Below are 144,179 nucleotides of genomic sequence, written 5' to 3'. Positions count from 1 at the left end.
GAACCCACGCCAGCAGCCCAGGAGAGTCTACCCTCTGCTGACAGTGAGCCTGCCATACCTGTGGTAAGCCAAAGGACCCGCAGACAGCTACCTGCCCTACCTGTACACCCAGCTAGTGGCTGTACCCTCAATGATAGTGGGGAAAGCCAGGTTGGTCCACCACCAGGCAGTGGGTTAAGGAGGTCAACCAGGAGCACTAGGGGTCAAATGCCAGCTCGCTGGAAGATCTAAATGTATAATGTATATATTTAATGTGTTATGTTTGTACCCTGGTTATTAATACTGTTTTCCAGTTTTTCATAGTGACAAATGGACTAAAAGGTTATGAACTTTGAGTAACCGGGACTTCCTTGTAAATATGTTCGGAGCCTAACCAAAGGAAAGAATAAAGACTGTCAAGGACTCGGGGCAACGACAGACCCCTACCTGGTTAAGGCTCCCGTTGTGTTGGTGAAATGGACACCCGGTCACCCATCATACTGTGACCCTCTTCTTTTGTTGGTGATATGGACACCCGGTCACAGGCCATACTGTGACCTAAAGAACTCAATATGTGGTGTTGTTTGTTGTTTTCTTCTCTGTTATATTTATGTTATAATTTATACCCTGTATCGTGTTTCTTGTTTAGTCCCGGAGTACTAAGCTTTCCTAGGGGGGAATGTGTCACCCCAGGCCTGGATGCCACAAACTTGTAAGGCTGTGTCTGAGAGCAGGAGGGAGGTTCTCTGTTCATGGACCATTTGCATGCCGCACCTCCTGTCCCAGGCCAGTAGGGGGAGCAGGCTGCCCCTATAAAAACTGGTACTGAGGGCAGGGTTAGAGAGACCAGGACCCGCTTCTGAAGCATCCAGAAGGGTTCTCAGAAGAGAGGGACAGGTCAGCCACAGCCGAGGAGTCCAGGAGGCAAAGGAGGAGCAGAAAGTCAGGGACAGAGGCGACAAGAGCCGGTCCTGACAGAGAGAAACTACATACCGGACACTGGGGTCCGAGGCTGTCAGGATTGCAAGTCCTGCAGCAGATCATCAACCCGCAAGGGATTTCAGGTCCCTTGGCCAAGAAGCCTGGAGGTTCCGCCACACAGAGGGACCGGTACAGCACGGAGAAGCTACAGGTACCTAAGGCCCGAGTCGCAAGCCATACAGGCGTAGTACACGGCAAGCTCAGGGACGTGGGCTATCATACCACTAAAGGGGGAGATAGTCAGCAAGGGCAGAGAGAGAACGGTAGGCCTACCCACTCACCCTGACCAGCGGAGCTCGCCTGAATGCCCTCAGACACCCAGGTCCATTCCTACCCTGTACTCCTGTTGGGTCTATGATAAGATCAGTAAAAGACCCTGGACTGCATTATTGGACTCTGTGTGGTTACTGCTGTGCCTGCACCATCACCCCCAGCATCCTATCACACTGCCCTGAGGCTACACTATTCCCTGCTGCATCCCCAACACCAGCCTCAGCGCTCTGCCTTGCAGCGGCGGTCCTCCCTGACCGCAATCCACGGGTGGCGTAGTCGGACATTACCTAAAACACATCATAGACTACCACTGGTCTGACCACCCTGAGCCACGGGACCGGGTCGCCACTACTACTCCCAGTATTGCCCTGAAGTCTGGTCTCGAGTGCCCCACGGCCCAGGGGGCAAGTCATCACCTTCCCAGGTTGGGTCAGTGACTTCATTGTCCACCACCTCATCTTCCACGTACGCACCCTAGGCCTCCTCCTGACTTGCTGGCAATTGTGACTAATTATCATCCACCTTTTGCGACATTAATTGCACTTTCCCACCGTCACCTTCGTGTGACCGTGGCTGCTCAAATATTTGGGCATTCCTACATGCAATCTCTTCATGCCCCGCTTCAAGCGGCCTGGGTGAGAGGCCCGAATCTATAAATGGAAATGTGAACAGCTCTTCAGAGTATCCAATTGTGGGATCACTTGTCTCCGGGCACTCAGCATGGTGGGAGTAAGGAGGATCAGAGTGAGGAATATGTGGTCCATACTCAACGGCTACTGAGACTGGACCGTGTGGAAGACAGGGTGGTGGTGGTGGCAAACTGACTGGAAGCCCCCCGTCACCTTCGTGTGACCGTGGCTGCTCAAATATTTGGGCATTCCTACATGCAATCTCCTCATGCCCCGCTTCAAGCGGGCTGGCTGAGAGGCCCGAATCTATAAATGGAAATGTGAACAGCTCTTCAGAGTATCCAATTGTGGGATCACTTGTCTCCGGGCACTCAGCATGGTGGGAGGAAGGAGGATCAGGGTGAGGAATATGTGGTCCATGCTCAACGGCTACAGAGACTGGACCGTGTGGAAGACAGGGTGGTGGTGGTGGCAAACTGACTGGAAGCATTATCTGCTATGCAACCAACAACCTTTTCACACTGGTCTGGCTTCAATAGTGGTGTTCCGCAGCCCCCTAGAAAGTGGGCAGGAAGGTAGGGCGACATGATGTGGGTGCTTGTTGTGCTCCCTCAGCAGGCACAATTTCAGCTTGCCCACGGCCTCTGCCTCTGCGTTCACCATTACCATCACTTCCACTTCTCCGTCCCTTGCCATGCGCCTTGCCCATTTTAAATGGAGCATAATATTTGTCACGTTCCCAAAAATGTTCTGTTGTATAAACTCTGCACAAACTTTGCCTGCCTAACTACTGCTATCACCAGGATTAATATTCAGTAGAATTGGTTCTTAGAAGGACTGTTAGTGTAGGTTTGTAATGCTGTGGACTAACTCACTAAAACAACCACCAATTCTCTCCCTCAGTAGCACCTCTCCCTACTCTGCCTGTTTCCTGGAGTAGACTGTGACGAGCATAGGGTCCCGGGTCTTATATAGACCCGATGACACTATGCGGCCAAACAATCACTGTAATGCCACAACCAACATTGCTGCAGCATTACAATGACTGGAGGTAATCGCATGCTAATTGGCTGCCTAAAAAGCAGCAAACATGCAGGGCGGGGACTCGAGCTCTCGTCCGAGCATTCCAAAAATGCTCGCCGAGCATCTCGAGCACTGACATGCTCGGGCGAATACCGAATAGTGGCCAGCGTGCTTCCTCATCACTAGTGACTACATATTACAAATATTTACAGTCACATTTACATTTATTATCAGAGATAAATGTGGCACGTCTTTAGACACTTTCTCTAACTTTACCACCTCCTGGTTTGACTACTCTAGACCTTTTATTTTTATCCAAATTGTTTTCTTAAACCATACCCTCCTTTCTCACTAAGCCTTGCTCCCTTGTCGGTGAAGTACAAAAAAGTCTAATAAATAAATACGTGAAACAGAATGAATGCCAGAGCTCTGACACATTTTGAATAATATGTCTGAAGAAGGCATGCCCCCCCCCACCCCTTTCCAGGTACCTGATGTATCACGTAACATTTCACATGATAGATCCTGTGATAGCTCATGCAAGTAGCACACAGGTGCTCTGGTGCACATTTGTAGATGGAAAGCGACAGATAGCGGTGCATGTCAAATTTTTCCCTTATGTAACGCACTATACATAACATAGCGCTATACAAAATAGAGCAGGGGTGGGAGATTAATTTTTCTACGGGGCCCCATGAGAGACCGTGAGTGTTGTGGAGGCCGAACCAATAGGCTGAAAGTTATTCTCGTCAATATTAATATTAACATATTAATTTAATAATTTTTTAGATTAATTGTGTCACTTATTATTGAGCAGAATTAAGTATGCTGACATCTCCCTATATACAGTATGAGCTCCCATATAGCCCTCTACATATGACGCCCCCCCTGGGCCTGTGTTGTGCGGGGAACACTCGGAGCCGGATCGCTGGGGGTTGTAGTCTCCGTGGCGTTGACCCGGTCCCATGCCCAGGGTGGTCAAATCAGTGTCTTAATAGTGTTATATTGTCCGACTACGCCACCCGTGCATGAAATGATCTCGATGGTCCAGATGGATAGAGTGGAGGATGGCTGGTTGATGGACACCCCATGCAAACACAGCTACGGCGCCAACAAGGATGAGGTGGAGTAATGTTTTGGGCTGGAATCATGGGGAGAGAGATTGTCGGCCCTTTTAGGATCCCTGAAGGGGTAAAGATGAACTCCATAATGTATGTTGAGTTTCTCAAACAGCACTTCCTGCCATGGTTCAAGAAGAAGAACCATGCATTCCGCAGCAAGATCATTTTCATGCATGATAATGCCCCGTCTCATGCTGCACATAACACATCTGCATCTCTGGCTGCTGTGGGCATAAAAGGGGACAAACTTATGGTGTGGCCCCAATGCTCCCCTGACCTCAACCCCATTGAGAACCTCTGGAGCATCATCAAAAGGAGTGTCTATGATGGTGGGAGGCAGTTCACATCTAAGCAACAGCTCTGGGAGGGTATTCTGTCCTCATGCAAAACAATTGAAGCAGAAACCATCCAAAACCTGACAAATTCAATGGACGAGAGAGTTCAGAAGCTCCTTTCGAACAAGGAGTCCTATGTGCAAATGTAACATCACCTAGAATAAAGTTTTGAGTTTAAAACTGTTTGATTTCAGTTTGTAATAACCTGCTAATGCTTATAATTTCAAAAATGACCATTTTTTTGTTCTTTATTAAAATGAAAAGGTTGAAAACTCTGCTGTGCATAATAATTTGGAACATGCATTTTGAGTGCAGTTTGAGTGTTTTATTTTTTAAAAAATATACTGTTATCATAGGCAGTTTGTACAAAAACCTTTCAATTGTACTCTAATAGTTATTTGACTGGAAAATTACAATGACTGCAATTCATATAGGTAATTTGGGAAAATCTGAGAAAATATTATTTGCATAATAATTTGGAACACAGTGTACAGTATGAGCCTTCACAGATTCCTATATACAGTATGAGCCCTTAAATAGCTCCCTATATACAGTACGAGCCCTCACATAGTCCCCTATATAGTGTGAGCCTGCACATAGTTCCCTAGATGCAGTATGAGCCCGCATATAGCTCCCTATATACAGTATGAGCCCCCACATAGCCTCCTATATACAGTATGAGCCCCCTATATACAGTGTGAGCCCGCACATAGCTCCCTAGATACAGTATGAGCCCTCACATAGGCTCCTATATACAGAATGAGCCCCCACATAACATAGCCCATATACAATATATATAGGCAGGCACACATCCCATACTCATATTTACAAAAAAAAACATATTCACTTCGCTTCTGTCCCCCCGGAGCTCTGCTCCGGTCCCTGAGGCTCCACTTCTACTTGTGGCACCACACAGGAGAGGCAACAGGAGCTTCCCTGGAGCTGCACGGCCATTCTGTATTGTCGGCAGTGGACCGCCAGGAGAGCTCCCTGCCGTGATATGTGCTACAATGATGGAGAATAAAGCATCATAATGAGGAGATATGGCCATGGGCCCCCTAGATATACTGTATATATCTAAATAGTATATTGGAATAGCTATGACCGATGAAAAAGAATTTGGGTACCCGCTTAGATGATGTTGTATATCCACCACATATGCAGATGTTCATCTAACATTAGACATTTGAGGATGCAACACTGATTGGACACAGCCGAGTTCAATAGCCATTCTCAAACTCTGCCTATTTGCGCTTGTGTCCCTCCAAGATGAATGAAATAAGCAATCCAACTTGCCCTTTCTCCATTCTACTTTCTCCATGTAAAACTCTACTTCTTCTCCCTAAGATAAGCTTTGTAACTTTTGGAGGTCATTGCTTAATTTGATGAACCCTTGCGCTTTCAATACGTTAAACCATTTAAACCATTTGGCAATGCCCCTCTTTAGTTGTCTTGGACACACATTGGTTTAGGACTGTGGTAGAACACCCTATGCAAACAATGTCCTTATCCTGACAAAATCTGGCATTTCTTCTTCAACAGCGAGAGCCGTGCATGTGCAGACATGTCTTTGCTGACAGTGGCCACAGCAACAGAAAGGATAAGTGGGTCAGAAGGTCAAATAGGTGTCTGAAAAACCCTTTATCCACTTCACTAGTGCAATGTACCAGTAATCAGTCCACCAAGAGTTGTGCTCCTTTGGAGACACTATCCATACCCTCAGTGCTGCTCCTCATAGGGCCACTCAGCTTGTAGGTAGTGGCACCAACATATTATCAATCAATGCTTCACACAGATTAGTCTCAACTTCACCAATGTCTGTGTTAGTACACCAATTTTAATATGCCCAACTTAGTTTCACCTTGTAACTTACATTATACTAGTTACACATTCACTCTATGTACGAAGAGAGTTTCTTCTCTAACTAACTCCCACTTGTTCTAGTCCCACTATTTTCAGCTAACCCCCTAGTTTACAGAACTGGAACATGTATAAAGTAGCGGGGCGGTAGCCGTGGACAAGGTACTTGTGTGTTTTGCTCCCCGGTACATTACATAAAAGTTGGGGTCCTGGCTGAGTGTGTGGACTTGTGATAGGAGGGTGCTACACCTGAGCAGGCTGCACGTAACCTATGTAGCTGGTTTGCCAGGACCTGGTGTTGGACAATTCAATGAGGGAGACCACCAATCAAAAAAAAACTTTTTACTGAACGGGAATTTGATAGTGATATATGCAAGATATAGCGGGTACACAGTCTTATGAATGTTTCCTTTATAACTCTAACCATTTTCTACCACACTTTCTTTCCTTCTTTTCTCTTTTGGTCTCTGTCTTCACCTTTCCTCTGTACTCTCTCTATTGGTCCTCTTTAGTCGTTGTTCCTCACTACTTCACCACAACTCAAATAAATTTGTTTCTTCAAGGGGGAACTTGGCAACATGTCCATCTCCTTACACATGCTCAGGCCATTTTGCAGACCGCAGGGCAGCCAACAAGTCACCATGATGTCCAGGGCACTTGGTGACATTCAAAGGTGAAGGTCTCACACAACCCTCAATTTCTCACCGACTTAATTCCAAATCAGGGTTGCCATTGATCTTATTGTCTTACCTAAGTTGCATTATTATAGTGCAAATGTCTTAATAATACTATGTCATATAATGCTGTGGCATGCTAAAATGCACTGAGAACGCCAGTAGATACTGCAGCTAATTAGTATTAGTTAGATATGTTGCAGGGATGAAACGTATATGCAATATTATGATTATGTTCTGCCATATTCATCTATGATTAGTGTAACTTATTAATCAGTACAGCATCTGGTAGACGTTAGTCCACATGGGAGATGCAAGTCATGACATCAAATCTTGAGTTAGCAGGGAGCTAGAGTCAAAAATGCCTTGAGCAGGGTGTCTCTGAGTAGCAGAGTATATGTCTAAGCTTTCAAAAGTAGTCATTTTATGGTTTTGCACTAGATTGCAGGTGAGACAATTGTTGGGTCATGGTTCAGTGTGTGGTGAGCGTAGCAGGTGTCCTCATTTTCCTTGTCATGTCTTAAAGAGCATAATAAAAAAGGCTTTTCTGCCAGTAGATGTCAGACTTATAGATGACACAGACTACCACAGAAGAAGGTTGTGCCTAAGATACATCAGCACCATTAGGCAGCCAGTTAACAGTGAGGTGGAGCATGCACTCTATTCTGGCTAAGGCGCACCACCATTGGTATCTAGAGATAGCGGCCACACCAGAAGAGCCTGGAAGATGATGACAGACTCTAAAGAGGAGCACCACAGAAGAGATGGCTAGAGACTAATGACTATGTGGGTGAGGGACTGTGACAGGGTGGGCAGCAAGTGAATGTAAAGTATCAATCAAGCTACTACAGAATATTGCTGCCAGAGAGAGATGACCATGTCAGGGACTGTGACCAACACTTAGGCTAAGTGCCCACGATGCAGAAATGCTGAGGAGCATTTTTGCGTCTCCCTGGCAGAAAAAAAGCATGCGGATTTTACATGCGTTTTTTCTGCCAGGTAGAAGTGTTTGTCAAGCATTTTTTGCAAGCATTTCTGCATGCGGGTTATCAAGCCCTTTTCCAAGTGATTTTAGAATCACTTGGAAAAGAGCTTGACAACTTGGTCACACTATATAAATCCATGCAACCGGCATGGATTTATGTTGTGTGACCAAGTTACGATGCTGCAAATGCAGCATCAATAGTAAAAAAAAGAATAAAAATGTTGAAAAATAAAAAAAAACATTATACTCACCTTCCGATGGCCCCCCGTCTCCTGTATAGTGTGTCCAGTGTCTTCGACTGCACGCGGTGCTCTAAAAAGGACCTTCCATGACGTCATTTAGTCATGTGATGTCAGCGGTCGCGTGGCCTGTCACATGACTAAATGACGACATGGAAGGTCCTTTTACAGTACCGCGAGTAGCCGAAGAGCCAGCAGCACCGCTGGGAGCAGACAGGGGGCCATCAGAAGGTAAGTATATGTTTTTTATTATTATTTAAATTATTTTTTAAGTGCAGGTACTATGGTACCCGGGTCTGGAGGAGAGTCTCCTCTTCTCCAGACCCAGGTACCAGCCGCGCAATGAATCGCATAATATCCTCATGTGTACGTGTAGTCATGCGGATGTTATGCAGTCCAATGCAAGTCAATGGCGGCGACTTCGCAAAATGAATGGTTGTGCTGCGGATTTTTCCGCAATGATAATCTGCAGCTGAAATCTCCGCAGCATATGCACAGCACATGCGGATTATCATTGGGAACATGGCAGACAACTTAACAAGCGTTTTTAATGCTTTTTCGCGGCGGAAATGGCGTCACGGAAACGCATTAAATCCGTATTGTGGGCACGCAGCCTTAAAGTGTCTATGGCGCTGCTGGCATACAGATACAGAGATAGGTGTACTGAGGAAATTTCTAGCACACTGTTAAAAGTGTCAGCAAAAAGTCTTGTTACAACTATCAAATAGCTAACTGTTTAGCTCAATTGCTACGTTAATAGGGTTGTCCAGTTTTGGCATGAAAATTTATTGTCACTCTGTGACTGCAGATATGTGAATCCTCACAATATGCATGGCGCGTGTTGTCAGGATTCACTGGTGCCAGCACTGGGAGAGGGCAATCACGTGACAGCAAATGTGCGATATGCCTACTCCAAGCCACATTCTGGCTAGACAGGCACAGCCACACTTAATATCAGTGAATTAAGCAAGGCCGCACATGTCTAGTCAGGATGTGGCCTAAAGTTTACATATTGCATACCTGAGGTCACATGACCGCACAGTATCACAGCCAACACTGGAGAATCCTGATAGCAACCTATGCTCATTGTGAGGATTCCAAAGTCTGCAGTTAAATAGAGTGACTGCAGACTTTCCTGCCAAACCTGGACAACCTCTTTTAGTATGAGCTAAAGTCAACTTAGTTGACTTTGGTAAGCAGGTACTTACAATGAGCATACGACCTTCATGATACAAAGTTCTTTAACTACTGTGTATGCCGGCATCCTTCCATCATCTCACAGTTGGGAACCACATTACCAGCAATGTATCCCTGAAATGCGTGAAGGAGGGTTCAGGAGATTCTTATTTTGTTTTGTTCTGTTTTTCTGTGCACGATTATTTGTGTATGGGTTTACTGAGCAATGCTCTGTGAGCTAAACACATTAGCAAGATTTGCACAAGGTTGTATAAGGTTGTATAGCTCACAGACTATTGCCTAAACTGGATACAATTTTACTCACTTTTCATCTGGGAGACGGACTAACTGTATACAAGTTTCCAGAATGTGAATGTAAACATGATTACTAACATACAAATATCTTGACAACAGAAATATAAACTATATTCCAATGTTGTTAAACTTTTTTCTATTAAACATTATCAGGGTCAAGTTAGAATAGCCTTTTAAAGCGCTATGCCCATTTTAGTAATTGATAGCATATTGCTGATGATATGACCTCTAAATACTCTTTCCAATTCTTTCTGGCACAGAGAACTGCAGACAGTCTTATTCACTTGAGTAAATCCATGCAATGCAGCGGGTGGGTTGGGAAAAACTGTGAATGCTATTAAGTGCATGGCAGCACGGAGGCAACTTCATTCTCAGGATTAGTAGGGGTTCCCGAGGTTCGACCGCCAATGATCATTGGGTTATAATATATCCAAGCCATCAGCTGTCACTTAATTAAATGAGAATAAGTCATAAAATTACTATGCAACAGTAAGACACAAGTATTGTCTTAAACAAGGAATAGAGAGCTAGAGTTGTGTCTGGATGCACGACCCAACAAAACTGTCCCGTGTCTGCACTATGTAAAAAAATGTCCTTAGCTCCTTTATATACTGATCTAATTTTAGGACCAGATGACGCCCTATATATCTGAGCAGTAGAGCAAGAAGGCATCCTGTTACAAACGGGGCACATACAATACATTCTTGAAAATCAACATTCCTAAGATTAAGTAATAATATGGTTAACCGGAGAAGAATAGTTCTCTGCCTGCACTGAAACTGTCCAACCAGTTCTGTCCTAAGATTTATAGCAGATGCAAACAAGATCAGACCCTGAATAAGTAGATTGTGTGCGGCTTGTATTAGCCCATTCCTATTAATACAAAAAGACATAGGCCACTATTCAATAAGATTGGCGTTTTATATGCCAGAATTAATGAGGGGTGTGCAGGAATAAGACACGCAAGATTGATTAAGAGGCACACACCACTTCAATTTGGTGCAAGTTATTAGTGGCGTCCGCCATGCTGGAAATGTATCTCTAGTCAGAGACTGGAGTAATGTTTCTGGTATAAGAAACACTGCCATGTTTCATAACTTTGATGGGTGTGTGCACCTTTCGCCCGGAGTACCCTGGACCGTTCCTGCAACATCACCAGTAAAGATACTGAAGCTTACCCCCGTGTGAGTGTCCGTCTTTCCTCCGGGACCGTCCTGCCGTCTCTCCCAAGCATCCTCCATTACACCCCACGCTGCCCTGGAGCTAGCTCTACCTGTGGAGAGCCACACCATCCCTGCTGCCGTAACACCCGCTCCAGAGGACTGCTTCGCAGCGGCGGCACCCCTTTTGCCGCATTCCACAGGTGGCGTCACAAACTTTCCAAATCCCCTATAAATTCCCCTTTTTACTGACCGCCCTGGGTCACGGACCGGGCCAGCCACCGTGATATCCCCCACCGGATTACGCAGAGGCCCGGCTGCCGAGTACTCCCACGGCCCAGGGGGCGCGTCATGTCTTGGCGTCACGAACAGGATTTCGTGCCAGATGCCACCGGGTACTGTGCGCCTTAAAAGACTGTGATACTCACTGTGGTGAAGGTTTCCAGCCATTCCCGAGATTTCCCGCCATTGTCTGCCATTTTCCTGTCGCTGCGCGGGAAGAAGAGTGGCGTAACCGCGGGAATCGGAGAGGCATCACCGCTGGAAGCGCACACACCCCACCCCTGACGTCGAACCAGGAAGCGTCAGGTCCTGGAAGGAGCCCAGAGGACGCTCTGACGTCAGACTCGAGTGACGCAAGGTCCTGGAAGAAGATCGTCGCCCGCGGAGCTGCGGCCTACCGGATGAGAAGTGAAAAAGGTAGGCTCTGGTTCACTAGGGGGGCGCAACCATGGCCGACCAACAGCAAGCCGCCGGAGCACCGGTTAATGCTCCTGATGCCCAATTTGCGCCCGGCGCTGCACAGGCCAGAGCGTCCGCTCCACCAGCAGGGGTCGTGACCCGCGTTGATACCCATGGCCCTGCCGTACATCCCTGGAGTGAAATGGCTCCCCCAGTATAACGGCAAACCAGACACCCTGTCCGGATTCAAGAGAAAAATATGCGGTGTGCTGGACATGTACTCTATGACAGGCAAACAGAGAGCCGCTGTTGTAATTGGACAGTTGACTGGTGCCGCAGAGCGGGAAGTTGAGACATGGCCAGCCGCAGACCAGGAATCAGTATCCATCATCTTTAAGAGACTGCAAGCTGTGTTTGAAAACCGCACTGAGACAGATCTCCGGATGAGGTTCTACCACTGTGTCCAGAAACCTGAGGACAGTGTCCGGGACTACGCCTGGCGCTTACAGGAAGCCCTGCGGGCCCTGAATAAGGTTAGTCCAGCCAGCATACAAAACGAAAATAAAATGCTGAAGGAACAGTTCATCCGGGGGTTGAGGTCCCAAGAGTAGAGCAGGACTGTACAGTGGTGGGCCTTAGACCATCCAGATGCCACCTTTGACACCCTTAAAGACATGGCTATAAAGGGTCTGCAACCCCTGGAAAAAACAGATACTGCTATCCAGCGTTACCAGGGTGGGGCCACCCCAGTGCCCGCAGCACCCACTGCTCCTTCAGTAACGGCTGAAACAAAGATGCAAACAGTGCCTCCTAGCGAGCTGGACAGCCTACGCTCTGAAGTGTGCCAGTTAAGTAAAACCCTGGCCACTGTCCTGAGCACCCTGAAGCTACAGACGGAGCCTGAGCCGGAAGGAAGGATCCTACTGGCTGACAGCCCTGAGGAAGTCCCCTGGATGAGGAGGAAAAGGAGGACAACGCCACCCTGTAGGAGGACAACCCCACCCCGGAGGAGGACAACACCACCCCGTGGGAGGACCAACAACCAACGTCGACCTCCAGGAGAATTCATCTGCTACCGCTGCCAGAAGGCAGGCCACACAGTGCGGAACTGTCCTTTAAATGATCAAACCCTGGGGCCGAGGGCCGACACTCAGGAGTAGATCAAGCAGGCCCATCAGGCTGGTACCACCGGTTCGTGGAAGGAAGACCTTTCCTGTCCATTGTGCTGGATGGCATCGCGACACCTGCCCTGCTGGACACTGGATCTCAGGTAACCATCATACCTGATGTCCTCTACAAAAGGTACTGGTCCGTAGATGAACTCCAGCCGCCAGCCCTGAACCTCTCCGTGTATGCCTCTAACGGCCTTCCTCTTAACCTAGTAGGGGTTAAGAACCTGACAGTGAAGGTGGGGAGAGCGAAACTAACGGACCAAGGACTGATTGTAGTGGAGTCTAATCCTGGTGATACAGACTTGTATATGATACTTGGTAAAAATATTGTCGGTAACTGTTTGGGAGAAGTGTTGTTTTTGCTCCAACAGATTGGTGACACCGCCAAACCAGGGCAGAGGAGGGTGCTCCAGAAAGAGATCCGAGCCCTTATGTACCAGCAACAGGTAAAGCTAACAGGTGGTGAAATTGGTAATGTACGGGTGACAGACCCGATACCCATTGTGATTCCCCCGATGAGTGAAATGCTGATTTGGTGTACAGCAGCAATAGGTCTCAGAGGACAGAGCTACCAGGCGGTAGTAGAGCCCCTTAGCTCGGAACATAGACCTACACTCTTAACTGCGAGAGGGGTAGTGGATGTACGCAATGGGAGGGTGCCCGTACGCCTCCTAAACTATGGAGAGGATGAACGCAAATTACCACGATATGCCACTGTTGCCAGATTGTACACTGTAAATAACAACGCTATCCACACAGTGGAGTCCTTAACCTCACCAGACAGCGTGGAGGATAACGACTCGGAAACCCAGGTGGGGGATTGGTGTCAACAGCTCCATGTTGGGACTGATGCCACTCCTGTGCATCAGAAACAGGGTGTACACAGGGTGGTTCAGGAATATGAGGGAGTATTCAGCAAACACCCACTTGATTTTGGGAGGATTAAAGGGGTACAACACCATATACCCACAGGTGACCATCCACCCATCAAAGAACGTTACAGGCCCATACCACCAGCACACTACCAGAAAGCGAAGGAAATGTTGCATGACATGTAGAAGGCAGGGGTAATAAGAGATAGCTGTAGTCCCTGGGCAGCTCCCCTGGTCCTAGTCAGGAAAAAGGATGGACGCATGAGGATGTGTGTAGATTACAAACAGGTAAATCGCATAGCACACAAGGATGCATACCCTTTGCCCCGTATAGAGGAATCCCTGGCTGCACTAAAGTATGCAAATTACTTCTCTACCCTTGACCTCACTAGTGGGTACTGGCAAGTAGCAGTTGCTGAAGAGGACCGAGAGAAGACGGCCTTCACTACCCCAATGGGACTCTGCGAGTTCAACAGTATGCCGTTCGGACTCTGCAATGCCCCGGGAACGTTCCAGAGATTGATGGAGTGCTGTTTGGGACACCGTAACTTCGAGACCATGATGCTATACCTGGATGATGTGATAGTGTACTCTAAGACGTATGAGGACCATTTGAAGCACCTGGCGGAGGTATTTGAGTCGTTGTCCCGGTATGGGATGAAATTGAAGCCTTCCAAGTGCCACCTGTTCAAAAAGAAGGTTCAGTACCTGGGGTGCATCGTCAGTCGAGAAGGAGTAGCACCAGACCCGGAGAAGGTCACCGCCATCCAGAAATGTCCGGAACCGAAGAATCTCAAGGAGGTACGTCAGTTCCTGGGACTGGTCGGGTATTACCGGAGGTTTGTAAAGGACTACACCAAGAAGGCAGCACCTTTGCAAGATCTCCTGGTAGGACAGTCCCACAGAGGCAAGAACCCTCCCCTTCCAGTGGGGTAAAGAAGAGGCTGAGTCCTTTGCAGTGATGAAAGAGATCCTGACCGGCGAAGAAATCCTAGCCTACCCTGACTACAGCCAACCGTTCCTGCTGTACACTGATGCCAGCAACAAGGGACTAGGAGCTGTGTTGAGTCAGAAGCAGTATGGCAAGGAGAAGGTGATCACCTATGCTAGCAGGAAGCTTCGTCCGACCGAGATAAATCCGGAAAACTATAGCTCCTTTAAGTTGGAGTTCCTGGCCTTGGTCTGGGCCATCACTGAACGATTCAAGCACTACTTGGCCTCCAGTAAATTCACAGCTTACACTGACAACAACCCCTTGACTCATCTAGAGACAGCTAAGTTGGGAGCCATGGAACAGCGTTGGATGGCCCGGCTGTCAAACTATCAGTTCACCATCAAGTAACGGGGAGGCCACAAGAACGTCAACACCGATGCCCTATCCAGAATGCCGCACCAGTCGGATACTGAAGAAGAAGTGGATGACCTGGAGGAGATTGAGCTACCTGCCTTCCACAGAAATGGAATGGTCCACGAGCAGCGCACCTCCAGGAGGTATCGCGGTAAGACACTAAACCCTTTGCCTCACCACAGTTGGAAGGAGACCCAGGACAGTGACCCGGTTGTCAGCCGTATTAAAGAACTGATAACCCAGGAAGGTTCCTCCCTGGAGAAGGACGCGTCTCCACAAGCCAAGCAACTGTGGAATGAGAGAAGTCGGCTGTTCATCTATAGAGAGAAGCTGTGCCAAAGGTATGTCAACCCTAGGACCCATGAGATGGTATGGCAGATCGTAGTGCCCAGGAGAGACATCCAGATGGTGCTGGAGGCCTACCACGATCAAGCAGGGCACTTTGGCTGGAAGAAGCTGGAAACCCTCCTGAAGAATCGGTTTTATTGGGTTGGAATGCGGAGTTCCATAGAGAGGTGGTGCCAGGATTGTGGACCCTGTAGCCTCAGAAGAAAAGACTACAGCAGCCAGAAGGCACCCCTGCAGTCCATCAAGACAACCCAGCCTCTGGAGATCGTCGCTCTGGATCACGTCAAGCTGTCACCCAGCAGGTCAGGCTACTCGTATGCCCTGACCATGGTGGATCACTACTCCCGGTTCCTGGTGGTAGCCCCAGTCAAGGATCTGATGGCAGAGACTTCGGCAAAGACGTTTCAGGCGTACTTCTGCTGGCCCCATGGATACCCGGATAAGGTGTTGACGGATCAAGCCCCTGCCTTTGAAGCCGAGCTGTTCAAAGAGTTTTGCCATCTGTACGGGTGTAAGAAGATCCAGACTACACCATACCACCCCCAAACCAATGGGTTATGTGAAAAGATGAATAACATAGTCATCGACCTGTTGAAGACCTTACCTCTAGAGGAAAGAAACCAGTGGCCAGACAAACTACCTGACCTGGTAGATCTGTACAATCACATACCTGTGAGTTCCACCAATTGTACTCCAGCGTACCTCATGAGAGCAAGACCCGGAAAGTTGCCCATGGACCTGGAGCTTGGAGTGGTAGAGCCAGAAGCAGATATGTCCACTGAAGACTGGGACACAACGCGACAGGAGCAGTACAAGAGAGTACAGGCCTGTGTCGAAGACAGTCTGAATAGGGTAAGAGACAAACAGGAAGCACAGTACAACAAGAGTGCTCCAGCAGAACCCTTAACACCTGGAGAAGTTGTGCTAAAACGAAAAAGGAGAAACCACAAACTTGACGACCAGTGGGAAAGAGAACCTTACACTGTGTTGAATTCCAGATTCGACAATAGGAAAACCTGTCTAATTAGCAAACACGGAGGAAGAACAACTGCAACGGTATCGAGAGACCATCTGAAGTTGTGCCCAAGTCTGTTGAAGCCCCAGGAGGAAGTACCTCTCACCGTACCGGAGGAGTCTAAAGAAGAAGTACTCCATACTGACTTAGGAGATTTCCCAGCAGATTGGCCTCAATTGGATGGAGCGGTAATAATACCTGTGATACACTTTTACCAACAGCCAAAAGACCCTTCACTGCAAGTAGGACCTGTAAGTGCCCCAGAAGAGCCTGCTCAAGAAGGATCACCGGCAGAAGCAGAGCCAGTAGGCCCAGTAACCAGTGTACTTGCCAGTCTCATAGAGAGGTTAAGGCAGTCTTGCAGTCCACCAACACATAGAGCGGAAAATAGCGCAAGCATCCACACTACACGCATCCCCGTACTACGTAGGTCATCACGTAGCACCAAAGGCCAGACCCCTGTCAGGTATAAGGAGTAAGTTAAAAATACCTGCAGTATAAATAGTTACCCAGGAGGGTATTGCATAATGTTTATTGTATAAACTGAAATATATGTGTTTATTTAGCAACCCGTAAGGGTATATATAAAGGACTCAGTGGCTGAGGACTGTGAGCAGCCCAAAAACTGTTCATGTACATAGTTGCACTCCCTGGAGTGCCCCTTAAGTGACCACAGAACAAAGACCCGTTTGGCGTGGCCGAAGACGTGGTCCAGCACCTGGATCACATATGCCCTGTAGCCACGCCCAGGGCCTACATTGAGGGTTTTCAGGCGGGTCCCTCATTTTCCTTCATCGGTGAAATGGACACCAGGTTATGGGACTTGCTGTAACTTTAATGTTATTATAATTATTATACTTGTTATTGTTGTTACCTGTAACGTTCAAGAAAAGTGCCTCCCATAAAGGGAAGAAATGTTATTGTTAACCTGTTCTGAGAAAAATGCTTCCAGGAGTACTGAGTTTTACTAGGGGGGAATGTGGCGCCCTGCGGCGCATTGGTGCCACAGAACCCAGAAGGGTGCATGGATGGACTTCTCCACAAGAGGCCCTCACACATTCACACACCTCCACCCTACCACGGCAGACAAGCAGAGGGAGCCCTGATAAGGATATATATAGGGAGGGTGGAGCCAGGCAGCTCAGTTTCAGTTTAGTTTGGAGCTCAGTCAGAGTTCAGTCTGTGAGCAGAGAGCATGCTGACGCTCAGAGATCAGCGAAGATCAGCACGCTGCTGCGGTGCTTAGGCGAGCCAAGGCCTACGGCACGTGTGAAGGCCTAGTGAGGGCCTTGAGTGGACCGAAGGCAAGAGGAGAAGGAAGAAGTAGCAAGGGGGGCAGAGGAGCATACCATGCTCACCCCGAGATATATACCGGACACCGGGTCCGCGCCTACAGGGACTCTTTACACCCAGTAGGGACTACCGGAACCCCTGGAGGACTACAGGTCCCAGGTTTGCCAAACGCTGACTACAGTACCAGGGCTAGGAGTCACGGAGACCCCAGCATCCAGGGAGAGTGATCTCCAAAAAGAAGGCCCTACCACCAGGTCAGCAGGTGCAAGGAAGAGAGAGATACAGTAACCAAGCTAGGCCTAGTTCCAGGCAGGCCATAAGCTTAACGAGAAAAGCCACGGATCAGGAGGCCCTATACCCGCTCACTAGGGAGAGTCCAAAAGTGCACCCTTCGCCTGGAGTACCCTGGACCGTGCCTGCAACATCACCAGTAAAGGTACTGAAGTTTACCCCCGTGTGAGTGTCCGTCTTTCCTCCGGGACCGTCCTGCCGTCTCTCCCAAGCATCCGCCATTACACCCCACGCTGCCCTGGAGCTAGCTCTACCTGTGGAGAGCCACACCATCCCTGCTGCCGTAACACCCGCTCCAGAGGACTGCTTCGCAGCGGCGGCACCCCTTTTGCCGCATTCCACAGGTGGCGTCACGAACTTTCCAAATCCCCTATAAATTCCCCTTTTTACTGACCGCCCTGGGTCACGGACCGGGCCAGCCACCGTGATATCCCCCACCGGCAATTGTCCGGCCTTAGACTACAAATCTGCAGTCATTCTATGTGACTGCAGCCTTGTGAATACTCACATTGTAAGAAACAAGAGAAAAAGAAGTATGCACATATAGAGATCACCGATATAAAAATAAATATTTTATTAAAGGCTGAAAGATTTTACCCCTGAGGAAGACACATTGTGTCAATACGCGTGGGGTTTTTCCTCTCCTCCTTGACGCTCCTTCTTTCAATACCTATGCACTGCTAGGTATTGTAGTGTTCCTGACGTGCCCTTCAGCTACTTGGGATCTTTAAGGGTGATATTTATGTTTTGGAAAACTTTGCCTAGCATGAATTGCCTTGTATGAATTTCATTTAAGAATGTGTGATCTCCTTATTGTTATTTGCTTTATTCCTTGTTGGGCAGGACATGTGTATAGTATACCATTGGTGGCAGCTTGTTAACTTAAGATACTATAAGATTGAGTCTGAGGGAGTTCTCCATTTCAGCCTTATCTGGCTGTCTTTGGGTTCGTACCTTGTGGTTTTTAATGTTTTTAGTTTTCTATATGAATCTTCTATGTATTGTATTATGTACTAAATAAAATATTTTTTTTTATATCGGTGATTCCTATATGTGAATAATGCTTTTCTCTTGTTTCTTACATGGTTCCTTTTTGGTATTGAAAAGGCTTGATCGCGTTTAAATTTGGTGGTGCCCACTAACTTGTTATGAATCTTCACATTGCACGCAGTGCATGCTGTGAGGATTTTCTGATGCCAATGCCAAGAGAGGGTGGTCATGTGACCACAAGTATTCCATTTGCATACTCACAGTCACATTCCAACTACACAGGTGCAGCCTTGTTCGATGCAAGTGTATTTAGCGAGGCCAGACAAGTTTAGTCAGCATGTGACTGTATGTATGCAAATCACATACTTGTGTTCATGCAGGTCTCCTGGCCCCACCAGATGCTCGGCGGCACAGCAGCACCATAGGGCCCAGCACTGCCACGTGGGAGCGACGCTTAAGGAAGGCCCGAGCTGCTTGCCATGCGGGTGAGGAAATAGACGTTTTTACTCAGGGACAAGGGCCGCAGCATAGCTTCAAGCAGCAGGGCCAAAGAGAATAGCGCAGAGGGAAGACCTACAACTCCACCTGGCGAGGTGGATCCCCAACTTGCTTCCAGGCCGCCCGGACCTCCTCTACCAGCTAGTACCCGTGCCCTGGCCTGCTCTGCCAAACAGCAAGTAAAGCTAAGAGGAAACTGCCATTAAGGTGTTGTCTGTTTATTACCTGCGCCCTCAGCCCTGCACGACACCGTCCCTGCCGACAACATTTACTCTTCAAATCATCTCCACTGCCCTGGAGCTTAGCTCTGCCTGTGGAGAGCTGAACCAACTCTGCTGCGTCACCATCAGCTCCAGTGGATCTGCACCGCAGCGGCGGCTCCATGTAGCCGCATACCACAGGTGGCGTCACGAACATTATTATCCTAAAAACTTTATTCACTTTCACTTTCCCTTTAATTGACCGCCCTGGGTCATGGATCGGGTCACTGCCACTGTGACATCCCCCAGCATCGACCGGCCCGGCTACCGAGTACCCCACGGCACAGGGGGGCGCGTCATACTTGGCGTCACGAACAGGATGAACGAAGCCCGGTATAACTGGGTACTGTGTGCCATAGACTTTGCTGAACTGTCTCATCAACACGTCATTTGCCCTCAGCTGAGGGGAAGCAGGAGGCCCTGATCCGGAACCACCGGGTAAGCGATCCCTCTCGCCTGCAGAGCAGCATATTGTTACATCAGCAGAAGCCTAGGACCTGGCTGAGGTTCGCCCAACCTGGGAGAGGATTCAGCCGCGGGCACGGACGCCGCCACTGTAATGCCGTTATCAATGCCATATATACCAGGGGCGGCGTGGTTGCCCCAGTACTCAGGGGAGTCGCACACCCTGAGCGACTTTGGGGAGAGACTGCACAGTTTGTTTCAAGTGTACCTCCTGTCTGAGGAGCAAAAAGTCAGCATCCTCATAGGCCAGCTAAACGGTGCAGCCCAGAGAGAGATGAAGTCCTGGCTAGGCAGGGACAAAAGCACTGTTAAGGAAATACTGGCACGGTTGAAGGATACCTTTGACACCCGCACAGCAGCAGAGATTAAAATGAAGTTCTACGGGTGCAAACAAAGGGTGCAGGACAGTGTATGGGACTATGCTCTAAACCTGCAGGAGGCCCTGCGGGCCATTAAACAGGTAGACCCCGAAAGTGTGCGAGACGAGGACAGATTGCTAACCGAACAGTTTATTGAGGGGCTCCTGTCTAACACTCCCCGGACACAGCTGCGCATTATGGCTCTGCAAAACCCTGATCTGGACTTTGCGCAATTTAAAGACCGGGCCATCCGGGTGCTGTGAGAATCAACCCCAAGTGGCACTGCACCCCTCCGGCGCCCAGCTATCACATACCACCAGGAGGTGGAGTCCTTTTCCCCGGCACCTGTGGGGGCTGACACGCAGACCCTAGATAATGACCCCTCTGCAGACCTACGCCTTCAGGTCCAGGAGCTGACCAACAGTGTGGCTACACTAACCAAAACCGTGCAGGCCATGCAAGTGTCTCCAAAGGAAAGAATCCAGCTGGCTTCCAGTCCAGATGATGTCCTGTGGCGACAGCAGAGAAGGATTCCACCGACCAGAGGGAGAAACAGTGATCGCTACGACCAGGACGGACAACCCATCTGCCACCGCTGTCAAAAGGCGGGGCACCTCGCAAGATTCTGCAATTTAAAAGAGCAACCCCTGGGGCAGAGGGCCAACCCCCAGGAGTAAGACGACCAGGCCCACAAAGCTGGCGAGACAAGTACGTGGGAGGACGACCAGTCCTACCTGTCGTGCTTGATGGCATCCCGATGAATGCATTGCTGGACACTGGTTCCCAGGTGACAACGATGCCATATATCCTTTATAAACGATACTGGACTGATTCAGACATTACCCGCAGTCCAGATTAACATATTAACATCTTTGCCAGCAATGGTCAGCCCTTGCCTCAGGTGACCATAAAGGTTGGCCGAGTAGAATTGATATCACAAGGAATGATTATTGTTGATATTGATCGCCGATAAAACCATCCTATGATAACTATAGGCACCAATGTGATAGAGAATTGCCTTGGGGAGATTATTGTTTTGTTGCAACAGGTCGCAGAGACTGCCAGCTCTGGTCAGCAGTGAGTTCTACAGAAGGAGATCAAAGCCTTGATGCAGAGACAACAGGTAGAGCTGTCTGGTGGAGAAGTCGACAGTGTCAGAATGAGTGATCCATTCCCCATTGCAATGCCCCCTAGGAGTGAAATGTTAATAGGGTGTCAGGCAGCGATAGTTCTCAGGGGTCAAGATTATCAGACCCTGGTAGAACCCGTGTACTCTGATAGTAGTAGACCCACTATCTTGATGGCCAGGGGGGTGGTCGATGTCCGCAAGGGAAGAGTACCGATACGCATCCTGAATTGTGGGGAGAAAGAGGTCCATTTACCCCGGTATGCCACCCTTGCTAATCTGTTCACTGTCAGTAACAATGCAATAAAGGCAGTGGAACCCTTGCCTCCATCCAAACAGGCAGAGGATAATGGCTCCAAGGGGCAGGTGGAGGATTGGTGTCAAAAGCTACAAGTAGGCACTGATTCCACCCCTTTGCACCAAAAGCATGGGGTGTACCGGGTGGTCCAAGAATATGAGCGAGTCTTTAGCAAACACCCACTAGACTTTGGTCAGGTAAAAAGGGTCCAACATCATATCCCCACAAGAGATCATCCGGCCTGTACCCCCAGCTCACCATCAATGTGCCAAGGGAATGTTACAGGAGATGAAGGAGGCTGGGGTGATCAGAGATAGTTGTAGCCCCTGGGCAGCTCCATTAGCTCTCGTTAGAAAGAAAGGTGGTACAATGAGGATGTGTGTTGATTATAGGCAGATTAACCGCATTACACATAAGGACGCCTACCCATTTCCCAGAATTGACGAATCATTAGCTGCACTAAGATCCGCTAACTATTTCTCCACTTTGGATCTCACCAGTGGGTATTGGCAGGTTCCCGTGGCAGAGGCGGACAGAGAGAAGACTGTGTTTACGACTCCAATGGGCCTCTATGAGTTCAACTACATGCCATTCGGGCTCTGCAACACCCCAGGAACATTCCAGCGGTTAATGGAGTGTTGCCTAGGACACAAAAACTTTGAAACCGTTCTGCTGTACCTAGACAACGTAATCGTCTACTCAAAGACGTATGAAGACCACCTGGAGCACCTGGCCGAGGTGTTCGAAGCCCTATCTGGTTTTGGCTTGGCCTGAAAGTAAAGCCGTCCAAGTGCCATCTGTTGAAGCCCAAGGTGCAGTACCTAGGCCATGTGGTAAGCGCCAAAGGTGTAGCACCAGACCCTGAAAAAGTCACCGTGATCAAGGACTGGCCAAGACCCTGCACTATCAAGGAAGTGCGGCAGTTTCTCGGGCTGGTAGGCTGCTACAGGAGATTCATTAAGGGTTTCACCAAGATAGCGGCACCCATGCAGGACCTCTTAGTGGCAAGTCCAAGAGGGCCAAGAACCCGAATCCTCCGTTCAAGTGAAGTAAAACAGAAGAAGAATCCTTCACTCGACTGAAAGTGGCTCTTACTGGAGACGAAGTCCTGGCCTACCCCGACTATGGCCAACCCTTTATACTCCATACGGATGCCAGCAACGTGGGATTGGGAGCGGTGCTGTCCCAGGTACAGGCAGAGAGAGAGTGATTGCCTATGCCAGCAGGACGCTCCTTTAAGTTGGAGTTTTTAGCCATAGTCTGGGCTGTAACAGAGTGCTTCAAACACTACCTCGCCTCCTCCAGATTTACAGTCTTCACGGATAACAACCCGCTGACGCACCTGGAGACTGCGAAGCTTGGTGCCCTAGAAAAAAGATGGATGGCTCGACTGTCCAACTACGAGTTTACTATCAAGTATCAGGCGGGGCTTAAAAACGCTAATGCTGATGCGCTGTCCAGGATGCCCAACTTGCCACATGGGGGAGAAGACCCGGAAGAGCTGGAGGAGATAGAGCTACCAGCTTTCCATCGTCACGGAGTGACCCAGTGCTCCCACTGTGTGAGGGACAAGCGCTCTGCCAACAGAGAGGCCACATTTAACCCATTGCCCCACCATGGATGTGCAGAGACGCAGGATAGCAACCCGGCTGTCCACCTAGTCAAAGGGTTGCTGACACAAGCTGACTCGCATCCTGGTTCCGATGCTCCACAGGAGACCCAACAGTTGTGGAAGGAGAAGGACAAGCTGTTCATCTATGAGGGAAAGCTGTGTTGGAGAAGCATCAACTCCCGGACACACAAACTGGTCTGGCAGGTGGTAGTCCCGAGGCAGGATGCGCTAATGGTCTTAGAGGCGTACCACGATGGAGCAGGACACTTCGGGTGGAAGAAGTTCGAAGTCCTGCTACGTGAGTGATTCTACTGGGTTGGCATGAGGAAAGCAACCTGAGACGGAAAGACCGTAATAGCCAGAGGGCTCCCCTGCAGCCCATAGTCACCAAACAACTACTTGAACTGGTAACCTTGGTCCACGTGAAGCTAGCCCCAAGCCGTAGTAGTGCCAGTGAAAGATCAGACGGCTAAGACGGCAGCCAAAGCGTTTCAACAACACTTTTTTCGCCTGAACGGTTACCCTGAACGAGTGCTCACTGACCAAGGCCCAGCTTTTGAAGCAGAAGTGTTTCAAGAATTCTGTAACTTGTATGGCTGCTAGAAATTAAGGACGACACCGTATCATCCCCATACCAATGGGTTGTGCGAGAAAATGAACCAGGTGGTAGTAGACCTGTTGAAGAGTTGCCCCTTGAAGAACGCAGCCTGTGGCCAGAGAAGTTACCAGATTTGATAGACGTATATAACCACATCCCGGTGAACTCCACCAACTGTACACCCGCCTACTTGATGAGGGCAAGACCTGGCAAGTTACCCATTGACTTAGACATGGGAGTTTTAACACCAGAGATGACGTCACCAGATGCAGACTGGGATACGGAGCGGCAGCAACAATACCGCAAGGTGCAAGAAAGTGTGGAGAGAAGTTTGTCCCAGGCGAGACAGAAGCAGGAGAGAACTAATAATCAGCACGCACCTGCAGTTCCCTTGTCACCTGGAGAACAGGTACTCAAAAGGAAAAGATGAGTTCACAAGTTAGATGATCAGTGGGAGGTTGAGCCTTAAACTGTCTTACCTTCAAATTTTGACAACACCAAGGTATGCCTCATCAGTAAACATGGAGGAGAGACTTTGGCGTCAGTCTCAAGACCACCTGAAGATATGCCCTGATCAATTGAGACACCAAGAGGAAGACAAAAACAGCCCCCAGCACACAGAAAAGGTGGAAGAGACGGTTCAAACCATCCTTATAGAATTTCCCCGGTCTTGGACGCAGGTGAACCAAGCAATCATGGTACCTGTGCTGACCTTTCCCCTAGTAGCCTCACCGGAAGCCACAGAGACTCCAGAACAGCAGAGAGACCAGTCGGCCCCAGAAACAGATGCTTCATCAACAGTGGAACAAGTGAATATACCCCCTCCTAGCGGCGAATCTGTCATACCCATGGTGAGTCAAAGAAGTCGTAGAAGACTACCAAGTCTACAGGAGTTACCTCAGACTAACCGTAGTGTAGTCCACACTGAGCCCACCACACCAGCGGTAGATACTAGAGACCCGAGTATGTCATTGGCAACAAATGTACTGCGTAGATCAGCCCACAGTACCATAGTTCAGCTCCCTGCCCATTATAGTGACTAAAGTATAATAAAGTAATAGTATACATTATATAGTTTTAACCGTTAAGTATGAGAGCCTACAGAGACTTCCTGTAAGAACTTTTAAGCAATCATGAGTGTATATAATTATTAAATTTATGGACAAATGGACCACAGGACTAGATGTGGTCATAACAACATTGAATAAAGTTAATCGTTGGCCTTGAAAATAAACCGCAGGCGTGGCCGAAAACCAGGCCCACCGACAGAGTGCCCTGAAGCCACACCCAGGGACGATACACGAAGTGGGTTGAGGCGGTTCCCACCAACCAACCTTCAGAAGCCCGGAAAAAGACAGTTCCTAGATTGTGGGATAAAGACTAAGCTCCACAATGACTGCTCCCAAATTTAGTTTGATTTTTGTTATTCTGCAATTTTTGCCTTTTTGAGACTTTGTAAACTATTTGTAATGTGAATTGTTATTGTTGTTAATTGTTAATTCTAAAGGGGTCCTCAGTCCGGGAGTACTGAATTTAACTAGGGGGGAATTTGGCACCCCAGGGGTCCGGTTGCCACAGTGGCATTGCCTCCCTCACAAGGGGTGATGCCATGCCTGGAAGAAAGGAGGGTTCTCCTAATCAGGTTTACCAGCATACAACACTTTCTTGGCTCCAGACCAGAAAGGGGAGCTCCTCCCATTAACAGCTGGAATCTGGAGGCGGGGTTGGTAAGAGTGAGTTGAGAGGAGTTGAAGACAGGACAGCGACGAGGAAGGACCTGGGGAAGGGAGCTGTGTACAAGCTCGCCCCAGAGGAGAGAAGCGCAAGTGAACCGGACACCGGAGTCCATGGTTGTGAGGCATTGAAGGCCCAGCAGCAGAATCCGGAGGGCAGGAGACTGCAGGTCTCCTGGGCCCACCAGACGCCCGGCGGCACAGCAGCACCATAGGGCCCAGAACTGCCACATGGGAGCGACGCTTGAGGAAGTCCCTAGCTGCCTGCCATGCGGGTGAGGAAAAAGACGTTTTTACTCAGGTACGAGGGCCGCAGCATAGCTTCAAGCAATAGTATCATAGAATCATTTAATGGTAGAGTTGGAAGGGACCTCCTGGGTCATCTGGTCCAACCCCCTGCTCAAAGCAGGATTCACTAAATCATCTCAGACAGATGTCTGTCCAGCCTCTGTTTGAAGACGTCCATTGAAGGGGAATTCACCACCTCTCGTGGCAGCCTGTTCCACTCATTGATCACCCTAACTGTCAAAAAGTTTTTTCTAATATCTAATCTGTGTCTCCTCCCATTCAGTTTCATCCCATTGCTTCTAGTCTTTTCTTGTGCAAATGAGAATAAAGATGATCCTTCTACAATCTAACAGCCCTTGAGATATTTGTAGACAGCTATCAGAATAGCACAGAGAGAAGGCTTACAGCCCTGCACGACACTGTCCCTGCCGACAACATTTACTCTTCAAATCATCTCCACTGCCCTGGAGCTTAGCTATGCCTGTGAAGAGCTGAACCAACTCTACTGCGTCACCATCAGCTCCAGTGGATCTGCACCGCCGCGGCGGCTCCATATAGCCGCATACCACAGGTGGCGTCACAAACATTATTATCCTAAAAACTTTATTCCCTTTCACTTTCCCTTTAATTGACCGCCCTGGGTCATGGACCGGGTCACTGCCACAGTGACATCCCCCAGCATCGACCGGCCTGGCTACAGAGTACCCCACAGCCCGGGGGGCGCATCAGATGCTTTCCACTATGAGTTGTATAGGGGATTGTAAACTCAGGTCTGCACCATTAACCTTAATGGGGAAACATAATTGTTTCTCAGGTACATAAGGCCTTGATTACCTGATTACCTGTTGGTATAAGTGAAATCCACAAGGAAATCTGCATCAAAATCCTCTTTATTCAGTGTGAATCTGTATTGCATATATTTGCTGCAGGCAATAATCAGTAGCAAGTCCGACACGTGTGGACCTACCTTAATAAGAAAAAAATAAATATTCAGTATGCAATAAAGATGTGCAGTAATTGAGGAAATCTGAACATGGACAGATACAGCAGTGTAGAAACAAATGGTCATCATCAGTATTCTACTGAAAACAGGCCAGTGCATCCGAAACCGAGTATAGTATTACATCCTTTGATATTATTGTGGTGATGGTAATAGTATACTATAAACATAGGTTCTAACTGACATGGCATCTGATGTTATCACACACAGAACAATTGATTACCTACATATACATTCCTGAACACGCCTTGCTTCACCAATGACATTGTTAAAAACAAACACTAAGTGATAAGGTTGATACTGCTGATAGGATATTACTAGAGGTGAGATAAGGATACATGACATAATGCGTGTAATAGACACTTTATATGCGCTGATCTGGGCTGCTAAACGACTACCAATCCGCTATATGGTTGTTTCCCTTCTTGTTGAGTCAGGTTGACATCCATTCTGTCTGCACATGTGCTTATATGGGGCAATGTCTCCCATATGCTATAAAGATTTTTATAGGGGTTTTCCGGTCTACAATGACAATTCTGCAGTCACTCTGTGTGACTGCAGACCTTCGAATCCTCCTAGCACATGCATTGTTCTCTGCAAGGATTCGCCAATGTCTGTGTCCAGTGTCTGTCTGCACCTGACCCAGGAGGCTCCATCCAACTCTAACATTCAATGAACGGCAGTCAAGTATGCGATATGCACATTGCTGGACAGAGCCTGTCTAGCGGGCGCGGCCCCACTCAATACACTTGCCGGTCTGTTTACAACAGCCAATCACTCATTCCCAATTGGCTCATCTGAAAGGGACATATGTCTTTTTATAAACATATATAGGTTTTTAATTAGCAGACAATAAATATTTCAGGTTTTTTCTTTATTAAGGTCCAACATTCTGTATTGATAAATGTTGATAATAAATATACACTGCTTAAAAAAATAAAGGGAACACTCAAATAACACATCCTAGATCAGAATGAATGAAATATTCTCATTGAATACTTTGTTCTGTACAAAGTTGAATGTGCTGACAACAAAATCACACAAAAATCATCAATGGAAATCATATTTATTAACCAATGGAGGCCTGGATTGTGAGTCACCCCCAAACTTAAAGTGGAAAAACACACTACAGGCTGATCCCACTGTGATGTAATGTCCTTAAAACAAGTCAAAATAAGGCTCAGTATTGTGTGTGGCCTCCAAGTGCCTGTATAACCTCCCTACAACGCCTGGGCATGCTCCTGATGAGGTTGCGGATGGTCTCCTGTGGGATCTCCTCCCAGACCTGGACTTAAGCATCCGCCAACTCCTGGACAGTCTGTGGTGCAACATGACGTTGGAGGATGGAGCGAGACATGATGTCCCAGATGTGCTCAATCGGATTCAGGTCTGGGGAACGGGCGGCCAGTCCATAGCTTCAATGCCTTCATCTTGCAGGAACTGCTGACACACTCCAGCCACATGAGGTATGGCATTGTCCTGCATTAGGAGGAACCCAGGGCCAACCGCACCAGCATATCGTCTTATGGTCTCACAAGGGGTCTGAGGATCTCATCTCAGTACCTAATGGCAGTCAGGCTACTCCCGCACCCCCCACTGATCAGCTGTTATTTGCTCTTGCTGCCACCAATGTATAGACTTTGAACAGAGCTGTAAAGTACATCTCAATTCAACGTGTAGCAGCCGCTGTCAGGTACTGCAGAGCAGTTGCTATTCTCTGTATAACAGCAAATAACAGCTGATCGGTGGAGAACTGGGGTGTCAGACCCCCACCAATCCCATATTGATGACCTATCTTATCGTAAAGCTAGGACATAAATATTATTTGCCCAGACCACTGCTTCAACTCCTTGACTCATCTTCATGTTGGCTACAGGTACCCTGGTATATATTATAATATTAATATTTATAATGTATACAATGTATAGATGATAATACAGGGGTTTATTTGTTAAGACTGTGTCAATCCCACGAACAGAGCTGTGAAACCATAGGAGTTTATCAAATGCCTGGTGACATGGTCTCCTGATTTTGGTAGTACTGCAAAGTGATATAATTATTCTGAATGTATAATTTATTGCTACAAGTGTTGCTCAATCAAACCATCAAGCTCTGACGGGAACATTTAAGGACAAGAGAAAGAATGATCTATATAACATCTTAAAAGGTTTTTTTCCCATCACATGGTTGTATGATTAATCAGTAGGATAGATAATAAAAAATATTTTTTTATCACAGGGACCTTCATCAATTGGTTTTAAGATAATGTGACAATGTTTAAATTAAGTTATTAATTATATTAAATGAATGTTATTTATTAGCTTTGGATGCTGTTTTCTTTTAAGGTACACTTACACCAGTGGATAATAAGCAAACGAGGTTTTGTAGGAAAATTCATTACTCGAGATGAGCGGAGTTGAATTTACTGAAATTTGTGGTTTCATGCAAATTCGAACATTTTGAGATTTGACTTGTGGTTTGCAAAAACCAAGCCATATCCGAGATTGCTGAAGCATCAGAGAGCGGGATAACATCATATTGCATTGACGCACGGGCTTGACCATAATGCGCTGCAGCTATGACATGTTATGGATTATCATTCCTCATACATTGGTGGTCAGTAACTGAGCCATCACAGATCAGCAGTTCCCAGCAGAGCACAGTTTGTATGGCAGAATGGTTTTCCATCTCCAAAGTCACTGGGTAGGTATCTCTCTCCTGTTGAGTGTAAGCTCTTTTGGTCAGCGGGGTCCTCTCTATCCTGTGGAGTGTAAGCTCTTATCATCAGCAGGATCCTCTCCCTGTCTGCTGTAGAGTGTAAGCTCTTATGGTCAGGAGGGCCCTCTCTCTCCTATAGAGTACAATCTCTTATGGTCAGTGGGGTCCTCTCTTTCTCTCTCTCTCTCTCCTATAGAGTGAAGGCTCTTATGGTCAGAGAAAGCAATTACACACTTTCGAGCATTGAGATTGGTGTGAATTTATTTGCCACATATCGAATTTTGGGTGACAATTCAGCAAAGTCGGCAAATTCAAATTTCAAATGATCCGCTCATCTCTACTTATTACCTATTAGGCTGCGTGCCCACTATACGTTTTTCAAGTGTTTTTGTCGCAGAAATTCCGCAGCCAAAATGCTTAAAAAACGCTTGGTAATACGTGCCCCATGGTCCCCAATGATAATCCACATGTACTGTGCACATGCTGCGGAAATTTCTACTGCGGATCATCATTGCGGAAAAATCCGCAGCATGTCCATTATTTTTGCGGAAACGCAGCGCAATTGCCACCATTGACTTGCATTGAATCGCATGATATTCGCATCACTACATGTGCACATGCGGATATTAAGCTATTCAATGTGCGGATCGTACCCGGGTCTGGAGAAGAGGAGACTCTCATCCAGACCCAGGTACCATAGTACCTGTAAAAAAAAGAAGAATTTAAAATAAAAAATATACATTATACTCACCTTCTGATGGTCTTCTCTCTGGTGCATCCTGGCTCCCTGGTGCAAGCTCCCCGGTGCCAGCACCGCCCCTGGCTGTTTAACCCCCTAAATTCTTTGATCACGAGTGATCTCAACATTCAAGAGACAGGCAGAGGAACAGGAGCTCCCTCAGCCTTCAGATCGGCACCCCCGTGGGGGCCCGATCATTGTCATAGTGACCGGGAGTCACTAAACTACAGAAAGCTTCTGTGGCCATGCTCAAAGCATGGTCTCAAAAGCTTTCTGTACAAGTATAGTGCATTGCAATGCTGGTGCATTGCAATGCATTATACCTGCAATCAAAGTGAAAAAAGGAGGGACTAAGTAATAAGTAAAAAAAATAAAATAAAAATGGAAAAATAAACATAATAAAAAAATTGCACTAATAAATATACATTTTTATGTAAAAAATAAAATAAACAAAAAAAATACACATATTTGGTATCTCGCATCCGGAAAGACCCAATATATAAAAGTGTCACACTAGTTAACCACTTCAGTTTACGCTGTAAAAAAAACTTAGCAAACTATGCTTTTTCAACATACCACTGGAAAAAAGTGGATGAAACGTGATCAAAAAGACAAATGTAAATAAAAATTGTATCTCTGAAAACATCATCTTGTCCATCAAAAAACAAGCTGCCATACAGCTCCATCAGCGGAAAAATCATAAAGTCATAGCTCTCAGAATATATCAATGCAAAAATAATTAATTTTTCTATAAAAAAAAATTATTGTGAAAAAGTGCAAAAACATTAAAAAAGAGTACATAAATGTAGTATCGCTGTAACCTTACTGACCCGAAGAATTATCAATTTCATCACATGCGGAACGGCAAAAAACAAAAAACAATTCCTGAATTGCTGGTTTTTGTCCATTCTGCCTCCCAAAAATTGGAATAGAAAGTGATCAAAACATTTTATGTGCTTGAAAAATGGTATTAATAAAAACGTCAACTCGTCCCGCAAAAAATAAGCCCTCAAATGACGCTGTCAGCCAAAATATGGAAAAATTATAGCTCTAAAAATGTGGCGATGCTAGTTTTTGCAAAAAAAAGCGTCTTTTAGTGTGTGACAGCTGCCAAGCAGAAAAAAATTAATAAATCTAGTATCGCTGTAATCGCACCGACCCGAAGAATAAAGTCGTCTAATCACTTATACTGCATGAGGAATGGTGTAAAAAATAAATAAATAAAACCAATTGTTCACCTGCTGCTGATTTTTTCATTCTGTCTCACAAACATTGCAGTAAGGCTTTGCTCACATTTATCCTGCGCTGAGCGCTTGCACCGGGATTTCCCTGTAAATCTCTGAAATACGTGATTCAGACGGAATCCCCGGCACAAGATTCCCTATAATGAGGCAGATGGAGACACTGTGGACGCCGTCTTGCCTATGATCCGGCTGTATCCTCCTTTTTAAGTTTTTTTTAAAAGTGCCGTCGGCCACAGTTTTGTGCACATCTGAAAAGAAGGACACAGCTGAACAGAGGCCAGATGGAGTCCAGAGTAACTCTGCTGCCTCATTATAGTGAATGGGTCCCTTGGAGGTTTCATCTGAATCACATTATTCGGAAAGACTCTGGAAAAGTGCTATGGCTCCTCGCCCCCCAAAAGAAATCCAACTAATTCTGCAATCCCAAATCCAAGTGCCCCCCCCTCCCTTCTGATCACAACAATGTGCCTAAACAACATTTTACGTCCACATGTTTGGCAGGGGTATAATTTACAAAATGGGGTCACTTGAGGGGGGGATTCTGCTTTTCTAGCACTGAAGTGCTGAGTGCAGGAGAATTTTCCCACGCTGTCAGTGACGTGCATGAGGTGAGCTGAGTTCATTGGACATGACCTCACCTCATGTATGTCACTGACAGCGTGGGAGAAGTCTCACGCTGAAGCGTTGAGTGCAGGAGAATTCTCCCACGCTGTCGGTGACGTGCATGAGGTGAGCTGAGTTCATTGGACATGACATCGGCTCATCTTTATGCCGTCACAGCCAGACACTGAGGAGCGCAAGCATGCCTGCGCTTCTCAGTGTCTGCGGGATGACAGGCTGGATGGCAGCGTTCTGCTGCGGTCCAGCCTGTCATCTCGATGTAGCAGAGCTGAAGCTGTCGTGGGAACCATGGAAAGGTAAGGATGAGGTTGCTTTATTATTTTTCTTTTATTGAAGGAGATCGTTGGCTTCAGCTGGAATGGGCGTGACTGTAAGTATGGTTTAATTTAGAACAATAAAGAATTGTGTATTTCAATTAAAGGACTTTTTTCTGGATGTTTGTGTTTTTTTTAAATACTTTACTAGAAATTCATGGCGGTCATGTCTAATATTGGCGTGACCCCATGAATTTCGGGCTTAGGGCAAGCTGATAATGCCAAGCTGGCCTTAACCCCTTTATTACCCAGTGAGCCACCGCACCAGGGCCCTGGATGAGTTGGGTACAGCGCCAGAAGATGGCGCTTCTATGAACGCGCCATTTTCCGGGGCGGCTGCGGACTGCAATTTGCAGCGGGTGGGGCCCAGAAAGCTTGGGCCTCCCTGCGCTGCGGATTCCAGCCCCCAGCTGCCTTGTTGTACCTGGCTGGACACAAAAATAGGGCGAAGCCCCACGTATTTTTTTTTTTAATTATTTCATGAAATTCATGGAATAATTAAGAAAAAAAGGGCTTCCCTATATTGTTGTGTCCGGCTAGGTACAAATAGGCAGCTGGTGGTTGGGGGCAGCCCGTTCCTGCCTGCTGTACCTGACTGGACACAAATATAGGGCGAAGCCCCACATAATTTTTTTTTAATTATTTCATGAATTTCCTGAAATAATTAAAAAAAAATTGACGTGGGGCTTTGCACTATATTTGTGTCCAGCCAGGTACAGCAGGCAGGAACGGGCTGCCCCCAACCACCAGCTGCCTATTTGTACCTGGTTGGACACAACAATATAGGGAAGCCCTTTTTTTCTTAATTATTCCATGAATTTCATGAAATAATTTAAAAAAAAAAAAAAAACGTGGAGCTTCTCCCTATTTTTGTGTCCAGCCAGGTACAACTAGGCAGCTGGGGGATGGAATCTGCAGCGCAGGGAGGCCCAAGCTTTCTGCCCCCCCCCCCGCTGAAAATTGCAGTCCGCAGCCGCCCCGGAAAATGGCGCATTCATAGAAGCTGGATGCTGTACCTGGCTGGCATACAAAAATATGGCGAAGCCCACGTCAAAAGTTTTGGGAAAAATTAATTAAAAAATAAATAATAATTTAGGGACCGCATCTTTATTAACTCCTCAAATGTCATTTAGTGTTAAAATAAAGGATTTATTTAAAAAAAAAATGGCGTGGGATCCCCCATAATTTTAGTCTCTTCTCTAGCGGAGGTTAAGCAGACGGCTGGGGCAGATGTTTGAAGCCTGGGAAGGGGGTAAAACCCACGGAGCTTCCCAGGCTACTAATATCAGCCCCCAGCTGAATACCTAGCCTTTACTAGCTATTAAAATGGGGGACCCCCCCAAAAAAAATGACGTGGGGTCCCCCCTATTTTAATAGCTAGCAAAGGCTAGGCAGACAACTGGGGGCTGATATTAATAGCCCAGGAAGGGTGCCATGAATAATGGCCCCCTCCCAGGCTAGAAACACCAGCCGTCAGCCGCCCCAGAAATGGCGCATCCATAGGATGCGCCAATTCTGGCACTTAGCCTCGCTCTTCCACGCTGCCCTGGTGCGGTGGCAGGGGGTAATAGTGGTGGGGTTCATGTCAGCGCCAGCTGCCATGAAGCCCAGGTTAGTAATGATGGCCGTCTATAAGACACCCCCATTACTAACCTACAAAGTGTTAAAAAGAAAAAACACACTACACCCAGAAAAAAATAATTTATTTGAAATAAAACACACCATTTTATTTAATTCTTAGTTTACTAAAAATAATAGTTACCTGTCCACGTTCCTGCGCTGATCTCCCATGCACAGCTGTCACATCTGGAGAAGGTGACAGCTGTGCATGGCTGCTGTAAGCTCACGCTGCCGGGAACACGTCCGCTCCCGGCAGCGGGAGCCACTGACTGAGGTCACCGGAGTGCATTCAGTCAGCGCAGCTCCGGAGACCTCCTTTACGGCACTGCTGTACCGTGGGAATTTCTCACGATACAGCAGGGCCGTAAAGGAGCTAACCGGAGCAGCGCTGCCTGAACTCCGGTGAACCCTTACGGCCCCGTCATTCTAGCGGCGGCAGCGGTTCAGAGCGGTCACATTCTATGTGGCTGCTCTGAACTGGAGATCATCGTGGGACACTCGTGGACTACTACGGAGGGGTAAGGATAAGGTTGTGGTTTATTATTTTATATTTTATTACAGGAGATCGATGGCTTCGGGGAATTAGGTGTCTAGGTGAGTATAGGTGTAGTTTTTTATTTTTTACTTTATTTTAGGTGGCGATCGGGGGGACAGGTAATGTATGAACTAATTTCTTTTAGGTAACCACTGGCCACCAATGACATGTATCTAACATTTATTGGGGACACAGTAGGGCAATTTAAATAGCAGGATCAGGCTGATGGGAACTACTGCTCCCATCGAGCTGATCCTGCTGGCAGGAGTGGACGGGGGACAAACATAGGCCGACGGGAGTAGTAGTGTCACATCGGCCTATGTCTGCCTGCACGCACAGACACCGCGCACACCCGCACAAACATCGCACAGACACCCCGCACACACACCCGCACACACACCCCGCACACACACCCCGCACACACACCCCGCACACACACTAATCATGACGGGTCTGAGAGGTGAGGCTGACCTGTGCGGCCGTGGGAAAGTTCATGTGAGTTCATGCAGTCAAGCATGAACTCACATGAACCCTCTGAGGGCAACGCGGCGACTTCAAATGAACAGCTGATCGGCATCAGCTGATACCTCAGCTGTTCATTTGAAATAACCGGCGGGAAAGCGCAGCACAGAACGGGAAAGCCGGCGGTGAAGTCTTTTCACTGCCAGCTTCCCCGCCCGGGTCCTTCGCTCCCCGCTCCTTGGTGCTGAGCTCCCCGCCCGGTCCTAATTTACGATTGGGATTGGAGGTGGCGAGGGGAGCGGAGGATCGGGGTGGGAGGCTGCGGGGAAGCAGTATGGGGCTGTGTGATTGTTTAAAAGCCGGCGGCTTTTTACCGCGCCGGCTTTTAAACAATCAGGAGAATTCTCCCCCCGCTGGGATGGCATTCTGATGACAGGCTGGATCGCGCTGCCATCCAACTTGTCATCCTTCACAGACACTGCAGAGCGCAGGCATTATGGGAACTTCCGATTCCGGTATTCGATATTGTAAAAGTATCGGAATTAAGTATCGGAATTCCGATACCGCGAATATCGGCCGATACCCGATATTACAGTATCGGAATGCTCAACACTAGTCACTACACATATGGGTCCCGTTACTGTCGGACGTATGGAACTCACAATATTTCATACTTCATATTGGAGTCAGCGCATCTGCAGCTTTCCCTTTGAGGCTCGGGAAGCAGCCTCATGGTTACACGCAAATTAGTGCAAGCCAGCATTTTAATTACCTCCTGCGTCTTTCAGAGACAAGATGCTTGCTTCCTAACAAAGTTATAACACTGCTTGGCTGGCATTGTTTGCATAAGCTATTTCTCAGGCGTGTGCTAATTGGGGCTTTTGTGCTGAGGAAAATGGAACAGCTCGGTGCTGACAAGTGGTGAGTAAGGGAGGGCGGTGAACATCTATGTCAGGCAAATATGGAAGAACATTTTCCTGACAATTTACATAATGTAAGTTGCCAGTTTACAACTTCTAAATGATCCAGGAATATTTCTTGGTAAGGTGAACTCTCTATAAAGTATTTAAACCTTTGATCGGGATTCTAAGGTTTCCCAAATTATAAAAAAATGCTACCTGCTATGTGTGCCGATTGATCCTGATTGATTAGGCTACATCAGCAGGTTTGCCTCCTTCATTATAGTGGCATCAACCTTGTGCCAATTTGTAGAAGTTTCCTCATAGCAAAAAAATAAACACCAGAAACACTCAAACTACTTATCCTTTGGCAGAAGCATTTTGGGTGGGTCTATAAACACCTGCTGAAATGTATGCAATTATAATGAAGATTTTGGCAGGTAAAAAATCTCTGTATAAATTATCTAGAATCTAATAAAGACCTAAAAGGGATAATAAATATGTGAGTCAGCCAGCTCCTGGACCTGTCCTACCAGTGTAGCAGAGGTGAATAAGCAGAGTAGGACAGATGGGGCAGAGTTTGTGGCAATTTATAAAGTGCATAGATGTCAATTAAAATTCTCTCTTATTAGAGAAAACCTCCCAGTAGTTGTGCTGCTGTAAGGAATACATATTTGTATATTTTTCCTTAATTCTCTTTGTAATTTCTTATATAAAAAAATTGTCCTAAAATTAACCTTTTTCACATTGACTACAGGGCTTTAAAAGGGAAACTGTCAGTAGGTTTTTGTAACCAGATAGCATGAGATAGGGACAGAGAGATTAATTCCAGCGATGTATCACTTAGTTTACTGAGTACAGCTGTTACGATAGTCAGTTTTCTCTGTGGCAGATCTATCAGAGCTCAGATGTTGAGCTGTGTATAACTCCACCACAGCTTTCAGTGTACATTGTATAGTGACAGAGCACTGCTAATCAGTGCTGGGGGCGTGGTTGGATTAGTGGGTACAAAGGTCAATTGTCCTTTAGTGATAATCTCCTGGTGATAAAACACTGATTGTATTGAAAAAGAAAAACACAGCCCAGTAAGTGACACATCACTGTAATCAGGGTATCCGCTCCTACATTGTGCTGCTCTCAGATTACATAGCAAAAATCATGTGAGAGATTCCCTTTAATAGGCTGTCCCACCACAGGCAGAATCATAATGACAGCTAACACTTCCATTATATATACAGTACAGACCCAAAGTTTGTACACACCTCCTCATTGAAAGATTTTTCTGTATTTTCATGACTATGAAAATTGTACATTCACACTGAAGGCATCAAAACTATGAATTAACACATGTGGAATTATATACTTAACAAAAAAGTGTGAAACAACTGAAAGTATGTCTTATATTCTAGGTTCTTCAAAGTAGCCACCTTTTGCTTTGATGACTGCTTTGCACACTCTTGACATTCTCTTGATGAGCTTCAAGAGGTAGTCACCGGAAATGGTTTTCACTTCACAGGTGTGCCCTGTCAGGTTTAATAAGTGGGATTTCTTGCCTTATAAATGGGGTTGGGACCATCAGTTGTGTTGTGCAGAAGTCGGGTGGATACAGAGCTGATAGTCCTTCTGAATAGACTGTTAGAATTTGTATTATGGCAAGAAAAAAGCAGCTAAGTAAAGAAAAACAAGTGGCCATCATTACTTTAAGAAATGAAGGTCAGTCAGTCCGAAAAAATTGGCCAAACTTTGAAAGTGTCCCCAAGTGCAGTTGCAAAAACCATCAAGCGCTACAAAGAAACTGGCTCACATGAGGACCGCCCCAGGAAAGGAAGACCAAGAGTCACCTCTGCTTCTGAGGATAAGTTTATCCGAGTCACCAGCCTCAGAAATCTCAGGTTAACAGCAGCTCAGATTAGAGACCAGGTCAATGGCACACAGAGTTCTAGCAGCAGACACATCTCTTCAAACAACTGTTAAGAGGAGACTTTGTGCAGCAGGCCTTCATGGTAAAATAGCTGCTAGGAAACCACTGCTAAGGACAGGCAACAAGCAGAAGAGACTTGTTTGGGCTAAAGAACACAAGGAATGGACATTAGACCAGTGGAAATATGTGCTTTGGTCTGATGAGTCCAAATTTGAGATCTTTGGTTCCAACCACTGTGTCTTTGTGCGAAGCAGAAAAGGTGAATGGATGGACTCTACATGCCTGGTTCCCAGCATGAAGTATGGAGGAGGAGGTGTGATAGTGTGGGGGTGCTTTGCTGGTGACACTGTTGGGGATTTATTCAAAATTGAAGGCATACTGAACCAGCATGGCTACCGCAGCATCTTGCAGCGGCATGCTATTCCATCCGGTTTGCGTTTAGTTGGACCATCATTTATTTTTCAACAGGACAATGACCCCAAATACACCTCCAGGCTGTATAAAGGCTATTTGACCAAGAAGGAGAATGATGGGGTGCTACGCCAGATGACCTGGCCTCCACAGTCACCAGACCTGAACCCAATCGAGATGGTTTGGGGTGAGCTGGACCGCAGAGTGAAGGCAAAAGGGCCAACAAGTGCTAAGCATCTCTGAGAACTCCTTCAAGATTGTTGGAAGACCATTTCCGGTTACTACCTCTTGAAGCTCATCAAGAGAATGCCAAGAGTGTGCAAAGCAGTCATCAAAGCAAAAGGTGGCTACTTTGAAGAACCTACTGTAGAATATAAGACATATTTTTAGTTGTTTCACACTTTTTTGTTAAGTATATAATTCCACATGTGTTAATTCATAGTTTTGATGCCTTCAGTGTAAATGTACAATTTTCAAAGTCATGAAAATACAGAAAAATCTTTAAATGAGAAGGTGTGTCCAAACTTTGGTCGGTACTGTAGATAACACCTCATCTATTATTGGCAATAGGATATGAGTGTAGCTAACATCCCCTGTCCCTACACAATGACCTCTCCACAGGTCAAAGAGCATGCCTACAACACTCCCACATGAGATATCTCCAGACTACAGGTTCTGTGGTCCAAATGGCTATTATTACCTTTAAATAGAAAAAGAAATTATAAAACCATGAACTAGTTGATAGATACTAAAGTAAGTCCAGTTACCATAGCTAGTGCAATACCATATCTTGTGAAACCTTCCTCTCAATCCATTCGTTATCCCATTGCGATATGATATATTGAACACAAAGTTATACAGATTTAGGTCATGTTCCAAATTGCACCAGTTAGGTAATAAATAGGGTTAGTTATAGGGTTATCTACAGGAATGAAAGCTTGCAGGTCAAACATGCTATTCATTTCAGTAAACATTAGTTAGCCATGAATTTCATTCTCGATGAATGAAAGGACAATCATTAACTTCCGTATGTACAAAAGCTATAACAACATCCCAAACATACATATTAATGGCTGGGTAAATGACCCTGTGTTGTAATGACTCAAGGAGGTAATTCTACTTAAGTAAATCATTTCTGGCTTTGAAGCCAAGTACTGTAGGAATTTATATATCACATACTTTATATAGTTTTTATTCTTAGAGTGAAATCAATTTACAATTCAATGCAAGTTCATTTATTTCTAGTTTTACAGGATCTAGAAACTAAAGTTAGACAGTTTTCATTCTGTTAGACTGGTATCAAACATTTTTTTTCCTGTACTTGAAAAAGTGACGTTTTTTTCAGTGTGTAAGATCCATTTTTGATCCATGTCTAAATTTCTACAATCCGTGGAATAACTGTTTTCCCTTCACTCATGACAGCACCACCTGAGAGAGGATCCGCCCATCCAGGACAGGAAACCCAGTGAAATAAAAGGGCTGCACCCCTCCTTCGGATCAGTTCGGTTTCCTGTCCTTGATGGGAGACCTCAAGAAGAAGGTTCGTCCCAAACTTGACCCAGTGGCTCAAATCGCAGCTTACCTGGCCACAGAAACCAGTGCAACGGGTCTGTAAGCACCACTCCAGGGTTTAAATGGCCTATGCGGTAGGCGATCGTGGGCAGCAAGAGGTTTGGCCTGGTTCCCTGCTAACATGTCTGCTTTGGTCTGCACGCACGCACGACTATCCACAAGATTGTAGCCCATGTCGTGAATACAGGAAGGCAGCTTGGCGCCTGAGCACGATGTGTCACATAATGGTGCGCCCTGATGACGATGGCACTGAGTAAGCTAGAGACTGCTTGGCGCATGCTCACGGCCCGCCACAAGATGGCATGCCATGTCGTTCAGCAAGTCGGGCAGATTACAGCAACCTGATGCATGGTGCACCTTAAGGTGCCGCGTCCTGATGATGTTGTCAGTTAACATACAGGAAGTGATTTCACTTTCAGGCGCCGGTGGAGGGAGGAAGACGCTGTGGACACCACATTTAAAAAGCAGTGCAAACTATGGTGTAGGTGGTGATGCTCCAGTTCTCCTCTATGATGGAGGAACAGCAGCAGCAAGACCCACAGCAGCAGATGCAGCAGCATCAGCAGCATTGTCAGAGAAGCGAACACAGCGGTGCCAGTCGCATGAGTAAAAGTGGCAGTAAGACCAGCCAGAGGTCCAGAGACTCCAGGAATGAACAACCCTGTGACCTGATCCAGCCTCCAGATCCGGTATCCTTGAGAAACAGCAGGTGGTGAGTGATTTTTGAGAAAGTTCACTTTGCTAGTGGGGGCACCCTTGTTTGTTATTTTTACAAATAGGAGAGGCCTAGGAAAGATGTTGCAAAGTGTAAAAATAAAGAATGTGTGCTTTACAAGTCCCCATTACCATCTAACTGGCAGAAATGTATGTGTACGTCTTGCATCCAGAAAACAATCTGTGAGGAGGCCCCTGAATTAGCATTAAATCTAAAGTCAATAATTAAAGCAAAGGTTAAAGACTCCTTCAATACCCTGATGCACACAGGTGCAAAGAAAGAAAAAATGAGGACTAGATAATTATCGCTGCATTAAGATGAATCTCCTAGAGTAGTGGACTATTCTGATTCAGTATCCTCCTCCTCTTTCTCTTCATCATCTGAGGATGATGTTGGTGGTAGACTGTGCTGTGGGAGACATGAGCAGGTTAGTTAAAGCAATAAGAACCACCATTGTGCTTATAGAGACAAAATACTCTAAATCAATTGAGGATGTTATGTTCGGGGACCTGGAACACAAAAAGAAGCATACATTCCCTTCTCTTAACGAGAAGATTAAAACACTCAATAGTGAACAGTGAAAGAAGCCTGATGGGACCGCCTCGTTGACCTTATCCTTGAAGAGGAAATATCCATTTGAGGAGGAGGCCACCTTATTCTGGGATAAAAGCCTGACTATTGATAAAGCCATAGCTAAATCTTCAAACAAATCGACTCTAGTGTTCTATTAACCCTTTCGCCGAGTATGCTCGGGCCAAGCTCCGTATTTACAGCCGCTTGGTGATAAAGTTAAATCGCTCCCGTGTGCATGATTTGCAACTGTTTGACAGTTTTATTACATGTGAGGAATGTGTAAGAAATAGACATTCCTCACATGTAATAAAGCTGTCAAACAGTTGCAAATCATGCACACAGGAGCGATTTAACCTTATCACTGAGCAGCTGTAAATACTCGGTGCTGAGCCCGAGCAAACTCGGACAGAACATACTCGCTCAACCCTAGACTCTACCCTTCGAAGACCTGGGTATTCTTAGTGACCAATTAGATAGGAAGGCAGATAGCTACCTGGGAAGCATCTAGGGGTCACCAGCAGGATCTCTGAGATCTGCCATAGCAGGGACTTGTGCTGCAAGATTCATGATGGTCTGGCTGCAGCAGATGGAGGAACAACTTTAGGACAATGTCCCTAAATAAAAGATCCTGTCTAATCTCCACTTAGTACAGGGGGCAGCAGCCTTTCTTGCAGTTGCCTCAGAAGGCTCAATCAGGTTGGCAGCAAGATCTGCAGCTCTCTCTAACGCTGCTAGAAGAGTATTATGGTTAAAATTATCCAAATTATGCTCCATTCCCTGTGAAGGAGAAAATCAAGGAAGATCAGGCAAAGCTGATATTAATAGCTCTGTTCTGGCCCAAGAGACCATGGTTTTATTAGATGAGGCTGTTGTCAATTTCAGATCCCTGGATCCTGCCGGAGGTCCCGTATCTGCTCTTCCAGGGCCCAGTCTATCATCCTAAGGCTTCAGATCTCCATTTAGCAGCCTGGATTTTAAGAGGGAGCAGTTGACTATGGAAGGGTTCTCCCAGGGTTTAGTATCTACCCTTTTGAAAAGCAGGAAACCTGTAACCACTAAAATCTATGGTAGAACATGGAAGACATTTCTATCTAGTTCAGGGGAGAAACTAGGTAGAGAAGTCCCAATAGATCTTTCCTAGAGTTTCTGACGCGCCCCCTGGGCCGTGTGCGTGTGGGGATACCCGGAACCGGACCTTTTGTGGATGCTGGGGATTGTAGTCCATGAGTGGCGGCGACCCGGTCCCGTGGCTCAGGGTGGTCAACCCAAATGGCCACTCCTCCTCCTCGCCGTACTCTTTAGACCCGTCCGGGTCCTCTGGGTAGTAGGGTTCAGGGTAGTGTTCTTCCTCTACCCGCTGGACATTGAGGGCATACCACCCTTGCAGTCCTCGATGTTGGGTATATGTTACCCGATCCCCTGGAAAGAGGTCCCGTTTCGGGTGACCCGCGGGCAGATGACCCTCTACATCCCTCCTGTCAACATAGAGGTCTGTGCCTGTGGTGTGGTCCCGGATGAACCCCCACCCCTTCTCCTGATGGAATTTAACCACGGTCCCGGTAATTTTGGGACCGCGTGCAGCTTGGGGGTTTCGGCGGGTCCGCATCTTCTCCTCCGCGCTCCAGGCCTGCAGCTGCTCCCTCTTCTGGCGCCGCGTCTGCTCCTCCTTCTCCAGCTCCCGGCGACATAATGCTTGCCTGCGTGCTGCGGCCGCCCGCGTCTCCTGCGAGAACCCCATCAGGTCTCCCCTGGTCTAGTCCCACTCAACCTGGACCTCCTCATTCGGGAGCTGGGGGACGGTGGTTGGCTGGGAAGCTGGAGGGAGCGGAGGAAGTGGGGCTAGGGCCTCCGAGGACGGATCCCTCCGTTGGCTGGGGTGGACCCATCCGTGCGGCTGGGGGACCGGCTCTCCCTCCGGACCGGTAAGCTGGGCGTATAAGTCTGTGCCCAGGGGTGGTAGTATTGGGAGCGGGGGCGCTCGTGGGTGGAAAGTGCCCGGGGGATTCAGGCCTTGCAACCAGTCTTGGGGTGGGCCGCTCTCTGTTGCACCCGGGGTCAGGGGGCACGGCCTGGGGCGTGGTCCGGCGGCTGGGCTCGCGGCTTGGGGCCTAGGTGCCGGCGGTGGGAGCGGGGGAGGCGCAGCGGCTCCCGGGACGTCTGGCTCCGTGACGGGGTCCAGAGGCAGGTCTGTAGCATCAGGGCTGGTCTCAGGGGTGTCCCCCTTACCTGCTTGCAGGACCGCGCTGCTCTCGGCTTCCGGCATCCGCTCCTTGTACTCAGGGGCTGGCTCGCTGTCCGGTGCTGGCGGCGTCACTTGCTGCCGGATCGCGACCCACCAGGCCATCTCCTCTCTCCATCCCGCTATGGCCTCCCACAGCGCCTGGACCATCCTCCGGTCCAGATCCTCCAGCGCAGTCCGAAGGAACTCCGGTTCTTCTCCATGGAGCTGAGCCATCAGCTCCGTGAGGCTGCACGGGACCGCCTCGGCCTGCAGCAGGCCACCCGTCAGGGTGCTGGAGTTGGTGCTGCTCACCATCTCCGGATGTGGTCTGCCGAGACTGATCCAAACCATACCCTGCCCCCCAGTTTTCATCTCCTTCCGCCCCTGTTGGGGGTGGTCCCGGGGCAATCTGCTGACAATCACTCTCAGGGGCAGCCCCCCCACGTTGATGGACATCTCTACAGCCGCACTCAAGGCTGGTGGGTGTGGGCTCCTTCTTTGGCGCCATTCTGGGACCTGACCCACGATGGGAGGTGGCTTCTTGTTGTCTTTTGGCACGCACATAATGGCATCCATTCTGCTGGGGCGGGCGCCACATTCAATACAGTAAAACAGTCTCTTTTCAGGCACGCAGTACCCGGTGGTTGCGGGCACGAAATCCTGCCGACTACGCCAAAAGTTGACGCGCCCCGTGTGCGTGTGGGGATACCCGGAACCGGACCTTTTGTGGATGCTGGGGATTGTAGTCCTTGCGTGGCTCAGGGTGGTCAACCCAAATGGCAGTCTATATGCTGAATGTCCGACTACGCCACCCGTGGATTGCGGTCAGAGTGAACCGCCACTGCAGGGCAGACCGCTAAGGCTGGTGTTGAGGGTGCAGCAGAGGGTAGTATAACGCCCCACGGGAGGAGTATAGCCTCAGGGCAGCAAATGCGGATGTTGGGGGTGATGGTGCGCGGGAGCAGCAGTAACGACACAGAGTCCTGTAATGCAGTCCAGGATTTTTACTCACAGTTCTTTATCCACGTTACTTAAGCTGGTCATAACGTCCCCCGTCGCACTGTGCTCACCAGGTGAGGGGCTCTGCCTACTCCCAGATAACTTTGGAGCGTTTCACAGGACCCCCTTTGTGTGTCCTTTCTCTGGCCTGTCATACCCCACCAGTGACCTCGCTTCTGTCCAGCTGCCTCGGGCCTTCTCGGGTGAACGTTGGTGCCGTTTCCCTGACCCTATGTGGTGCCTTCCTAGCGGGTGTAGCGAGGGGCTGCGCCACATGAAATGTCACAGCCTCCGGTTTCTAGCTGAGGGTAGTTCCCTGCCTCCACTAGCTTCGGGGACCGGTCTCCCCCTTTGGCCTGACCCCCCTACGCAGGTAGATTCGGGCGTGTGGTGGCGACTCGCCGGTCCACACCCCTGGGGTCCCTTCGTTCCTTGTTCCTGGAGCCTCCTCCACTCCTCTTCCTTCCTTCTCCTTCCTCCAGGCTCCGGCAGCTCTCTCTGGCCTGCCTGCGGAGCAGAGCCCGGCCTGAGCTTCTGCTCCCTGTCTTCTCCTCTGACTGAACTTCCCTCAACTCTACTCCCTAACTAAGATGGTGCCTACCTTTTATACCTCCTTCTAAGTGCACCCAGGAACTGCCTTCTCCCTCCTATGCACTACAGGGTCCCCCCTTCCTCGGTGTTACCTCCCCCCACTCCAGCCAGGGACAGGGACTGTCGTGCTCTACTTGGAGCATATCGGTCGCCCTGCCCCCCGGAAATGTGGTGTAATGCATGCAGGTGTCAGGGTCCTGATCCACACTCCATCCTTACCTGGAAGTGAGATATCGCACATCTGGTTGAGATGCAATACCTCTGTAGCGACCGAACCCTCGGGGCGCTACATTTCTCCAAAAAAGGTTAGAGCTGGGGTTGTCCACCAGCACCCTTAAAGTTCAGGTTTCAGCCTTAGGGGTATTGTACAATTATAATCTAGCAGATAATAGTTGGATTAAATCCTGTCATTGATCTAGACCAATCCCTAGTCCAAAGATTCCTCCTTGGGATTTGAATCTAGTTTTAGAAGCTCTGACCAAAAGCCCTTTTGAGCCCTTACAGGAAGTGTCCACCAAGAATCTCACCCTTACGGTCATAATACTCGTAGCATTGACATCAGCTTGTAAGTTCAGTGATATTCAGGCCTTGTCGGTAAATCCCCCATACACTCACGTGCTAGAATATAGAGTGATCTTGAGACCTGACCCGGCCTACCTACCAAAGCTGACCAAGAGATTCAAGAGACTCAAGAGATTGTTCTGCCCTCTTTATGTAGTACACCAAAAATCCCAAAAGAGCAGTTCCATACTCTAGATATCGGAAGAGCACTAATTAAATATATGGAAGCAACTAAAGGTTGGAGGAAAACCCAATCATTGTTTGTGTCCTTTCATGGAGTTAGGAAGGGGCTTAAAGTCTCAAAGAGCACCTTAGCAAGGTGGATTAGGGAGGCCATCAGTATGTAATAGGAAAAAAATCAGCTCACCCCTGAGATGCTGTTCCAATCCAGGAGGACCACGGTATCCCCACAGCTGCACAGCACTGAAGGTAATTGAGGAAATTAGAGTTGGAACCAGCTCAACACATCAGAGTAATTAAAAATTTACAAAATCTTTATTGGAAATCCTTTAAAAATAAAATTGCTGAATAATTGGGCATCTCAGACAACAAATCAATAAAGAGGGGTGGTATGTATAACAGGAATTAGTCCATACGCGTTTCGAGCTACATGGCTCTTGAACATTGTATGGCTTATTCTGCCAGTAGTGTGCCAATACCAGAAGGCATTAAGGCTCATTCCACTCAAGCGATTGCGATTTCTTGGGCAGAGAAGGCAGAGGAGTCCATCGACCAGATATGAAAGGCAGCAACTTGGTCCTTTCCTTCAACCTTCTAAACACACTACAGGCTGGACTTATCCTCCACATCTGATCTAACTATTGGTAGAAGGTTTCTACAAGCGGTGGTCCCTCCCTGAGGTGGATTTGTTCTATACAAATCTCTCAGGTGGTGTTGTCATGGGTGAAGAGTAAAATCGACGTTACTTACCGGTAATGGGATTTTCCAGAGCCCATGACAGCACCCTTATATCCCCCCCCCCCCCCCTATCACCGGTTGTGGGTGCACTTTTTCAGGTGGAGCGATTACATTTAGAGTGTGGTGATAATTTGGTGGAGGCATGTACTAATGATTGTTTGGAGGTCCTCTCATGCTCTGTAAACCAACTGATCTAAAGGGGAGGTGCCGCTCTTTTATTTCAGTGGGTTTCCCAGCCCCAAATTCCGAAACATGGAGACACAACGGGTTTCGGAAAATTATGACATTTTTTCTTTTTTTTCCTCACCACTTAAATAAAAAAAAAACTATACATGTTTGGTATAATGACCTGGACAATCATATAGGCCAGTCAGTGTTAGCATTTAGTGAACATGGTAAAAAAAAAATAACATTTTCCAGTACATTATATGGTAAAATCAATGGTGTCATTCAAAAGTACAACTCGTCCCGCAAAAAAACAAGCCCTCACATGGCCATATTGACAGAAAAATAAAAAAGTTATGGCTCTGGGAAGAAGGGGAGCAAAAAACGAAAGAGCAATATTGGAAATTTGCCCGGGTTGAAGGGGTTAAAGGCCATTTTAAATAAGTAGCTAAAACTAGTGTAACTTGCTTCTCACTTAGATACAATCTGAGTATTATAGATATGTGGAATATCAATTCCATTGTTCAGAGCAGCAGAAGTCACAACTTCATGTAACGTATTGCTCTGTTATTACAATATATAATAATTACTATGTCAATGTATGGTTTTGCATTGTGAAGATTAAATGCGGTAATTATCTTCTCTTAACTATTTATAATCAGTCACCTGTCAGAAAACACCTTGAAGTTCTCTTTCCAGCTCTACGCCATAGCTTCTTTGTGGTTCACACTATATCTAGTATGTAACAGAAACAATCCACTGTAGCTAGGCTCCCTCTCGCTGGGTTCACATTCTTCCTGTGCTCTGCGCTGAGCACTGCATCAGTGTTTGTGTCTAAATCCCCGAAAAACAGGATTCAAACTGAAGCTCCAGTGAAGCCCCAATTGAGTCATTTACTACAAATTATGCTCCTCCATATTTTACCTCCATTCTGATGATATCACTGCATGAATAAATACCTACTCAGCACACAATTCGGTATGTGATGCCTCTGACACCATATTGGCGAAACACAAGGAATTACCGTACATTTTTTCCCTACAGTCTTCGGGTCATTTGAATAAAAGAAAATTGTAAACTTCATACATTGCACTTTTTACCTTTTTTTTTGTTCTTTTTTGCACAGATATTTATACAGGGACTGAGATATCATTGGTGCAACCTGTGCAGTCGCACAGGGGCCCCGGAGGTAATGGGGCCCACTTCCACTTTGAAATCAGTATAGACACAACTATTAGACTGCACGGGTCCATATGCTGTTCTTGCATAGGGCACTTATCTGTCTATGTCTGCCACTGAATTAGACAGTCTGTGCAACAGAGCTCATGACATGAAGACCCTGATGATGTTAGTATATCAGTTAGTTCCTTTCCACATATTGAACTTTTGTTACTTACACAGCACTTCTCCCTAGCAGCACAATGACTCCCAACTCACTTACCAGCATATTGCTAGGTCACTTTCCCTGTGATTTGCAGAGCAGCATATATTAACACAAGCAGTATAGTAGCATGACTTTAAGGCTCTGATAACACGTTCACTCTCCATCAGGGGTATGCAATGTATGACACTGCATAGGTATAACTCCCAACTTTCCTGGATTCAGGGTCACTGTCCTGATTTGAACCTGCAGGCAGATTATACTGGTATATAGAGATACAGCTGAACATAGCAGTGTATTTAATGTATATATCCCTGTATTCCATAGGTGAAGAAAATGTCAGATTTTTTTGTTCCTATAAACCTACTAAAAAATAATGAAAAACAATTACTTCTTGTGATCTGGTCTCACCTGCAATCAAACCCACAAGCTACATCATTGCAGGCAGCAGCTAAAACTATGAGTTACAGTTTACAGCTGTGGGAGGATTTTTTCTACTTATGGCTATGTGCACACAATCAGGATTTGAAGCAGAAATTTCCTGAGCATTTCTGCATCTCCTTGGCAGGAAAAACGCTGGGTGTTTTTGATGCGTTTTTGAAGCGTTTTTGAAGCGTTTTTTGAAGCGTTTTTGTACATCAATGAATGTTTTTTGGAGCTAAATAAAGTTATTTGGTGGGACATCGCTTAAACCTTGGATTACCGTAAGGACTGGGGTGAGTATATTGGTTAATTTGAATGATTAAAGAATGTGTCTGTTGTATTTCAAATAAAGTGTTTACTCTGTGTCTGTGTGTTTATTTAACTCTTTACTTTACTTTAATTAGTTTTGGTCATGAAAAGGTCTGATTGACACATTGTCATTACCAAACAAAAGAGCTAGGTGTCAGCTAGTCCCATTCGTCTAATCTTCATTAGCATTTCTATTTATGTAATTTATGCGGCTGCTGTGAGCTGCTATTTTTAGCCTGGGAAGGTGCCATTTGCAAACATGATCCCAAGCGATAATTAACATCTCACAGCTGGTTCGTTAGCCACTATGTTCCCCCGATCAGCACTCAGCAGCTCTTTGGACGCAGCACATTTTTGTTGCGTCCAAAACGTGGTGTTCTAATGCCGCACTTTTGTTGTCGGTACATGTGAATCCACCACATATAATGACACTTCAATCAATCAAAATCTGCAGCGGAGACTAGCGTGTCCGCTACACAAATTGACATGCTGTGGTTGAGTTTGGGTGCGTGGCCATGGTCAGGTGCCACTGCAGGTTTGAAACTGCATGTTTATACAGCGTTAAACCTGCAGCGTCCAGATGTTACAGCATAGTAGATGGGATCTCTAGAAATACTATGTCCACTATGCGTGCAGCAGAGGCTGCAAATCACCTGTGGACACTGACATGCAGCGCGTCTTTCAGGACCGCAGCATGTCAAATTATCTTATGGAGTCGCTAGTCTCCGCAACAGAAATTTGACCACTAGAATGTATAGGATGCATTAAATACGCATGGTTCAGTGAACACATGTGGATTTACCTGCATTCAATAGAATGCAACATTTTGGACGCAGCAAAAATATGTGTCCAAATCGCTGCTACATCCGGATCGTGGGCACAGAGCCTAAAATTAAAAAAAAAATGGCGTGGGCTCCCGCGTCATTTTTAAAGCCAGCAGAGGGAAATCCGACCACTGGGGGCTGATATTAGTAGCCGGGGAAGAGGCCATTAGCCAACAATGTTACCTGCCTATTAATATCAGCCCACAGCTGTTTGTTTAGCCCTTACTGGCTAGATTACAGGGGGACCCCAGAAAAAAATTGACGTTGGGTTCTCCTATAAAATTTAACCAGCAAAGGCTAAACTAGACAGCTGCGGGTTGATATTAATAGCTAGGGAAGGGGCCATGAATACTAGCCCCCTCCGAGGCTATTAATATCACCCCTCAGCAATCCCAAGAGTGGCGCATCCATAAGATGCGCCAAATCTGGCGCTTAGTCTCCGCTCTTCCCACTGTCCTGTAGCGGTGGCGAGTGGGGTAATGGGGTTGGGGTTCACGTCAGCGTTGTATTGACAGCTGACGTGAAGCCCAGGTTAGTAATGGAGGGCGTCTATAAGACACCCCCATTACTAACCACGTAGTGAAATGGTCGCTGCTTTTTCAATAAAACACACGGCCAGAATAAAGTATTTTAATGAAATAAAAAACACATGGCTCTACAACTATTTTTAATTCCCCTCATCCGTGAAGCCATCGATCTTCTGAAAAAAATGAAAATTAACAAACAACCATATCCCTTACCTGTCAACGACGTAGTCCACGATTACGCCAATGAGTGTCCCACGGCGATCTGGGTCATTTCTATATCAGTGACATCAGTGATGTCACTGCTGTAGAAGACAGCATTGTACACTGACAAGGAGTGTAAAATCACTTCTGTTAATGTACATTGCTGTGCAGGAGTGAGGTCACTGGGGTTGATCAGCTGAAGATCAGCTGATCAGCCCCGGTGAGCTTACCACCCTGGGAACATTCTTGCGAATGTTCCCAGGGTCAGGTCATGTGAGCATCAGCTGATAGCCACAGGTCCTGGCAGCTCCAGCAGTGTACCGCCGGCTGTCAGGAGGAGGGGATAACCACCGGGGACCAGGACAACAGGTGAGTATAAGGTTTTTTTTTATTATTTTTACTTTTCTTTACTTTGTTTTTTACCACGGGCTGGGCGGAGCAGACTACAGCTCTTCCCATCCACGCCACTCTTGCTGTTATCAGCAAGGAGTGGCGGTCGGATGAGAAGAGTTGTAGTCCTCCTCTCCCAACCCGGGTACCACCCGCACCGCGTTTCCGCCGCAAATTTGCGGCCATTGACTGTAATTGAAATGCAAGTATAGATATTATACCTGCAGCATTTTGCTGCAGTTCAATGCAAGTCATTGGGCGCAAATTCGCAGCGGGATCACGCAAGAGATGGCCATGCTGCGGTTTTACTGCAATGGTAATCTGGAGTGGAAATTTCCGCATCATGTGCACAGCACATCCGGATTACCATTGCTACAGCTGGCAGACCTATTACAAGCATTTTCGCAGCGTTTCCGCGGCAGGAAAAGCGGCGCGAAAACGCATCAAAAACGCATCGTGTGAACTTAACCTAACGGGGATTTCCCACAAATAAAAGTTCATTTTAAAAATTGTCTGTGTCTCACCGTGTACGGAACATACCACAGCTCCTGGGCACTCCATGTAATTGTAACAACCCACACAACACAGAGATCAGATTATATATGGTGTGATTGATTTTTTTTCTCTATTAAACTTTTAATGCAATAAAAATGTAAAGCTGAGGATGGGTTCACATGTAGCGTAAATGCTGTGTTTTTTCTACTGCTTTTTCTCTGCATGATTTCTGCAGGTGTCCACACCACATGACGGAATAATAATCTCTCATTATTGCATGTTTGCTGTTTTTCTTTAATGCGTTTTCCCCCTTATTTGATGTGCTTTGGGTGCAAATGTGAGGCAGCATTTTTAATAGTACAGAAAGCTTTGATTCTGTGCTTTAAAATGCAACAACTTTTTTACATGCATTTTTTCAAGTTCCACATCGAAGCCTACAGAGAAAAAAGCACCAAAACTGCACAGTTAGGTGCGTTTGAGACGTCTGTGTTTCCAGTATGTGTGGTGACAGTTTCCACACGTACTGGAGATACTGATACACATAGACCCATTCAATTGAATGGGTCTGTGCACGTCAGAGTGTTTCCACGGACCGTGTGTCTGTGGGCATAACACGCTGACAAGTCAGTTTTTTACCCGGAGCATGAGCCGCAAAACATCCCATACTGATAACACATGGATGACATCTGTGTTTTATCAGTGTGACACGTACCGGAGCCTGGGAATCAGCAGTACAGTTAGCGCTGTTCCCAAGCGGTGGGCGCTGAACGTTGCCCTCATCATTGTCCCTTGCAGGCGCTGCGATCAGCGCAAGTAAGGGATAATGTTGAGAGTAATAATAAATAAATAATAAAATAAAAAATCCTTTTACTCACCTGTGCAAAGATGTCCACCACTGTAATCCACATGTGGTGCCCCTGCTGCGCATTGGTGCCACAGGACCCAGAAGGGTGCATGGATGGATTTCTCCACAAGAGGCCCTCACTACATCCACACACCTCCACCTTCCACCTCATACCAGCAGAGGGAGCCCTGATAGGGATATATAAAGGGAAGGTGGAGCCAGGCAGCTCAGTTCAGTTGGTGATTAGATTAGTTACAGTGCAGTGTGCTCTGAAGAGAGAGCAGCACGCAGGCTGCTGTGTGAGGCAAGCTAGGCCTCCAGCAGCCCTGAAGCCTAGTGAGGGCCCGGAGTGTGGTCGACGGCGAGGAGAAAAGGAGAGGGGAACCAAGGGGGCAGAGGAGCATAGGAAGCTCACCCCGTTATATTTACCGGACACAGTGTCCCCGCCTACAGGGACTCATTATACCCAGTAGGAACAACCTGAATCCTAGGAGGACTACAAGTCCCTGGCAAACCTGAAGCAAGACACACACAGGATCAGGAACCACAAAGGCCCCGATGTCCAGGGAAAGTGGTTTCCAACCAGAGGTCCTACTTCAGAGCAACAGGTGAAGTAAAAGCAGGACACATAATCTAGGCTCAGTTGCAGGCTGGCCAGGAGTATACACAGAGACAGACACGGTTCAGGAGGCCTTATACCCGCTCCCTGGGGAGAAGTCCAAAAGTGCGCCCTTCACCTGGGGTACAGTGGACCGTACTTAACAGCTGTACCAGTAAAGGTAATGAAGCAAATTCCCTGTCTCCGTTACTCCTGTTGCGCCATCGTTCTCTCCCTGCACCACAACGCCCAGCGCAACCTGCCTCGTTCCATACTGCCCTGAGGCCTGCTCCACCTGTGGGGAGCCGAACCATCTATAGCTGCCCTGACACCTGCCTCAGAGGACTGTTGCAGTGCTGGTGACCTTCACCAGACACCACAGGTGGCGTCACGAACTTTTCTATTCATTTTATTTCCCCTCTTTGCACTGACCGCCCTGGGTCACGGACCGGGCCAGCCACCATGATATTCTCCTCCCTGCAAGCAGCCATAAGGCCCAGCTGCCGGGTACCCCACGGCCCAGGGGGCGAGCCACACCTGACCGCACACGCCGAGGAGATGTGGAGAATGACTCGCTGCAGCGAGCAGTATCCTGTCACTCACTAAGTTTAGCAAAGAGCAGTCTCCTCAGCATGAGCGGTCAGGTGGATTACAGCGGGAGACATCTTCGGACAGGTGAGTATAAGAATTTTTTTATTTTATTCTTATTTTTATACCAGGATACAGTGGAAGCAGACTACTACTCTGAACATTGTCCCTTGCTCATGCTGATTGCAGCACAAGCTGGGGACAATGATAAGGGTAGAGTTCAGCACCCGGCGCTTGGGGACAGTGCTAACTGTACCGCTGATTCCCAAGCGCCGATACATGTGATCCTGATGCGGCACATGGTTGCCAAATATATGGCACACGGACACGGATATCTCCGGTACCGGTTTTTCCAGTACCAGAAATATCCGGATGTCTGAAAAACGCCTTAAACAGCGTCTTTAGATGCACTGCAGGGGGAGTTTTCATGAAATGACATCCACTTTGCTTGGGTATTTAGGCCGTATTCACCTAGAGCGTAAATGCTGCGTTTTATTCTGCTGCTTTTTTTTTGCTGTGTTTAAATCTTCGCCCACTGTCCGTCTAAAGACGCTGCTGAACTGTGCAGTTTGGGTGTTTTTTTTCTCTAGAGGCTTCTATGTGGAGCCTAAAAAACGCATTTAAGAAACTGCTGATACTTTTTTTAAGTGCAGAATGATAGCTTTTCTGTACTATAAAAAAAACACTTAAAAAACGCTGGTTCACATCTTCACAAAAAATGCATCAAATAAGAAGGAGAAGGCATAAAAAATGCAGCAAAAATGCAATAATCAGAGAAGATTGTTATTGTGTAGTTTGGTGAGGACACCTGCAGAAAACAAAAAACACAGCATTTATGCAACATGTGAACACGGCCTTACAGAGACGAGAAAGCCACATTTCATGTAGTGAAGCATACATTAAAATTAAAAAGTTCTGGCTGTCAAGACTATGAATGAATGAACAAAAATAAATCTACAGGTCCCAACTATAGAGATGAGCAGGACATACAGATGACGTTACACCAGCACTAGCTAATCAAAAGCCGTCCCGGGGACACCGTAAGGTAAGAAATTAACAGACCTGCAGTTCAGTTGCCAGGTACCACTGTCCTGGACGCAAGAGTCCCCTTAATCTATCCCCTCATTTCTAGTTCCAAACATCCTGGATACAGCGGGACAGTTCCAGGTTTGGGTCTAAGCCCTGCAGTCTCGGGCGTCTGCTGAATGTCCCTCGCTGCCACCGCCCCTCCAACTTCTCCTCCTGCCAGGGTAGAAATAATAAATGGGGGTGGCTAGGGGCATGGTTATAATTTTCTAGGAGCACCGCATAATGTGTCCCTCTTTTCTATTCTTAAAAAGTTGGGAGGCATGCATAGGTATACAGATATATACATATCCCATAAGCTGCTATGATTATTTTTGTGGGATCCCTCAATATTGGAAAGCATAAAAGACTATGCTTTCTGCTGTACGCCTGCCCATTGGATGTCAAAAGGACAATTCTTTGGCATCAGTTGGGTAAATAAGGCCCCTAACACCGTAAGTAGGGCTATGGACTGGTAGATTTAGTGACATTTATTACAGTGTATTGTAAAAAAAATGGCCTGTAACATTGATTTGTCAATCACTGCATGTGCAAACTTGTAGAATTCACAGCAACCAAGTGAAGAATAAAACAAACTTTTTTTTGTTCCAAAGACAATACTGACCTCTTGTGGTCACAGAGAGAGTTTGGCAGCGAAGACGAGAATGGAAAGATGCTATCAATTTATTCATAGATAAAGTTTTGTACCTATAGTGCATATTATTTTTATACTAATGAATAGCAAAATTTGCATTTACATGCAATTAATATAAACCATACAAGAGTTATTACCTTTAATTACATATTATGGCATCACCTACAGTACAGACCAAAAGTTTGGAGACACCTTCTCATTTAAAGATTTTTCTGTATTTTCATGACTATGAAAATTGTACATTCACACTGAAGGCATCAAAACTATGAATTAACATATGTGGAATTATATACTTAACAAAAAAGTGTGAAACAACTGAAAATATGTCTTATATTATAGGTTCTTCAAAGTAGCCACCTTTTGCTTTGATGACTGCTTTGCACACTCTTGGCATTCTCTTGATGAGCTTCAAGAGGTAGTCACCGGAAATGGTTTTCACTTCACAGGTGTGCCCTGTCAGGTTTAATAAGTGGGATTTCTTGCATTATAAATGGGGTTGGGACCATCAGTTGTGTTGTGCAGAAGTCTGGTGGATACACAGCTGATAGTCCTACTGAATAGACTGTTAGAATTTGTATTATGGCAAGAAAAAAGCAGCTAAGTAAAGAAAAACGAGTGGCCATCATTACTTTAAGAAATGAAGGTCAGTCAGTGCGAAAAATTGGGAAAACTTTGAAAGTGTCCCCAAGTGCAGTTGCAAAAACCATCAAGCGCTACAAAGAAACTGGATCACATGAGGACCGCCCCAGGAAAGGAAGACCAAGAGTCACCTCTGCTTCTGAGGATAAGTTTATCCGAGTCACCAGCCTCAGAAATCGCAGGTTAACAGCAGCTCAGATTAGAGACCAGGTCAATGCCACACAGAGTTCTAGCAGCAGACACATCTCTTCAACAACTGTTAAGAGGAGACTTTGTGCAGCAGGCCTTCATGGTAAAATAGCTGCTAGGAAACCACTGCTAAGGACAGGAAACAAGCAGAAGAGACTTGTTTGGGCTAAAGAACACAAGGAATGGACATTAGACCAGTGGAAATCTGTGCTTTGGTCTGATGAGTCCAAATTTGAGATCTTTGGTTCCAACCACCGTGTCGTTGTGCGACGCAGAAAAGGTGAACGGATGGACTCTACATGCCTGGTTCCCACCGTGAAGCATGGAGGAGGAGGTGTGATGGTGTGGGGGTGCTTTGCTGGTGACACTGATGGGGATTTATTCAAAATTGAAGGCATACTGAACCAGCATGGCTACCACAGCATCTTCAGCGGCATGCTATTCCATCCGGTTTGCGTTTAGTTGGACCATCATTTATTTTTCAACAGGACAATGACCCCAGACACACCTACAGGCTGTGAAAGGGCTATTTGACCAAGAAGGAGAGTGATGGGGTGCTACGCCAGATGACCTGGCCTCCACAGTCACCAGACCTGAACCCAATCGAGATGGTTTGGGGTGAGCTGGACCGCAGAGTGAAGGCTAAAGGGCCAACAAGTGCTAAGCATCTCTGGGAACTCCTTCAAGATTGTTGGAAGACCATTTCCGGTGACTACCTCTTGAAGCTCATCAAGTGAATGCCAAGAGTGTGCAAAGCAGTCATCAAAGCAAAAGGTGGCTACTTTGAAGAACCTAGAATATAAGACATATTTTCAGTTGTTTCACACTTTTTTGTTAAGTATATAATTCCACATGTGTTAATTCATAGTTTTGATGCCTTCAGTGTGAATGTACAATTTTCATAGTCATGAAAATACAAAAAAATCTTTAAATGAGAAGGTGTGTCCAAACTTTTGGTCTGTACTGTATGTGTGCAGAGTGTCATGGGCAACACAGTGGCTCAGTGGTTAACGTGCAGAGTTAACGTATGAAAATGTATGTAACACGCTGCGGAATATGTTGGTGCTATATAAGCAATAAATATTGTACGTGTAAATGTCTACCTGCTAAGCGCTAATTATGGACACTTATGCACAGTTATTTTCCCGCGGCTGTATCTTTATTCTCGATCTGGTTATCTACTCACTTCTACTGTGGTATTACTATGCATAGTACAGGTGATTGTCCGACCACAGGTTCAAGCCCCCTATCAAATAAAATAAAAATGTTTTTTAAAAAAATTGTAACAAAATGTTGGAATCACTTTCTTTTTATTCATTAAAAATAAAGAAATTGAAAAATACTAAAATATGGTATCTCTAAGTCCAAAAATGTCCATTCGATCAAAATATAAAATTAATTAACCCCATCTATAAATGCTATACAGGGGAAGAAAAATCAGAAAACTAGAATTGCAGTTTTCTGCCTTTACAAAAAAAAAATGAAATAAGAAGTGAACAAATAATATTTACCGGTATCAATGTCAGCTTGCCCACCGAAAAACAAGCCCTCACACAGCCCCACTGCCGAATAATGAAAACATTGCAGGTCTCAAGAAATGGTGACATGCAAAATTTACTTTTTTTATTAGTTTATGATTTTTTTTTAGAACAAATAAAAAAAAATATATGAAAGCTTGGGATTTCCGTAATTGTACTGACCTGGAGAATCATATTCTCTGGATATTTTTACTGCATAATGAACTTTTTAAAACCAAAACCAAAACAATAATTGTAAAATTGCATTTTTTTACAATTTCACCACATTTGGAATTTTTTTTCTCATCTTCCAGTAAATTGCATGGCAAAATGAATGGCATCTCTCAAAAGTACAATTTTGCGCGGCATCCACCGCGCGCTCTCTCAATGAATGGGCGTGCGGTGGATGCCAGGTGTGACGCGATGGGGGATAACCCCGCCCACAACCTGTCACTCACCGTGGAACGCGGAACAGGAGACCCCTGGCTGCAGCCGCAAATAGTCGTGACGTAAGCGGAAGCAAGAGCCGGCTGCAGCCAGGGGTCACGTGCTGCATGTGCGCGGTAAGCAATAGCGCCGCGCACAGGCAGTATTAGCAACATGAGGCATTTACGAAATTCATTAGGGGCCCTGGGGGGATACATTGGGGGGTTAATTTAAAGTAGTGGACAACCCCTTTAAACCCCGCTTCGCTGATTGGTCGCGGCTGGCCGGGCGCAACCAATCAGCAATATTGGTGCGCAATTTAAACCCCACTTCGCGGAATGGTCGCGGCCGGCCAGGAACAACCAATCAATCAGCGATATTGGTGCGCAATTTAAACCCCGCTTCGCGGATTGGTCACGCCCGGCCAGCCGTGACCAATCAGAGATATTGGCAGGGAATTTAACCCCCAGTCACAGTGCCACGTAGTTCACTCACGTTTACTGAACACATTCTGTCAGTCACAGCGCACTGAACAGATACCTCTTTACTGTACACTATCACAATTTACGCTTCCTGTCTTCCAATGGGTCGTAAGCGAAACTACGCCAATGAGGATGACAGAATAAACTACATACATATTCTAGAATATCCGATGCGTTAGAATCGGGCCACCATCTAGTATGGTTATATTGACGGAAAAATAAAAAAGTTATGGCTCTTTGAAGAAGGGGAGGAAAAACATGAAAGCATAAACAGAATATCACTATGTTGGGAAGGGGTTAAAGTCTATGTTTCATGTATTCACCTGGGGTTTTTTATGCTCTCCATTGTGAGCATGGTTTGGGGTTTCCAGATGTTTTCGGCTGTTTCAGGAATTGCACCTTCTTAAAAAATTGCTAGAGTTTTCTCCAAATGTACTCTAGTGCTCCGCATGGAGTGATTTTATGTATGACTGAAATTTTTATGCAAATTTTGCAACATTTTAGCAGACTCTGCGATTTTTTTATCTCAACAAATAGTAAACGAACAAATGAAGAGCTTTTTTTATTTTGCTTAAAATTCATGAACAACATGTGGCAATTCGAAGAATTTAGTGCAAAAGACTTCAATGAATACCACAAGATAAAAAAAAAAAGAAAAGTGAAATATATTGGGGCAGGGGCGGAACTACCGCCCGTGCAGCCGGTTCATTGAACGGGGGCCCCGAGGGAGAGGGGGCCCCTCCAGCCTCCAGCAGGGCCGCCATCAGGGCATGTCTGCCCTGACTCCAGTGTGGGGCCCAGCCGGTAGGGGCCCCCTTGGAGCCCCGTTGGGGGCCCCCTCTTGTGAGTCTCTCTCCTCATGGGGCCCCCGGCCCCATGCTAAGCGCCGGGTCCGTGACATCTCAGCGCTGCGCTGCGCTCCTGCGGCAGCGCCTTCATGATTCCCCTGATTTCCGGTCATGTGACGGCGCCGTCACATGGCCGGAAGTCAGGAGAACCTAGTGTCAGCGATTTGGACGAGCGCCAGGATTCTGCAGGGATCGCATGGGGGTAAGTATAACAAGTTTTGTTTTTTTCAAAATACAATTTACTAGGAGTGGGGGGAATGGGAGGTGTGTGTGTGTGTGTGTGTGTGTGTGTGTGTGAGATAAGAGATGCACATGGGGGGGGGGATGATAAAAGATGCACATGGGGTGGGGGGAGATGATAAAAGATGCACATGGGGTGGGGGGGATGAGAGAGGTGCACAAGTGGGGGGAGGGGGATGAGAGAGGTGCACGTGGGGGGAGGGGGATGAGAGAGGTGCACGTGGGGGGAGGGGGATGAGAGAGGTGCACGTGGGGGGGGAGATGATAAAAGATGCACATGGGGTGGGGGGAATGAGAGAGGTGCACATGTGGGGGGGGGATAAGAGATGCACATGGGGGGGAGATAAGAGATGCACATGGGGGGGAGATAAGAGATGCACATGGGGGGGAGATAAGAGATGCACATGGGGGGGAGATAAGAGATGCACATGGGGGAGATAAGAGATGCACATGGGGGGGAGATAAGAGATGCACATGGCGGGGGATGAGAGATGTGCACATGTGGGGGGGATGAGAGATGCACATGGGGGGGATGAGAGATGCACATGGGGGGGATGAGAGAGGGGCACATGTGGGGGAGGGGGATGAGAGAGGGGCACATGTGGGGGAGGGGGATGAGAGAGGGGCACATGTGGGGGAGGGGGATGAGAGATGTGCACATGGGGGGGTGGTGAGAGCTGCTCATGGGGGGGTGAGAGCTGCACATGGGGGAATTGGGAGAAAATGAGCTGCACATGGGGGAATTAGGAGTAGGGGGATAATGAGCTGCACATAATGAATGTGGGGTGGGGGAGAGTAAATGATAAATGACGATGGGGTGGGGAGAGCACGGACATGATATAATGAATTGGGGCAGGGGGTGCATGTAAATAATGAATGCGGGGAGCAGGAAGTATAGAGTAGAGGTTCTAATTAAATTATATATTAAGTGCCTATTTACAGTTAATGGGGGCACCTTGGTGGATTACAATTTATATTTGGAATGGTAGGTTGCATAATAACTAACCATATATTGATGGTGGATGCACGTCTGTATTCAGCTGCGTAATGTAGAAGTTGGGGAATGTGCTCTAGATAACTGTGTTATTTTATGCAGAGACGAGTCCTGGCTGGAAGACGTGATGGCGGTCTGTGCTGGATGAAGGAGGAAAGCGTAGCTGAAGGACTTCACCTAGAGACGTCACCAGTGAGTCAGTGCATTACATGTACACTTACACTATATACTATGTACCGGGCTCCTGTGTATAATGTCACTGGTGATCACTGTATTACCTGTACACTGACACTATATACAGAGCTCCTGTGTATAATGTCACTGGTGATCACTGTATTACCTGTACACTGACACTATATACAGAGCTCCTGTGTATAATGTCACTGGTGATCACTGTATTACCTGTACACTGACAATATATACAGAGCTCCTGTGTATAATGTCACTGGTGATCCCTGTATTACCTGTACACTATATACAGAGCTCCTGTGTATAATGTCACTGGTGATCCCTGTATTACCTGTACACTATATACAGAGCTCCTGTGTATAATGTCACTGGTGATCACTGTATTACCTGTACACTGACACTATATACAGAGCTCCTGTGTATAATGTCACTGGTGATCACTGTATTACCTGTACACTGACAATATATACAGAGCTCCTGTGTATAATGTCACTGGTGATCCATGTATTACCTGTACACTATATACAGAGCTCCTGTGTATAATGTCACTGGTGATCCCTGTATTACCTGTACACTATATACAGAGCTCCTGTGTATAATGTCACTGGTGATCACTGTATTACCTGTACACTGACACTATATACAGAGCTCCTGTGTATAATGTCACTGGTGATCACTAGATTACCTGGACACTTACATTATACATACCATGTATAGAGCTCCTGTGTATAATGACACTTATGGTAATATTAGTAATGTGGTGGTAATATTAGTAATGTGGTGGTAATATGTGGTCTGGTCATGGTGTGGCAGTTTTTCTCCCTTCTGTGTGGTATTATTCGGTCACTATGTTGTGGTAATATGTGGTCTGGTCATGGTGTGGCGGTATTCCCTGTATGTGGTATTATTGGTCATTTAAAAAAAAAATGTATATGACACATTCCCTTAAAGAAAACTAAATAAAAATATATCTAAAAAGAGTATTGGATATTTTAAGAAAATTTTAATAGGTTAGAGTAGGGCCCGGCCAGAAGAGTCTACCTTATCGTAGTGGCAGCTTTAAAAATCTTTTGGCCAAAACAAAAGCTGTTGGCTATGTATGTGGCACCGTCACATGGCCGAACGTCAGGAGAGCCTGGTGGCAGCGACGTGGACGAGCGCCAGGATTCTGCAAGGATCGCATGGGGGTAAGTATAACAAGTTTTATTTTTCTTAAATACAATTAATTAACTAGGAGTGGGGGGGATGAGAGATGCACATGAGGGGGGGTGAGAGATGCACATGGGGGGGATGAGAGATGCACATGGGAGGGATGAGAGATGCACATGGGGGGGATGAGAGATGCACATGGGGGGGATGAGAGATGCACATGGGGGGGATGAGAGATGCACATGGGGGGGATGAGAGATGCACATGGGGGGGGTGAGAGATGCACATGGGGGGGTGAGAGACGCACATGGGGGGGTGAGAGATGCACATGGGGGGGTGAGAGATGCACATGGGGGGGTGAGAGATGCACGGGGGGGATGAGAGATGCACGGGGGGGGGATGAGAGATGCATCGGGGGGGTGAGCTGCACATGGGGGGGATGAGAGCTGCACATGGGGGGGTTATGTTTACATAACTTTGTTGCCTTATGAAGCGCAGGGGGGGGGCCCCCAAAAATTTCTTGCACAGGGGCCCACTACAGTCTGTGTCCGCCCCTGTATTGGGGTTTTTATGTCTTATTTATAGCACTGAACTGTGATCAGAACATGAAAACAATACCATCGGGCCACAACTTTTAGCAGTGGATGGATTAATAAAACTCTTTTACCCCTGCTTAAAAAACTTAAACAAACCGATGGAGGGAGGTAAACAGGTTATTGATGGGCTTCTACTTACAGTATGGACCAGTGATGTGTGCTTGCCTTCCAGGCTAAAATATGACAGCCAGTCCCTAAGCCTATCCAAATTTGTCAAACTCATTAGCTCAAATTGACATCACTGCTAAGGTCACCGTGTTGCTGAGCTCTATCCAGATATGCCAGATATAATGAGAGAAAAGAAGTCAGGATCACCAAAATATTTTAAATACTTTTCATTGAAAAATTTTGAACAAACAATGACAAGTAATAATAAAAACATTTAAAGAGCAAAAAAGCTAAAATATTCCACTGGATGTGTCCATGTTAGGACTAACACCCCTCCTCCAATGCCCACTCCAAGGTACACCACTAAACAAATCAAATGCCAATCACAAGTGTACATTAATGGAATCATAGAACCTGTGATGTTTCTATGTAAAGTGGTGACAATTGCTATATTATAGGCAAAGTACAGACACACGTGTTTGCAAACTGTCATTGCCAGAAAAGAATATAGAGGTCCTGTATGAAAAATGGAAGTAACCTTCCACACAATGCAAATGAAATCCAAAGCCAGCGCTAATTATACAGAATGAAGCCTAAAATAAGACATGAAAAATGCGTATAGGCTGTATCTATTGGACACATAAATACATGCTGAAGAGCAGAACATGTGTCGCAGAACTAGCTATGAAAATACTGCGGAAAAGGCATGAAGCAAAATGATCATATATAAATGGAACCTGGATGCAGGGACATATATAATATCTGTGAGGAGTGGAGACAATTGCCAGCTATGCTACAGAGTAATCATCTGTCTCCAGGGATGGACTGGGACTAAAATTCAGACCTGGTATTTGAAAACACACAGGCCCATGCTGGTACCGTATCCTCCCCCAGATTGGGGTTTCTATTACTTACATTACCTTGCCTTTTGGAAATCAAAAATTACTATAAGATAAATATTTCCAATAATACCGCTATAGAAGTTTAAATAATAATACTGCAATAATAATATTTCAATATAACAGACAAATAACACCAGACGAACATATTACCAGCATATACTGATCTTTAACCAAAACCACTGTACTAGTGTACGGATGGTGAGCTGTGCGGTAGCATTCCTACCCCTGAAGACACCAATCACATCATGTATATTGTGTAATGTGTATTATGTCATGCATCTTTGTATATATTGTGTCATGTGAATTGTTTAGTAATGTATGATGTAAGATAAGTAATGTTAGTGATGTACAGTATAGGATGTTTAGTATAGGACACAGTGAATAAGATAGGTAGTATAGGGATAGAAAGTTGACTGTAGATTAGGTAGTGACGTTAGGGTAAGTTAATGTTTTGGACTAGTGCATAGTGGGAGGGGAAAAGTGTTGGGGCAAGCGACTGCTTCCTGAGTTGGTGAGAGTTGGAGTTTAGCATGTAACATGAGCAGTGCTGCTCCAGTGATCCACATAAGGAGGAGACTTAAGGACAGAGATAGCGAGATCCCAAAGAAGGGATGACAGATTAGTCACATCTGCCTTCCGGTGGAAGCATCCGTGGATAAGACGCTGTGTCACGAACCCCCGAGCTTGCAATGCTGAAGGTAACAGGCCTAAACAGGACAGGGATCGTGAGACTAGTGGAGGTCCCGAGCATTATATTCAGGGCGCCAGCAGTCCAAGAAATACGATGCGGAACTCTGAATGAGTAGAGAAACTCGTTAATCAGGAATGTGGCGACAGGCTGGGTTGTGGTGACATAGGAAGAAACAGTGAGTCTTCAGAGCCATGGAATAGAACTACACAGGAAGGATACTGTGTGAGGGGGGATGCATTATACCGTAGAGGAAATGACCATAAGACTTTGTGCCCGCTATCCCTTGTATATACCCTTTGCCAAGTTATTGTTCAGTAAAGGCTTTATGTATGAACGACGGTCTCCTTAATTGAACTGTGGAATCTATGGTTCTGGCCAGCCCACACCACCGGCTAGAGGTGGCTTGCATGGGCGTGATGCCCTTGCAACATAAGTCCACACACCCAGCCAGGACCTACACTTTCATGTATCGTGCCAGGGTGTAAAAAGAAGACGAGTGCCTCGCCCATGGCTATCGCCCCACACAGCGCTACACTAGGACCGATATTACCACTATACAGTGACCATATAATGATAATATCAGTTTTATACCAGTGCTCTATAGACCGTATATGTGTATACTATACATGTTCTCATCATTGATGTTCTCAATTGATAATTGTGGTCATTCGTTTTCCCTTTTCTTTTTCATTCAGCCTAGACCGTCATTACCTTTTCTTCCAGCCATAATATGCCCCTACAAAACGTAACACAGAGACATCTTTGATTTACTACTTTTCCAGGACCCTCGTCATATTCCCCCACCTCTACACAATCCATATGCAGTAATAGTGCTCCACAGCGCCTCCTTACAGTTATACAGCACCATATAGAAATAGGGTGCCCCTGTGCCTCCTTATAACAATAATTCCACATTACCTTTTTAATAATAATCCCCTTTGAACTATAATAATAATAATGACCCCGTATCTCCTTATAATAATAAAAACCCAACTTACAATAATAATGCCTCCTGTGCTCTCCCTATAATGATGATTCCCCACGATGCCTAATTATAATAATGCCCCACCATTGTGCTTCTTTATAATAATACTATTAAGCAGCAACACACACAGAAATCACAGGACCCCATCGCAAAAGTCATACCATGGCACATAGGTGCAGTCACAGAAGGGCATACCTCCCAACCTTTTTAAGACATGGAGAGGGATATATATTGAGGCACTTTTACAGTTACTTTGATCCTACTGAAGCCCCTTAGTGTTCTCACCCACTATGATACCCTTTCCATGGCCCCAATAGAGTACCCCTCACAGAATGATGTCCCCACATTCCTCCACCTACACAGCATGATGTCCCTACAAACCTCACACAGTAAGATGGTCACCTCAGCCCCTCACACAGTATGATGGTCACCCCAGCCCTTCACACAGTATGATGGTTTCCCCACACAGTATGATCTTACCCTCACACAGTATGTTGTCCCCACCCTCCAGTCACCTATATAGTATCATGGTCGCCCCCCCTGCACAGTATGATGATCCCCCACAGCCCCAATACAGCATGATGCTCCATCCCACACAGTATTATGGTCATTACAGCCCACAAAAAATCCTTATACTCGCCTAATCCAGTCGCAGCCGCTGTCTCCTCTTCTATCCTGTCTTTCAGTAAATATGAGTGGCACAACCAGCCAATCTGGCATTTGCCAGATTTACCCGTTGTCCAGTCCAGGCCAGCCATGTCTGTCTCTAACAGTAGAGGCCGGAGCTGAGCTCCAATCACTGTTGATAACTGTTTAGATGCCACTATCAATCTCTAACAGCGACATTTAAATAGAGGATTTGCAGAGTGCTCTCGCCCCAGCTTCCATCGGCTCTCCAAGATGCGATTAGAGGCATCAATGGGTTGCCATAGCAGTAGATCCCCATCACTGCCAACATGATACTCTGGCAAAGTGCAGAACTAGATGAGCTTCACAGGAGACCGTGAATTTCATTATATACTACAATACTGTAGGTACAATACAAGGAGCGGACATAGACAGAAAAGGGCCCCTGTGCAAGAACAATATATGAGCCGTTTGCAGTCTAATATCTCATCATAATGCACGATTCCACCTGCTTTAGAGGTGGAAGTGGGCCCCCTTACCTTCAGTGCCACTGTGCGGCTACACAGATTGCACCAATGGTATTTCTGCCCCTGGTATTACATTATAAAGTATGAGCAATCAGATAATCAGTTTCAAGCCCCTTCAGGAAACTAAAAAATAAAATTAAAAACAGTATTTAAAAATATCAGAAAAATTTGAGTTACTTACCATCCCTTTTTTCCTCCATTAAAAAAATTAATTAATTAATTAAACAAATAAACTTATTCGTAAAAGTTCGGTCTATCAAAACATTACATTAATTCACCCATATGGTAAATGCCATAAAGAAAAGAAAATATCAAAACTCCAGAACTGTAGCTTTTCCGTAAACATAACAACGGCTTTTCAGTTACCTAAATTCCCTACATAAATGCAGTGAAAATGTTGTATGTGCTTTAAATTGGTATCAATAAAATTTTCAGCTCCCCAAACAAAAAACAACCCCTCGTACAGCAGCACTGATGAACAATTAAAAACTTTGAAAAGTGGCAAAACAAATAAAAAAATTGTTGTACAAAGTTCTGAATTTTTTTAATCCACTTAAATAAAATAAAAAGCGATGCAAGTTTTGTATCACCGCAGTCATACTTGCCTACCTACCCCTGAAATTGCCATTTCTGTTTTCGGTTTTACATTTACTCCCAAACAGAACACCCGATGTCTTGGGGTTATATTTGACTCAAATCTTTCATTCATTTCCTATATCCAATAAATTGCGCTCTCATGCCACCTGCACCTCAAAAATTGGACCTTTCCTTATCTTTGACTTTGCAAAAACGCTTACAGTTGCTCTGATTCCTTCTCGCATGGACTACTGCAACTTTCTTCTAATCGGTCTAATCCCTCATATTAAATCCCCCTTCACCAATCCATCCTGAATGCAGCAGCCAGAATCATATTTCTGTCCAACCTTTACACTGATGTCACCAGTCTGTGCCAGTCATTGCACTGGTTGCCCATCCACAACAGAGTGCAATATAAATGTGTTACTCTTATCCACAAAGCTCTCCACATTTCTGCACCACCATCTCCCTCACCTCTGTTTACCACTCTACTCGTCCTCTCCATTCAGCTAATGATCAAAGACTAATCCAAACCTCCCACTCCTGTCTCCAGGACTTCTCTTGTGCTGCACCAGTTTTCTGGAATGCACTACCTCAGACACCCTGGTTAATTCACAGTATGCACAGTTTCAAGTGTGCCCTAGAAGCACATTTCTTTACCCTGGCCTATCACCTTACCTCACTTATCTATTACCTTCTCTCTTCCAGCATTCAGTAGCACTTTGTTCCTGAACTTGTAAATATTCTAGCTGGTGACTACCTCATACAGATTTATTTGAATGTTCCTATTTATTATACTGATGGCTGGACTTTACATGACAAGCACTTTTTTTTACCTTTTGTGTCTCTCTATTTCCTCATAGATTGTAAGCTTACGAGCAGGTATGTGTTGGTATGTATTGAACTATATATTATTCTGTATTCTCTTATCTTGTTTGTAAAAGTTCCCCCTGAATTGTAAAGTTCTGCGGAATCTGTTGGCTCTATAGAAATAAAAATTATTATTATTATTATTATTATTATTATTATTATAAACCTAAGTCGATTTTGGGTCATTGAGGTTTTTTTAAGAGATGGTAGTCAGCAGTCTTCCCCATGATTGTGGAGCCTGTGCTTTGTGGAGAAGGCTCATTTCATGAGTCACTGGCAGAGACAGAGAGAAAAGGGCCCCTGTGCAAGAACAATATATGGGCCCTTTGCAGCCCAAAAGATCCTAAAAATGCAAAATTGCACCTGCCTTGGAGGTAGAAATGGGCCCCTGTGCGGTTGTGCAGGTTGCACCAATAATATGTCCGCCCCTGTCCTGAGTCTTCTCCATACACCTGCAACAACTCATGATTAGTGTTGAGCGATACCTTCCGATATCAGGAAATATCGTATCGGATTGGATCGGACCGATACCCAAAAAGTATCGGATATCGCCGATTTTGATACCGTAAACCAATGCAAGTCAATGGGACACAAATATCGGAATGAAAATAAACCCTTTCTTTCCTTGTAGGTTAATTCTACATGAAGTAAAACAACTAAGAATAATGTAGAATGTATTACGCGAAAAGCCGGCAATTCATCAGCGGCATACACCGGTACCCGACAATTTACAACAGAAAGAATAGAGCTTCACACATAGATTAGATAGATAGAAACATGTCAGTCACATATATATGAAGTACAGTGACAGTGTTGCTTACTGTACTTGTCATTTAGTGTAAAGGATTTATTAAAAAAAATAATAGTGTTTTCATGCACCGTCTCTTTAAAAAAGCCGGCCGGCAATTCAGCAGCGGTACCCGACAATTTACAACAGAAAGAATAGAGCATCACACATAGATTAGAAAGATAGAAACATGTCAGTCACATATATACGAAGTACAGTGACAGTGTTGATTACTGTACTTGTCATTTAGTGTAAAGGATTTATAAAAAAAAATATTAGTGTTTTCATGCACCGTCTCTTTAAAAAAGCCGGCCGGCAATTCAGCAGCGGTACCCGACAATTTAGAATAGAAGGAATATAGAATCACACAAAGATTAGATAGATAGAAACATGTCAGTCACATATATATGAAGTACAGTGACAGTGTTGATTACTGTACTTGTCATTTAGTGTTAAAATAAAGGATTTATTTAAAAAAAAATTGGCGTAGGGTTCCCCAGAATTTTAGTCTCTAGCGGAGGTTAAGCAGACAGCTGGGGCAGATGTTTGAAGCCTGGGAAGGGGGTAATACCCACGGAGCTTCCCAGGCTACTAATATCAGTCCCCAGCGGAATACCTAGCCTTTACTAGCTATTAAAATGGGGGACCCCCCCAAAAAAATGACGTGGGGTCCCCCGTAATTTAATAGCTAGCAAAGGCTAGGCAGACAGCTGGGGGCTGATATTAATAGCCCAGGAAGGGTGCCATGAATATTGGCCCCCTCCCTGGCTAAAAACACCAGCCGTCAGCCGCCCCAGAAATGGCGCATCCATAGGATGCGCCAATTCTGGCACTTAGCCTCGCTCTTCCCACTGCCCTGTAGCGGTGGCAGGGGGTAATAGGGCTGGGGTTGATGTCAGCTTATAATGCCAGCTGACATCAAGCCCAGGTTAGTAATGGAGAGGCGTCTATAAGACACCCCCATTACTAACCCCATAGTCAAAGTTAAAAAAAAACACAAACACCCAGAATAAAGTCCTTTAATTGAAATAAACACACAATTCTTTATTGTTCTAAATTAAACTATACTTACCATCACGCCCATTCCAGCTGAAGCCAACGATCTCCTGCAATAAAATAAAAATAATAAAGCAACATCATCCTTACCTTTCCATGGTTCCCACGACAGCTTCAGCTCTGCTACATCGAGATGACAGGCTGGACCGCAGCAGAACGCTGCCATCCAGCCTGTCATCCCACACACACTGAGAAGCGCAGGCATGCTTGCGCTCCTCAGTGTCTCGCTGTGACGGCATAAAGATGAGCCGAGGTCATGTCCAATGAACTCGGCTCACCTCATGCACGTCACTGACAGCGTGGGAAAATTCTCCTGCACTCAGCGCTTCAGCGTGAGAATTCTCCCACGCTGTCAGTGACGTGCATGAGGTGAGTTCATGTCCAATGAACTCAGCTGATCTCATGCACGTCACTGACAGCGTGGGAAAATTCTCCTGCACTCAGCGCTTCAGCGTGAGAATTCTCCCACGCTGTCAGTGACGTGCATGAGGTGAGTTCATGTCCAATGAACTCAGCTGACCTCATGCACGTCACTGACAGCGTGGGAAAATTCTCCTGCACTCAGCGCTTCAGCGTGAGAATTCTCCCACGCTGTCAGTGACGTGCATGAGGTCAGCTGAGTTCATTAGACATGAACTCACCTCATGCACGTCACTGACAGCGTGGGAGAATTCTCACGCTGAAGCGCTGAGTGCAGGAGAATTTTCCCACGCTGTCAGTGACGTGCATAAGGTGAGCCGAGTTCATTGGACATGACCTCGGCTCATCTTAATGCCGTCACAGTGAGACACTGAGGAGCGCAAGCATGCCTGCGCTTCTCAGTGTGTGTGGGATGACAGGCTGGATGGCAGCGTTCTGCTGCGGTCCAGCCTGTCATCTCGATGTAGCAGAGCTGAAGCCGTCGTGGGAACCATGGAAAGGTAAGGATGAGGTTGCTTTATTATTTGTAACGGGTCTGGGAGGCGGAACCTCTGAGCTACTATACAAGGGGGCAGTCCTTGTAAGGGAGCGGGTGGCAACCAGGGAAGACGGGCAGGAGGTCACAGCAGATGACCGGGACAGTCTCTGAGTGAACGGGCTGGAGATCACGGCAAGTGACCGGGGCAGTCTCTGGATGAACGGGCTGATGGTCACGGCAAGTGACCGGGGCAGTCTCTGAATGAACGGGCAGATGGTCACGGCAAGTGACCGGGGCAGTCTCTGGATGAACGGGCAGGTGGTCACGGCAAGTGACCGGGGCAGTCTCTAGGTAAAGGATTGGTACGACCTGTGGCGGCTGATGATAGACGTGAGCTCCCAGGTGAGCAAGCGAGAGTCTCTGGATGAACGGGTGGTCACAGCATGTGACGGCGGAGCCTCCAGGAAGACCAACAGACAGGCGGCAGATGAGCGCTCCCAGGTGAGCGGGCAGAAGTCTCTGGACAGGCGGGTGGTCACAGCACGTGACAGCAGAGCCTCCAGATAGGCTAGCAGACAGGCAGCAGATGAGCGCTCCCAGGTGAGCGAGCAGGAGTCACTGGACAGGCAGGTGGTCACAGCACGTGACGGCGGAGCCTCCAGGTAGACTAGCAGGCAGGTAGCAGGTGTGTGCTCCCAGGTGAGCGGGCAAGCTGGTCCATAGACAGACTGACAGGAGTTGGAAGGCAGACCGTCGGACCTCAGGCAAGCAGGCAGGTGGCTGATGTGCGCTCCCAGGTGAGCGGGCAGGCTGGTCCTTAGACAGACTGACAGGAGTAGTAAGGCAGACCGTCGGACCTCAGACTAGCAGGCAGGTAGCAGATAATCAGGCAGGAATCTGGCAGGTAACTGGCAGGTAACTGGCAACGGGACCTGAGGGCTGAAGCAGAGTAGTGAACAGTGCAACAACATTGCTCGGGCACCTCCATTTTGGAGGAGGTGCCTTATATATGGTAAAGTCCTCCGGCCATTGGCCGGGGACTCCTTAGGACGGCGCGCGCGGCCCCTTTAAGAGGGAGGGCGCGCGCGCCCTAAGCACAGTGGCCGGGAAGGAGCGCGCGCTGCCAGCAGAGCGGGAGAGGGACGCCGGGCACGGAGCAGAGCGGTGAGGGGAACAGCGTCCCTGCCTAGCAGAGGGCAGGGACGCCAGCACTACATTATTTTTCTTTTATTGCAGGAGATCGTTGGCTTCAGCTGGAATGGGCGTGATGGTAAGTATAGTTTAATTTAGAACAATAAAGAATTGTGTGTTTATTTCAATTAAAGGACTTTTTTCTGGGTGTTGTGTTATTTTTAAATACTTTACTAGAAATTCATGGTGGTCATGTCTAATATTGGCGTGACCCCATGAATTTCGGGCTTAGGGCCAGCTGATAATGCCAAGCTGGCCCTAACCCCTTATTACCCAGTGAGCCACCGCACCAGGGCTCTGGATGAGTTGGGTACAGCGCCAGAAGATGGCGCTTCTATGAACGCGCCATTTTCCGGGGTGGCTGCGGGCTGCAATTTGCAGCGCGGGTGGCTCAGAAAGCTTGGGCCTCCCAGCGCTGCGAATTCCAGCCCCCAGCTGCCTAGTTGTACCTGGCTGGACACAAAAACAGGGCGAAGCCCCACGTCAATTTTTTTTAAATTATTTCATGAAATAATTTAAAAAAAAAGGGCTTCCCTATATTGTTGTGTCCGGCCAGGTACAAATAGGCAGCTGGGAGTTGGGGGCAGCCCGTTCTTGCCTGCTGTACCTGGCTGGCATACAAAAATATGGCAAAGCCCACGTCAAAATTTTTGGGAAAAATTAATTAAACAATAAATAAAAATTTAGGGACTGCATCTTTATTAACCCCTCAAGTGTCATTTAGTGTTAAAATAAAGGATTTATTAAAAATAAAATTGCCGTGGGATCCCCCATAATTTTAGTCTCTAGCGGAGGTTAAGCAGATGGCTGGGGCAGATGTTTGAAGCCTGGGAAGGGGGTAATACCCACGGAGCTTCCCAGGCTACTAATATCAGCCCCCAGCTGAATACCTACCCTTTACTAGCTATTAAAATGGGAGACCCCCCCAAAAAATGACGTGGGGTCCCCCCTATTTTAATAGCTAGCAAAGGCTAGGCAGACAGCTGGGGGCTGATATTAATAGCCCAGGAAGGGTGTCATGAATATTGGCCCCCTCCCAGGCTAGAAACACCAGCTGTCAGCCGCCCCAGAAATGGCGCATCCATAGGATGCGCCAATTCTGGCACTTAGCCTCGCTCTTCCACGCTGCCCTGGTGCGGTGGCAGGGGGTAATAGTGGTGGGGTTCATGTCAGCGCCAGCTGCCATGAAGCCCAGGTTAGTAATGATGGGCGTCTATAAGACACCCCCATTACTAACCTATAAAGTGTTAAAAATGAAAAACAAACACTACACCCAGAAAAAAATAATTTATTTGAAATAAAACACACTATTTTATTTAATTCTTAGTTTACTAAAAAAAAATAGTTACCTGTCCACGTTCCTGCGCTGATTTCTCATGCACAGCTGTCACATCTGGAGATGGTGACAGCTGTGCATGGCTGCTGTAAGCTCACGCTGCCGGGAACACGTCCGCTCCCGGCAGCGTGAGCCCCTGACTGAGGTCACTGGAGTGCATTCAGTCAGCGCTGCTCCGGAGACCTCCTTTACGTCACTGCTGTACCGTGGGAATTTCTCACGGTACAGCGGGGCCGTAAAGCAGCTAACCGGAGCAGCGCTGCCTGATCTCCGGCGAACCCGCTTATGCAATGACGGGGCTGCTTTACGGCCCCATCATTCTAGCGGCGGCAGCGGTTCAGAGCGGTCACATTCTATGTGGCTGCTCTGAACTGGAGATCTTCGTGGGACACTCGTGGACTACTACGGAGGGGTAAGGATAAGGTTGTGGTTTATTATTTTAGATTTTGTTACAGGAGATCGATGGCTTCGGGGAATTAGGTGTCTAGGTGAGTATAGGTGTAGTTTTTTGTATTTTACTTTATTTTAGGTGGCGATCGGCGGGGACAGGTAATGTATAAACTAATTTATTGTAGTTAACCACTGGCCACCAATGACATGTATTTAAAATTTTTTGGGGACCATGGGGCAGTTTAAATAGCAGGATCAGGCTGATGGGAACTACTGCTCCCATCAAGCTGATCCTGCTGGCACGAGTGGACGGGGGACAGACATAGGCCGATGGGAGTAGTAGTGTCACATCGGCCTATGTTTGCCTGCACGCAGACATCGCACAGACACAGCGCACACCCGCAGACATCGCACAGACACCGCGCACACATCGCACAGACACCCACACACACCAATCATGACGGGCTGATCGTCTGGGAGGTGAGGCTGACCTGTGCGGCCGTGGGAAAGTTCATGTGAGTTCATGCAATGCAGTCAAGCATGAACTCACATGAACCCTCCGAGGGCACCGCGGCTACTTCAAATGAACAGCTGATCGGCATCAGCTGATACCTCAGCTGTTCATTTGAAATAACCGGCGGGAAAGCGCAGCACAGAACGGGAAAGCCGGCGGTGAAGTCTTTTCACTGCTGGCTTCCCCGCCCGGGTCCTTCGCTCCCCGCTCTTTGGTGCTGCGCTCCCCGCCCGGTCCTAACTTATGATCGGGATGGGAGGTGGCGAGGGGAGCGGAGGATCGGGGTGGGAGGCTGCGGGGAAGCAGTATGGGGCTGTGTGATTGTTTAAAAGCCGGCGGCTTTTTACCGCGCGCCGGCTTTTAAACAATCAGGAGAATTCTCTCACGCTGGGATGGCATTCTGATGACAGGCTGGATCGCAGCTGAGCGCTGCCACCCAGCTTGTCATCCTTCAGAGACACTGCAGAGCGCAGGCATTATGTGAACTTCCGATTCCGGTATTCGATATTCTAAAAGTATCGGAATTAAGTATCGGAATTCCGATACCGCGAATATCGGCCGATACCCGATATTTCAGTATCGGAATGCTCAACACTACTCATGATGTAACAATTTGTCACTGAGTGGGAAGGAGTCAATATTTTTCTCAGGATTTATAGTGGCATGCTAAGGGTGAACAAAAAGTCAATTAATCTCACTCTATTACAGTGTAATCATAGAATTCATAGCTTCTTCCTTTAGAAGGGTGTGAGAATTTGCAGCAAGATGGGAGTGATCTGTGTAAACCTACCAGAAAAGTAACCTCACCCAAGAGTTTAGCAACAATAAGAAAACTCACACACTGTTTCTGCATGTCTTGTGCCTGTTTATTGTGTAACATAGAGTTAAAGCAATTTTTATAACTGAGTCAATGCATAAAGAAGGGGGCTGGAAGCAAGTGTAACTAGAAGGAAGCCCCACATGACCGGGATGTGCCAGGAGGGTGTAATTTTAATCCCAATATCCGGATTGGTTATAAGCCTGGAGGGGTGGGCATTGGAAGGGGCTGGGGAGATATAATAAGGAAAAGTGCAGGAAAACGGTCAGTCCAGGAAGGAAGTCAGCGGGGAAAGTTGCAGAACTCAAAAAAAAAAAAAAAAAAAACTACAACTTTCCCATTGTTTGAGTACACTTACCAATCTTATGGAAACCGTTGATTCCCTGATCACCAAGCTGAGGGAGGCTGCCAGATCCAGGCGTGGAGGGTGGCTTGAGTCCCAGCTGTCTGGATTGCTGGGGAATGCCGGAGCAGAAGATTCTCCGTTGGCATCCGGAAGAAGCGGCAGGAGGACGCAGCCCCCCCCCCGAGAGGCTTTCCCCGGAGATGGTTAGTACGGGCAGCAGGCGCAGGCTGCGGAGCCCCTCATGGGACCCTGCGTCCGGTGAGCATGCTGGCGGAACCCCCCGCCAGTGCGCCCGCCGCGGCAGGAATCCGCCCAGCCGGCCTGCGGGCTCCTCCAGCATCGGGTCGCGGTCCGCGACTGAAGTGCCCCGCTCAGCTGTAGTGCGGCCTGCTCCGGCGGCGCGCCGCAATACCAGAGCCCGGGCCGCGCTGCAGCCGCGTCATCATCCGGGGGGCGGGGCTTCACCGGAAGTGCGGCCTACGTCACTTCCGGCCCCGGCGTCATGTGACAGGGGCGTTCAGGAAGTGAGCGGTGGGCGCATGGACACACCCCCCGCAGCAGGAGTCGGCGATTCACGACGCCGCTTGCCCATAAGAAAACGGAGTGCCAGAGCGGATGAGGGGACCAGAGGGACCACCAGCACGGCAGGCGCACCTGGCGATGTACCAGTCGGGGTGCCTGCCAGAAACATCAGCCGAGGGATACAGCAGCGCAGGTGCACGGGCAGGCAGCAGTAATTCGAGGACCTGCTGCCAGGCTCGAGTCGGCACATCCAGGGCGGTGGAGCGGCGGGAAGCAGCATGGGGCTGCCTGGCAGTCACCCACGGACCACCACGGATCGGGCTAGGGAGTCCGGGTCTGGAAGTCGCGGAGTGCCACGGATGGCGGGGAGGACCAGAGCCGGGACTGACGGGAGACGATCGGCGGGGACATCGGCACGCGCTCAGGTCCCCCCTGGTGACGAGGAGGCCAGGGGCGCGGGCCTTGAGCAGCAGCAGGAGTCTGGCGAATCGGAGTGTGGCGAGGATCAAAGCGAATCCAGGATTCATCAGGACTCGGGACGTTCGGCTGGCAGGGACACAGCACCTGCGCAGCTTGGTGAGCATGCGTCCATGTATTGTTTGTCGCCCGCTGGGTCATTAGTGGATGGGGGAGGTGATAGGCAGTTGGCTGGGCCCAGCGGGGAAAATACTAGGGGAGGTCGTGGGTCAGATGTAGTGGGTCTTAGGGACATTTTGTTTAGCATGTCGCAAATTTTGGCTAGAATAGACGGTGGTGGAGTTAATCAAGGAGGTTTGTTACCTGCGGCGGCGTGGGTACCTAGTCAACCGGTGTTGTCGCAGGTGGGGAGCGATTCGGCCAGGTCGGCGGTGAATGCAGCCGGGACACCTTCTGGGGCATCGGTTTGCGTACAGACAGAGAAGGACAAAGCGGATACCGTAAAGCTGGATGATAGGGCAAAAGTGGAGGTATATGTGTGCTTTGAGGGGCCGTTGGGGGCACACTTAAAAAAAAAAAAAAGAGAGGTAAAGGAAAAGTTTGGCGGGATGACTAAGTTGAAATTTTTTCCCTTCTTCCGCTGGAAAAGTTTAATCTGGATAAGGGTAAAAAGGACGATAGTAAAAAAGAGGAAGAAGAGAAACGTAGGTGGAGGTTGATTCCTCAGACGTTTGTTAATTGGTTACAGGCTTTTGCAATATTGGCTAGTGTTATTGGGGAAAAAGCTCCGGATAATTGCTCAGGTTTATTTTGCTACCTTGATTCTATTGGGGAGGCTCATCGTACTTATGGGGGTCAGGTGTGGTTACGATATGACGAGCAATTTAGGCAGAGGAAAGCTGTCCGCCCGGAGATCAGATGGGATCAAAAGGACATTGGGTTGTGGTTGAAGGTTATGGCCCCACTGAGGTATGGGCAGTCCTTTCACGGGAGCAACAGTAGCGGGAATCAGTCAGCAGGACACGGGGGAAGTAGTCAAGGGGCACACAGCACAAAAAAAGGAAGCGGGAACTTGCTGGCAATTTAATGACGGCCAATGCAAGTTCGGGACCTCCTGTAAATTTAAACATGTGTGCTCCCATTGTAACGGAAGTTCGCACGGAGCATCAAAATGCTTTAAGAAGGGTAAGGGAAAGCCGACAGTGGGTACCGGTCAAAGGGGTGACTCCGGTGAGGGTTCACGCGATGGCCCCCTTTCTAAGTAGGTATCCGGATCAGTTGAAGGCTAAGGTCATTGCGGATGTTTTTTTTTTTGTTTGTTTTTTTTGGAAGGGTTTAGAATCCCTCCTCCTGATCATGAGGTCCCCTTTTTCAGTTAAAAATTTGACGTCGGCTTCCCTTCATCCGGAAGTGGTTAGTGTGAAGTTGGCTAAGGAGGTGGAATTGGGCAGGATGGCTGGACCGTTTCAGGAATTGCCTATTAGCAAGGTGATTATCTTGCCGTTGGGGGTTGTGCCCAAGAAAGAGCTGAATAAGTTTCGCTTAATTCAGCATTTGTCGTACCCGAAGGGGCTTTCGGTTAATGATGGTATTGCGCAGGAGTTGTATTCGGTTGAATATACATCATTCGACGCGGCGGTGCATTGGGTACGGAGATACGGGCCAGGCTCGTTGCTAGCTAAGACTGATATCGAGTCAGCCTTTAGGTTGTTGCCAGTTCACCCGGATAGCATCCCGTTGTTAGGTTCTTTTTGGGAAGGGGAGTACTATGTGGATAGGTGTTTGCCAATGGGTTGTGCGATTTCGTGTTCTTTGTTTGAAACGTTTAGCTCCTTTTTGGAATGGGTAGTGAAGAGCCTGGCTTCTGTTAAGTCAGTCATTCATTATTTGGATGACTTCTTGTTTATAGGCCCCCCGCAATCGTTGTTGTGTAGGAATTTGTTAGGTACTATGGTGTGGGTAGCGGAGCATTTTGGTGTGCCGTTAGCAGAAGAAAAAAACGGAAGGACCTGGCACCATTTTAAGTTTTTTGGGCATTGTAATTGATACCGAAAGAATGGAGTGTCGGTTACCGGATGATAAATTGAGTTTGCTTAAGCAGGAGGTTGATAGGATCAGGAAGTTGCGCAAGGTTACCCTGAGGGAGCTACAGTCGCTGGTAGGGCGTTTGAATTCTGCTTGCAGGATTATGCCAATGGGCAGAATATTTTGTCGCAGATTGTCAGGAGCGACAGCAGGAGTGCGCGCGCCACATCATTTTTTTCGCCTTAATAAGGACCACAAGGAGGATCTAAAAGTTTGGAAATTGTTTTGGAAAGTTATAAAGGCAGGTCAGTAATCCAGCAGGAGTTCTTGAACAGTTTTGATTGTGAGATATTTACGGATGCGGCAGGAGGTGCTGGTTACGGGGCCTACTGGAAAGGGCAGTGGAGCGTTGGCGAGTGGCCGAAGGTCTGGAAAGAGAGGGGTCTTACGAGGAACTTGGCATTTTTGGAATTGTTTCCTATTGTTGTTGCGGTTACTATTTGGGGAGAGTGTTTCGCCAACAGGAGAATTCGGTTTCACTGCGATAACATGGGAGTGGTGTCTGTCATCAACAGTTTGTCGGCCTCGTCTCCGCCTGTGATTAGGCTGCTGAGGGAACTAGTACTTTGTTGTCTTAAGCTGAACGCTTGGATTACAGCGGTACATGTTCCAGGTGTACAAAATTCCATAGCAGATGCCTTGTCTCGTTTTCAGTGGGATCGTTTTCGGACGCTAGCTCCAGAGGCAGAGGACGTGGGACAGGAATGCCCTTCGCGTTTGTGGCAGCTGGTTATGGAAGAGCGGGACGGTTAATACGGGAGTCCATCACAAGGCAGACCTGGGCATCATACGAGGCATCGTGGCGAGTATGGCAAAGTTGGATTATGCAGTGGGGTGTGATGGAGAGTGATGGAGATAGAGAGATGGCGGTGTTGTTTCTCGTGGGAAGGGCAGCGGAGAGCGGTTGGTCGGTTTCAAAAGTTGGGAAGTTTGTTGCAGGTTTAGCGTTTGGTTTTAAATTGCAGGGGATGAAGGATGTTACGAAGTCCTTTTTAGTGAAGCAAGCTCTCAAGGGCTTTAGGACAAGAGGTAAAGAGTTGGATAAACGGAGACCGGTAACCTTTAGTATTTTGGAACGTTTGGGTTTTGTATTGGATAAGATTTGTTGTTCAGTTTTTGAAGCCACACTATTTAGGTTGGCTTTTTCATTGGCGTTTTTTGGTGCGCTGAGAGTAGGTGAATTGGTGGCACCAAGCAGGAATAAGGTTGGGGGTTTGTTTGGATATGAGTGGTCGAGATGGGGGTATTGAATTTTGGATTAGGGGGGAAAAGACGGATCAATTGGGCAAAGGTAAACGAGTAATATTGGGTGAGGTTATGGGATCTTTTCTTTGTCCTAGAAGATGTTTATTGGCTTATTGGCAGGTTTGGTCAGGGTGGAAGGGCCCATTATTGTGTCATGAAAATGGAGACTTTTTGTCACGTTTTCAATTCATAGCGGTGTTTAAAAAGGGGATTGCTGAGCTGGGCCTTAGCCCTGAGGTATACGGGTCACATTCATTCAGAATTGGTGCGGCATCGGAAGCGGATGGCTTGGGGTTAGGCAAGGATGTGATAAAACGTATTGGGAGGTGGAGTTCTGATCGTTACCTGTCTTATGTAAGGCATTAGGTATGTGGTCTTAGGTAATTTGCCTTTTGAGATTCAAATACCTTTTGGTTGTCTTGTTGCTGGTGGCGTCCCGTTGTTAGTTTGGATGCTAGGACACTCTTTCGTCCATTGGGAGCGGTGAGGGCGGACTTGAGGCCGGATGGTAGGCAATTGGTTTTTTAGCAGGGAGCAAGCGGTGGTTCGGTGGTTGGGTTTTCGAGGGATGGTTTGGAGAAGGGTGCTGCCAGAATTCCATAAAGCAGCTCGTTTGGATCGGGCGCCGGATATTTTGGTGGTGCATATGGGGGGAAATGATTGGAGGGCTCGGCCGGTCAGGGAATTGATGAGGGACATTCGAATCGATCTGTTAAGGTTATGGACATCTTCTGACATTGTGCCCAGAGGAAAATGGAGGGAGGCCAGATCATTGAAGGGAATTAATAGGGCACGTATAAAGTTGAACAGAGCTATATCAGCTTTTGTTACCAGGAACGGGGGAGTAAGCGTGCGGCATCTTGATCTGGAAGCGGGAGTTGGAGATTTTTGGGAAAAGGACGGCGTACATTTGAATGATATTGGCATTGATTTATGGGCATTGGCCATACAGGAGGGGATCGAAAGGGCTTTTGCGGTGTTGGGGCGCTCACGAGCCTGAGGTGGTCAGGGCTGTTCGTTGGTGGCGGGGGGTGGGGTTCTTGGAGTTGGCACAGAAGTGTCGGTGGAAAGAATATTGGATAATCACAGGCAGTGCCTTGATTAACCGGGGTGATCTGGCATTTGGTTTTGGGCTCTGGACGGGGTTTTACCCTGGGAGCTTTTGGTGCCCTTGAGCTGGTGATGGACGGCTGAGGGTAATATGGTGGTTCGAGTTCGGTTTAATTTATGCCAGATCTAATTTTAACTCCAAGAACCCTCCCTTCTTATTTATTTTATAACACTGTTAATATGTTAATGTTGTTTGTTAATAAAATGGCCGCTGTGGCCAAATTTATCCAAAGAAATACAGGTGCAGTGTTTTTATTTGGTGGGGGAAGGTGAGTGCTGGAAGGTGGGGGCATGTTGATCCATGGAACCTGTGTTGGCAGTACACGGTCAAGAAGGGGGCTGGAAGCAAGTGTAACTAGAAGGAAGCCCCACATGACCGGGATGTGCCAGGAGGGTGTAATTTTAATCCCAATATCTGGATTGGTTATAAGCCTGGAGGGGCGGGCATTGGAATGGGCTGGGGAGATATAATAAGGAAAAGTGCGGGAAAACGGTCAGTCCAGGAAGGAAGTCAGCGGGGAAAGTTCCCACCCACCCACCCCTTCTTTCTGTTGGTATTCTGTGAAGTTAATGGTGAAAGGGTGGTTTTACTGAAGAGGAGATAAAGGAGTTATTACTATTGTGTATTATCGATGGGTTATATTAAAAAAGGACATGTAAAGTTTTATGAGGGTTTGTCGCAGTGGCTTGGCGGGGGGTGGGGTTCTTGGAGTTGGCACAGAAGTGTCGGTGGAAAGAATATTGGATAATCACAGGCAGTGCCTTGATTAACCGGGGTGATCTGGCATTTGGTTTTGGGCTCTGGACGGGGTTTTACCCTGGGAGCTTTTGGTGCCCTTGAGCTGGTGATGGACGGCTGAGGGTAATATGGTGGTTCGAGTTCGGTTTAATTTATGCCAGATCTAATTTTAACTCCAAGAACCCTCCCTTCTTATTTATTTTATAACACTGTTAATATGTTAATGTTGTTTGTTAATAAAATGGCCGCTGTGGCCAAATTTATCCAAAGAAATACAGGTGCAGTGTTTTTATTTGGTGGGGGAAGGTGAGTGCTGGAAGGTGGGGGCATGTTGATCCATGGAACCTTTGTTGGCAGTACACGGTCATGCAGCCTCTGAACACGAAGAAAAAGAACATTCAAAAGTCATGTTACCATGTTAAATAGTCTCAGACTGGAGAAACGCAAGGTCTCGATCTAAGGCCTCATTCAGATGTGTTTTATTGCATCCAAGAATAAAAAACACTGTTTTTCATCAGTATGTTAGGTCCAATTTTCATTGATTCTTGCTCCGTGTCACCAACGAGACATTCATTTTTTTTATTATGCAAAAATAAAAATTCCAATCAACAGTAAAAAATGGACAGCTCTAGCATGACACATAGATGGCATCCAAGTGCTACAGTATCTGTTTTTTTCACGGACACATTCATTGAATGAAATAAAAAATGGATATGTCTTTTTTTAGTGAGCAATTGGTCCACAGGAAACAGACATACCCAAAGACTATAATGGGTATGTGTTCTATCCATGAAACACACGGATAGAACATGAAAGTGGGACCAAGAATAATTCACATTTTAAAGTTTTGAATGATGACATAAAGGCAGGTTTGTTACAGAGCTTATAGTGTATCTGCAAACCCCTAAATCCCTTCAAATCCTTTTTCTTTATGCTGTCTTATAGGCAGAGGTGTATCTAGGTTTTATGGCACCCGGGACAAGAATTTAGTTTGGCGCCACACCCCCCAATCCCTTACCAATCACATATGCGATTTGCACACTAAGGGCAGAGACAGACTGCCGTATTTCTTGTGCGAGGATCGCATGGTAAACCTCGTACTGGCTGTCTGCTCACTGAATTGAGCTTGACAGCTGCATGGAAATCCATCACGCTGTCATGCTCAGGTCACAAGAGGTGCCAGCCAGTCCATTCACTGCAATGTGATCATCGCACGAGTTATACGGCAGTCTTTCTCTGCTCTTATGGCTCGTTCCCACTTGGGATTAAATCGGATTAATGCAATCTGATTAAAAATCGGATTGTATTCGTACCAATTTAATCCTATGCTTGTGTTCTCAGTGGTGTTTTTTTCCTGCTCCGATTGGATGGAAAAAAAACGCAGCATGCTGCGATTGCATATGCAATACGGATTGCAAGCACTCATGTAAGTCTATGGGTGCATGTGATTCTCGCCAACGCCGGCAGCAGAGGAGATGGAGAAATTAATTTCTCCGTCTCCTTCGCAGCTGTGCTGTGATTCTCTCATGCGAGAGGATCGGAGCACAGAGCACTGACACTCAGTTCACACTCGCAGCAGAGCAGTAGCTGAGTGTCATTAGCAATATTGCATGTGATACGCTAGTGGGACCCCGGCCTTAGTCATGTGCCGATGAGCTGCTCTCCCTAATTCTCTCAGTGAAAAACTGAGAAAAGCAGGAAGAGAAGCTCATTGTCAAGTGACCCTAAGGCCACGGCCCCACTATCAGTATTAGGTCAGTATTCGGTCAGCATTTTTTCTCAGGAGTGGGAGCCAAAACCAGGAGCGGGTGATAAATGCAGAATTGGTGCACTTGTTTCTACTATACCTTTTCTCTGATTGTTCCTCATTTTCATTGAGCAAGGCCACGCATGTCTAGTCGGCACGTGACCACAAATATGGAAATCGCATGCACTAGAGAATCCTGACAGCGTGCAGTGCGCACTGTGAGAATTCAGAAGTCTGCAGTCACATAGAATGACTGCAGATTCATCACAAACTTGGACAACCCCTTTAATGCTCCTAACATAAATAAAAACATGAGAATTACTCAGCATCACAAAAAACATTTACATCCAGGTACTTTATAGATGACGTTGTCTCTGATTGGAGTCATTCTCTTTCTTTTCTTCATCTTGTCCAGACTCCATGATGACTTTTCTCATCCACAGCTCATTTCTGCAGACTACAATCTTCTCCGGTCATCTGCAGCACATCCCCACACAATGCCTTAAAAATAGCAGTGTCATTACAATGATCCTGAATAAAAATATCTGCCCTACGCTGAGCCCCTGAATAAATAATTGCCCACTATATTCCCTTCACAAAATATGACCCAAACTCTCCCTCTTATGGTACATGCCCTCCACACTTCTCTCTCTTTTCCATACTGGTCTCCCTCTTCACATTGTCCTTTCACACTGTGTCCCCCCTATAGGGCCCAGTCTCCATAGGGTGCTCCCTGATCACACACCCCTCCTTGTCATACTGTCTCCTCCTTTCTGTGCCCTTACACATTACTCAGTCTCTATTCTGTGCCCACTCACACTTTTCTCCCCCCATACTGTCACCTCGCATTATTCCACTCAATAGTCTCCTCACACATTTTGCCCTTCCTCCTCATACTGTCTCCTCTCACATCCCTCAATAACCATACTGTATCTTCATATATCTACCCCCCACTCTCCATACTACCTCCTCACACATGCCCCCAACTCCCAATACTGTGTCTGCACACATCCCATCACCCTCGCTTCCCATATTGTGTCCACATACATTTTTCCCCTCGCTACTCATATGGTGTCTGCACCCATCCCCCCTCTCATTCCCCATACTGTGTCTGCATACGTTCCCTCCCTTCACTCCCCACCCCCCCATCACCATGCTGTGTCTGCACCCACCCCCCCGCTCGCTCCTCAAACTGTGTCTACACCCACCCCTCCACTCATCATACTGTGTCCGCACCATCCCTCCTCATACTGTTTCTTCATACATGTCCCACCTCCTTTCTTGCGCCTCATTTTGTGTCTTCATATTTCTCCAGCTCTCCATATTATGTCTGTACCTGTCCCTTCCCTGCTCCCCGAAACTTGTGTCCTCAAATCTTCCCCACCCCCGTAACATTAAATCTCACCCAACCCTCCCCCCAACACTAAATCTCCCCACCACACTACATACCCCCATCTTCACACTAAATCTCCCCACACTAAATCTCCCCACACACACTAAATACCCCCATCCTCACAATAAATCTCCCCACACACATTAAATACCCCCATCCCCACACCAACTAAATCTCCCCGCACACATGAAATACCCCCATCCACAGACTAAATCTCCGCACAGGCATTAAATGCTCCCATCCTCACACTAAATACCCCCATCCCCACACTAAATCTCCCCACATGCATTAAATGCTCCCATCCCAACACTAAATGCCCCCATCCCCACACTTAATCTTCGGTGTCTTCAGCTCCACTGGAGCACTTACCACCAATACTCGCCTCTGCAGCGCCGACGAGAGACATCAGCAGCATGATCATATGACCTGATCACTCTGCTGACGTCGCTCTGACCCGGGTGGTCAGAGCTTCAATTGTACTAGCGTCTGAAAGATGCGAGTACAAATGATCACTGGGAGCCAGCGTACTGCATCTTCTCTGAGCCGGCTGTCAGCTTGACTGCTGGCTCAGAGAATGGCCAACTCCCAGTCCGGGGGATGTAAAATGCAGCCGCCAGGGTAGGCACATGCCCCGCCACCCCCCACCCCCCCCCCTAGATAAGCCTCTGTCTATAAGCAAGGGTAGTGTTCTCCAACTCCATTCCTCAAGAGCCACCAACAGATTATGTTTTCAGGATTTCCTTAGTATTGCACAGGTGATGGATTTATAAACATATTATGTTGGTGGCTCTTGAGGACTGGTGTTGGGGATCACTGAGCAAGGGTAGAACTTGAAGTTTCATGGCTCCATTGAAAAATTGGTAACATGTCCCAAGCTTACAAACAGAAATCCATATCATAGGTACCTTCTTTTTTATCTGAGGGTCCTAAGGGTCCCCTCAAGCTACAGAGTCCGGATTCTACTGCTACCCCAAACAGTTCCACCATAACAGTTTCCAAAAAATGAGCCATGTGTTTATAACACAGGACACTTGTGTTCTTTATGTTCCTGTGCTGCTTTCTATGGTGGACTTCTAATGGGAATTAATAGAAACAATGTAATGTAAGTATCTCTGCTGATCTCTACAGTCAAAAATCAGCTTTGTAAGGGTATGTGCACACGATGCAGAAATGCTCAGGATTTTTTCCTGAGCGTTTCTGCATCTCTCTGGCAAGAAAAAACGCATGTGGATTGTACATGCGGTTTCCTGCCAGGGACATGCGGAAATGAAGCGGTCTTCACTTTCATTTCCGCATGCGGGTTGACAAGCGCTTCCCAAGCGATTTTAGCATCACTTGGAAAGTGCTTGTCAACTTTACACTATATAAATCCATGCAACCGGCATGGATTTATATAGTGTGTGAATGTCAAAAAATAAAAAATAAATATATACTTTACCCTCTGACGGCCCCCGGTGTCCTGCTTCGCTCGGTCCCGGCTGCCGGCAGTGAAGACTTTAGGACCTTCCGACGTCAGCGTCACGTGACCCGTCACATGACTCTGACGTCAGCGAAGGTCCTTCTTCATTCAACCCCGAAGTGCCGCGAACCAAGCAGGAGCGCTGCGCCTGCCGTCAGAAGGTGAGAATATATATATTTTTTATTTTATTCTTTTTTTTTTAATGGTACCTGGGTCTGGATGAGAGTCCTCTCATCCACACCCGGGTACCATCCGCACATTAGACCGCATGAAAAGCGCATCAACATATACAGTGATGCGGATTCCATGCGGTCTAATGCAAGTCAATGGCGGCAAAAGAGCAGCGTTTCCGCAAAATTAATTGACATGCTGCGGAAAAATCCACATCATGGGCACAGCACATGCGGATTTCAATTGGGGAACATTGCTTCCCTTCTACCATGCGTTTTTCATGCGTTTCCGCGGCGTATTTAATGCGTTTCCGCGGCGTTTTTGCAGTTTCTATTACCAAGACCTACCACACAATGATGGCAAACGCCATTCGTTGAATCCCGCTTCTGTTCTGTCTCTCAAGTTTGTAGAATAGTTTGTATATATAAATAAAAAGGCTTTACATCAAGGGAGCATTACACCCATCTGTATGTGTACTGTATGTGTACTGAGTAGGTCAGCACTGCGTACTGCACATGGCTCGGAGTCATCCCCCTTCTATAGAGGAGCAGAGAGGTGTCTGTGCCTGGAGTCTCTGAGCATGCTGTGCCTATGTGTGCTCTCGAGTAACAGCTATGCCGATTCCTGACACTTTTGTTTCGGCGGCTAGGCGCCTTTGTTGCGGTTGATGCGTGACAGCATCAATGCTGTTTTTATTTCTGGGACTTTTGGTGCCACTAGATCAGGGAACTATGGCTTTAATTGTCTGTTTTTTATTACTCCCTTCTGAGAGCCCTGGGTGGCCTGCCTGCTATTTAGACCCCTGGGTCTCTGACTTCTATTGCCAGTCAATTAGTTTTGCTACCTAGTTTGTGCTAGTCCTTGCCTGTGTTGTTTTCCTGATTCCTCCTCCTGTAAATACTGTTATGGCTGCCAAGAAGACCTTATATCTACATTGTCTACAATAGACTTATGTTTAGTCTGGCATAATCCATTTACAGCAGAAATACATTGGTTTGTTGCTTACCCATAATGTCACCAAGTTGTGAGGACCACCACAGCCACTCCCTTATGTAGAGATAAGGTCTTTTTGGCAGCCATAACTTTATTTACACTAAGATAGACTATTAGGCTGTGTGCCCACTGTGCATTTTTTAAGCGTTTTCGCAGTGCAATTTCCACCGCGGAAACGCTTAAAAAATGCTTGGTAATAGGTCTGCAATGGTCCCGAATGATAATCCGCAGGTGCTGTGCACATGCTGCGGAAATTTCCGCTGCGGATTAACATCACGAAAAAATCCGCAGCACGTCCATTAACTTTTGCGGAAGCGCTGCGTTTTAGCCGCCATAGACTATCATTGAGCCGCATAACATCTGCATGTATTCAAGTATGCATGCAGATGTTATGCGATTCAATGCGCGGATGGCACCCGAGTCTGGAGAAGAGGAGACTCTCCTCCGGACCCGGGTAGCATAGTACATGTAGTTAAAAAATAATTAAAATAAAAAAAAACATATGCTTACCTTCTGATGGCCCCCAGTCTGCTCCTGGCGGCGCTGCTGGCTCTTCAGCTGCTTACGGTGGTGTCAAAAGACCTTCCATGACGTCATTTAGTCATGTGACAGGTCACACGATCGTTGACGTCAGCGGTCGCGTGACCTGTCACATGACAAAATAATGTCATGGAAGGTCCTTTTTAGAGCACCGTGAGCCGACGAAGACACCGGACGCACCGGAGGAGACCGGGGGCCATTGGAAGGTGAGTATAATGGGTTTTTTTTCATTTTTCAACAATTTTATTCTTTTTTTTACTCTTGATGCTGTATTTGCAGCATCGTAACTTGGTCACACAACATAAATCCATGCTGTTTGCATGGATTTATATAGTGTGACCAAGTTGTCAAGCACTTTCCAAGTGATGCTATCGCCTGGAAAGCGCTTGACAACCCGCATGCGAAATCGCATGATCAAAACGCTTCACATCCGCATGTCCCTGGCAGGAAAAACGCATGTACAATCCGCATGTACAATCCGCATGCGTTTTTTCTGCCAGGGAGATGCAGAAACGCTCCGCAGCATTTCTGCATCGTGGGCACTTAGCCTTATAATCATGTCCTAAATCTTACCTTGGTTCCCATCACTCCTTTTCTTTTCTTGAATTATCCTCTTTGTTGTATCCTCATACATGTGTCGTTCTTTTGTATTTTGCATGTTTTAAAATATTTTTTCAATAAAACATGATTGATTTTATACTTGTTCTTGCGAGTGGTTAATGGATGCTTGGTATCCATATGTAGGTTATTATTGAGGGAAATTTCAGTAGTATTTCTAATAAGACTTTGTTGTGCACAATAGTCTCAGGTACATTTAAATCATACTTAAGGCACACATCTATAAGAGTGTTACCTTCCAAAAGAAATGTACCAATTTTTTTTTCAGGTGTCATCCTTGTTAGTCGAGTTTTTTTCTCATTTGTTTTTTTTTATTACTGATGCAGATAGACTTTCTGAAATTTTTCTTTTTTATCCATTGTCTCAAACAATCAGTTAAAAACAGATGCAACCGAAATGAAAAACTGAAGTATAAAGTATGTCTTCTGTATGTCGTCCATTTTACACGGATACCCATGGATTTTAATGGCCAGGTCTGATCCTCATAACGGATAAGCATAGGACATGTTCTGAGTTTCACAGACAGGAGACATGGATCTGTTTTTAAGGAACAAGTGAAACTCTATGGGTCAGCGTTCTGTTCGAGAAAAAATAGACAGCACCCAGACATTGCATACATATGTAGATGACATCTGCGTGACAGTGTGGCAAATCAGGGATGTTCATGTGCTGAGCCGATTTTTTGGCGCGAACAAGCCGGAACCCCGAACACGAACCCGAATATGAAATGCCGAACAAATTTGCTCGATTACAGGTGATGGGGACAGATCACTGACTCTTCCTTCCTGCACAGGTAGCAAAACAAGCCCACAGCACTCTGCCATAGATTTCAATCAGAAGAAAAACAACATTTTAGAATAACAATACTGTATTTTTAGTATAAATTTAAATAAAAGAAGGATGATATATTCCATTTAAAAAGATATTCCCAATTATGCCTTTCATGGCCGCGATGGGAATGACTGCACTACACTTTTTGCGTAACTTCCATAAAAATAAATAGGGGTTACGAAAACAGAGTAGCATATTAATACACATAGTTTCAGCAACTTAGGCGTGACCCCCAGCAGCATAACTCGCTTTGCTAATGTGGCGTCCTGCTGCGCATTGGTGCCACAGAACCCAGAAGGGTGCATGGATGGACTTCTCCACAAGAGGCCCTCACACATTCACACATCTCCACCCTACCACCTCAGACCAGCAGAGGGAGCCCGTTAGGGATATATAAAAGGAGGGTGGAGCCAGGCAGCTCAGTTTGTTCCAGTCAGAGATTAGAGACGGAGAGGAACAGAGCTCAGAGTGAGCTGAGAGCGTGCTGACGCTCAGAGAGCAGTTAAGAGAGCAGCAAGTTGGCTGCTGTGCTTAGGCGAGCCAAGGCCTACAGCACGTGTGGAAGGCTAGTGAGGGCCTGAGTGTGGCCGAAGGCGAGAGGAGAAGGAAGAAGTAACAAGGGGGCAGAAGAGCATACCAGGCTTACCCCAAGATATATATACCAGACACCGGGTCCGCGCCTACAGGGACTATTTATACCCAGTAGGAACCACCGGAACCCCTGGAGGACTACAGGTCCCAGGTTCACCAAATGCTGATTGTAGTACCAGGGCTAGGAGTCACGGAGGCCCCAGCGTCCAGGGAAAGTGATCTCCAAAGAGAAGGCCCTACCACCAGGTCAGCAGGTGCAAGGAGAGACAGTAACCAAGCTAGGTCTAGTTCCAGGCAGGCCAGAAGCTTAGAGAGTAAAGCCACGGATAAGGAGGCCCTATACCCGCTCACTGGGGAGAGTCCAAAAGTGTGCCCTTCACCTGGAGTACCCAGGACCATGCCTGCAGCATCACCAGTAAAGGTACTGAAGCTTACCCCCGTGTGAGTGTCCGTCTTTCCTCCGGGACCGTCCTGCCATCTCTCCCCTGCACCACCATCCATTACACCCCACGCTGCCCTGGAGCTAGCTCTACCTGTGGAGAGCCACACCATCCCTGCTGCCGTAACACCAGCTCCAGAGGACTGCTCCGCAGCGGCCGCACCCCTTTTGCCGCATTCCACAGGTGGCATCACGAACTTTCCCCAAATCCCCTATATATATTTCCCCTTTTGACTGACCGCCCTGGGTCACGGACCGGGCCAGCCACTGTGATATCCCCCAGTAGCCAGGGGCCCGGCTGCCGAGTACCCCACGGCCCAGGGGGCGCGTCACTAAGAATTTTCTGTAGCTCCCATTCATTTCTATGGGCGTTACACCAACAGCATAGGGTAGCTCTGTTTGGCTGCTTTTGTAACCCTGCCTCTAGTGGTCGGGACCTAGAAGCAGGTATTCCCATCTCAACCATGAAAGGCAGATCTTAGGTTTATTCGTTAACTTCTGCCATAGAAATTATAGGGATTGTCACACAAACAAAGTACATTTAAATCAATAGATCTTGGAATAAAATTATGTTCCGCAATTGGATGTGTTAAAAAAATGGTCTAAATATATCAAAACTACTGAACAGGGTAGGAAAGAAAAGAGAGTATACAGACAGGACTGCAGGGGATCATAGTGGCAGCTTTCTCTGAGGTACAATATGTTATTAAACACAGAAAATGTTTTACCTCACAGAAAACAACCTCTGTGATCCCATGCTGTCCTGTCTGTATACTCTTTTGCTTCCTCCCCAGCTCAGGAGCTGTGGTATGATCAGACCATGTTCCTGTACGGTCAGACACAGTCATTACACAGTACACAGCAGGGGCACATTTATAAGGTTATCTCAGCACAGGAACCTTTTTTTTTTTTTTAACACATCTAATTGTGGAAATTATTTTTATTCCAAGATCTATTAGTTAAGATGTACTTTGTTTTCAGGACAACCCCTATAATAATAGATCAATCTCAGGGGCATTTATCATTATGTGGTTTAGGTTTCTGTTTTTTCATTTCGGAAGTGTTCGTGAAATTATGAGTCATGATGATTTTAGTAATGTAAGTAATACAATGTACTTGTTTTACTTGTTGGAATTAGTCAACATTACAGGGATGGTCGGTTTGTACTCACTTTCATGTCACATTTGTTGGTTGGCAGCCAGTTCTGGAATTACAGTGAAAGGAGAGGTTTCATCAACCTCAATGTCCTTGGCATTTAGAAAAAACACGTACTCATGCCCAGGCCACTTATCCTGCACAACACTATGTCAATGTATGAGTTTCATTGTGACCCAAGAAGCAAATTAATTTGTAGCATATCAGTCAACTTGCCTAAAATGTATAATTTGTAGCGAAATATAACTTTACGGTCCACTGTAGCCCGGAACCAACACACTACTTAAAAGGCGCCTAATTTGCAACATGCATTCATTGCTAGGGAAGTAAACTTAGGCAATAGAGGATTGATTTGCTAAAATAACTTATAGAAAATCTAAACCTAGAAATTGACAAGAGTCCTATCTCTTAGTAGGTCACCTTTTTGAAGGCTTCAGATTTATCTTTTGGCTAAACTGAGGAGTGAAGGCTAAAAGACTCGCTAGTATTCACCCTTTAAAAGGGTTGTGCAGCCTTAGACTACAAGTCTGCAGTCACATAGTGCATGCGCACTGCGTGCTGTGATGATTCTCCGGTGCTGGCGGCGGGTGTGGTGGGCACATTACTTCAAGTATGCGATTTGCATACTTGCGAGTACGTGCCGACTAGACATGCGCGGTCTCGATCAATGCAAGTGTATTGAGTGAGCCTGGACACGTCTAGTTAGAATGTGGCCGGAAGTATGCAAATCGCATACTTGCTGTCACATGGCCGCCCGCATTGCACGCTGTGATGATTCTCCGATGCTGGCGCTGGAAGTGGTGGACACATGATTGCAAGTATGCTATTTACAGACATGTGGTCATGTGCCAACTAAACATGCATGGTCTCGATCAATGCAAGTGTATTGAGGCTGGACACGTCTAGTCAAAATGTGGCCAGAAATGCAAATCGCATACTTGCTGTCACATAACCGCCGGCACCAGGGAAATCCTCACAGCATGCGGTGCGAGCGCTGTAAAGGTTCACAAGTCTGTAGTCACATAAAGTGACTACAGACTTGATGCCTAAAACCGGACAACCATTTTAACTTTTGTACTTGGAACTTTATACCCTTGTATGTGTATTCAGACAAGCAGTAGTCCAGGCAAATGGAATATACTGGATATAGTAGACCAAGTCAGAGCAGTCAAAGGTTGCTATATACAGTAAACTGGCAGGAGGTCAGGTCAAATAACAGATGAGAATTATTGTCAGGACATAAGCCTTCTTGATAACAGAACACACCTCAGAAGATTATTTTTGATCTAAAAGGCATCTAAAAACCTAATTGTTCAGACAATTAAAGGAGTTGTCCCATGTTCTCAATCATGAGCACACTGCTCCCCAGCCTCCTGGTTTCCTGCTTGATGGGGTTTGTGGTGTGCAGATACAGCTCTGCCTCTATTACATCAGAGATGTGGAGGGGCTCTGAATCTACCTGTATCTACTGCTCCATCCAGCTTCAGAACAGTGCTCAAACGCTCTATTGGAAAGAGTTTGTAAGCACTGCATTCCTTTCCTAGGTTACTAGCCACTGCTAGTAGACTGCAGCGATGGCCTAGAACCTACACAGCAAGCAGTGAACCATAGAAATAAAAATCCCTCTGTTCTTGGATAAGGGTGGACTGGCCATTCCTGATCCATGGTTGAATTTTATTGCATCCCAATTACAACACCTCCATGGATGGGGAAGTAAAAATTACATGGGCAAGTAGGGTCCTCTTATTTTACAGAATATGAAATGGGCCTCACCTCTATGTCTTCTGGAGTCTGGGATTTCTCCAGGAGGGAATCCTCTTACTTCCACATTTGTGCCACTGTATAAAGTGTGGGACAGAGGAAAGAAACCTATGGGTATTAAGGGATGCACCAAATACACACCACTATGGCATAATCCCAATTTGGGTGAAGTATCAAAGTTAAAGAGTTTTTCTGATTGGGAGCAAAAAGAGATCTGGTCGATGAACAATATTTACAAACTCTGTCCTTAAAAGTTTTCAACAGCTCCAAGAGGAATTCAATTTATCGTGTAACACTTTTTACCAATACCTACAAATCCAACATACTCTTTCAGCTCAATGGGGTCTGATGGATCTTAGCATACAACATCATCCCCCTAATAGATACCATTGCTTCTACAGGTCATACAAAGGGTTTAATTTCTACCATATATAAGTGCCAATTGTCATCCCAAGAGGATAATCACTCTCTGAAAGTTAAAGCTAAATGGGAGGTGGATGTAGGCCCTATATCGATGGAGCAATGGAGAGAGATTCTAGAAACTGTTCCCAAATTATCTCCCTGTGAGGCCCAAAGGCTCTCAACTATATTTAATTCACAGAGTATACAAAACTCCAAGCTTTTTACACAAGATAAGATATCGCCATGATGCAAAATGCCCTAGGTGTGGGATTGAAGAGGCACATCTGATGCATATGATGTGGGAATGTAGACAGGCCCATTTTGGAATTAAGCCATCTCCTTGATACAATTGGTGTATGGAGTGAAATTGTTAACAGATCCCCGTATATGTATATTGGGATTGCTTGAAGAGTGAGTGGATCCCGACTTGCCCCTATTCATAGGTATCCCTCGTATCTTATTTCAAGCACGTAAACTTCTTGCATTTCATTGGTTAGACGCACAACCTCCATCTATGGGAGAACTACAACAAAAGATAAATGATATAATCTGGTTGGAAAGAGGAGTCTATCATAAGCGTAACTCTATTCGCAAATTTGAAAAGATATGGAGTCCTTGGTCCCCTTCTACAAATTTTATATTCTGTTATGCTAGAATGGCTCTGAAAATGAAAATGGCCCTCTCTGGAATGTTGGGATTTGGGTTTAGGGATTTGGGCTTTGGGAATCGGGATTTGGGAATTGAAGTTGAGATACTTAGTTTATGTTTTATACTATGGAATTATTATGTAATTTATGTTATTTGAAAGATGGAAAATTTGTATGTGGAGTTTTGCAATAAAAATGATTTGATTTAAAAAAAAACACCTTCTGTTCTTGAAAACTGAAGAAGTAAAAGTTTTAATTTTGCAATTTTAATGATTTACAATGGTGAGACTAACCATGTAGGTATTCTAAGTCAGTTAGCAGGGGAAGATATTCCAGCACTAGAGGTCCCAACATGGAGAGAGTGTCGGAAAACACGTCACACACTATGGGAGCAGAAGGAGAGTGCAGAAGTGGAGCTTGACCCTACCAATGCTTTATGTTCTTCCAAAGTTCTACTAAAGCTAACTTCTGCCATAATCTGAACCTCCTGATTTTCTCTTATTGGTTTAGCTTGAAGCTTGTGAGTTTCCATACAAAATCTCCAAAAGGGACCCCAATTATTATGAGCCTTAAATAACACAGGTTCCAAGGTTTTTTGAATAGATTTAGGGTATCTTGAGGGAGCTGAATTAAAAAATCCCATTACTTTTACTGAATTGGTTCTAGTTTTTTAGATAAGTCATCCAAGAAAATAATCCATTCCCCCGATGCCACTTGTGTGTGATAAAAAATGCAATAGCTTTTGGTCTTTTGACTCCTTAACAGTGTCTTAGGTAATGAAATACCCCATATAATTATTTTGTATTTCAATTTGTAGGCTTACAATGCTATAAAAGCGACTTTCTGAAGCTAGAATTATACTGCAATTAATTAACTATTACATATTTCAGAAACTAAAGCCAATCTGGCAAAACCGAAGTCATATTCTTAATCAGTAACAAACTTAATTTAAAACCATTTAGACATCATTGGCACCAAAGTCACTGTGTACCAGTGTAATATTGGCAATTTCACCTGAGCAAAAGGAACCTTTTGTGCCCCCTAATCTCCAGGGCCCACTATAGTTATCCTCCTAGGGGATCGGGATATCATTGTCTCATGTTACAGAAGAGCAGTGGAGAAGGCTCCTGTTACCACCAATTATGTGAGAAGAAGGACATGGTTGATCCTCTGAGACACATGAAGGGTGTCTGTTTATATTTCTCTGCTTTAATGGCAATATAAGACAACAAAGTGCTAAGGAAAACAAGAAACAAAAAGAGGATTTGGTGAGTTTTTTAAGTATAATTGTTACACGCACGCCGCTAGGTTCAGATAGGGGCGAGACAGGTTACATGAATTCTTTGGAATCCTGGGGGAACCGTTACTCAGGGCGACCATAGACCATATGCTGCAGCTTCTCTCAAGCACACAGGGGTATTGACCCTCAGGCACAGACACGTAGGTTGTTTCACTTGCTGACCAGACACACTTGACAAGAGTCCTCATAAACTGTAGAACAGTAGCATTTAATAAGAAGCCACACAACCAGTGCAAGTTAAGTCTTATGAGCAACAGGCTCCAGTGACAATCAGTACAGTTTCCTTAGCAGCACAGCAGTTCACAGTCTTCCCAGTAGTACAGGAGAGCACAGTTCTAATGCAAAGGCACATTAACCGCTTCCCGACCGCCCACTGTAGATAAACGTCTGCGCTGCCTGGGCTCTGTGCAGCGCGGATGTTTAAAAACGGTGGGTGGTCTCGCAGTGCTCAGGACCCCCTGGGTCCTACAAGCGCTGTGAGAGCGGTGCAGAGCGTTAGCTCTGACAGGGAACATCATCGGGACCTGATTAGATCAGGTCCCAGTGATGTTAACCCTTTGCTGTCTTCTATATGCTGCGATCTATAGTGATCGCGGCATATAGGAGACAGCAGGAGGAGAGGGGGTCGTCCACTTACCTCTCTGACGACCCCTTGATTGCTTTCAGGACCTGGCGTTGCTATGGCAGCTGGAGGTCACATGACCGCCTCCAGCTCTGCCATATATGGTGTCCTTCCTGTCTGGCTTCAGCCTGTAGCTGATGCCAGACAAGAGACTGTGAAACAGTCAGTGAAGATCTCATATAATGTAATATATGTCTATTACATTACATGAGATCAGGGATCAGAAAAATAAAAATTAATGTCCCATACAGGGACTAAGTAAAAATGTAAAAAAAAGTAAAAAAAAATGTTTTGAAACTGTTAAAAAAAAAATACGAAATAAATAAAAATAAATAAATAAAATATTAAACCGATAAATCCATATAGTTATGCAAAAATAAAAAAAGTACACATATTTGGTATTGCCGCGTCCGAAACAACCCGAGCTATAAAACTGTCACACTAATTAACTCCTTATGTGTACACCGTAATAAAAATAAATAAAAAACGGAGCAAAAAACTATGCTTTTTCCTCATATCGCCAAACAAAAAGTGGAAAAAAATGCGATCAAAAAGCAAAATGGAAATAGAAATGGTACCGCTGAAAACGTCATCTTGTTCCGCAAAAATCAAGCCGCTATACAGCTCCATCAGCCAAAAAATAAAAAAGTTATACCTCTCAGAATAAAGCAATGCAAAAAAAATTTTTTTTCTATAAAATTGTTTTATTGTGTAAAAGCGCCAAAACATAAAAAAATATACAGTAAGTGTAGTATCGCTTTAAATGTACTGACCCGAAGAATAATGCTGCCTGATCACTTTTACCACACGCAGAACGGCATAAAAAAAAACCTCAAAAAACAATTCCTGAATTGTTGGTTTTTGTTAATTTTACCTCCCAAAAAAACGGAATAGAAAGCGATCAAAAAATGTCACGTACCCACAAATGGTACCAATAAAAATGTCAACTCGTCCCGCAAAAAACAAGCCATCACATGACTCTGTCGGCCGAAATATGGAAAAATTATAGCTCTCAAAATACGGCGATGCAAAAACTAGATTTTGCAAAAAAAAGCATCTCTTAGTGTGTGACAGCTGTCAGTCATAAAAACCCGATATAAATCTGGTATCTCTGTAATCGCACCGACCCGAAGAATAAAGTAATCTAATCAGTTATATCACACTAGGAACGGCGTAAAAAAATAAATAAAACCAATTCTTCACCTGCTACTGATTTGTTTATTATGTCTCCCAAAGATCGCAGTATGGCTCGGCACACATTTATCCTGCGCTCTGCGCTGAGCACTTACGCCAGAGTTTCCATGTAAATCTCTGAAATATGTGATTCAGCCGGAACCCATGACGGAAGATTCCCTGTAATGAGGCAGATATAGGCCACTGTGGATGCCGTCTGGCCTGTGATCCCACGGTGTCATTTGTTTTAGGCGTGCATAAAAGTGCGGTTGGCCACAGTTTTGTGCACTTCTGAAAAAAGGACACCGCTAAACAGAGGCCAGACGGAGTCCAGAGTAACTCTGCTGCCTCATTACAGTGAATGGATCCCGCAGGGGTTTCATCTGAATTACATCACTTGGAAATTTAGATGGAAACCCCGATGTAAGTGCTCAGCCTAGAGCGCCGGATAAATGTTACGTAAAATGTTCCCAATAAAAGCTTCAACTCAGTCCTCAAAAAAAGCTAGTCCCCACTCAGGTCTGTCATCTGTTAAAAATATAAGGGACTTCCAAGTTACTGGTAGCAGAAAGGCTCTGGAAAAGCGAAATGGCCCTTGCCCCCCAAAAGAAATTCAAAAAATTTTGTGCTCCCAAATCCAAATGCCTATTCTACAATAATTTGTTCTCCAATTGTCAAATAGCACTCCGTCCCCCCCAGATCTCGCCATATGGCTGAGTGGTACGATACAGCCACATATGGGGTATTGGCACTTTTAGAAGAAATTGTGTGACACATTTCGGCACCATTTTTACCCATTGCCCTGTGTGAAAATGTAAAATCTGAGGGTAAAACATTTTTTTGTGGTAAAAATATAATTATGCTTTTTTCACTGCCCAATGGTATAAATTAAAAAATTAAAAAATACTCACTACTTCCCTAGATGAATTCCTTGAGAGGTGTAGTTTACAAAATGGGGTCACTTGTGGGGGTTTCTGCTGTTTCTGCATGTCAGCGACTCTTCAAATGTGACACGGTGTCTGCTGCCTATCCCAGCCAACATAGCGCTCCTTTCTCTTCCGAACCCTGCCGTACACCAAAGCAGTGGTTTTCCCTCACATATGGGGTATCGGCGTGTTCAGGAGAAATTGTACAACAAATTTCATGGTGCAATTTATCCTGTTACCCTTATGATAGTACAAAATTAGGGAAAGGAAAACATTTTTTGTGGGAAAAATGTGAAAATTTTATTTTTATGGCTCAATATTATAAACTTCTGTGAAGCAGCTGGGGGTGCAAGGTGCTCACCACATATCTAGATAAGTTCCCTAAGGGGTCTAGTTTCCAAAATGGTGTCACTTGTATGGGGTTTCCACTGTTTAGGCACATCAGGGGCTCCCCAAATGCAACATGGCGTCCGCTAATTATTCAAACAAATTTTACATTCAAAAAGTCAAATGGCGCTCCTTCCCTTCCGAGCCCTGCCGTGCGCCCAAACAGTGGTTTGCCTCCACATATGGGGTATCGGCGTGTTCAGGAGAAATTGCACAACAAATTTCATGGTGCACTTTATCCTATTACCCTTATGATAATGCAAAATTAAGGGATGAAAAACGTTTTTGCGGGAAAAATGTGAAAATTTTATTTTTACAGCTGATTATTATAAACTTCTGTGAAGCACCTTGGGGTTCAAGGTGCTCACCACACATCTAGATAAATTCCCTAAGGGGTCTAGTTTCCAAAATGGTGTCACTTGTTGGGGGTTTCCACTGTTTAGGAACATCAGGGGCTCTCCAAACGCAGCATGGCGTCTGCTAATTATTCAGTCAAATTTTACATTCAAAAAGTCAAATGGCGCTCCTTCCCTTCCAAACCCTGCCGTGCGCCCAAACAGTGGTTTTCCCCCACTTATGGGGTATCAGCGTGTTCAGGAGAAATTGCACAACAAATTTCATGGTGCAATTTATCCTATTACCATTATGATAATGGAAAATTAAGGGATGAAAAACGTTTTTGTGGGAAAAATGTGAAAATTTTATTTTTACAGCTCAATATTATAAACTTCTGTGAAGCACCTTGGGGTTCAAGGTGCTCACCACACATCTAGATATGTTCCCTAAGGGGTCTAGTTTCCAAAATGGTGTCACTTGTGGGGGGTTTCCACTGTTTAGTCACATCAGGAGCTCTCCAAACGCAACATGGTGTCTGCTAATTATTCAGACAAATTTTACATTCAAAAAGTCTAATGGCGCTCCTTCCTTTCCGAGCCCTGCCGTGCGCCCAAACAGTGGTTTTCCCTCACATATGGGGTATCAGCACGCTCAAGAGAAATTGCACAAAAAATTTTGGGGTCCATTTTTTCCTGTTACCCCTGTGAAAATAAAAAAAATTGGGTCTAAAGTAACATTTTTGTGAAAAAAGTTAAATGTTAATTTTTTTCTTCCACATTCCAAAAATTCCTGTGAAGCACCTGAAGGGTTAATAAAGTTCTTCAATGTGGTTTTGAGCACCTTGAGGGGTGCAGTTTTTAGAACGGTGTCACTTTTGGGTATTTTCTGTCATAAAGACCCCTCAAAGTGACTTCAAATATGATGTGGTCCCTAAAAAAATGTTTTTGTAAATTTTGTTAGAAAAATGAGAAATCGATGGTCAACTTTTAACCCTTATAGCTCCCTAACAAAAAAAAATTTTGGTTCCAAAATTGTGCTGATGTAAAGTAGACATGTGGGAAATGTTATTTATTAAGTATTTTGTGTGATATATCTCTCTGATTTAAGGGCATGAAAATTCAAAGTTTGAAAATTGCAAAATTTTCAAAATTTTCGCCAAGTTTCCGATTTTTCCACAAATAAACGCATGTGATATCAAAGAAATTTTACCACTATCATGAAGTACAATATGTCACGAAAAAACAGTCTCAGAATCAGGGGGATCCGTTGAAGCGTTCCAGAGTAATTGCTTCATAAAGTGACAGTGTCAGAATTGAAAAAATTGGCCCGGTCACGAAGGCAAAAACAGGCTCTGGTGCGAAGTGGTTAATGAACACCGCATTCTTTACAGCACAGTGAGATGGAGGAGGGGGGGGGGTTTGCTGAGGGAGATGATCCCTGTGACACCATTTCTTACAGTCCTTATCTTTATGCCTGACAATACTCTGCACTGCTAGTTCAGGAACTCTATCTGACCTGTGCTTAGCTTCACTCCTGACTTGAATCCTTTTCACTTGCAGGGGCACTTCTGTGAGATACAGATCACACACACCACCTTTCTCTTTGGCTCTAGCCAGACAGTAAACAACTTCCCCACAATCCTCCTGGGGCTCTACTAAAACACTCCCCTTCTCCTGTGACTGTGTTAACCCCTCTAATTGCTGGATGCTTTTAAAGCACCAGCACTACTTCAGCATGTCACATATTCCTTTTTTTACCAAATGTCTCAACAGATTTCACAATACAAACTGCACACATTATTAAATGGATCCCTTAGGCTGATAAGGCTGGTGTATTTACTTTGAAAATCTGTCAGATTTTCAAACCTACTGTAAAAAAAATAGTCAATAATTAAAATTTGAACTGTTATCATTGTGCATTTGCTACTGTGGTAACTGGATTTCAGATGCTGGCACATAGCTCAGAAATCATTTATTTGCATTGAGATGATCTACCTGGAATCTTGCATAGATAATTATTTTTTTCTTGTATAGCTGTTGATATGCAAAGTGTGAATAGGTCATAATAGGGAATGTAATAGTGGATGGTTCCAAGAAATATTACTTATATATTTGCATGTATATATTGAAAAATTTCCATATATGTATTTTTCATTCAAGTAAATCTTAGTATGGGCAATCTTTTTTTTTATCGTAGTCGTCATCCTACCTAAAATTTATTGTATGAGGTAATTCAGTTAGGGTCTTTCTGCTGTGCAGGTTTCTTAAAGGGTTTCTTGGGTTTCGGAAAAGACCTCTCCCTTGGCTGCAGTTTAGGAAAAACCCTTTAACGTGGCCTATTACAAAATGCAACCTCTTTCACAGTATAACACTCTCGGAACGTGTAATTTCAAAATGGCAGAAGACTTCTACATCATTTTCTGATAGTTTTATAGTGTAAACTGCCAATCAAAGCAGCAGATGCAGTCACACAAACAGATTTGCTGGAAACAGTCAGGCAATTCATGTTTTATGAAGATTGTTGATAATTTAGTGATAATGGATTGAAAATATCATGATGGCTTTTCTTTAGTTACGTGCTGACAATTAAGTCTGGATAGGTTCATCCTAGATGCCACTGTGGCACTATAGTAGAATTAATTTCCAACTTTAAAACCTTTATTGGGCAATTAGTTAAATCTAAATGTAAATTACTATTGTTAATGGGAAATTAGCATACAACTAGCATATGAAAAGCCGTACATGCTCCACTGAAGCTTCTGTTTGCCACAGGTTGCTACCCCAAGGTTTAGTACTTTAGATATACAACCATGTCCAAAGGCTGCAGAAAGAAATGCCACCCAGATTATGTCACTCTTTTAATCTTAGGTTGCTACAACTTTTTAGAGGACCTGGTTGGACATAATTGAATCTATAAATCTCTCAAGCACTAAGCATGCCCTAAAGGAATTAAACTGTATGTTTAAAAAATATTAGGAAATGACTCAAATTCCAAATCTATTATATAATCATGTTTGCAAGATAATTTACTGCTAGAAAATCTAGTGTAGGGCACTTGTGTAAAAGAACCCTGTGACTTAAACAATAAAACAATGGTTATTCTTTATTTTATAAATCAATAGCACATGCTAAAATAAGACATTTTGCAATATTTTTTTTTTTGGGAGAGTTCCGTTTTTTTATCCTCCTGGACTGATCATTTGCTGTCAAAATTCTCAATCAACGTGTAAAATCTGTCTTCGGTGAATATAGATTTTCCCAATACTAACACAGGAGATGACAGTTTGTGCTCATAAAAATCTATGGAGAATTGTAATTTCAGCGCTGGGGTCCTGGGTTTAAATCCCACCAAGGACAACATCTGCAAGGAGTTTGTATGTTCTCCCCATGTTTGCGTGGGTTTCCTCCGGGTTCTCCGGTTTCCTCCCACACTCCAAAGACATCCTGATAGGGAATGTAGATTGTGAGCCCCAATGGGGACAGTGATGATAATGTCTGTGAAGGGCTCCGGAATTAATGGCACTGTATAAGTGAGTAAAATAAATAAATAAACTGTCATCTTAGGAGAACTTGCAGCAGAATGTCTGTCTGCCTCTAGTTCCTTCCTTTTCCTTTTCCCCCTCCCCTATCCATAGAATCTTTTGAGCACCAACTGTCATCTCCTATCTCAGTAATAGGAAAGCCTTTATTCTCTGAATACTGATTTTACAAATTTATGAAATAAAAATAACAGTTACTCTATAACTAACTATCTGTAGGCACCATGAAGTCAGTAGTCTATAAATGGGACTCTTAAATTATCCTAATGGATAGACAAGGAACTGTTTGGGTTAACAAATGTCCTTTTTCCGCAGTCTTCTGTTAGATTTAGACAATCATGCAGCTAATATAGAATATTCCATTAATAAACAACTAGGAATTTACAAATACAGACAATGGTATAATATCTATACTGAATTGTTAGATGTACTCATAGTAATCATTGGCATCATAGTAGTTTTCAGAAGTCCTATTACAGAAATTTCTCAAATCTTCTAATATTCACATTACACAGAAACAAAAGAAAAGTGCAGGCTAAAAATCCCTTTATTGTGTGCATACCCGCATCAACAATATCACCCCTTCCAATATACCCACATGTCGCCATGCTTGTTACAATGCCATTCTGAGTCATGATTTCTCTACCGCCTGCATCTTGGGCATTTTAATATATGAGTGGAAACAGGGTAAAAAAGACGTGATAATATTTTGGAAGTCTTGAAAAGACATTTCTGCTTTTATTACATAAGCTGAAGAGGGAATAGTAAGAGCATTAAGTATGAAAAAAATAAATATAATTCTTTGAAAGAGCATAATACAGCGAACAGCGCTCCAACGAAAATCATGTCATAGTAATACTTTTCATGTAATATTCTGCAGAGTGACATTCTAGTCGATCTATCATAGCCTGGTTTATACTATGAATCAACCAAGCTCCGGGATTAGGAGGTATATACTTTGGCCTGCATGCCTTATAAAACAAAGGATACACCCCAGGTCTGTTAATACCAAAGAGAACATACTCGTTCTGCTGTAATATTAAGAGGTCTAATATAAAATATACATTTTGAATTCTAGACATTTACACGGCCATGGCAATGTTAAGAATTATTATATATACTCGAGGGTTGATGGGGACATTTCAAGTTGTCACATTGAGGAACCCCGTCTAGTCTGTACATTCACAAAATAATCTAGGAGTCTTCTTGAAGCCATTTAGTGAACGTAGGACTGGAAGCTGTGTAGAACATACATCAGTGTTGTCAGGAAAGCAAAGATCTGGAACAAAGCATATTGTGAAATTAGTTTTTATATGTGAACTGTATGAGCAAAATATTTGGTTAAAGGGGTTGTCCGGCCTTGGGGTACAAGTCTGCAGTCACTCTATGTGACTGCAGACTTGTGAATTCTCACATTGTGCGCATTGCGAGCAGTGAGGATTCTCCGGTGCCAGAACAGGGAGCAGCAGGCACATAGCTGCAAGTATGTGATTTGCATACATGCAGACTTGTGCCGACTAGATGGGGGCAGCGTTGCTCAATGCAAGTGTATTGAGTGAGGCCAGAGGAGTCTAGTTGGAATGTGGTCGAAAGAATGCTTATTACATACAGTTATATGAAAAAGTTTGGGCACCCCTATTAATCTAAAGCTTAATGTTTTATAAAAATTGGTGTTTTTGCAACAGCTATTTCAGTTTGATATATGTAATAACTGTTGGACACAGTAATGTTTCTGCCTTGAAATGAGGTTTATTGTACTAACAGAAAATGTGCAATCTGCATTCAAACAAAATTTGACAGGTGCATAAGTATGGGCACCTCACCAGAAAAGTGACATTAATATTTAGTAGATCCTCCTTTTGCAAAAATAACAGCCTCTAGTCGCTTCCTGTAGCTTTTAATGATTTCCTGGATCCTGGATGAAGGTATTTTTGACCATTCCTCTTTACAAAACAATTCCAGTTCAGTTAAGTTTGATGGTCGCCGAGCATGGACAGCCCTCTTCAAATGATCCCACAGATGTTCAATGATATTCAGGTCTGGGGACTGGGATGGCCATTCCAGAACATTGTAATTGTTCCTCTGCATGAATGCCTGAGTAGATTTGGAGCGGTGTTTTGGATCATTGTCTTGCTGAAAGATCCATCCCCTGTGTAACTTCAACTTTGTCACTGATTCTTGAACATTATTGTCAAGAATCTGCTGATACTGAGTGGAATCCATGCGTCCCTCAACTTTAACAAGATTCCCGGTGCCGGCATTGGCCACACAGCCCCAAAGCATGATGGAACCTCCACCAAATTTTACTGTGGGTAGCAAGTGTTTTTCTTGGAATGCTGTGTTTTTTTTGCCGCCATGCATAACGCCTTTTTGTATGACCAAACAACTCAATCTTGGTTTCATCAGTCCACAGGACCTTCTTCCAAAAAGAAATTGGCTTCTCCAAATGTGCTTTTGCATACCTCAGCTGACTCTGTTTGTGGCGTGCTTGCAGAAACGGCTTCTTTCGCATCACTCTCCCATACAGCTTCTCCTTGTGCAAAGTGCGTTGTATAGTTGACCGATGCACAGTGACACCATCTGCAGCAAGTTGATGCTGCAGCTCTCTGGAGGTGGTCTGAGGATTGTCCTTGACTGATCTCACCATTCTTCTTCTCTGCCTTTCTGATGTTTTTCTTGGCCTGCCACTTCTGGCCCTAACAAGAACTGTCCCTGTGTTCTTCCATTTCCTTACTATGTTCCTCACAGTGGAAACTGACAGGTTAAATCTCTGAGACAGCTTTTTGTATCCTTCCCCTGAACAACTATGTTGAATAATCTTTGTTTTCAGATCATTTGACAGTTGTTTTGAGGAGCCCATGATGCCACTCTTCAGAGGAGATTCAAACAGGAGAACAACTTGCAAGTGGCCACTTTAGGTAGCTTTTCTCATGATTGCATACACCTGGCTATGAAGTTCAAAGCTCAATGAGGTTACAAAACCCAAAAACGTGCTTTAGTAAGTCAGTAAAAAGTAGGTAGGAGTATTTAAAACAAGAAAATGATAAGGGTGCCCATACTTATGCACCTGTCAAGTTTTGTTTGAATGCAGATTGCACATTTTCTGTTAGTACAATAAACCTCATTTCAAGGCAGAAACATTACTGTGTCCAACAGTTATTACATATATCAAACGGAAATAGCTGTTGCAAAAACAGCAATTTTTATAAAACATTAAGCTTAAGATTAATAGGGGTGCCCAAACTTTTTCATATAACTGTACTTGCGGTCACATTCCGACTAGATGTGTCCAGCCTTGCTCAATTCACTTGCATTGAGTGAGGCTGTGCACGTTTAATTGTCACGTGACTCCATGTATGCATTCCAATGCTTGCGATCATGCTCCCGGCGCCGGTACTGGAGAATCCTGACAGCGTGCACTGTGAGCGCCGAGAGGATTGATAAGTCTGTAGTCACATAAATTGATTGCAGACTTGTACCCTATGGACAACTTCTTGAAATTTTATTCTAAACAGAATGCAGTTTAAGCAAGGGATCGCAGAGTATAGAGTATTTAATACTTAACTTTTATTAAACCATTTAAACCAAAAATGAATATATGTAGTACACCGAACAATGTAAAGATTAAACCTCAAGTTTACAGGGTGATGTTTATACCAGCCAAGGGTCAGGAGCAATGCCTATTTCTGATAAAATTAGCAGGCCGTTATTCTTAGTAGAACAAATAAGGGCACCACTAATGTTATTGTCCTAACAATTCTAGAGCTTTGTATTTAGTCGTCCATATCAGCTTCTGTACCCAAGTTTTCTTTACTAAACTCAATGTCCTAAATAAGACAGATAGCATTTGAGGCTATAATGGTACGATATTTTTGTTTCCCATTCATAGAAGACTTAATAACGGTGCAGACACAGTACAAACAATACTGAACTATTGAGACACTATGTCCTAAAAAGGACAATTCATATTAGCATCCCCACAGCAGTATTTAGGTCACATATGTCAAACTCTGGCCCACGGGCTAAATCTGGACCGCAGGGTGAGCATATTTGGCCCACCACGCCGGGCGGGTCCCCTGAGTATATTAGACCCATGATGTCCAGCATCACACTTTCAATTAAGATACCGTTACAGTAAAAAGCAATGATAGAGGAGGGAGCATCAGCTCATGTTCTCTCTCCCATCATTCCCTCTCTGTGTCTGACGTCTCAGCAATGCGCCAGCTATACTGAGATGTGCAGAGGATCTGAAGACATCATGAAGAGACCGGAGCAGCGGGAGAACAGGCAGAGGTGAGTATTTTTTTTTTTTTTTTAAATGTGGGTCCTATTATACTGTATGGAGGACTATGTGAGGTGCATTATACTGTATGGAGGACTATGTGAGGTGCATTATACTGTATGGAGGACTATGTGGGGCCATTATACTGTATGAAGCACTATGTGAGGCCATTATACTATATGGAGGACTATGTGAGGTGCATTATACTGTATGGAGGACTATGTGGGGCCATTATACTGTATGAAGCACTATGTGAGGCCATTATACTATATGGAGGACTATGTGAGGTGCATTATACTATATGGAGGACTATGTGAGGTGCATTATACTGTATGGAGGACTATGTGAGGTGCATTATACTGTATGGAGGACTATGTGAGGTGCATTATACTGTATGGAGCACTATGTGAGGTGCATTATACTGTATGGAGGACTATGTGGGGCCATTATACTGTATGAAGCACTATGTGAGGCCATTATACTATATGGAGGACTATGTGAGGTGCATTATACTGTATGGAGGACTATGTGGGGCCATTATACTATATGGAGCACTATGTTGGGCCATTCTACTGTATGGAGAACTATGTGCGGTGCATTATACTGTATGGAGGACTATGTGGGGCCATTCTACTGTATGGAGAACTAGGTGGGGCCTATTATACTGTATGGAGCACTATGTGGGGCCATTATACTGAATGAAGCACTATGTGGGGCCTATTATACTGTATGAAGTACTATGTTGGGCTTATTATACTGTATGGGACACAATGTGGGGCATATTATTCAGTATGGAGCACTATGTGCAGTCATTACACTGTATGGAGCATTATGTTGGGGCATTATACTGTATGGAAGGCAATGCAGGGCCCCATTATACTGTATGGAGGACGATGTGGGGCCATTACACTGTATAGAGCACTTTCTGGCCATTATACTGTATGGAGCACTTTTTGGCCATTATACTGTATAGAGGGCTGTGTGGGGATTACATTTGGGGAATCATACTGCAATGGGGTCACCATTCTTTGCTGGGGGGGATTGAGGGAAGGGAGGTACAGAAGGGTCATCATACCGTGCGTGTGGAGAGTACTGTGGAGGAATTCACTGTGGGGGTATCATACTGTGTTTGGGGCCACTTTTCTAGACATCATACTTTGCCATCTTATTTTCAAGGTTTTTTAACCCTTTGTCATTACATATTTAAATTAGGTCATTGGGCCATATGTTTTTTACTTCTCTTAAATATTATATTATTCCAATATTTTATTCAAATAACTATTAATTAAAATGTACTTTGTTTGTGGGACAACCGCTTTAAGTTTCTTTCCATATGAAAAAGTTAATCGTTCATATTTTATGATAAGGAAAACCTTCCTCAATTATAGACATTTTTAAATAAATATCAAGGTTGGCCCGTAACTTTGTCCAAGCTTTTAATTTTGGCCCTCTGTGTTGTTTGAGTTTGGCATCCCTGATTTAGGTGGTGGATAATATTCTAACTGGTCAGGGGCACTTTAGAACTCACTATAGTTTGGGGTACATAGCAGCATCAGAGGATACCCTCTGTCACTTATAAATTTGCTGCAGTCAGCACAACAATACACCATTTTACTTTAGATTTAGGTCAACGCCAATCGGTAGGATACATGGCTATATATAATTCTGCCCCATTTGGTGGGATACATAGAACACACAGTTAATAATTAGCACCCCAAAAGGATGGTTTTGAATTTAGCGCCCTCAAAAGGACATTTGTTCATCTTACCCTATGAGAGCATTTCCAGCCCTATGTCCTGGTCAGGACCATAGATCTATTCAATTTTACCAGAAAAAGCACATAGCTCCTTACCTTTATTTGGTATAAACATTATCCTGTAAACTTAACTTGTAATCTTTATATTGTTTTGTGCACTACATATAAAGTCACTTGAGGTTTTAACGGTCTAACAAATGTTAATTATTAAATATTCTACGTTCTGAGATCCGTGGTTAGAAACGAGCAGCTTGCAGTGTGTTGTAATACATGCAGGCTGCAGAAGAACACAGGTTAGAAAATATATAATCAATGCCAGCTGCAGAAATGATCTAATTTTGAATTAATAATATTGAAAATTGTATAGTTGTTATTCAAGAAAATTGTTGGAACTTGTTTGCTATATTTTCTATGTGCAACCAATTCCCACCAATCAAAAATGATCTCTTTGCCTTTCTAGTCAAACTAATTAATTATTGTTGTAACTGCTAAAATAAGCCTAGGTATCATTGTCTATTATCGTACAAGTGTCATAAGAAATTAAAGGTGGAGTAAAAAATTGTGTTTGAGGCATAGCTGTCTACAAGTAAGATATAACTAACATCATCTTAAAGCATACTTACGGTAGCTGCAGCATTCAAGTGATAATATGTAATAGTGCACTGTCGGAATGGATCTAAGGCAGCTGGTATAAATGTATCACAATATATTGTAGCATTAGCTTGCAGGACGGCAGCACTGAGATAGAAAATTGCAGAAATTCCATGATAGATAACGTCCTAAGAAGCAAAGAAAAACAGTTTTATTACATGTATATACTCTAGTAGCATTAATAGTAATTTAGTTACTTGGCTAAGCCATAGTAGCAAATGACTATTTACATTAAAAGATATAAAAAAAACTATTTTCAATCCTTGGGATCCTTGTTGGCCAGTCTATACATTTTCACTATATTGTACATTATATAACATCAATGCAGTCCAAACTAGACAGAGCTTACACAATATATATGTACTAGCAACTAAGATTTTTTCTGTTTCACAGGGCACAGATTTGTATAATTCATGAAACATCACAGCTGACTTTGCAACATTTTACGGAACTACAAAAAAGAGAAGACTTTCTTACCACTAATCTCCATGTACCACAGTTGTTTCTGTGAAAACCAAAGACGTAGACCATCAGGAGCAGCAAAGAGAAGAAGAATGAAGATACAGAGACGTACATGACCCATCCCTGGCTTGTGTAATACCACACTCTAGTAGCGGCAACCAGGATCCAGACCCATGCGCCAAACATCTGCAAAAAAAAATAATTGCACCAGTAAGTACCTAAGATAGCATGGTCTATGGTTCATCGGATGGGAACCAACAAAAGACCATAGTACTTTGTTTTGTTACCACAGTTGTTATTTAGTAATGTTATGAAAGGAATCCGATTATGGTTGTATTTATGGATTTATTTTAGGCGTTAAAATCCTACAAAAAGACAGTTTATGCTTTTTTAGACTGATAAATACGATGTTCATTTCATGATCAATGAAGTAAAACAGATGACGCAAGCATGAAACTTTATCACCATACAAGAACTCTCTTATGGGTGTGAGAACTTGGTAAGGTGTGACTATAAATATTTCATGTAGGGTGTGCACCCAATGCTAAACAGGGATTAGAGCAGAATATTCACCTTTACTGTGCTGCTCTACTCAAGGCCAGGTAAAAAAAGAGTCCTAACTTACAACTCAACTTTCTCCTAATGCATTACCATACCTACAAAGCTAAATGTATATATGCTGCAGATATATCGAAGACCGGGGCTTTACTTTTTAATCGATTTTAACTATTAGTTAATGGCTGCAGTCCACACAATTTCATGTAACTGGAAAGAAGTTGTAGCGTGTTAAATAAAATCAGTAGAGAGTGCAACAGAAAAGTAGCAATCTAGTCATAGCCTAAGCTAAGAAAAAATTGACTACAGTGTAAGATATCTTCACGTAAAGTGAATCTGTCAGCAGGTTTTTGCTATGCAATCTGAGGACAGTTGCAGTAGGGGTTAAAACTGACAGATAAAACGGCTAAACACTGAATTCAGAGATGTGTCACTTATCAGGCTGTGTGCTGTTACTTCTAATGAAGGTTTTATCACTATGATATTATCATTGCTTTGACTAGCTGGCTCGTGAGCAGTTGTCTGACCACACCCCCTTCTGTGATAAGCAGCTCACTGTCAACAGACAATGTACATAGAGAGTCTGGAGTGGGCGGGGTTAGCTTTCTCAGCGCCGCTTCATGTTACATCTAAGAACTGTGATTGTGTCACAACTGCTGCACCCAGTAACCTAAGTGATACATCGCTGGATTCAGGGTCTCTTTTCCTACATAATGCTGGCTCTGAGATGAGGTAGCAAAAACCTCTTAAGAAATTCCCTTTAAAGAAGTTGTGCAGGCATTGTTCCCAAAATCTGACATTGGCAAAACTGCAGAGGCAACCCAGAGAATAATGCCAAGAGAGTATCGCGTCCGGGTCCTGTTCTAATTGATGGCTCATTCAATTGAATGTTGTTTCATGGAAGCATTAATTCTACTGAACAATACCCCCATAATATAGTACCAAGGAGGTACCATGCAATAGCTCATGGAGTATCTCTGTAGTATGAAACCAAAACAATTCTGTGTGCTACCGGACAGGTCCCTTAAATACAATTTTGGGCATAAGCCCAGCTATAGTTCATAGATAATAAATGGAATAAGAATATTTGGCTGATCTATTAACTCCTGTGATTACCCTTAAACCTACTTTTTATTTAATGAAAACCAGGGCAAAAGCATAGTTCCCTCATTGCCCACAAAAGTTAAAATTGCTTTACGAGCACATTCTAGACTAATTTCTTCAGAAAGTTCCCTGATTCTCATGCTATTAAACTTGTTTATTCACTTCCTTTCACTTCTTTCCTTTACTCTCTATCAGCATTCTTCCAGCACTATAGGAGTTGGAATTTCCTTTCCCTTACTTTACAGCATGCATCTGCCATTGCCAAATGGCTTGACTTCTTTGAACTAAAAGCCTGATTCTCTGTTATTCCTGCATGCATTTTTACATACAGGAGAGCAGGATTCACTACTTTCTGAAATCCATTTTTGATGCTAAAGACAGATTACATATTCCAAAACACAAGGGGCAGGCAGCAAGTTAGACAGGAGGAAGACACCTAGAGGTTGGTACTCTTGAGTCATTTATCACTCTGGAAACATAATTTTGCATTGGTATCAGATGAGCCTAAGTTTATAAAATATCATTGATTCTTAGAATTAAATTAAAAACACAAAAATGTAAAGATTTTAGTTATTGACAGGCAAATATGACGCCATCAACTCGGCTGTTCTTTTACTCACTGGCATGCATCAATGCCCTTTGTAAATGTCAGTTTCACATGTAGGTGTGTCTCATAATTCTTACATAATAAGTCATGTATACTACAGCAGAAAAAACGAACAGAACAAAATAGGCTGAAACACAGAAGGGAAATGAGAGCCGACCGCTTATCTTTATTTGCGCCCCTTGTTAGGCTATGTGCCCACGATGCAGAAATGAAGCAGAAATTTTCCTGAGCATTTCTGCATCTCCTTGGCAGAAAAACGCATGCATTTTTTACGCGGTTTTGCATGTGTATTTGCATGCGTATTTGCCAAGCGTTTTTCCAATGCATTGAATAGGCAAATACGCATGCAGAAACGCACAAGAATTGGTCATGTCCGTATTTTTTCTGCGACTAAAATCCACGCAGAAAAAATCCTGACCATGTGCACAGAACTTGCAGAACGTCATAGGAAGTCATGGGATAAGGTATGCAATGCGCTTCTGGAGCGTTTCTGCGCTGCAAATACACACTAAAAAACGCACCAAAAAAGCAGCGTGGGCACACAGCCTTACAGTGACATTGTTACTGAGTTTATGGATCATCAGGAGGTGAAGCAGCTGAGAGTCCGCAGCATTCCTGGACTGTTCAAACATGATCAGATTTCACTGAATGTTCATCAAGAAAACATTTAATACAACATAAAGGCCTGGGGTAACACTAAATGCTATCATTATACTTTATGTCTTAAAAATCCAAAAGTAGTGCCTCGGGGACCTGTGTAGATCAGGACAATGAAAATAAAAGGACCAATCACTAATATTAGGCACATTCGCTTGTGTATGGACGTGATCAATAAATTGTTCCGATCTGCTTGTGCTCTAGATGTCAATCCACCGGGTCATCACTGAAAGACTATAGTAAAAGTATATCTTTAATATTATATTCCACAACTAGAGGAGAGAATCACATTTTCTAAATGTCTTGGATCTGCAAAATTATCAAATAAGGCCTCATGCACACAGAACAGCTCTAGGTTCTGTGTACAGCTACTACTGTGTCCTTTGTCACACTGTTTTACTGTGACTTGCCATGGTTTTGTAGTTTTAACAAGCAGCACCTACAGTATGTTAGCTGCAGAACCATTAAAATTGTCAATAAAAGGATTCGTGCAGACGGCCATAATTGCAGTCCAAATATTATCTGTCAAAAAATCGGATCACACTCAGACCAATGTTATTCAATATGTCAGTGTCATTCAAATCTATGGGTCCATGGAAAAAATCGGACCGCACTTGGATGTCATCTAAGTGCAGTCCAATTTTCACCAACTGACAGAATGGAGAAGGTGGAGAACCTTTTTTTTATCCTCTTCACCTCTGAGAAAAACAGATCCCACTCCAATCAGACTCTGATTAAGCTCTGATCAGAGTGTGATTAGCAAAATAGTGTTATTCCTCATGTACATACACATGTCAGCTTTTTTCTGAAATCAACTGAAAATGCACTACACAATAAGGCCCCAATTCATCAAGACCAGTGATTGTCATGCTGGTCTTGTTGAGGGGGCATGCTGGAGTCAGACACTTCTGATTCATTAAAGGGGTTGTCTGCTACTCAAGAAACTCTTTTGAATCCCTATGTTTCCCCCCAATAAAATAATAATACTTATACTCACCTCTGGTGCCAGCGCTGTTCCAGCAGTGTCGGCCCTGGCTCTCCCAAGGATCGCTTGACATTGTTATGTCATGCGTTCACTACGGCCAATCAGCACTGGCTTCACTTCACTTTGGACAAATCAAGATATCTTGAAGAACTCACTTCCTCTGGATGTCAATAACATATGTAGAAGAAGAGAGTGAAGTCACCTCTAATTGGCTCCAGGGATTACATGACATAACAATGCCACGCAATTTCCAGGAGAGCCAGTGCCGAGACTACTGGTGCAGAGCTGGCACCAGAGGGTAGTATAACTTATCATTTTACTGGGGGGAAACATAGGGATTCATGTCTCTTAATGAATCAGAAGCGTCTGACGAGTGGCATGTGCCTCGCCACAAACATTACTCCAGTTAGAGACTGGAATAAGATTTCTGGCATAAGGAATGCCACAACGTGTCATGAATCAGAAGAACAGTGGTATCACGTCTCCACCACACCCCTGTACCACCACAGTTTCACCTATTTTGAAGGAGCTGGTAGAAACTTGAAGACATCAATAACTGCAAAAATTTTGCACGATTCTTTTGCGGTGTCGTAATCGCTTTGATGAATCGAGAACTTTTAATCTAGATTAAGCTCTTGATTAATCAGATCAAAAGTGTGAAGTGTCCTGGCTAAATGCCCATCCCCTCTGTTCTACGTGTCCAACCATGAGACACATACAGCTGTCACTCAGGGCAAAGGGGAGGCGTTAGGGAGCGCTCGGTGCAGAGAGGCTGGAAGACGTCACGTCCAGAAAGCGCCCAAAGTAGACTTGGAATTGTAGTGCCAAAGGGAATAATACTATGTTTTTTTTGGTCGTGAAAATACCATGACCATCAATTTAGGTATGGTCAAACTGATTAACCCTTCACTGATCTAACGCTTGGGGGAAAAAATGCTGACAGACAGCTTTTAAATAAATAACCCAGGGCATAAAGTAGCTATAAAGGGTGTCTCTGTTTAGAGCAGGGGTCTCAAACTCGGCTGGGTATATGGGCCGCACATGGAAAAAATTTGAATTTGGGGGGCCGCATTCTTTGTTCAATGTGACATTTTTAGTGATACCATTTTTTTTGTATACACCTTTTGAACATTTTTGCCGTGTTTATTTTTTTATGGCTTGGGTCGTTATGGATGTGGCGATAATAAACGTGCACTTTTTTGTGTTTACTTTAGTTTACATATAAAACAGCATTTTTAGTGCCCAATATTTTTTCATGCTTTATTTTATTTTTTATTTTTTTTACAATTTTATTTCCCCCAATTGGCCACATACAGTAATATTGTCTTACAATTAGCATCATATAGTAATAATGGAAAACATCTTGTAGTAATGTTCCCCATCCAAGTCCCCATCTTGTACTAATGTGCCCCATCCAGGTCCCCATCCTGTGGCTATGTGCCCCATCCAGGTCCCCATCCTGTGGCAACGTTCCCCATCCTGGCGCCCATCTTGTACTAATGTGCCTCATCCAGGTCCCCATCTTGGGGCTATGTGCCCCATCCAGGTCCCCATCCTGTGGCAATGTGCCCCATCCAGGTCCCCATCTTGTGGCTATGTGCCCCATCCAGGTCCCCATCTTGTGGCTATGTGCCCCATCCAGGTCCCCATCTTGTGGCTATGTGCCCCATCCAGGTCCCCATCCTGTGGCTATGTGCCCCATCCAGGTCCCCATCCTGTGGCAATGTGCCCCATCCAGGTCCCCTCTTGTGGCTATGTGCCCCATCCAGGTCCACATCTTGAGGCTCTGTGCCCCATCCAGGTCCCCTCTTGTGGCTCTGTGCCCCATCCAGGTCCACATCTTGAGGCTCTGTGCCCCATCCAGGTCCCCTCTTGTGGCTATGTGCCCCATCCAGGTCCACATCTTGAGGCTCTGTGCCCCATCCAGGTCCCCTCTTGTGGCTATGTGCCCCATCCAGGTCCCCTCTTGTGGCTATGTGCCCCATCCAGGTCCCCTCTTGTGGCTATGTGCCCCATCCAGGTCCCCTCTTGTGGCTATGTGCCCCATCCAGGTCCCCTCTTGTGGCTATGTGCCCCATCCAGGTCCCCTCTTTTGGCTCTGTGCCCCCTGTGCTGTTCTTCACACACATAAAATAGAAAAAAAAAAAGATGATTCTCACCTGTCCTCCGTTCCCTCGGCGGCCTTCCTGCAGATGTGGCCCGCAGGCACCACAGAGTCCGACCCCTTGACGATCCCGACCTGGTCCAGGAGGAGCCGCCGACAGCAGCGCTGCATTGCCGCACAGAGACTGTCTCCCAGCACAGCATTTTCAATGTCAGCCGCCGGCCAATCAGAGGCCAGCAGCTGACATCTGCATATGGCAATGACGTCATACTCGCTGCGCCGACACGCAGATATCAGCTGCTGGCCTCTGATTGGCCAGCGGCTGGCATTGGAAATGCAGTGCTGGGAGACTGTCTCTGTGCGGCAATGCAGCGCTGCTGTCGGCGGCTCCTCCTGGACCAGGTCGGGATCGTCAAGGGGTCTGTGCCTGCGGGCCGCATAAAGCAGCCTCAGGGGCCGCATGCGGCCCGCGGGCCGCGTGTTTGAGACCCCTGGTTTAGAGGATCCAGCACATCTACGTTTTACCCAGAAAATACATTTTTTCTATTGACAATATGTAATGTTAGCAGGATATCATGTATATAATCAGTGGACTTAATCTGGAAAGTGGACAATCCTATTAAAGGGGTGTCCTGTATTAATGGTCCCAAGGTGATGCAAAATTTGAAGAAAAAAAAACTATACTTACCTACCAGACTGGATACTCAGTTCCTCCGCTCTAAGCTCAATATTCCCTGTTGGAGTAGAACAACAATGTTTCTTCTACTCAAATGGAAATATGAATGCTGCAGCCGATCAGTGACTGCTGATTAGCTGCAGCGGTTGTGTGCCAATATTTATGAAGGGAATAGCGGGAGACAGAGCAGGGAACAGAGGAGCATCGCTGGTCTGGAAGGTAAGTATATATTTTTTTATTTATCCAGTGCCCTTGGGCAATTAATAAGAGGGTGTCCAGTAGTAACAACACCTTAAATCTTTATTCTACCTGTATTTGACATAATTGTATTCACAACAAATATGTTGGTATTTTTGCTTATGTCAACAACTGTTATAAATCCACTGGAACTGCAAATATGTGACATAAGGAGGAAAGAATCAGATCAGTGCATTCTAGAAAAGAGGGTGTTACACCCAAAACACAATAGATCAGTGCTGGACACATTCCTTTAAATCAATTCATTTTTCATTTAACACTTGACCAAAAACAAAGTATGTGGCATATGGGATGACACGAAGATGTGCAAAAGGGTGGATAAGATACTCATAGTACAAACACGAAATAAGAAGTGAGTCATTGTTATCACCACGATGGAAGCAGGCTTGTAATAACAGGTGCAATATTACTTTAGCATATTACTAATTAACATGTAATTAATCAGTTAAGACAGTAAAGTACATAGTAAAGTTTGCTGACTGCTTCAATGTATTGTATTTATGTATTTATCATCTATGACTTTACATTACATCAATAGAGACTTTACAATAAAGCAAAAATTGGCTTAATATAATATTTTACAGTATATTACTGGTCACGAGCCTGTAGTGACAGGAAAACTATGTAGGTGGAAGAGTAAGAGGCTACAATCTAGCCTAGGGAAAGAAAACTCTGGCTGCAATATTTTTGACGATTGAAGGATAAGCTATCTACATATGGAGCAAGGTATAGAAATGATGAGACAAGTAAATATGCATATATCACCAGCTAATGTTGTCAGCACAATTTTTAATGTAAAGTAAAGACATGGCTGTAGTGGTACTGTAGTACAGATTACATTGATACCTTTGGTGAATAAATCCACTTTGTTGTTCTTTAATCATCATTTGAAGTTTTCTGCTGATTAGATTTCGGTGCACAGGGGCTGGACTGTACACGGGGTCTTCTCCTCCCTGTCTGTGATTCCCCTCCACCTGCCTCTGATCATTCAATGACCCTCCTCCTCTGTATGAAATCTCAGCAGTGACCTGTAATTCAATGACCGGAGGCAGGTGAAGGGGCCGGGGAATCACAGACAGCGGGGAGAAGACCCCGTGTACAGTCCGGCCCCTGTGCACCGAAATCTAATCAGCAGAAAACTTCAAATGGTGATTAAAGAAGTACAACAAAGCAGATTTCTCCACCAAAGGTATCAATGTAATCAGTATTACAGCACCATTACAGCCATGTCTTTATTTAACCCTTTAAACAAGCACACTCCGGTACTCGCCGAGTAGTTTCGGCGTGCTCAGCTTTTAAGCATCGCGGCTGCATGTGTCGCAGCTGTTAGACAGCTGTGACACATGCATGGATTGCCTAAAAACAGGCAATCCATGCATGTGTCACAGTTTTCTAATGGCCGCGACACATGCAGCCGCGGCGGTTCAAACAGAGAAGCTGAGCACGCCGAAACTACTCTGTGAGAACCTGAGCATGCTCGTTTAAAGGCTTCACTCATCACTTGCCATCTGTTTCATGGGCTGGACAAAAAAGTTGTGCAAACCTAAAAAAGTGATTAAATAGCAACTGGATTGCAATCATACTGAAGATATCTTAGGACATCTGCTATCTTTTAAATGAACGGATTCTGTATTGGATAATTTTATTTCTTGTTATGACATCCCAAAATGGATCCAAAAGCAGAACTAAATATTGGACATGTGAACATAGCTTTATAAAATTATTATGACATGAATTTTCAAACTACATATACAGCAACTTCATCAGGCCTAAAAGAGCTGCTTACTAATGTATCTAATGTATGTTATATACATTGTGAAATCTTTTGTCAAATTCAACTTAAATAGCTGTGGACTTGTCTAAGTGAAAGAAAACAAGGTCCCAACAAGAGTAGTTCATTGACACAATGGAAAGGATTGTCAAACTCAAGAAAGTTAATGGCAAAAGATGTTGGTTGTTTGCTGTCAGGAGCGTGTCAAATTTGTTGCAAGTATAAACAATGTAAATGTTATGATAGAAGATCAGTCAGACAAAAAAAGATGTCAAAGTGTCAGAATAGAAAACTCAAATTGGCTGAATGAAATAGAATTGACATATAGAAAAGCCAAGTGAAAACCAGGACTTAATTTGCCTTTACACCACTCAATTATGTGGCATGAAACCACAGCGAATGACAAATATTTCCCAATCGGCGGTTGTCTAATTGCCTTTTTACACAGGCAGACCACTCCTTAGATGAATGATTTGCAATAGATTGCTCGGTGCCCATAGGTTTCCATTATTCTCGGCAGCGCAAGTCCTGTATACACTATACACTATGCAGCACAAAACATCATTTCACCTGACAAATGTCAAGAGATTGGCAACCTGTTTACACTGCACAATTATTATGAAGATAGTATTCTTACAGGGCCAGCGTAAGAAATATGGGGGGTAAAAAACTGGGCAATTGCCCAGGGCCCTCACCCCCATAAGCTCCCTGTGTGATTACAAGCAGAAACTTTTGGTGTGTTGACTCCAATATTTAGTATTATCATTGTAGTCTCTTCAGTTCCCAGCTGAGCAACACTTTTGCGCTCACATCTTATGCTGTTGTTAAACATAATCTATCACTTCCTGGGAAACATCATGAGATAAATAGAATCCAAAATATTTCCCCTTCTCAAATATTTATAATTAAAGTTAAAAAAACACTGAACTAATTCAGTAATAAAAGCCATGTCCCTTAAAGATCAATAAGCTGAAGTCATGGTCTCTAATATTTCACTATATTGACAGCTGTTCCTGCCTCTGAGCTGGGAGACTCCACCTTGTGAGGGGACTATGTGAAAACACATGGAAGATCTGTGTGTCCTTCCTAATTGAAGTGATGATACATGAAGCAATGTAAGATGGATTCCTGTGTATTATTATGAAGCAGCAGGAGGTGCAGGAAGCTAGAAGAAACAGTTACAAAGATAAAACCTGTCACAGCTCCTTAGTGAGTGTATTGTAGGCTGTGTGTGTAGTGAGAGACTCAGATAAACCCTTTAGAAGGAGATACTGCCTCTTCTAGTAAATTAACCCATTAAAACAGTTATTTTGTCTTATAGTAGATTAAGCCTTTAAAATCAACCCTGTCCTCCTTTTGCAGATTAATCCAGTTAAAGCAACAGTTTTTCCTTCTTCATTTAGACTGCATAATACACAGGAACATCCTTTTACATGGCTGTTAAATAACAATATTGTGTACGAACTAAAGGTCAGACTCCTTGTGGGAAATAAGGAAAATGTTCACAACATTTGTGTTTTACCGATTCACAGCATATTGATATGTAATTCTTTACCATATTTGTACTTCCCTTATAGCAAAATAAAAGCAGGTGAATCAATTATTTTATTACATTCTATAGAGCAGCAATTCTACAAAGTGGCAAAACAGGCCAAATATTGTAAGTTCTGAAGAAAAGGCACCATACACTGTTCAGATGATGTATAGAATCACTCTGATAAAATAAAATGAAAGAAAAACCTTTGTCTCTGTAATACTGAGGAAGATCATCTGATTCATTAATGAAAAGTCTTATAATAGAATTTTCTGTCGCTTTGTGTTTTTCTCAGAAGTGATAAGTCCTCTTTAAGTATTTAAAGGGAACTTGTCACCAGTTTTTTTCATGTATGAACCAATACCACCACCTTCCTTAGCGCCCGTGCTGCATTCCAGAAAGTTGTATATTATGTCCTGACTCCCCTGTAGATCTCAAAAAAAAGCTTCTGAAGTGCTTCAGCAAGGTATGTAAATTCGAACAGTTCGATCCGATGGGCGTCATTGCAGCAGCGTCTGTCCCTCCTCTCCCCTGCTAAACGCTGTCCTCTTGCTGTGATTCATGGGGATGACGTGTCCTGCGTCATCCACAAGGCCGATCGAAATCTTGCGCCTGCACAGGGACATCTCCGGCTCGCGCAGGTGGACTTTGCTCTGATCTACTGTGGACAGAGCCCGAAACCTAACCACATGTGTGCTGGAACATATCTCTCCGGCTCCTGCATGCCAGAACCATTTCGCCCATATTGTTTTGTTCCGTGCCGCCGGAATTAAACTTGATGGTATTGGTTCATACATGAAGAAGCTGGTGACAGGTTCCCGTTAATGGTCACATACACCTAAACATGAGCAGTTAAGTGTACTTAGGCAAAACTTTCTTGCACTCCAGATCACTCTCACACAGGCCCGGTGATGACGATTGTGCCTATTCCCAGATAAGTCTTTCTACAACCATTTAAGGCATCGAACATCTATTCATAATAAGAAAAATAATGCTAGATTTATCCAAATACATGAACCACAGTGAAAAATTATCTTCAAGGCAAATATAATTCTAAAAAGTACATGTCATTAAATATACGTTACAATCTGCTGTATAATTTTCTGAAGATGTACTATAAGAATCTTATATCAACGCCTTTTATACATTTATAAGCCAAGAATTGTACCATAGAAAATTATTCATTGAAATGCAATAATCTAGTAGATGGAAATCTGCCTTCCATTAGTTTAGAAATAATGGCATATCTAGTATTACATTAATGCTCAACCGGTAACCAGATGATTAAACAAGGTACACTGACTATGCGCACAGGAGAATTAAAATGCAGAATCCCCCTTAAAAAGCGCCCGATAAAATGAACATAATGCACAGCAATGTGAAATTGATATTGGTGTGTACATGTTCAGTCTTATGTCACTTCTCTAAACCACTTCTGGATTCGGAAATCTTGAACTGGTTAAAAGAAATGACATGAGCATACTTCACAGTATAGAGTAAGATGCCAGTGCAAGCAAAAACACCACCACACCACGACAGGAAAACGAAGCCAAGCTGCTTCCTAAAGGAAGTTGTCTATCACCCCCAAAACTTAAATGAAACCATTTATCCATTGTTATAGGGGACTTAGCCCCAATAAAAATCATACTTTTAATATACATTTTACTTATTTCTATTTACATAATACTGTTGTATTGGATACGTAAATGATGGGTCAGTGTATTAGTTTATTTTTCAAATAGAAGAATTCTTCCCAGAATTTTCTTTACTAAAGTCATTGAACTTGCAAATATGAAGCTGATCGCTCACATTGAGATATCCCACCAGAACCAATAGTTGGAAATACCTGTCCAGTGATGTTGGCATTATTTATTACCCCTGCTGGGATCAGCCATTTTCCTTTTATAATTATTCCATTAGTCCAACATTATGTGATCATCTCAATCACTCTATAACTCATCCCGCAGTTTCCGGTAGTTTTATGTAGTCAGTGGTGGTCAACCAGTTGCCCTATTACCCAGCAATATTGGAGAAATTAATACAGTTATTCTGATTTGCTGATTGAACAGTTATGTACTAATAAAAATGTATACATTTAGTGAAAGCCCAAGAAATATATTGAGGATCAAATCAGTGGAAGCTAAGAAATGTCTGAATACAATTGCAACACCCTAAAAGAATAGCGCATTAGAAGGGAAAATATTTATAGATATAATTTTGTGTCATTTTTGTTTTTAGAGGAATTTTTTTTTTTTTAAATGTTAAAATTAGTTCAGATATTTCTTTCCTTGCTGATATATTATGCACTGTTCACACAAGCCTGCCAAAAAATTACACCCAAAATTCCAGTAACACACCCATTATTGTCATTTGTCTTGTTCATTCTCCTGTTCTTGAAAAACTGGCTGAGAATATATGAGAATAATTATAGGACAAGAAAGAAAAATTACAGAAAACAAGAACAATTCAACACATTGGGAAAGTTAACTTCAATGTCTAGTTATTGAGAATTTTTCACTTTAAGATCGTTGAGTTCACTAGTGGATTGTACCACCACCCCAGTTTTTTCAGTTCAATGTTATTTACATCACTTCTATCCACCTAATGTTTAAAAGGTAAAATGTGAATGGGTGGACATGATGTATACAAAGCCCATCATAAGCTCAAGGGTTACCAAAGTAAGAGGACCACATACTTGGCCATCACAAGAGCTTTCTGTTGCCTAACACTAGATCTATAAAAAGCATTTATTCATGGCCATTGGTAATATTTGGCTCTATGCAGACTTTTTTTTTTTTTTGCGATGTATGCTGTAGCATAGCTGTCAAACATATCCATATGGCCCCAAGAATTTAGGATATTCCTAAAGAATGTCCTCTTGGCATTCAGATTAGCCTTGTGTGCATCGGAGAATCTTTTTTTTTATAGGAAAGTGTAGTATTTTGTGCTTTTGTATATAAAGGAATATGGTATAAAAAAAAATAGATACCCAGTACATACATATTTTCCAATATATTACATTACTTGAATCATAGGTAAATACTGGGGGAACAGAGAATGGTCTGAACTGAGTCCATCAACAACAGTATCAGAAATACATATTTGACTTCCTGCACAATCTAGGCATTTTCAAAGGCAATTATCAATCTAATATATGTAAGATCTGCTGGGGCTTCCATTTTTGGCAAATCTACAAAGTTTTTAGACTTTCAATGTAAAAATTAGAAGTTAAAAAAGTCTCTTGCCGATGCCACTATCTATACCATTAAAAGTGCAAGGCAGATCAGCAATAATAGCACTTCGTAAGTATAGCTATTTCTGAATCCGTGTCCTTTCCCTAGGGTGTGAGACACAAGGTGTGTCACCAAATGTCTCAACTAAGGTGTGCTCATCTTACTAGGGAGAACAAAGTGCGGGCCAGCCTGAAAATATGAATACAGCTAAATGTCAGCAAATCAATCATTTATGGATTTTGCAGCCTATTCTGTGATATAGTTGATATGTGTGACTGTAATACACTCGATGCTATCAAACATGCCAGGGAGCCATCTTTTTATGTTGCTACTGTTGTTTATATAGCGATTTCATTAAAACATTTAAGAAACACTGTGCTAAAAAAGGTGCTAATTATTGGTAATGTTGCGGCCGACTACTGGGTAGATTACGATCCTGCCAATAAAAAGTTCAATTCACTAAACATAATGTAGTTATTATCTTGAATTACAGGAAAGTACCAAATACATTTGAAAAAAGTTAGTAGCAATATGTATACGGGATGGCGTCCCTGTGTAGCCATCTGCAGTTAATAATAACAGCGGGATCTTAAAGGGAACCTGTGAGAAACTTTAAATCCCCAAATCATAGGATTTTAAAAGAAAAGCTAACCGATCCCTTATGACTTCAAAGTGCTGCTCTAAATGCGAGAAAAAAAGATTTTAAATTGTGTCTGTAAGTGCATTGATGCACTTACAGCTTCTTAGCCTCCACTGTACTTCCTATCTAGCAGCACCTTCCTCTGGCCCCTTGACAGGTGAGTGGCTGGCTACCAGAGCAAAGACCCGTCAATCAGCCAGAGAAGAACGCTGGAGGTGGGGAAACACAGCGTGAGGCTGAGAAGCTAGAAGTGCATCGTCACACCCCAATGCACTTACAGACACAACTTCAAAACATGATTTTTTTTGCTACTAGAGAAGTGCTTTGGGTTCATAAAGGGATCACATGGCTTATCTTTTAAAGAGCTACACAATCATATCTCTACTTCTATTGTTAATTTTACGAGAGAAGGTGTTTAAAAACCTTCACATGAAAAATAAATGAGGGAGGGGCACTGACAAACAAAGATGTTTGAAGTATGAAGGGGTGGGGTTGGTAAGGTATGCAGTACCCCAGACGATCTCGGTGACAAATAGTTGTTTTCCAGCTCCATTCAAAAACATTTCTTTTGTGTTGTCATTATCTTTAGATGCATCATCATTTTTGTAGACCAGATCTTGCACCACCACCACAACCTAAACATGTCAGCGATTACTCGTTATAGTTCAGTAGAAAAAGAAAGCCTCTCTAAAGCCAAAGATCACATCGCTATTTGGTATTTAGCAATCTAGTCTTTCATTGCTGAGGTCATGGCTTCCTGTCTTTGTCCAGCCCAATCAAAAGCACTGATACGATGCCAAGATAAATACACAACCTCGCTGGCACTGCTTATTACACTGACAACACGAAATCACCTGGAGGATCAGACCGATATGTTGTCACTGGAAACCAATAATAGTGAAGTTACAAGATGCCTAAGATTTATGGAGGTTATGTTGAGAATGAAGAGCAGGAATTATTTTGCAATGTGATATCATAGTATTATTTGTTCTCTTATCACGTGGGAGGCGTTATTTAAAAGAATTTCGTCAAATTGAATATGTAATTTGATTTGTAGGCATGGGTTATAGAGTTGAGATGCTGAGCATCAAGATTAGTATGTGGGAAAAGACTCATTTACATTTCTATTCACTCGGTGAAGAAGTCCATCAGTAACATAAGTGTACAATTGAATAAATGTGCATACAGAGATAATTGTCAATCAGAAACTAGGACCCACCCACTGGACTCTTAAGCTTGAAATGAGCATGAAATAAAATAAAATAAAAAATAACAATAATAATTGTACAAACATAATCTTTTATCATAAAACTATATATTTATCTGCTCCACATGCCCTGCTTTATAAGATGCTCCCCACAGATGGATAACGTCCTCGACGTGAGAGGCTCCTTTTAAAGAGTATTGGCACACATTTACTCATTTCATGTGGATGCTATCACCATCGACGTGTAACATAAAGTATAAATTTCTCAAACCCCAAATTTCTCAGATCTAATTAACTTTTTTTTATTAATTAGAGAAAAAAAGTGAAGTCAGCTGATAATAACCAATGAAAATGTGTTGATGTCACAGTAGGTGACATGACTAGACACGGTATAAGAATGACAGTATCTTAATCATACCGCCTAACAATCCACTCCAGGTAACAACTTCTGTTAAATCAAGACTTAATATGCTCAATTAACATGCAATTGTCTGTAGTTATATACCAACTATTTGAAATTGTAACTACAGAACGTATGTAGACATATTTTCTCTCTCTCTAGCAGAGGTTAATAAAAAAAAAACATAAATACAAACAACATTGAATAAAAAAAAATCAAAAGGCTTTCAGTTTTGATACGTGGTCCCTTCCTTTACAATATTCACCTAATAGTCACTATGATCAATCTTTTTTAAATCAGTTTTTGAGGAAGATTGTTCATTCGTTTTGCACAACTATAATGGGAAATATGGAGTGAAATATTTATGGCCGCATTGTCAGATCGACCTGCAGATTGTTCATTCAATGGTTTTTAAATCATCAACCTATCTCTTTCTAATGTGCATGGCGACCTCAACCTATGAAGTTCTTCTCAATAATGGAATACTAAACTATTAAGGACTTTTTACAACCACACATTTTTAAGACTGACTATATTTAAGTAAAAAAAAACACATCATTCTATGTTACAATTTATCCCATACTGGGTCTATCAACAGTCGTTACAAGTTACTGTATTTATCAGATGCTGAAATCAAGTTCTTATGTGTCAGCTAGGACAAATGTTTCTGTCTTTTTTGACTTAATGACTACAGATTACTTCCCTATATGCGTTATAAGACTTTCTAAATAAAATATCTTTTCTTAAGACATCCTTCGATTCTATAGAAACTCTTTCTTAGAAGAAATGGACAGTGCCACATAAGGTGATGCTGTGACATCCATTGTCAGGTCAGCTTACTGCTGGCCAAAGCACGGTGAGCAATTAATGGATATTTTAACTATTACCAATATATTGTCCCAACCCTAAATTACAGTTTTCCAAATTAATTTCCACCTAAGCTTTTTTCTTCTTGGTTGACAGGTGTTGATGGCAATGTCAACTTAATACTATTCTGACTGAAGATGAAAACCCGGCTCATATGAGAAGACAAGGATATGACCGGGAGTTTCCAGTAGAAAATTGGTGAAAGTTTAGTACCTGTAGTCATTAGCTTATGAAGCTACTACAGAAAAGAGGGTCAGTGAAAAAGTGGATGTGTGTTTAATTACTTTGTTACGTGTTCCTATGATGAATGCAAAAAAACATGTAAAAGTGTAAAAATCAAAACAGCTAAATATATGGTATGTGGATACCAACTATTTGCTTGATGCCCGAAATAACAGGTGAGTCATTTCTGCTTAATGAGTTGCATCCATGGGCAAAACCAAATAATGACACTTAGAGAAAAAAATGTATCTTGTACTGACTGCTTACAACCTGAAGAGTACGCTGTGGTATATATATATATATATATATATATATATATATATGTATATATATATATATATATATATATATATATATATATATATATATATATTGGATTGTGTATATATACATATATATATACACAATCCAATGATTCGTAGACACCTTAGCTGTATCAAAACTACTAAGGTCTTCAACTAGCATTTATCAATTAAATCCCCTAATACTGTAAATAGTATGTTATTCTCAATATGTCTATTGAAAACTGTAGCCACTTGAGTGATAAAAATGTTTACAAGACTTCATCGTCCAAACTTAACTTCCACCTCTGTTTCGAAAACTGGTGTCTTTTATTAGACATACCGATTCCTTTTTGGATCAATAGATATGTCTTGATCACCATCAAATCATCCCACCTTGCCTCAAGAACACATTGGTAATCCAACCAGATTGTCATCATTCCTGGTTGGATCTTTGCCCTTCCTACCTCTCCATCCACATCCTTGCCCATATATCTCCCGCCTATACTTTTTCAATTTCTGTACACCACAAATATAAGGCAAGCAAACTACTCAATCAATATATTCTAATAGCTATAACAGTTGTAAATGCTGTTTTCTTAATCTATTCCTATTTGTATTTTTTTTCTTTTCTTTTATTATTCCATTGCCAGTACTGGATCGTGCTGTAGATGGACATTTGACTTCTAAATTTAAGATAAAAATCCTTACGTGAACCTCTTACTATATTTTGTGTTTCTTAAAATCCACCACTGAAGTTAATACAAATGAAGTTTCCGATAATATTTAGTACATTTTCTGATCCAGTAAGTCTAGTAGATATATATACAGTTATATGAAAAAGTTTGGGCACCCCTATTAATCTTAAGCTTATTGTTTTATAAAAATTGGTGTTTTTGCGACAGCTATTTCAGTTTGATATATGTAATAACTGTTGGACACAGTAATGTTTCTGCCTTGAAATGAGGTTTATTGTACTAACAGAAAATGTGCAATCTGCGTTCAAAGAAAATTTGACAGGTGCATAAGTATGGGCACCTCACCAGAAAAGTGACATTAATATTTAGTAGATCCTCCTTTTGCAAAAATAACAGCCTCTAGTTGCTTCCTGTAGCTTTTAATGAGCTCCTGGGTCCTGGATGAAGGTATTTTTGACCATTCCTCTTTACAAAACAATTCCAGTTCAGTTAAGTTTGATGGTCGCCGAGCATGGACAGCCCTCTTCAAATGATCCCACAGATGTTCAATGATATTCAGGTCTGGGGACTGGGATGGCCATTCCAGAACATTGTAATTGTTCCTCTGCCTGAATGCCTGAGTAGATTTGGAGCGGTGTTTTGGATCATTGTCTTGCTGAAAGATCCATCCCCTGTGTAACTTCAACTTTATCACTGATTCTTGAACATTATTGTCAAGAATCTGCTGATACTGAGTGGAATCCATGCGTCCCTCAACTTTAACAAGATTCCCGGTGCCGGCATTGGCCACACAGCCCCAAAGCATGATGGAACCTCCACCAAATTTTACTGTGGGTAACAAGTGTTTTTCTTGGAATGCTGTGTTTTTTTGCCGCCATGCATAACGCCTTTTTGTATGACCAAACAACTCAATCTTGGTTTCATCAGTCCACAGGACCTTCTTCCAAAAAGAAATTGGCTTCTCCAAATGTGCTTTTGCATACCTCAGCCGACTCTGTTTGTGGCGTGCTTGCAGAAACGGCTTCTTTCGCATCACTCTCCCATACAGCTTCTCCTTGTGCGAAGTACGTTGTATAGTTGACCGATGCACAGTGACACCATCTGCAGCAAGTTGATGCTGCAGCTCTCTGGAGGTGGTCTGAGGATTGTCCTTGACTGATCTCACCATTCTTCTTCTCTGCCTTTCTGATGTTTTTCTTGGTCTGCCACTTCTGGCCTTAACAAGAACTGTCCCAGTGTTCTTCCATTTCCTTACTATGTTCCTCACAGTGGAAACTGACAGGTTAAATCTCTGAGACAGCTTTTTGTATCCTTCCCCTGAACAACTATGTTGAATAATCTTTGTTTTCAGATCATTTGACAGTTGTTTTGAGGAGCCCATGATGCCACTCTTCAGAGGAGATTCAAACAGGAGAACAACTTGCAAGTGGCCACTTTAAGTAGCTTTTCTCATGATTGCATACACCTGGCTATGAAGTTCAAAGCTCAATGAGGTTACAAAACCAAGAAAAGTGCTTTAGTAAGTCAGAAAAAGTAGGTAGGAGTATTTAAAACAAGAAAATGATAAGGGTGCCCATACTTATGCACCTGTCAAATTTTGTTTGAATGCAGATTGCACATTTTCTGTTAGTACAATAAACCTCATTTCAAGGCAGAAACATTACAGTGTCCAACAGTTATTACATATATCACACTGAAATAGCTGTTGCAAAAACACCAATTTTTATAAAACATTAAGCTTAAGATTAATAGGGGTGCCCAAACTTTTTCATAGAACTGTATATATATATATATATATATATATATATATATACATACAGGTGACAGGCAGTCACATCAGCACCTGTAAAGTATCACAGCAAAACTTTTTCACTATTGGATAGTAAGGTATAAAAGGAAACTTTGAGTATAGACTTGTTTAGGCTTGCTGAGAATTTAGTTCTTACCAAGAATTTAGAAGAAAATTCAAGGCACAGTAAAACTAGAATAACTTACCAGTTCAGGGATTATAAATGCATACGGAAGCGTTCTGAAAACCCCAAGTCCATAGGGAATATCTGGTACTTCGCAGCTGGACGGCATTTGAATTCCTTGTGATGCCATTTTACTCCTAAATTCACCGTGCTATGTACGGAGGTGTCTGCCGTGTCTCTCACCTGGCTATCTGTGCACCTAACATATCAATCTGTTAGGTTTAAGATGTTATACTACGGAGGGACACACCTACACCGACGTACTAGATTGAAAAACCAGTTTTGTACCTCTCAGGCCCATCGAGATAACAAGGGCATGGTGATCTGTGGTTAATCTGTCAGGCAAGGAATGATTATGAAATATGCAATTAAATTATGACTTTAATAAATGGCATTTCTATAGAGCAAATATTTAAGGAATTATTCTGAGGATCTAGTAATAGAATGGTAGAAAACAAATTATTGCTCATTTGACATTACAGTATAATGATAAATGAATATATAATAATATCTTTAGGGTAATAACCAAAGATGAAAATTAAACTAAGAATTTTCAGACATTACAAAAATGGAAATCATAGTTTTGGATATGAAAGGGAAATTCTTATAATTTCATGTATTGACAGATCAATAGGATCATTAGGATTGTGAGGGTTCAATCTCTGCTGGTCCAGAGAATGACGGGCCAGAGATCCTTTGATCATTTCACCTGCACAGAAAAGCTCCCAGTCATTCTCTGTGCAGATAAACAGCAATACAGCCCGGTTCACGGTTGCCAACAATTCTTTTATAATATTCCTTTATTTATGGCCTTTCCAAGAATTTGCAGTCAGTTGGCATTCCTGGCTGTGATGTACTTCCCAGCATTACAGTTTGATGAACATAGAGGTACAATATGGGTCCACAACGGCTATAGTCATTGTATTCTGGATCTTGTAAAGTGAATGTGTCATCAAATTGCCTACTGTATAGGTAGGTTCCCATGACCCGGAGCCACCTGCGGCCCCGATGCTGCAGAATAGCCGCACCCCTTCCACCCTCATTTATGCAAATGAGCAGTGTGATTTTTTTTTCTTTTTCACCTGTGGACTTTCCTCATAGATTTAATCTATGGGGAAAGTCTACATTCGCATCCGCAAGAGAAACTGACATGCTGCGGGTCTGAAAGACGCGCCACATGTCAGTTCCCGCAGGTGATCCGCAGGTGCACAGATACGCATGGTGGACATGGGATTTCTACAAATCCATCCACTATGCTGTAACAGCGGGACGCTGCGGGTTTAACGCAGCATAAACAGGCAGCTTCAAACCCGCAGCAGCTCCTGATCATGTGCACATACCCTATAAAGAGTATGCGCCCATGTTGCGTTTTTGACACCTTTTTGTTGCATTTTTTCCCCGCACAGTTTTGCTACAAAGCCTGAAGGCTTTCCTAGTAACAGCAAAGTGAATGAGAATCCTGAAGTTTACACATTGCTTATTTTTCCTTGCAGATTTGCTGCAGATTTAAATCTGTTACCTGTCAATTCTTACAACTCTTTTGCTGCAGATTTCACCCATACTAATGAATGATGAAAAATCCGGAACAAAAACGTATGTAAAAACCAAGGCAAAATTGTGAGTATTTCATGCTGAGCTTTTCCTGCCAACACACCAGGATTTGCAGCAGAATGTTCTGCTGCAAATCTTACCCTAAATCAAATTTTTTTGTGTTAAATGTATAGTTGTCACTGGTGTATCAGAAGTGACAGACAGTCGCCCTGTAGTTAGTTGCAGGAGATCTCTACGTTTGGCATTACAGACATCTTCTTAGATGAGAGGCTGTCTCTAGGACCTAGCGGCTACCTCCCTCTGGTAATTAGCTCCCTGGCTTGGGTTTATATATACCTGGTGTGTTTGAGAGGGAGGTGCCGGCTATATTCATTTCTACTTGTGAAGGCTTAGCAAAAGCAGTACTTCGTCCTCTCTGGAGCTCGAGGCCGAGTTCGCATTTGTCTGGAGTCATCTAAAGCTAATCATTCTACCCCTGTTTGTCTACCCTTGTTGTCTATAGAGTTTAGTGGATATCGACTATTACTCATCTCCTACCATCCCTAACCTTAGCCATACACCAGGGAAAGACAGGGCGAGGCACGCGTGCGGCGATTGCTGAAGAGGCAATATAGGGACGGTAGTTGAGACAGGGTGACACTAGACCAGACTAGGAGGTCTCCACTTCCCCCTTTCCCTAGTGTCTGGGCTCCCTTTCCCTCTTCCCTCTGTGTTGCACCTTCCCATACCTGGCGTAACAATAGTACTGTATAAAAAAGTAGTGCAAATAATAATGCTTTACAAAACAGAACTATTACCGTATTCTTCATACTATGAGACGCACCGGCCCATAAAACGCACCTTGGTTTTAGAGGGGGAAAATAGGAAAAAAAATGTAAGCAAAAAATGTGGTCATGATGCACTGTTATGGGGATGGGAGGTTTGCTGCTGACACTGTTATAGGGGTAATGTCCCCCAATTCTGTACTAATATCCCCCAGGTATGCATGGCACCCCTCATCCCCATCCTGGTACGCATGGCACCCCTCATCCCCATCCTAGTATGCATGGCCCCCCATCCACATCCTGGTATGCATGGCTCCCCATCCTGTTATGCATGGTCCCACCATCCACCATCTTGGTATCCATGGCCCCATCCTCATTCTGGAAAGAATGGCCCCCATCCTCATCCTGGTATACATGGCCCCCCATCCCCATCCTGGTATACATGGCCCCCCATCCCCATCTTGGTACGCATGGCACCCCTCATTCCCATTCTAGTATGCATTGCCCCCCATCCTCATCCTGGTATCCATGGCCCCTCATCCCTATCCTATAATACATGGCTCCCCATCCCTCTCCAGGTATGCATGCCCCCCTCATCCCCAATTCTGGTAGGCATGGCCCCCTCATCACCAATCCTGGTATGCATGGCACCCCATCCCTATCTTGGTATGCATGGCCCCCTCATCCCCATCCTGGTAAGCATTTCCCCTTCATCACGAATCCTGGTATGTAGGGCCCCCTCATCCCAATCTTGATATGCATGGCCCCCATCACTGCACACATCAAAAAAATAAACACTTCTACACACCTTCCTTCCCTCTGCTTCAGCTCTGTTTCCTGTTCTGCCAGCAGCTGATCTCAGCGTGCGAGCAGCGCATCATGTCACTGCCATGCGTCCTCACACTCTGATATCAGCTGCTGGGATATTCACTCCTCTCCATGCCAGGACTATGGGAGTGGAGAGGAGTGAATATTCATTTTCTTTAATAGTGCACACTATCAGTCGCTACTAAGGAGAATGAATATTCACTCATCTCCACGCCCATGGGAGTGGGGAAGAGTGAATAGTCATACTCTAATAGCAGGATCGCTGAGCAGAAGCAGGAAGCTGGCATCAGCAACTGACAGTGTGCGCTATTAAGGAGAATGAATTTTCACTCCTCTCCACTATCATGGGCGTGGTGATGAGTGAATATTCATTCTCTTTAGCAGTGGGAACATGTGATTGCTTTAAGTAGCTGGCTACTGCCTGTGCCCTGCTCCTCCGCCGCCACTCCCTCCCCCCTCACCTCACCGTCCACAGCCTGAATTTATTATCCGGACTATAAGATGCACCCCCCACTTTTCCTCCAAAATTTTGGAGGGAAAAAGTGCGTCTTATAGTCCGAAAAACACGCTAATTTATATTTTTATTAATTAAGAAAGCACTAAGGGATTGAACTAAAGAGAAATCAATACTTGGTGTGACCACTTTTTTTCTTAAAAAATAGCATCAATTCTTCTAGGTACACTTGTACACAGATTTTGAAGGTATTCAGCAGAGAGGTTTTTCCAAACATCTTGGAGAACTAACCACAGATGTTCTGTGAATGTCGCTTGCACAAGTCCTTCAGTCTCTCCTTGCAATCCTAGACAGACTAGATGATGCTGGTTTCAGGGCTCTGTGGGGATCATATAATCACTTGCATGATTCCTTGTTCTTCTTTACACTGAAGATAATTCTTATAATGATCCTATCTAAGGCTTTGTGACCATAATGAGCTTTTATCACGTTTTTGATGCTGCCTATTTTCACAATAACGCAGCATTTTACAGTACCAGCAAAGTGGATGGGATTTGTAGAAATGTATTATTCTACATAAAGTGACCTGCGGTGCATTTTTCTAATCCACAGCATGCCAATTTCCCTTGTGGGTACACTGAGTTTTCTGTGCAGAATTTTTCCGATGGAAACGCATGTAATCTGTACCTGAGAATGTCAAATACCAGGAAGTTTTTTAAAAAAGCTTTATTTAAAGTATTACACATCAAACAGAGACAAAAAATGCAGCATCAAAAACACAATAAAAACGAATGTTAAAAAATACACACAAAAACGCAATGAAAAAACGCAAGTAGCCTAATTTACATAGTAGGTGCAGAAATGGTGCGGAAATTCTGAAGTATCAAAACCTCACCAAATACTGATCGTGGGAATGTAGCCTAGAGGTTTGGGGTCGATATGCTGCAGAATAAACACAACCTACCAAGTATTTTTACTCATCTCTTTGGTGCCAAAGTTGTGAGTCAGCTGAAAGTTACCTTTGAGTGACGTCAAACAGAGTCTTCTAGCCTTGGTGAATACATAATTCACATTTCTCAGAAGGTTCTTGAACTATGGACTTTTGCACATACCTTTACTCCTTCACTATTGAATAATATAGTCTTTAACTGGGCTCTTGCAAACAAAGGTTGCTCAAACAGTAGTACATACAGTAAATATCAACCATAAAATGATAGCATTGTCCTGATTGTATAGTATAACCTACCATCACTCCCACCCAAAATTGAGATGAACGTGCTGTAAAATATGTAAGTAAGGCTGTGCAATAATCATGTGTCTAATCGGGATCTTGATATGCCACATCTGTGAGGTGGATGGACTATCTCAGCAAAGAAGAAGTGCTCACTAACACAGATTTAGACAAGTTTGTGAACAATATTTGAGAGAAAAAGGCCTTTTGTGTATATAGAAAAAGTCTTAGATCTTTGAGTTCAGCTCATGAAAAATGGGAGCAAAAACCAGTGTTGCGTTTATATTCTTGCTCAGTGTTCCTTCGATTCCTTAGCATCTCTTTTCAATCTCTTAGAGCAATTTCTATATCGTCACAGATGTTGCCCAACTTGAACACCCCAGATGGGGTAATGACTTTGGGAGTCACAAAGTTTTATTAGTTACAAGTTTTCTAAAGATACAGGTTATTGCCACTTTATTCACACTTTTATAACTGAAGTGATCTAGGAATCTATTTCCAAATCATTCACTGTGTATGTTAGATGAATATATTTTGATATATTAATCTATACAGATGAATATTCTAATATGTTAGAATTATTATTGTTCGGAAACTCAAAAAAGTAATGTATAATTCCTATTAAAGACCATAAAGTTTTAATGGCTCTCCTAACCATGAATACAGATCCTACGAAAAGAAAGGAGTACTACGCCAATTTATTTAAAAAATCAGTCTGTATTAATTACATGATAATATATATAAAAACAATCAAGAAAATCACTAAAAAAACAGGAGATCACCAGACACGACAAGGACCACACACAAAGGATATAAATAATGCCTTGATGAAAAAATAATTACCACCCTAAATGGAAGAGAATGACAGTATACTAATTAAAATCCCCACTATATTCTAAAGGGCACAACACAAAATACAAGCCAGTATAAAGAAGATGTAAACATCATAAATTGAAATAATCTATCATGTTGCACCACATATCTATATCATGCATTATATATCAGTGGACTGTGCCATGTACAATATAAGCAATTACTTCAGTCCTACCTATATGCACTGTCTGCACATGGAAGATATTTAAAGACTTAACAAATATAATGTCATTAATGACTATGCAAGTGTAATGTTAGCTGCAAAAAAACAACAATCATTAAATGCTGTGTTCAATACGGAAACATACATAATAGAGTAAAAAGCTGTGTGGGCCTTTTAGGAAGTACCCCTGACGCAGGTTTTGCATTTGCTTCCTCCGAGCGGATCGTTACAATTACAGGGTCACCAAATATGTCTGTGTTATTTGCTGATTTGTGATGTTTATCATGTTTTAAATAATGACAATATTTTTTTCATTATAAAGTGTTTTTCATTATTATTTTAGTAATTTTATAGGGTGAAAAAATCTCTTATTCTCCATCTAGAATACAAATACATACATTATACATACCAGTGTATTTCTATTAGTATAATCTGCATGTGAAGTCAGAGCCTGCAATACAGATCAAGTATACAAAATTCTTCCTATTACATCATCAGAGCTTGTTGCACAGTAACTTAAGTGCCTGTCGGTAATGTTAAGGCTGTGGGTTTGAGACCTGAGGAGACTCACAGAAAAAAAATAATTTTTTTGTAATTGCTTATCATTTTTACTACTTTTATAGGAACAAAAAATATATATTTTCTTCACCTCAGTACACAGGGACCATAAAAATGCATTGTTATACACAATGTATCTCTCTGGACATGTATAACCTGCTTCTGGGTTCATTGCCTGCAATAAAGGTCAAGATTACCAAATTCTGCTATTTACATTATAGAGGGCTGTGGCTCCTGGATATAGCAACAGAGATGCAAGTTCAAGGCCTGGGGAGACATGATCACAGAAGAAGTGAATAATACAATTTAATTTATTCATTGAGTAAGAGCATCCCCGCCCCCCAATGAGAAAAAGCTATGTGATGAAGACGTCAGAGGGGAGAGGTGAGTATAGAAGCAGGACAAAAGCTCTGAGGTGACGAGTCGCAGGTCTGAGCCCTCAAATCGGAACAGTCCCTTGCTGAATTTGGGACGGTTGGGAGCTATGTATCAACTACTTTTAATAGCGCATGAGTTTCTGTCTCCAGCAATAGTGTTATATTACCAGTATAGCATTGTTAAAAAAAAAGGAACCAGGAAGTTCCTGTTCACTGTGTGTAGCTGAAGCACAGTCTTACTTTCACTTTGGAAGCTGACAGATAAGAGTCTGAGCTCCTAAGCTACACGAAATACCAGTTGTAAGCTGTGTTATCTTTGGTCCTGAATAAATATATATTCACTGGTAAATGGCTGGACAGTACAGATATTAATCCGCTGCCAACAAAAACAAACAATAGTAATTAATAAATTTGGATTTTCAACATTACATCAAAATACCATCCAATTTATGTGATAATGACTTTTGTGGTTTCATTGGCTGTAAGCCATAATCATCAACATTAACAGAAATAAACATTTGAAATAGATCACTCTGTTTGTAATGACTCTGTATAATATATGAGTTTCACTTTTTGTATTGAAGAACTCAAATAAATTAACTTTTTGATGATATTCTAATTTAGTGAGATGCACCTGTATCTCTAGGGCCATCAATGCATTACTACTGTGGTCCATTGCTGGGGTACTATTTTCTTGGAGAAAATTAGTACACATCCTATACTGGTTTGAACTATCGCCAAGGAAAGGGGAAGCCACTTTGCTCAGAACATGTTTTTCTCTTGGTTTCTTTGTTCAGTTTTCTTATTCCCCTTTTCTGCATAGTTTGATAGTATCTAAAATGAGTTGCTAACTTTTTTGCAGTTGCTAGGAAGAATGTGCTCAAGGAGATGGAGTTGGGATACATGGCCAATTGTTTTGACGTTTTGTTTTTCTCAGATTTGTAAATCTTCCTATAGGTTTTTTGTACTCAATAAGAGACTGGAAATTTTTGGTTGATTTATCACATTCCTCACCCTAAGGGAAGTTCAGTATTAATGGGATTGACAAAGAACTGTCATTCATTTCCTTTATGTCCATTGACAGGCATGTGTCACTGGTTTGTGCAATATTAATAATGCGCTAATGACAAACTCAGATATTGAGTCAGACTTTTTCATTGTTTGGGCACCCTTGGAGATTTGTGTGCTCAGATAACTTTGACCAAGGTTTCACACCTTAATAGAGGTTATGGCTTGTTCACTATCATCCTTAGGAAAGGCCAAGTGATGCAATTATCCCAGCTTTATAAAAACCCAGCCTCCTCTAACCTTGTGCCAAAAAACTGCAGCCATGGGTTCTTCTAAGCAGCAGCCTAGCACCCTGAAAATGAAAATGGTGGAGGCTCACAAAGCAGGAGAAGGCTATAAGAAGATAGAAAAGCGTTTTCAAGTTGCCCTTTCCTCAGTTCGAATTGTAATTAGGAAATGGCAGTTAACAGGTTCAGTGGAGGTCAAGATAGGGTCTGGAAGACCAAGTAAAATATTTCAGTGAGAGCGCTTATAGGGTTGCTAGAGAGGCAAATCAGAACCCCTGCTTGACAGCAAAAGACCTTCAGAAAGATTTAGAAGACTCTAGAGTTGTAATACATTGTTCTACTGTTCAGAGATACCTGCACAAATATGGCCTTTATGGAAGAGTCATCAGAAGAAAACCTCTCCCATGCCCTCACCATAAAATTCAACATTAGAAGTATGCCAAAGAACATCTAAACAAGCCTGATGCATTTTGGAAACAAGTCTTTTGGACCGATGAGGTTAAAATAGAACTCTTTGGCCACTATGATCAAAGGTGGAGAAAAAAGGGCACAGAATTTCTTTTGAGCGTCTATGTGTATTTATATGTGTGTTCTTGTGATTTTGCACTGTCTTCAGCACTTTAGTCCATTTGGACTGTTTTTATTTATTAATTTAGGATTTTAGACATATTTATTAAAAGTTATATTTTATTTAACCACATATACCGGTAGCTACTGTATTTACTTTTTTGTGGTTAATTCTTTAGACCTATTGCTACTTATTATTAATATTTTACCATGCATGCAACATGTATAGAGGAAATAAAACACGCCCAGGGAGGTGTGATGTGGGGAACTGGAGCTGAACCTCATTTGCATATCGCAAGCAAAATATTAAGGCCCCAATTCATCAAGACTGGCAATTTTCATGCCAGCCTTCATTTGGGGCTATGGTAGAGTCTGACACTCCTGATTCATTAAGAAGTGCTCATCACTGTGCGCCACTCCTGAAATCTTACTCTGGAATTACACAGCTGGTCATGAATCACAACCCCGCTGAGCCCTGTCAATTCTAAGCTCACAAAAAAATTGCGACTTTTCTCAGCTTATTGCGCCAGTTTTCTGCTCTAAAATATTTCATGAATCAGGAGGACCTAAAACTTAATTTCTTAAACATAGGAGCTTTACTGTGCCACTTACGAGTAAAAGACTTCATTAGAATGTAGAATCTGGATATAGTAGCGGTTTGGAACAGTCAGGAGACCTCACAGGTTCCCTTTATGCAATACAGTGGTTTGTGAGAGTATACACCCTCTTACCATTTATCGTGTTTTGCTACCTCACAACTTGGAATTTCACTGGTTTTGAGGGTTTGCATCAGTTCATGTAAAGAACATGTCTACAACTGTGAACATTTGTTTTCTTTTTATTGTGAAGCTAACAACAAATATGGCAAAAAAACTGAAAACTTCAGGGTGCATAACTATTCACCCCCCTAAAGCCAGTACTTTGTAGAGCCTCCTTTTGCTGCAATTACAGCTGCAAGTCGCTTTGGATAAGTCTTTATGAGCTTCCACATCTTGCCACTGGGATTTTTGCCCATTCCTCAAGGCAAAACTGCTCCAGCTCCTTCAAGTTAGATGGTTTCCTTTGGCGAACAGCAATCTTCAAGTCTAACCACAGATTCTCAATTGGATTAAAGTCTAGGCTTTGACTAGGCCACTCCAAAACATTTATACATTTCCCCTTAAATCAGTTGAGTGTTGCTTTGGCAGTATGCTTTGGGTCATTGTCTTTTTAGAAGGTGAAACTCCCTACCAGTCTCAAATCACTGACAGACTGAAATAAGTTTTGATCAAGAATGTCCCTGTAATTCGCACCATTCATCTTCCCCTCGAACATTTTTCCCCTGTCCCTGCTGCCGAAAAACATCCCCACAGCATGATGCTGCCACCATGTTTCACTGTGGGGATGGTGTTCTTGGGGTGATGAGCTGTGTTGGTTTGGCGCAAGTCATAACATTTACCTTGGTGGTTAAAATGTTCAATTTTGTTTTCATCTGACCACAGCACCTTCATCCATACATTTGGGGACTCTCCCACATGTCTTTTGGCAAACTAAAAATGAGCCCCACAAAAGTGTGTAATTAAAGGGTTTTTTCTCCCCACTCTTCCATAAAGGTCACCTCTATGGAGAGTACAGCATATTGTGGTCATATGGACAGATACTCCAGTCTTTGTTTGAGAACTCTGCAGCTCCTTCAGGGTTACCTTTGGTCTCTGTGCTGTCTCTCTGATATATGCCCTCCTTTCCCAGGTAGAGAGTTTTGGTGGGCAGCCCTATCTTGGAAGGTTTGTTGTGGTACCATGTTCTTTCCATTTGGTGATAATGAATTTGATGGTGCTTCAGGGGATTATCAGAGATTGGATATTTTTTATAACCCAACCCTGACATATTTCTCAACAACTTTGTCCCTGGCTTATTTGGAGATCTCCTTGGTTTTCATAGTGTTGTTTGGTTAGTGGTGCCTCTTGCTTAATGGTGTTACAGCCTCTGAGGCCTTTCAGAAAAGGCATGCATATACTAACAGACCATGTGAAATTTAGATTGCACACATTTGGACTTCCTTTCACTAAGCATGTGACTTATCAAGGTAATTGCTTGAACCAGAATTTTGTATGGGCTTCTTAGAAAAAGGGGTGAATACATATGCACATGCCAATTTTTAGTTATTTAATCAATACATTTAATTTATGACTATATTTTTCTCATTTCACCCACTTAGCCTATTTTGTGCTGATGCATCACAAGCAAATCAGATTACAAAAATATGTAAACACAGGTTGTAATGTAACAGAATAGGTAAAAAGTCAAAGGTGGTGAATACTTTCGCAAGGCACTGTATATAATTCTCTGTTTTTTTTTTTCAGTCAAGACGGGGCGCGGAGTGTACTTTAATGAGAAAAAAAATGAACTTTTTAGAATTTACCAAATGGCTGCAATGAAACAAAGAGTGAAAAATTTAAAGGGGTCTGAATACTTTCCATACCCATTGTATAAAACAACCTTTTAACCTCTTATTACAGTGTGATCTGGACACAGCTCCACATGCTGAATTGCAAGGACAATTTCTTTCGTATAACCAGTCATCCACTCTTGCATCTCAGCTCATTTGTATATCTGTCAATAATGCATTGTGCTACACATTTCAAGCCTCCAAGAGATTGGAGAGGAAACACCCAGAAACTTGTTTGCTGCCCAGAATATAGAAAACATGACGATCAGGCAGGACACACCTCCACTTATAATCAAGTCCTCCTGCACTTCAAACATTCCATTCACCTGACGGCGGTAGCACATGGAACACCCATTCTATTTTTGACCTCCTGTAACATGAGATTACATTGGCAACAGTCGTAACCATGAGACAATTCATTTCTAATATATTACTGTATGTCACAAATAGCCAAGTATCCAGTGAAAAAGAAAGAGAAAAATAGCTGAGAGATGGAATGGATCAGTTATGACATCAATGGCTATGCGTCTCTAATACACATCAGCAATGGGTAAGAGAACATGACAAAATCTGATAATGTTGAGGACCATTACTCATCTATTAGAGAAGTGTTTGCCAATCTTTTCTGCCTTGAGGCAAAACAGGAAAAAATTACACTCAGGTCACACCAACCAAATAATATTTTACAAATGACTAATATCACCTAAAACACAACACATAGTAACTATACGTAAATTACTATTGCCATCAACATTTTAAATAAAAAAAAAACAAAAAGAGGATTAGCTTGTCAGTGTGATGTGCTTACTTCTCTTTTGCATAAGACTTGAAGCTGCAGACTGATTTTTGAATGATACACTGTCAGTTCGTCCTCAATGAGAAGCCCCTAAATATAACACAAAGACACTGTGCCCTCCCCAACATACAGTTAATATACTTTGCCCCCTTAGTATACAATTAATATGGTATTGTAACCTGGTGCAGGGCGGTAGCCATGGGCGAGGTACTCGTCTCTTGCGCCCCGACACGTTACATGAAGGTGGGGTCCTTGATGGGTGTGTGGACTGGTGCTGTAAGGGCGTTACGCCCGCGAAGGCTGCATGTAACCGATGTTTTGGGATTGCCAAATGTTTCACAGTTCACCGAGGGAGACCACCATACAAAAATAAAATTTTTGCTAAACATGAACTTGGTAGGGAATATATAAAGTAGATAGCGGTTTCCACACAGTTTCAATTTCTTCCTCTTTACTTTACTACAGTCCAGTTTGTATGAGTCCTATGCTCATCCCACGATTTTGCATCCTTTTCTCCTTAGGGGAGTTACTTTGCCAGTATGGCTGGTACTTATCTCTTCTATCTCTGATGTTCTGGAACTTGAGGTCAGGGCACTCACTTTGTCTTACATACTCTGTCCCATTTAGGTCCATTACCTCTCTGAGTTATAAACTCTACGCGGTACTTGTAGGCGTCCTTACTAGAGATGGGCGAACCCGAACAGAAATGTTTAGCGTTCATACCGAACAGTTACCGTCTGTGCCTGAATGCCGAACATGGACTTTTTCCTAAACTTCAGTTCAGTGTTCAGGTAAGTCCGTGGTGAGGGGAGAGAGAATTTTTTTTCTCTTACAAGTCCAGGTCTCCATTATTTTCAATGGGGTTCGGGATCTGGTGTAAGTTCGGGTACTGTTCTGGTACCCAAACCGATTTTCTCAAAGGTTCGGGTCCGGTACCAGAACACGTACTTCCACCGGTCAGCCCATCCCTAGTTTGACCCTCTACTCTGTCTCCGATCACTCTATTCCTTCACCTCTCTTATACTTCTTACTTCAGACTTATTGTCTGCACATGTCCCCACTTAATTGTAAAGTGCTGCAGAATATGTTGGAGCTATATAAATAAAAATTATTATTATTATTACTTCTCCGCTCAGGATCTCGCTACCCTCTGTCTCCGTCTCCTCTCTTGGCAGAGACACCCATGTCATGCGGCACTGCTCACACTAGACCTTAGAACGTTCTTCTACATACACTGGGCCATGTCTGTCCTCCTGACAGGAAACTGTCTTTTGTCCCCTCAGCATACCCATTTCACTCTGGGCCAGTCCCAAACTTAACTCCAACTATCCCTGTCACTACACATACAAACATCATTACACAACATAACAAGACACCTGTTCTTCAAGGGGGAACGTGGGCAATATATCCATCTCCTTACACTGTGTCTCCTCAATAATTAATATAGCATGCGCCCCCTGAATTTAAAATGAATGTGCTGTTCCTCTTGCAACATCCTGCTAAGCGCAGAAATACACACACCTACAAGCTATCCATGAGGATATTAATGGATGTCTGGGGTCAGCTCCCTTTGCAATTGCTAACCAATGACAAATAAGTTCTGAGATATTGCAGGCCATGGTAGCACATTTAGGCTCATAATAGCACAAGCAACATGAGGCCTGGTGTTGTCATGTTGAAAAATGTCTCCTGGGACATTTTGGAGTAATGGACGTACCTCTGATTCTACCACCAAATGAATGTAATATACCTAGAATCAAGACTAGAGGCGTCTGACTACAGTATATCATATCATCCCACACGATAATCACATCTTTCCGATGTGATGCTCGCTCGTGAAAGCCTCTTTATCATGTTGTCCACGTGGTCTCCAGACCAATTTCCAGCTATAAGTGTGTCTAAGACAAAGGCGGGATTTATTACTGAAGAGGATAAACCTTGATTCCAGCCTCCATTACCATCTTTCCCTGCAAAATGATAGCGTTTGAGAGCGTTGCCTAGAGGTAAATGGACCACCTGTAGCTGGAGGTCTGGCTCGTAGCCCAGTGTCGTGCAAATGCCTTCTGATAGTTTGCATAGACAATGTTTGGAAGAAAAGCTGTAGGGAAACAAAAGCGCACAAGACCATGGAGTGATACCTTTTTGGGTACAAGAAAAGTAAAAGGAAGGTGGTCAACTGAGCAGGTTGTATGCAGGCATAACTCCTATGAACAAGACAACAGACAAATTAAAAAACATACTAAAAACAGAACAGCTTGGGAGGTGGGAGGGGTATTACTTTGTTCCTCCTTTGTGATTAGTTTTTAATGGGAGCTATCATGCAACCAGCATGTTTATGCCCCATATCCAAATAGCTGCTGCGAGCACTGTACTCCGCAGCGCGCATGCGCCTGGCGGACGTCCGGGATGGATGGGAACGAGAGCCAGTCATGAATGGCAAGACACCCTTCAGTGGCACGCATTGGATCCTCCGCCCCGGAAGTGTTTGCGGGTGCGCATGCACTCTTGGCTGCGCCCAATAGAAGGGTGCTCGCAATTGCTAGTAATTAATGCCAGCTGAATATGGATTATTTATTGCCCCCACTCCCCCTCACACCACACTCCCTGACGAAGCAAGGAGTGAAACAGTGTTGGAGTGGTGTAAGGGGGCTGGGGTAAGGCTTCATGCTTATTTTCTCTGGGTTCTCTCATTGTTGCCACAGTATAACTTGTTCTACACCTTATTCATTTGGAGTTTGGATGTGTATTGTGATGCCTCCTCTGGTCATGCTCCCTTATGAATTTGTCTCAGAGCATTAACTTCTTATATATGCATTGTACACTTTATATCCAATGAGTATATATTTATTTGCACAAACACGTTATATCTATTTATTTTCATTATTCTAATACATACAGTACAGACCAAAAGTTTGGACACACCTTCTCATTTAAAGATTTTTCTGTATTTTCATGACTATGAAAATTGTACATTCACACTGAAGGCATCAAAACTATGAATTAACACATGTGGAATTATATACTTAACAAAAAAGTGTGAAACAACTGAAAATATGTCTTATATTATAGGTTCTTCAAAGTAGCCACCTTTTGCTTTGATGACTGCTTTGCACACTCTTGGTATTCCCTTGATGAGCTTCAAGAGGTAGTCACCGGAAATGGTTTTCACTTCACAGGTGTGCCCTGTCAGGTTTAATAAGTGGGATTTCTTGCCTTATAAATGGGGTTGGGACCATCA

At 44.2% G+C, this 144,179-nt stretch overlaps 1 protein-coding gene across 1 annotated transcript; it reads right to left on the bottom strand.

Annotated features, from left to right (window-relative positions):
* Positions 1-102,840: 102,840 nt before the first annotated feature.
* Positions 102,841-129,290, bottom strand: MALL (mal, T cell differentiation protein like). Its single transcript, XM_073672535.1, has 4 exons — positions 129,079-129,290; positions 109,300-109,470; positions 108,795-108,950; positions 102,841-103,412 (listed from the first exon to the last, which is right to left on the bottom strand). Exons 1-4 carry the CDS (start codon positions 129,184-129,186, stop codon positions 103,350-103,352), a joined length of 498 nt encoding a protein of 165 aa, XP_073528636.1. The 5' UTR covers positions 129,187-129,290; the 3' UTR covers positions 102,841-103,349.
* Positions 129,291-144,179: the final 14,889 nt, after the last annotated feature.

The sequence above is a fragment of the Phyllobates terribilis genome, unplaced genomic scaffold (assembly GCF_046119375.1).
Source record: "Phyllobates terribilis strain yellow unplaced genomic scaffold, ASM4611937v1 Scaffold_3__8_contigs__length_932513732, whole genome shotgun sequence".
Taxonomy (NCBI): Eukaryota; Metazoa; Chordata; class Amphibia; order Anura; family Dendrobatidae; genus Phyllobates; species Phyllobates terribilis.
This window is presented reverse-complemented; position numbering and strand designations above follow the sequence as displayed.

Bases quoted from the DNA above. Each gene is read 5' to 3' on its own strand.
- MALL (XM_073672535.1), bottom strand. From the start codon at position 129,186: ATGGCATCACAAGGAATTCAAATGCCGTCCAGCTGCGAAGTACCAGAT. The intron at 109,471-129,078 runs GTAAGTTATTCT...TTTTTTTTGCAG, and splicing joins CATTTATAATCCCTGAACTG to ATGTTTGGCGCATGGGTCTG. The intron at 108,951-109,299 runs GTAAGAAAGTCT...TTTGCTTCTTAG, and splicing joins GTGGTACATGGAGATTAGTG to GACGTTATCTATCATGGAAT.